General features: G+C 43.1%; 3 protein-coding genes and 1 non-coding gene across 6 annotated transcripts; all 4 read right to left on the bottom strand.

The window, feature by feature from the left end:
• Nucleotides 1-1,911: 1,911 nt before the first annotated feature.
• RAB9A (RAB9A, member RAS oncogene family) lies at nucleotides 1,912-24,185 on the bottom strand. 2 transcript variants are annotated; one of them, XM_069971019.1, is made up of 4 exons: nucleotides 23,952-24,185; nucleotides 17,094-17,124; nucleotides 3,349-3,381; nucleotides 1,912-2,832 (listed from the first exon to the last, which is right to left on the bottom strand). In XM_069971019.1, the coding sequence occupies exon 4, from the start codon at nucleotides 2,792-2,794 to the stop codon at nucleotides 2,189-2,191; it is 606 nt and encodes a 201-aa protein (XP_069827120.1). In that variant the 5' UTR covers nucleotides 2,795-2,832; nucleotides 3,349-3,381; nucleotides 17,094-17,124; nucleotides 23,952-24,185; the 3' UTR covers nucleotides 1,912-2,188. The 2 variants fall into 2 exon arrangements, with proteins under 2 accessions (XP_069827120.1, XP_069827119.1); XM_069971018.1 differs by lacking the exon at nucleotides 17,094-17,124.
• Nucleotides 24,186-28,294: 4,109 nt separating this feature from the next.
• On the bottom strand, nucleotides 28,295-39,399 carry TCEANC (transcription elongation factor A N-terminal and central domain containing). Its single transcript, XM_069972447.1, has 2 exons — nucleotides 39,323-39,399; nucleotides 28,295-30,720 (listed from the first exon to the last, which is right to left on the bottom strand). Exon 2 carries the CDS (start codon nucleotides 30,716-30,718, stop codon nucleotides 29,690-29,692), a length of 1,029 nt encoding a protein of 342 aa, XP_069828548.1. The 5' UTR covers nucleotides 30,719-30,720; nucleotides 39,323-39,399; the 3' UTR covers nucleotides 28,295-29,689.
• Nucleotides 39,400-48,201: 8,802 nt separating this feature from the next.
• On the bottom strand, nucleotides 48,202-103,163 carry EGFL6 (EGF like domain multiple 6). 2 transcript variants are annotated; one of them, XM_069972445.1, is made up of 12 exons: nucleotides 102,816-103,163; nucleotides 92,993-93,102; nucleotides 92,096-92,188; nucleotides 80,170-80,289; nucleotides 76,131-76,250; nucleotides 68,526-68,660; nucleotides 66,457-66,579; nucleotides 63,934-64,269; nucleotides 56,783-56,860; nucleotides 53,637-53,732; nucleotides 49,920-50,185; nucleotides 48,202-48,461 (listed from the first exon to the last, which is right to left on the bottom strand). In XM_069972445.1, the coding sequence occupies exons 1-12, from the start codon at nucleotides 102,890-102,892 to the stop codon at nucleotides 48,369-48,371; spliced, it is 1,647 nt and encodes a 548-aa protein (XP_069828546.1). In that variant the 5' UTR covers nucleotides 102,893-103,163; the 3' UTR covers nucleotides 48,202-48,368. The 2 variants fall into 2 exon arrangements, with proteins under 2 accessions (XP_069828546.1, XP_069828547.1); XM_069972446.1 differs by lacking the exon at nucleotides 92,096-92,188.
• LOC138794312 (U2 spliceosomal RNA) lies at nucleotides 87,181-87,371 on the bottom strand. The gene has a single exon (XR_011363445.1). It is a non-coding gene; the product is annotated as a U2 spliceosomal RNA (small nuclear RNA).
• Nucleotides 103,164-121,896: the final 18,733 nt, after the last annotated feature.

The raw sequence follows: 121,896 nt of genomic DNA, 5'->3' as shown, positions 1-121,896 counted from the left end.
GTAAATGTTTCTGGATCATTCCTAATGATGAGGGTGGGGAGGAAGGACAGAGGTGGTGCCAGCCTAATGCATATACAAATGTAAGCCCCGGCCATTAGACACAGCGCTGAAGGATTAAAAGTTGTTTTTATTACAATAACTGCATTCCCCGTTGTACGGACCCCAGGACAGATCTTGGATTAAAAGCAGCTATCCAAAGGTACAAGTGGTTTGGGGGGCATAGGGGGGGGGGGGGGGGGGGGGGTAGAACGCTGATTAACACATGATTAGCTGTCAATGCTGTTTTAACACTACGGTTAGGTTTACATCATGTTTGTGCCCCAGAGCTGTGGCACAGATACTTTGGCAAAATGTCAAAAAGGGGTGCTGACTAGAGTCGAGTGCAACACAAGCATGCAACCTCTATAGCTACCAGTATTCAAATGCTGAACCATCAGACTTGAGCTGCGCTCATCTCTAGTGCGGACATATCCGCGCACAGACATGCCCAGGCCCCATTTATTTCAATAACCTGAGCGTAGTCCGTTAGTGACTGGGTCATATTCGTGGCATATACAGTTTTGGAACTAGATGTAAAAGCACAAAGGACCATGCTTCAATTTGGAAAATGACCTGGATGTAGTCGCTAGCTGGAACCAATTGGGCCTGTGTCTGTCCATGCACGGATATATCAGCACTCCTTTTTGACATTTTACCGATGTAGCCATGCTTCAGAGAAGGCACAAACATTATATAAAAGGAGCAATAATTCTTTGAAATGGCCCAAGTGATGATATAGAGAGACCATATTAAAATCATCACATTACAGGTATGGTCATCTACTAAGTTAGGGTATGTGCACACAGAGGAATTCTCGCAGATAACTTGCAGAGGATTCCGCTGCTCATCCCCGCACACTCCCGCTTGACTCTCCTCCCGTCCCATAGACTGCATTCTATGCTCGGGCAGATTCCGCCATCCGTCCAAAGAATGGACATGCTCGGAATCTGCTCGAGCATAGAATGGAGCCTATGGGACGGGTGGAGAGTCAAGCGGGGACGAGAGGTGTAATCCGCGGCAAGTTATCTGCGAGAATTCCTCAGTGTGCACATACCCTAACATAATTGCAAAACTATGGAAGGCTATTTCCAACCTCCATGCACCAAGCGTACGCCAGTGTACGTAGAGTGTCCTGTTGGCATACCTTTTGTGACTGCATAGGAAAGTGTAGTGTGTTGCACTTTCCTACGTGGAGAGATATAATGGTAGCCTATTTGCGATGTATCCCCCCTTCCTGTATATCTATGTAGTTAAATATGTCCCAATGTGTACCTAAATCATACACTTAAAGGCTGGGTTCACACACAGTATATTTGAGGCTGTATTTGGTCCTCATGTCAGGTCCTCATAGCAACCAAAACCAGGAGTGGATTGAAAACACAAAAAGGCTCTGTTCACATAATGTTGTAATTGACTTGATGGCCATCATTGAATGGCAAATATTTGCTGTCATTTTAAAACAACGGCTGTTGTATCTAAATAATGGCAGTTATTTACTCTTATATGACGGCCATCCACTCAATTTCACCATTGTGTGAACAGAGCCTTTCTGTGTTTTTAATCCACTCCTGGTTTTGGTTGCTATGAGGACCAAATACTGCCTGAAATATACTGTGTGTGAACCCAGCTAAAACATGATCTAAACTAAGCCTTAAATTAACAGCTATAACTCCAATATACAAAATGAAGGTTAAAGTACCAAATAGTAGATTCTATTGGAAATAGGCTAGGCAGAAAAAAAAAAGTTTCCACACCAAAGTATAGAAAGGCTCAAGACTGCAGAAGGGGGCATGTAATGGTACTCCGCCAATATAAATTGGTATAAAGTAGTTCCTCTTACAGATGCATACAGATAGACAGGGACATTAGATGTAACCTCTAGGTTTTTCTTTGCTCACACCATTACAGTAATGTTAGTTACATTAATACACACATTAATTTGGAGTAAGCTACACTGCATGTGTAATACATAGTCTCCAACTACCTCTTATTAGGTATATGGCTTCTCCATAAAGTGGTTTTATTAGAATTATTAATGAAACTCCAGTGTGAGAAACTGGTCAGCTTCTTCTCGAGCGGGCCTTACATGATGAATGGCTCCCCTGGGTGCAATAGCTGTTGTGTGTTGGTCACTGCAAAAAACTACAAGTCAACAGCATACTGAACTAGGCTTGGGTTTTCTATGTAGATTAACTGTATCATTGTGGATCAGCTGGTCTGATCTTTCTTCAATAGCCAAAACCCTTCTGACCGCTTCTTCAAATGCTGCAGCCACATTGGTAGCATCTTTTGCACTCGTCTCAAAATATGGATGGTTCCCATTGTCTCTGCACCAAATTTGAGCTTCTTCCATCGATACTTGGCGTTCACTGATGTCAATTTTGTTTCCCAAAACCACAAATGGGAAATTATCGGGTTCCTTGACATCTGCATAGTAGATGAATTCTTTCTTCCAATTGTTTAAGTTTTGAAAGCTTTGCAAGTCATCTACACTAAATGTCAGCAGACAACAGTCAGATCCCCTGTAAAAAGGGGTCCTCAAGCTCCTGAACCGTTCCTGGCCCGCAGTGTCCCAGATCTGCATGGTGACCATATGATTGTCCACTTCAAGCTCCTTGTTCAAGAACTCAACACCTATTGTGTGAAATAACTGAGTATCAAACTTGTTGGTGACATATCGATTCATCAAAGAGCTTTTCCCTACACCTCCATCTCCCAGCAGGATTACTTTCAGTAAGGAAGACTTTGATGCCATTGTAAAAATGTTACGGAAAATTTCTTCAATATGTCCTTCTAGGGATAGGAAAAAAACAAACAAATTAAAACTTTTTCCACAAAGATAAATTATGGCCTTAACAAACAGTTAAGAAATAGCTGCTGATCTGAACAGGACAACACCCTGGTCTTGTGCAACATTTATTCAAGTCATTGCTACATATCATATTCATATAGTATTTGTCTAGTTATCTTCCGGTTGATAAAGCACAGCAGTAAAGTACTGTAGTCACTGTGACCCTGTGTGCTCCAAAAGTCTATGGCGAATAATGAGAAAGCAGCATGAGAGCCCTGCAGGCTACAGCTGACATAAGTATATAGCATCCTCTACCAGCCACGGCCCAGCACGGGCTTTAGCTGAGGCCTAGAGGAAGGGGAGGTGGCTTGCAGCAGCAGAAAGCTCCCCCACAGTTTTGTTTATAATACAACAGCTTTCTAACCCCCCCTCCCCCATTTTGACAATAAATCCCACAAATGGTGTTCTCATTCAGTACTATGTTTAGGAAAGGAACAATAATAAATTTGTATTCATACCTTTCCTCTTTACTGTCCGACATCACTCAGCAACTAAAAGGGAGAAAAAAAACACTAAGTATTTCTCAAGAAACATAGTCACAGAATCTCTCCAGGTCAAAAACAAATATCAAGCATTAGTCCTTTCCAACATTCTGTTCCCTTATGTCAGTGGCAGGAGCGTAGCTAGGGGTTCAGCCTAGAGGGGGGCAAATGAGTGAGTGTCCCTGTAACAGGGCGACATAATTGTAATGTCTCTTTTCAGTTTGGATACATGTTTTGTTTGGATGCATGTATATATATATATATATATATATATATATATATATATATATATATATATATATATATATATATTCAGACCTACCTATATCTATTGATTACTGCTTTATATCTGTGTATCGTATATATATGTATAGATTAGCTGGCCTTGTATGGCTATGTGTGTGAAACTCATTATAGTTGTGTGTGTGGGAACCCATATGTATACTCATTCCCTTTTGTAATTGTCAATATGTTCGTGTCAAACAGCTGTGAACCTCCCCAGTAGCATCAACACTGGAGGATGCAGTTGGTGGTGTAACAACTGTCTAAATACCTGGATCTATTTTGCTCAAGTTATCCAGATGGTCAGTCCTGGGAAACTCTTAACACTTTCAAAAATGGTTATGAGTTAGTTCCCTCACCCCTAGCAAAAAATAGTATAAAAACTCCTAGTTGGGTGCAGTCAGCAGCCTCAACTGGAACAGAACTGCTACCAGAGTGCTGTGTCCAGCCAGACTGCTGATTCGACTTCTGGGCCACATGACCTTGTGGACGGGGCTCCCCAGACTGACCTGAACTCATCTTTATCACCGAAGCTAAGTATAATAAATATTCTTCTACTTTATCATTAATTGTCTAGTCCTTCATTGTACAGTATCTGGGTCCTAAAACATCCAATTGGATACAAATGGTGTCAGAAGTGGGATACTGTATAATGAACCTTGCATAATTATCGTGTTTGTGGGAAAGTAGGGCTGTTAGTCCTAGCTATTGATTGTTGCTTTGTTTGTTGGGGGTCTTGTGCTATAGCATAGGTCCAGGTGAAGGGATTAAGGTTGTGGCTAGGATATGATGGCTGCTAGATTTAGTAAAAAGGGGAAGAATCAGCACACGGGTCCACTTCCCTTGTGGGTGCATAGTTCCGGACACTGGGCTCCCATCGCCCGTGAGTGCAACAAATATGTTGCGCCACAGTGCTTGGCTGACCCCTGTCAAGCAGCTGTGGGGTTAGATCTATCCCGATATAATTCTTCTGAGCAGAAGGCCGCAGCAAGTGTGGGGTGGATTTGCTTGCAGGCGCTACAGGAGGAGACAGCAAAGCGAGAAGCAGTTGAGAAGGAGCTGCAGGCAGCTACTGAACAACTGACTCTCTTGCGGACCTGTTTAAGGGATATTGAAAAACATAATGGGGAATTAAGTACTCAATTTTCCAATTATGTTGTCCGTACTGTACAAACACGCAGACGGAGAAAACAAAGACCACCCCCGGGCAAAGGGAGTACATACAGAGTCAGAACTTTGATACAGCAAAGTAATTGGGATGCAGTGGGGGATTGGTCGGGCTCATCTTCATCTGATGAGGAAATAGAAATAGAAGAGGAAGAAGTGCGTCCCATAGTAACAACAAAATCAAAAAGAGAGGTGTCTCAGAGGGCTACAACTTCTGGGGAACATGATTATACTGAGGGAGCTCAGCAAAATTATGTAGAGGAGACACGTACTTATACCGCAGGAGAGCTCACTGAGCTGGGGAATAAGTATAGACAGAAACCAGGAGAGGGATTATTGTCATGGGTCTTAAGAGTATGGGACCTAGGAGGGGATGGTGTTCAATTGAGTAACAGAGAAGCAGTCGGTTTGGGTAGTTTGTGCTTGGACGCTAGAGTTAGACTCCAAATGCGTAGGGCAAGGACTACTGGGAGTACCTTTTCTTTGTTACATCTGATAAGGGATTCCATAGTGCAAGTACATGAGACTCCTTCAGAGCTCATTGATGCTTCACCATGGCATACCCTATCTGAAGGAATCACTAGACTCAGAGAGATAGGCTGTATTGGGGGTCTGGTTAGAGATCCATTGCCTGTTGATGGTGTGTATGCTGTGGTAGCTCAATGGAATGGACCTGACATGGAAAGATTTACAAATTTAATGAAACAGAAAATTTTGATGAGTGCCCCTCCCCACCTTAAAGCAGCTTTGTTTACTATGCTAAGTGCTATTGATGCTAGGAGAGAAACTGTGTATGAGGCAGCAGCACTGCTAGGACAGCTGGGGGAGCTGGAGAAAGGCAATAAAATGCAAAAATCTAGGAAGCTTGAATCCACTACAGATGCAAATGGGAAAAAGAGAATCGTAATTAGCAGAAAGCAAATGTTTTTTGATCTTTTGAACAGTGGGGTAAGCAAGGCAGACATCGATGGCATTTCCACACCTGACTTGCTTAAACGCTGGAAAGATCTAAAACAAAAGGGTAAATTGTACCAAGTGAGACCAAAAAATGTGATTCCTAGTGATGGAAATAGGGACAATTCACATTTCATGTCTGGGAAAAAGAATTCAAGCCCATATGATGCTGCACAAACCGCACTTTCTGAACACTTGAGGCAGGAAAAGAGGGGGTGGGAAGTACCACAGCCACTAGATTGACATGAAGGCGAGTCCCCTGCCAGTATGAAGAGAGTGTGTGTGATGAAGCCAGGGGACAGACGCCCATATGCTTCAGTTGAGATATACTGGCAGGAGAAAGGCACACCACAAAGGGTTACAGCTTTACTTGATACAGGGGCTGAGGTTTCACTTTTTCAGGGACATCCTAGGGGGGAATCACAATCCTGGGTGGCCATTGAAGGGTTAGGAGGACAAAAAACTTGGGCTAAAAGGGTACAATGCAGGTTGAGAATAGGAAAGGGTCCTATATTTAAAGCACAAGTTCTTGTTTCAGATTTACCTGATAATATCTTAGGCATGGACATACTTAAGGGACAGACTATACACACAATGTCTGGGACTTATGTTTTTGGTACCTCAGTCTGTTGTTTTTCTATCTCTGCAGTTAAACCTATCGTGCGCGGCCATGCCAAATGGACCCCAGTGTACATCCCTCCGCCTGACACACCAGTGTACCTGAAACAGTATCGCCTTCCCGGAGGACACAAGGAGATTTCAGAGACTATACAAGCTTTGCTGTCTTCAGGAGTACTCCGACCAGCTGTTAGCCCTTTCAACGCCCCCTTGTGGCCAGTCAAAAAACCAGATGGCAGTTACCGGATGACTATCGATTATCGAGGACTGAACAAGGTGGCCCCACCTTTGGCATCAGCTGTTCCAGACATGGTATCCCTTGTGGAACACATCACCCATACTGCAGGGGAATGGCATGCTGTATTGGACTTGGCAAATGCATTCTTCTCGATACCTATTGCCAAGGAATCGGAGGATCAGTTCGCTTTTACCTGGGATGGACGACAGTATACTTTGACAGTGGTGCCACAAGGATACCTGCATTCCCCAACTATTTGTCATGGACTAGTAGCCAGAGACTTACAGCAATTGCCTGTGTTGACTTGCGCCTTATACCATTACATCGATGACATCATGCTTTCAGGTACCACCAAGGACGATGTTGCTAAAGACTTACACACTGTGATGAAACATATGCAACAGAGAGGATGGGCCATAAACCCCAATAAAGTGCAGGGACCTGCACAGCAAGTAAAATTCTTGGGGATGATATGGACAGGTCCACAGAAGGTCATACCCGAACCAGTGCTAGACACTATTGCCAATTTAAAAGTTCCGTCATCTGTCAAAGAAGCACAAAGCATTCTGGGTGTGCTGGGATTTTGGCGTTCATTTGTACCACATTTGGGACTGATTTTGCGACCTATCTACAATGTTACTAGGAAAAAGACTGTCTTCACATGGGGACCTGAACAAGACAGAGCATTGGAGCAAGCTAAAGCTGCAGTGAGAGCTCATAATGCTTTAGGTCCTCTCCTGCCTGACCAACCTTTTTTCCTAGATGTGACTGTGACTGAACATGGCATGTCCTGGGGCTTGTGGCAGAAGGCTGCAATGGCTGGAACTCACAAAACACCTATTGGGTTCTGGTCTAAGCAGTTTTCACCTGCACAGAGAAAATACAGCCCTTTGGAGAAACAGCTTTTAGCTGCTTACACTGCGTTACAACATGTGGAGCCTACCACAAAGCAACAACCTGTCACTATAAGAACTGACCTACCTATTGCAGGATGGGTTCGACAGGAAGGACTAGGTGCCCGAACGGCTGTGGCGCAAAAACCAACGCTACAAAAGTGGAAATGGTACCTAAGTGAACGTGGTGGACTATCAACTCAGGAACCATTATTGGTGAGCCAACAGCTGGCAGGCCATGTGACTTTTGAGGCCACAGAAGAGGAAGCACCACCTTTGCAGATAGGTGGAGGCCCCTGCCAAGAGGCCCCTCCATGGGAACAGCTTACCCCAGAAGAGAGAAAAGAGGCTTGGTTTACAGATGGGTCTGCTACAATCACCAGCCAAGGCCGTGTCTGGGTAGCTGCAGCATATCAGCCTGCTACAGAAACAATCATTCATCAAACAGGAGAAGGAGGATCTAGCCAATATGCTGAACTACAAGCCGTGCAAATGGTGATAGAAGAAAATGAAGGATCTATCATAATTTACACAGATAGCTGGGCTGTTTTTAAAGGTCTAACAGCATGGATGGCTACATGGCAGAAAGATGGCTGGACAGTCAATGGTAAAGAAATCTGGGGTGGCCCAAGTTTGTGGGCATTTGTCTGGGAACAAGCCCATCTAAGATCTATTCGAGTAGGGCATGTTGATGCTCACAACAATGAACCTAACAATGACTTGACACATGTTTTTTCTTGTGAAGAATCCACTGAACTACAATGTTTGGGAGATTGGGCTCATGCTCAGTGTGGCCATAGGAGTGCAGAAGGCACCTATCACTGGGCACAGAAGAAAGGGATTCCCATCACATTTATTCAAGCCAAGGACATTGTAGCTAAATGCCCTATATGTCAGACTGTGAAAAAAAGAGCCACTTTAAAAGGAGATCCAGGACATATATACAGAGGCAAACAGGCTGGACAAGTGTGGCAAGTGGATTACATTGGTCCCTTACCAGCTGGCAGGGGAAATGTCAAGTATTGTGCGACCGCAGTAGATACCTACTCAGGCATGCTTGTCGTATGCCCTACTGCTTCAGCAGATCAAGCAACTACCTTGAAATTATTGACTTTGTTAACCACCTATTACGGGACACCAGTTGAAATACAATCAGATAATGGAACCCACTTCACTGGCAGACAAGTCAAAGACTGGGCGACAGAAAATGGAGTACACTGGGTGTTCCATATTCCTTACTATCCTCAAGCAGCTGGCCTTATTGAGCGCATGAATGGTTTGCTGAAAGAACAAATAAAAAAGCTTACACCTACTCACACACTGAGGGGATGGGATAGGGTGTTAGCTCAGGCCACTCAACTACTGAATCAGCGGGTGGTGGGAGGTTCTACCCCAATTCAACGCATGTTAGGACAGGGAAATGACAGGACCATACCACCTTTGATAGTGACCACAAGGAAAGCCTTGACAAACACCAACACAACACAGATACCAGTGAGGGCACATGAAGACAGGGAATTTGGAAATGCCCCATGGGTGGTGGGAGGAGAAAAAGAATCGCCCCCATGTAATTATCTGATTCCAACTAACATTTTGCATGTTGAGGGAAACAATCATTTTTACTTTGTCCCTGCATCATCTATAGCTGAATGGTGTGATTGGGTGGAGAAAGCGAGGAAAGATGAGCAAGGAGAATACTGTGTGGAACTTATCCCACAGAAGTGGGGTATGTTAGTTAAGGGGGAAAAAGTAGGTGATGTAATAATAGTTCCTAAAGAATTGAAGGTAAAATTGCAAGTGCAAATAATGGAGGCAGGTAGGAAAGTGTGGATAGCGCCAAGTGTGGCGGACAAGAGAGTGCAACCGAAAGTAGGGGAAGTCATAGCGAAAGGACAAGGAAATACATATCTTGTATTGTATGAAGGGACTGATTCTCCTGTTTATCTTCCTTCTTACAGATTGATCCCGATCTAAGCAGAGATGGCCCTGATGATAATGATGATGATGGTGATTCTGGTGAAACCGTTAATGGGGGATGAATTTCATCATAAACTGGAAGAGCCCTGGAATAACCGCTTTCTGAAAATGCATGAATCAATTGCTTCCAGAACTAAATTAATGGACTGTTGGCTTTGCTCCCATTCCCCTATTTCATCAAAGACTATGCCATATTTGGCTATTCCCCTCACACAGGAAGAACTATTTCAGACAGGATGTGCACCTGACTTATTTTATAACACTTTAAGTAACTGGGGTACCACAAAATTGTCATTGAAAATACTTGCATGGGCACAAAATCCATGGTGGATTATGAATTTTACGGAAAACCAGAGAAATGCACATTTTTGTGGACCTTCTTCCACTGGCCATTCATGTATTCAAATGAATGCCACTGGGGGAAATTTAGGAAAAATACCTTTTAATAAGGACATTAAGGTTAGTTTTTCCTGTGATCATCCTACTGGATGTTTATTTGGAGGACGCCTTAAAGTTATTGTTCACGATCCACTCTGGAAATTTAATAACATGTTTCACACTGATATAAGTTTCCAAGCGAATGATACTTTCAGAGTGAATTGTAGTGAACCAGATCACAAATATGTCCTTGGGAAAACAAACTGTCCCTCAATTAGATGGATGCCACCTCTTACCTGGTGTTTACACAAAAATGCTACCACATTAGGTTCCTATGTAGGCCAAGCATTAGCTAATCCTGGTTTTATTTTACCATCTGGAATATTTTTTGTATGTGGTACCAATGCATATAGATGGGTACCTCGTGGTGGTGGCGGAACCTGTACTCTAGCTCGAGTGGTTCCTGCTACATGGGTATATCAAAGAAATGAAATACCTCATAATAAAATACCCAAACATACTTTATATAAAAGGTCCGCCATAAGAGCCAAACCACTAACTCATCTGCCATGGGAAAAGAAGTTTGGTTTATCACTATCTATTATTGGGTTAGCTGTACACAATGCCCATACCATTGAAAAATTAGGGGAATTATTCGACAATATCACAGAAGATATATTTGATGCCTTAAATAATACGGCTGTCCAATTAATGATGCTGAATACTGTAGTTAACCAACACGCCTTAGTTCTAGATTACTTAACTGCTGCTCAAGGAGGTTTATGTCAAGTAGTAGGACCTGCTTGCTGTCATTATGTAGATAACGCTAGTATAGCTAGGATTATGCATGATGTGGAACATGCTGAAGTATTAAAAGAAGAATTCAGGAAAGCAAATTCACAAGAAGACTGGAATCCAAACTTCCCTGACTGGTTCAGCTGGTTAAATCCACTAAACTGGTTCAAGGGAATAGGTGGATGGATTGGTGGCATTTTGCAACTAACTCTACATCTGTTGTTAGTAGGCATTATAATATACATATGTATTCGTATTCTTATAACATGTATCACCAAATGTACCAGCAACACTGTTCAAGCTCTGCCTCTAAAAATGGGTACCTATTAACTGAAAAGAGCCAGGGGTGGAGTGTAACAGGGCGACATAATTGTAATGTCTCTTTTCAGTTTGGATACATGTTTTGTTTGGATGCATGTGTATATATATATATATATATATATATATATATATATATTCAGACCTACCTATATCTATTGATTACTGCTTTATATCTGTGTATCGTATATATATGTATAGATTAGCTGGCCTTGTATGGCTATGTGTGTGAAACTCATTATAGTTGTGTGTGTGGGAACCCATATGTATACTCATTCCCTTTTGTAATTGTCAATATGTTCGTGTCAAACAGCTGTGAACCTCCCCAGTAGCATCAACACTGGAGGATGCAGTTGGTGGTGTAACAACTGTCTAAATACCTGGATCTATTTTGCTCAAGTTATCCAGATGGTCAGTCCTGGGAAACTCTTAACACTTTCAAAAATGGTTATGAGTTAGTTCCCTCACCCCTAGCAAAAAATAGTATAAAAACTCCTAGTTGGGTGCAGTCAGCAGCCTCAACTGGAACAGAACTGCTACCAGAGTGCTGTGTCCAGCCAGACTGCTGATTCGACTTCTGGGCCACATGACCTTGTGGACGGGGCTCCCCAGACTGACCTGAACTCATCTTTATCACCGAAGCTAAGTATAATAAATATTCTTCTACTTTATCATTAATTGTCTAGTCCTTCATTGTACAGTATCTGGGTCCTAAAACATCCAATTGGATACAGTCCCCCAACCAATTAGGTTACACATAGGGAACCTCAGCAGACGACAATGTTTTCTGAATAATACAGGGCATCTTCTACTACAGGGGGCGGGGCTTGCTGGTACGTAAATAAAAAATAAAAGTCAATTATTAGCAACTGCAGTGTCCTGTCCTGCTGAAACTGGAAACAAAGCGATGATGAGCAGGGGGCCAGATGATATCACACTGGGATTGTGTAAAGGCACCCTTAAAGGGGATTAGTAGGATCTACAAATAGGGTTACAGGGCAGTGGCATCCAAGTGGTGTCACATTACTATTCAATTTATAAAGAATGACCGAGATTGAGGGGACCGGCAGCATGGAAATGAACCAAAAATCATATATTACAATTTGTATTATTTCTGAACTATTTTTGCATCTGTAGCCCTACTTGTATTTACCTAAGAACCTTGCTCCCTCTGTTTTATACTCTTTGATAGCACAAGCATTGCTACCTGCCTCACTGCAGCCTGTTGGGTGTACTATGTATGTGAAGTAGACCACAGCGGGCGGTCTATACTCAAATTCTGCCCAAGCATGCCTGGCCAATGACAACTGTAAAGGACCAATAAAGACTTTTCTTTATACAGGAGCATCAGGGTTGTGAGAGCCAGTAAACAACAGGCAAAGCTCCATTCAACCAGGGTGACATGGGACCCCTGTTCTCATGATCTGTAGGGTACCATCACAGGGAAAACACCTTCTGGTTGACGTCAGGTAGACTTTCCAGTGTATACCTCCAAAGGAAGGCTCTGAAATATGTATAGGCATACAGTGGGATACATTTCCATGTACAAAAAAAATGTATAATGTGCATTATAGTTAACAGGAGTTGTTTTTACTGGATGGTGCTATATGGAAGAGTATGGTTTACCACGTGTTTCTATACAGAGGGTCAAACACGCAACACAAGCAAAACACAGGTATCCAGGCTTGCTCCATATGGCTATGTCTGGCAGCTTATCCATTGTTTTACAAGGCCTTCCTATATTGTACAGTCTATAGTCAGCAGAAATGTTAAGAAAGCCGTACACCCCAACAACAGAAGCCGAAAAAAATCACACTGCACAATGAAAGAAACCTTTATGAAAGATAAGCAGCTGACAAGCCGTATGGAAGAATACAGCACCATGCAAGCTTTGCTTCCACCTCGCAGACGAGTCATATGACGGTAGCAGGAGAACATCAGACAGGCCAGCAGATGACTATGGGAGAAAGGACAGACAGATCCCTACTCTAAGGCAACCGCCATATACAACAAGGACTACAAGGCCCAACTGACTGAATCAGGGGCATGTTACCAGAAGGTGTCAAAATGAAAAGTTTTATGACATACAATAAACAAATTGAAATAAAAAAACAAACAAGACATTTTCTTCGATAAATGTGCATAAAAATATATACCTTAATGGGGGGGAATTAGTAAAACAATATTTTGTCTTTAGGCTATTGACATCTCTACATTTGTTGCTCAACTTTTGTTTTAGGCTGCAAAGTTCATTCCATCATTGATTATCAGATCTGGATGTGCAGTTTGCAATCCAGCCTCTAGTTTTAGACTCCTCTCATGTGAGCATGCTTCCCCCTTCTACAGCTCACGAGGGATCTCTTCTCCCTTGTGACCGACGCCAAGGAATGTGCAATTCCCTTCCCCTTTGCTGGGAGTTTTCTCCTCTCTCTGTACGCTGATGCACCACTTGATGCACTTTCCTCTCCTAAAGCCCCCATTCCCTCCCTGATGCTATTTTTATAGCCCTATTCACACATTGGATTGCTTGCAGATTCTGGAGCCTTGATTTTTTTTATATTCAAAAAACCGACCTTCTCAGCCTTTAGAACTAGCAGCATAAGATAAGGGAGAACACTTCCTTGACGTCACTGTTGTGAGCAGACTATGGCAGCTATGGAGTCACTGGAAAGAGCCGAGAACAGCACTTGTCTCTTTCTGGCAGATCCATAGAAAATAGATAGAACTAGGGGTCATGTGCTGACCTGCTAGGGAACAAGATCCCTTTAAACGGATCGATTATCGTTCAAATGTTTGCGATGATGATCGCATTGAGCGATAATTGGCTTGTATAAACACAGCGAACGATCAAGCGACGAGCGATAAATCGTTCAATAGTTCATTCGCTTTGTCTAAACATTCTTTCAACGATTCACCCTATGTGTGATGGGCTTAAGCGATCTTAAAACGATTGTGATAACGAATTCTTCAAACGATATATTGTTCCAGCTAAACACTGATCGTTATAAAAAAACACATTGTTACTTTGAAATCATTAATCGTTCGATTGTGCAAATTATCGCTCCGTGTAAAGGGACCATAATAGGTTTTATGCTTCAGATCATTCCACCATTTCTGTAGCCTGTCTTGAGATCCGTTCCATTTTATTGTCTGTATGAAGATCGGTATTTGAGCTGAAAACATTAACAAAATTAAGTAGATTAAAAAAGCAGTAACTAGAAGAGTCAGCGGAAGCAGCTCTAATGCAATTCCCACTGAAAATGACTGTAGTCTCCAATGAGTCATGAGGCCACCATATAATAAGAGTGATCACGCCTCACATGAAGTCTGATCAAAAGTCATGTGCCTCCCCTTAGAGGAAGAAATGGGAAGGAAAAGAAGGTCACCACAGAACAGAATAAATGTGAGAAGACAGAAACCTTTCTTGCAGTGACCGGGACAGAGAGTCAGGGCTCCTGAATGCTGAAACTTTCAGCCATTCTTACAATGTTCCAAATCTCTGACAGCAATCTAACACCAAATGTATTGTCCCCATAGGAGTAAGTATCGAAGATCAATGGCAAGTGACTTGGATAAAGGAATCTTTGCACTCTTAAAGTGACATTGTCACCCCCAGCCCCCCTTACTCTCGCTTCATTTCATCAGTTACCCCCAGCCCCCCTTACTCTCGCTTCATTTCATCAGTTACCCCCAGCCCCCCTTACTCTCGCTTCATTTCATCAGTTACCCCCAGCCCCCCTTACTCTCGCTTCATTTCATCAGTGTCAACTAGTCTGGGCATCAGTCAGGCCCCATCTCCTGGCTTGGCAGAAAGCCAACCTGCTGTGAACCCCCGCCTAGGTGACACGGTCCCCTGATGAAATTAAGCCATTTTAGAGCAGAGACAAGGCACATACATGTTTTATACAGGTATATATAGAATGTGCAGCATCTAACCTTGTGGATGGTGTGGAGAACGCACATGGAGTAAGGGGGTGACAGTATCACTTTAAGGGTAGCTTCACACGTACCGTATCGCTGTGTTTTTAACGGGGCGTTTTTGGTGCGATTTTTACCCTTAAAAAAACGCACCGTTAAGGTACGTGTGAAGCTACCCTAAGGGTATAAACACACACACTGTATACGCAGCGTATTTACTGCTGCGATACGCAGCAAATAAGCAGCAGATTAGATCTAAATAACTGAACACACCATCAAATCTGCTGCGTATTTGCTGCGTATACGGTGTGTGTGTTTGTACCCTAAGATGTAGGAGTTGTAGGCAACTTACCTATAACCCGGCATCCCTACCCTAGACAAATTCCCTGTGCATGTGAATAACCTGAGGCTAGGTCTCCATTGTGCTGCCAAGTTGTCCTAAAATTAGCTGTAAAACAAGTACTACAACATAGCCTTCTAATGCCTAATGTGTCCCCACTAGACCTTCTGAGCCCCAGACTAGCAGAGAATCTCATTTTTTATTATTTTTAATGTACGTCCCTTGCTAAGAAGCATCATTTATCCTGCCCCGAGTCACGTCATTGCACAAGCTAATTGTGCTAACGCTATACAGGGGAGTTACCGACAAAAAGAACAAAGGGAAAGGGACACAAGATGGCATATGCAACTTGCCCATTCATTTCCTTGCAGTTCGAAACCTAAAATAATGCTAGCAACTGTGAACACAGACCGACCTATATGCTACAAGGAATCATCTGCATCAATAATAGAACAAAACGTCAGTGTTCCTGGCAAAAAGGACCATTGTTACTTAGCAGGATACAGACACAATCTACAATGCAAAGCTACACAGACTCCCGATTACCACAAAGCCAATATCCTATTACCCGGCCCAAACCAAACAATTTCTGTGATTTTATTTATGGACCTAAATCTGATACCACTGACTATGGGCCCTTTTACACAGAAAGATTATCTGACAGATTATCTGCCAAAGATTTGAAGCCAAAGCCAGGACTGGATTTGAAAAGAAGAAATATCAGGCTTTCCTTTATGACCTAATCTCTGTTTATAGTCTGTTTCTGGTTTTGGCTTCAAATCTTTTGGCAGATAATCTGTCAGATAATCTTTCTGTGTAAAAGGGCCCTTAGTCACGTTATTACATCTTAAAATTAAATGAATAGTTTAAATTAACTTCATTAAGGGTCCATTTACACAGAAAGATTATCTGCCAAAGATTTGAAGCCAAAGCCAGAAACAGACTATAAACAGAGATCAGGTCATAAAGGAAATCCTGAGATTTCTCCTCTTTTCAAATCCATTCCTGGCTTTGGCTTCAAATCTTTGGCAGATAGAAGGATTATCTGACAGATTATCTGCCAAAGATTTGAAGCCAAAGCCAGGAATGGATTTGAAAAGAGGAGAATGTGGCACTATTCCTATTGCCAAATCTAACATTTGCAACTGAGGATCTGAATGGCACTTTAGACTGGGTTCACACTGAGGAATAGGTGAGGAATTGAAGAGGAATCCTCCTCTCTTATTGCAGCTTGAAATTACTCCCGTAAAATACGAACTGAGCAATGTCCTATTGTGCTCAATGGGATTTCTGCTCTGTTGTTCACACTGCAGAATTTCCAAGCAGAATTTTCTGCTGCTGATCCGCTTTCTGCCCAAAGAATTGACATGTCAATTCTTTGGGCGGATTCTGCTAGAGGAATCCTATAGAAGTCAATGGTGGCTTAAAGGGGTTATCCAGTACTACAAAAACATGGCCACTTTCTTTCAGAGACAACACGACTCTTGTCTCCAGTTCAGGTGCAGTTTGCAATTAAGCTCCATTCACTTCAATGGTACTGAGCAGCAAAACCCCGCCCAAGCTGGAGACAAGAGTGGGGCTGTCTCTGGAAGAAAGTGGCCATGTTTTTGTAGCGCTGGATAACCCCTTTAAACTCTGGCATTCTGCTCGAATTCGGCCCATATTCTGCCAGTGCTGAATAGGTGAGGAATTTTAAGCACAAAACTTTCTCAGTGTGAACTCAGCCTTGGACATTTTCTTTTTTTTTCTTTTTCCACTGTACTGAGATGGGACTCCTGGCCAGTAAAATTGTGGGATTCACTTTAGAAATTGATTTCACAAGATGGTAAGACTTTCACATTACCTGGAACTGCTGATGTTCAACTGAACAGTACCTAGAATAAAGAACCTTATGGTGAATATGTAGAAGCACAGGGGTCCAGCTCCTGCATTGGTAGTGCTCATAACATATGGCTGACTTAGGGCCATCTTGTATAATAAGGCAGGGACAGGAGACACAGGAAAGCTTTTCTGGACGTTATGAGAGTGAGTTTACACCCTGCTCTCTGCTACTTGCCCTGCCTTTACAATTGTTGTGTGGCTTTTGTCTGCAAAGTGTGAGCACGTCTTTTCTGAGGCAGTGCTGTGACAACCTGATAGCATATAGTGTTGTTACAACATAGGATCTATTTCATGTATCGGACGGCATGTCACACCACCGTTTAAGGCCAGTGGTACACGCAGACTTTGACACAAACTTCAAATCTGTGCAGATGTAACAGTCCAAAAAATAAAGAATGGCCTCAAATCTGCACAGATTGTATTCAATATACAAATATGGTATCTTTACTCTGCAGTACCCATAACCATCATATTCTATTGCTGTGGCCATAATTCATCCAAAGCTACCAAGTACATCAGAAATTGTGCTAAAAAGCCCTCAAAGGGAACCCATCAGGTTTCCTACCATGTCGGAGGTTGCCTTTATAACCTGGCAAAAACATTGTTCAATCAGGTGCACGAGGAGAGCAGTGAACTATTCATGTGGGCAGTGTCCGGGCCGCGACCAGTCATGTCTCTCTGCCTTTCAGCACACTCTGCGGGGGTGATAGGTTACTCATGTGTCTCTCTACCTGTCGATCATCCCTGCTGAGCGCTCTGACAGGTAGAGTGCCGTGACTAGTCATGGACATCTCTCTGCCCAGACGACTAGTTTCCTGGATATAAAGATACCGCTGGTATGGGAGGGAGCTAGATAGGAGATCTATTGAGTGCAGCTGGGAGCTATATCAGCACAATTGTGCTGACTGGTTCCCTTTAAGGAAAGTGTGACAACGATATAAACCACAAAAAGGATATTTCATCCACTTTGCAGAAGCTGGTGTCCAACAACTACTATCTCAGGAGCTGGACACAGCAGAAACAGTAGAGCGCTTTAAAACAGGCTTGGACAGGACCTTATAGCAAATAACACTAATGCATATGTACAACTACAGAATATATCCATCATCCATACCCCTTCCTTTCATGCATCCTTTGTCAACCTTACTACATTATTATTATTATTATAATACCAGAAGCTTTCTTATAGTCCACCATACGCGTCCCAGCCTTCCCATAGTCCACCATACATGTGCACCACCTCGTATGTTGGAATTTGTACGACCATCACAAGGTTGCCTGTAAACATGTTGCCGACATCTCGTGTTTTCACCCTCATTTGTGCCACTCACTGCTCTGTTGGGATCAGGAAGTTACCCACAAAGGGTTAATTCTACTAAAGCTTTAGGGTGTGTTCACACATTCACGTTTTTCATATCAACTATTTTAATAAGAAGCCGGGAATAGATTTTAAAAGCGAAGTCTCAGCCTTTCCTTTACACTCCTACATTTATGATCTGTTCCCGGCTTTGTTTTTTAATAACTGCAATTAAAGACATTAATTGTTAGTCAGCTCTCTCCTATACCTGATACTTGTATGATCTGGGCTTGTAGTCAGGGATTGGGTTAGGGCTGCATAAGTCACGGAGTGAGCAGCACTTGGCCAGGGCAGGATTTAGGTGTGACCATTTCTTTAGTGTCTAATATGTATGTGGTGGCTGCTGCACAGTATGGACTGTATGGAGTGCACTGTACCCCTCCTCCTCACCACAGCTGCACAGTATGGACTGTATGGAGTGCACTGTACCCCTCCTCCTCACCACAGCTGCACAGCATGGACTGTATGGAGTGCACTGTACCCCTCCTCCTCACCACAGCTGCACAGTAAGGACTGTATGGAGTGCACTGTACCCCTCCTCCTCACCACAGCTGCACAGTATGGACTGTATGGAGTGCACTGTACCCCTCCCCACTATACAGCTGCACAGTATGGACTGTATGGAGTGCACTGTACCCCTCCTCCTCACCACAGCTGCACAGTATGGATTGTATGGAGTGCACTGTACCCCTCCCCACTATACAGCTGCACAGTATGGACTGTATGGAGCGCACTGTACCCCTCCCCACTATACAGCTGCACAGTATGGACTGTATGGAGTGCACTGTACCCCTCCCCACTATACAGCTGCACAGTATGGACTGTATGGAGTGCACTGTACCCCTCCCCACTACAGCTGCACAGTATGGACTGTATGGAGTGCACTGTACCCCTCCCCACTATACAGCTGCACAGTATGGACTGTATGGAGTGCACTGTACCCCTCCCCACTATACAGCTGCACAGTATGGACTGTATGGAGTGCACTGTACCCCTCCCCACTATACAGCTGCACAGTATGGACTGTATGGAGTGCACTGTACCCCTCCCCACTATACAGCTGCACAGTATGGACTGTATGGAGTGCACTGTACCCCTCCCCACTACAGCTGCACAGTATGGACTGTATGAAGTGCACTGTACCCCTCCTCACTACAGCTGCACAGTATGGACTGTATGGAGTGCACTGTACCCCTCCTCACTACAGCTGCACAGTATGGACTGTATGGAGTGCACTGTACCCCTCCTCACTACAGCTGCACAGTATGGACTGTATGGAGTGCACTGTACCCCTCCTCACTACAGCTGCACAGTATGGACTGTATGGAGTGCACTGTACCCCTCCCCACTACAGCTGCACAGTATGGACTGTATGGAGTGCACTGTACCCCTCCCCACTATACAGCTGCACAGTATGGACTGTATGGAGTGCACTGTACCCCTCCCCACTATACAGCTGCACAGTATGGACTGTATGGAGTGCACTGTACCCCTCCCCACTATACAGCTGCACAGTATGGACTGTATGGAGTGCACTGTACCCCTCCCCACTATACAGCTGCACAGTATGGACTGTATGGAGTGCACTGTACCCCTCCCCACTATACAGCTGCACAGTATGGACTGTATGGAGTGCACTGTACCCCTCCCCACTATACAGCTGCACAGTATGGACTGTATGGAGTGCACTGTACCCCTCCTCACTACAGCTGCACAGTATGGACTGTATGGAGTGCACTGTACCCCTCCCCACTATACAGCTGCACAGTATGGACTGTATGGAGTGCACTGTACCCCTCCTCACTACAGCTGCACAGTATGGACTGTATGGAGTGCACTGTACCCCTCCTCACTACAGCTGCACAGTATGGACTGTATGGAGTGCACTGTACCCCTCCCCACTATACAGCTGCACAGTATGGACTGTATGGAGTGCACTGTACCCCTCCCCACTATACAGCTGCACAGTATGGACTGTATGGAGTGCACTGTACCCCTCCCCACTATACAGCTGCACAGTATGGACTGTATGGAGTGCACTGTACCCCTCCCCACTATACAGCTGCACAGTATGGACTGTATGGAGTGCACTGTACCCCTCCCCACTATACAGCTGCACAGTATGGACTGTATGGAGTGCACTGTACCCCTCCCCACTACAGCTGCACAGTATGGACTGTATGGAGTGCACTGTACCCCTCCCCACTATACAGCTGCACAGTATGGACTGTATGGAGTGCACTGTACCCCTTCCCCACTATACAGCTGCACAGTATGGACTGTATGGAGTGCACTGTACCCCTCCCCACTATACAGCTGCACAGTATGGACTGTATGGAGTGCACTGTACCCTTCCCCACTATACAGCTGCACAGTATGGACTGTATGGAGTGCACTGTACCCCTCCTCACTACAGCTGCACAGTATGGACTGTATGGAGTGCACTGTACCCCTCCCCACTACAGCTGCACAGTATGGACTGTATGGAGTGCACTGTACCCCTCCCCACTATACAGCTGCACAGTATGGACTGTATGGAGTGCACTGTACCCCTCCCCACTGTACAGCTGCACAGTATGGACTGTATGGAGTGCACTGTACCCTTCCCCACTATACAGCTGCACAGTATGGACTGTATGGAGTGCACTGTACCCCTTCCCCACTATACAGCTGCACAGTATGGACTGTATGGAGTGCACTGTACCCCTCCCCACTATACAGCTGCACAGTATGGACTGTATGGAGTGCACTGTACCCCTCCCCACTATACAGCTGCACAGTATGGACTGTATGGAGTGCACTGTACCCCTCCTCCTCACCACAGCTGCACAGTATGGATTGTATGGAGTGCACTGTACCCCTCCCCACTATACAGCTGCACAGTATGGACTGTATGGAGTGCACTGTACCCCTCCCCACTATACAGCTGCACAGTATGGACTGTATGGAGTGCACTGTACCCCTCCCCACTATACAGCTGCACAGTATGGACTGTATGGAGTGCACTGTACCCCTCCCCACTATACAGCTGCACAGTATGGACTGTATGGAGTGCACTGTACCCCTCCCCACTATACAGCTGCACAGTATGGACTGTATGGAGTGCACTGTACCCCTCCTCACTACAGCTGCACAGTATGGAGTGCACTGTACCCCTCCCCACTATACAGCTGCACAGTATGGACTGTATGGAGTGCACTGTACCCCTCCCCACTATACAGCTGCACAGTATGGACTGTATGGAGTGCACTGTACCCCTCCCCACTATACAGCTGCACAGTATGGACTGTATGGAGTGCACTGTACCCCTCCTCACTATAGCTGCACAGTATGGACTGCACTGTACCCTTCCTCACTACAGCTGCACAGTATGGACTGCACTGTACCCCTCCCCACTATACAGCTGCACAGTATGGACTGTATGGAGTGCACTGTACCCCTCCCCACTACAGCTGCACAGTATGGACTGTATGGAGTGCACTGCACCCCTCCTCACTACAGCTGCACAGTATGGACTGTATGGAGTGCACTGTACCCCTCCTCACTATAGCTGCACAGTATGGACTGCACTGTACCCCTCCTCACTACAGCTGCACAGTATGGACTGCACTGTACCCCTCCCCACTATACAGCTGCACAGTATGGACTGTATGGAGTGCACTGTACCCCTCCCCACTATACAGCTGCACAGTATGGACTGTATGGAGTGCACTGTACCCCTCCCCACTACAGCTGCACAGTATGGACTGTATGGAGTGCACTGTACCCCTCCTCACTACAGCTGCACAGTATGGACTGTATGGAATGCACTGTACCCCTCCTCACTACAGCTGCACAGTATGGACTGTATGGAGTGCACTGTACCCCTCCCCACTACAGCTGCACAGTATGGACTGTATGGAGTGCACTGTACCCCTCCCCACTATACAGCTGCACAGTATGGACTGTATGGAGTGCACTGTACCCCTCCTCACTACAGCTGCACAGTATGGACTGTATGGAGTGCACTGTACCCCTCCTCACTACAGCTGCACAGTATGGACTGTATGGAATGCACTGTACCCCTCCTCACTACAGCTGCACAGTATGGACTGTATGGAGTGCACTGTACCCCTCCCCACTACAGCTGCACAGTATGGACTGTATGGAGTGCACTGTACCCCTCCCCACTATACAGCTGCACAGTATGGACTGTATGGAGTGCACTGTACCCCTCCTCACTACAGCTGCACAGTATGGACTGTATGGAGTGCACTGTACCCCTCCCCACTATACAGCTGCACAGTATGGACTGTATGGAGTGCACTGTACCCCTCCCCACTATACAGCTGCACAGTATGGACTGTATGGAGTGCACTGTACCCCTCCCCACTATACAGCTGCACAGTATGGACTGTATGGAGTGCACTGTACCCCTCCCCACTATACAGCTGCACAGTATGGACTGTATGGAGTGCACTGTACCCCTCCTCACTACAGCTGCACAGTATGGACTGCACTGTACCCCTCCCCACTACAGCTGCACAGTATGGACTGTATGGAGTGCACTGTACCCCTCCCCACTATACAGCTGCACAGTATGGACTGTATGGAGTGCACTGTACCCCTCCCCACTATACAGCTGCACAGTATGGACTGTATGGAGTGCACTGTACCCCTCCTCACTACAGCTGCACAGTATGGACTGTATGGAGTGCACTGTACCCCTCCTCACTACAGCTGCACAGGTAACACTGCAGAGTTACATAGAGATGGCTTATGTTAATTGTTTCCATTCACTGAATGCAAGGAGGAAATGAAACAAAGTATAGGAGAACCTTACTGAGTTCTTCAAGCTCCAGTGATCACTGTGTACTGACAGCACTGGCAGCCCCTTGTACCCGAGCCCCCCGCCCCCCCCCCCCCCCGTACCTGAGCCCCCCGCCCCCCCCCCCCCCGTACCTGAGCCCCCTGTACCCGAGCCCCCTCCCCCGTACCTGAGTCCCCTGTACCTGAGCCTCCTGTTCCCGAGCCCCCCCCCCCTTACCTGAGTCTCCTGTACCCAAGCTCCCCCCCCCCATATCTGAGCCCCCTGTACCTGGTACCTATACCTGAGCCCCCTGTACCTGGGACATGTGGCCCTTCCCCCCTGTACAACCACCTGGAGCAGGGGGTAGGGAACCTTGGCCCTCCAGCTGTTGCAAAACTACAACTCCCATCATGCCTGGGCAGCCTAGTCTTTAGCTGTAGCCCTGCAGCAGCTGGAGAGCCATGGTTCCTTACCCCTGTCCTGGAGATAAGGGGTGAGGCAGCCGCTCCTCCCTGTGGCACACACTGGTAATGATGGTGTCCCAGCACAGCCCCCCTGCACTGGAGTCACACAGCGCACCCCGCTCCCTGTATAACGCCGCACACCACAAGTCTACGGAGCAGAGAAGCGCCCGCCATGACCTGAGGAGGCGCGCAGTACTGACCAGCACCAACCTGTTCTGGGAATGTTGCTAATAAAGTTTCCAGCCTGGAACAGAGAAGGAGGACGGCGGCGGCGGTCAGGGAGCTCTCTCTAGCAGGATCCCCGGCTCTCCTCAGTCACCAGGACAAACAACATGGCGAGCTTCAGTACCCCGTCACGTCTCTAGCGGTGGGCGGGCACTGCAGCTAGGAGCGGCACGTAGGACAGCCAATCAGCTGGCGCGCCGCACACGTGATGGCTGTTGACAGTTGTGTAGTGTCAGCGTCGAGTGTGGGTGGGGAGGGTCATGTGACTGGCTCGGTCGCTGTCATGTGATTACTTAGTTACTTAAGCGGACAGCTGGCAACGGAAAGTTTAGAGACCTGGTTCTTCTTCTAAATGATCATCTGACTGATAGCCCCTCATCTGATTGATAGCCCCTCATCTGATTGATAGCCCCTCATCTGATTGATAGCTCCTTATCTGATTGATAGCCCCTCATCTGATTGATAGCCCCTCATCTGACTGATAGCCCCTCATCTGATTGATAGCTCCTTATCTGATTGATAGCCCCTCATCTGATTGATAGCTCCTCATCTGATTGATAGCTCCTCATCTGATTGATAGCCCCTCATCTGATTGATAGCTCCTTATCTGATTGATAGCTCCTTATCTGATTGATAGCCCCTCATCTGATTGATAGCTCCTCATCTGATTGATAGCTCCTCATCTGATTGATAGCCCCTCATCTGATTGATAGCTCCTTATCTGATTGATAGCTCCTTATCTGATTGATAGCCCCTCATCTGATTGATAGCCCCTCATCTGACTGATAGCCCCTCATCTGATTGATAGCTCCTTATCTGACTGATAGCCCCTCATCTGATTGATAGCTCCTTATCTGATTGATAGCCTCCCATCTAATTGATAGCTCCTCATCTGATTCATAGCCCCCTCATCTGATTGATAGCTCCTTCATCTGATTGATAGCTCCTTCATCTGATTGATAGCTCCCTCATCTGATTGATATCTCCTCATCTGATTGATATCTCCTCATCTGATAGCCCCTCATCTGATAGCTCCTCATCTGATTGATAGCTCCTCATCTGATAGCTCCCTCATCTGATTGATAGCTCCTCATCTGATAGCTCCCTCATCTGATTGATAGCTCCTCATCTGATTGATAGCTCCTTATCTGATTGATAACCCCTCATCTGATTGATAGCTCCTTATCTGATTGATAGCTCCTTCATCTGATTGATAGCTCATCTGATTGATAGCCCCCTTATCTGATTGATAGCCCCTCATCTGACTGATAGCTCCTCATCTGATTGATAGCTCCTTATCTGATTGATAGCCCCCTTATCTGATTGATAGCTCCTTATCTGATTGATAGCCCCTCATCTGATTGATAGCCCCCTTATCTGATTGATAGCCCCTTTATCTGATTGATAGCCAATCATCTGATTGATAGCCCCTCATCTGATTGATAGCCCCTCATCTGATTGATAGCCCATCATCTGATTCATAGCCCATCATCTGATTACCATGGTAGGCTTCAAACACATCCGCGCGCAGTCTGCGATATATGACCCTTGTGCTGGACACATATAATGGACTGGGCACTCATCTGTGATGGGACCCCCTACATCATTCATTATAATAAAGTGAGCTCCTAACTGGTCCAGGCACTACACTACTGCCTAGTGGTACTACACTACTGACCTCACAAAGCTGTATCAGTTCAGTAGTGCAGTGCTTTGTATTATAAGGAGTTATGCAAACAGTCCTGTTACAGAGAAGTCTTCAGTCCGTGATATAAGGCCATCACAGGGGCCATGGATTGCATGCTGCACAAGGATGTTCACACAACCTATTTTTTAAATTATTCATGGCGGTTGTTGCAAATTGCAACAAAGGCCGTGATTAATTCAAAAGATATGTTTCACTGAAGGAATGGAATCCTGGCCGGAGTGTATACACATAGGGGGAGATTTATCAAACATGGTGTAAAGTGAAACTGGCTCAGTTGCCCCTAGCAACCAATCAGATTCCACCTTTCATTTTCCAAAGAGTCTGTGAGGAATGAAAGGTGGAATCTGATTGGTTGCTAGATTGGTTTCACTTTACACCATGTTTGATAAATCTCCCCCATAGTATACGCTCCGGCCGGGATTGCAAGTGGCCGCATGAAAAATTTACATGTCGTTTTTTTGCGGCCGTTATTTATTGAATAGCGGCCTACAGAGCTAACAGCTCACACAATGGAGAGTGCTGCTACGGTGTGGTATGGTGTGGTATCCGTGCAAACGGATGCGCACGCATCCCAATTCAGCACAAATGAAGTTCATCCAGTCGGTTCTGCAGTACCAGCTGTTCTGTCACCCGGCCAGGTCACAGAACGTACGATGTTTTACAGCATGTGAACCTGGCCTTAAAGTGTACCTGTCATTATGGCCGCTGCCAAACTCCACTTGGCAGTACCCTTACACTTAGCTCTGCTGATTGCTGCAGCTGATCAAGTCTTTGATTGGCGTTTTCCTCTGCCTGTCTGGAACCTTGAGGATCAGAGCGCTTGTCCAATGGGGATCCGGACCGGGCTCTTGATCCTCGTAAAAGAAAACTGAGCCACTCTCTCAGCGCTGGCTATTAAGATTCATACTCTGATCGCAGCTCCCCCTGTCTATTCCTGCAATCCCCATACCTATTCCTCTGCTTGCTCGACCTGTTATCTGACCTCCTGCCTAACCTTTGACTATCCAATGCTTTACTGATTTTGTACTGCGTTGCCCGTTTGGTTTTGACTATGGCCTGTTGACTATCCTTTGTATTTGTTTCTCTGTCTCGTTCTGTATTTCACTTACACCAATAGTAGTAGGTAGGGAAAGTGGGTGGGCTTAGCTTTAGGGCTCACTGTCGTGTCTTTTCCCTACCTCCCCAGTTCTGACAAGGTAAATATAAATGAAAAATAATGCTTTTGTAGATGTATGTAAACAATATATATACTTTTTTTTCTAATAAAGTTATAATACAATGTAATATAACTTTATGAAAGCAATCTATTAGGAAAAAAATTTGCTTAGTCTCCAGAGTGTCCCTTTTTTTACCTTTTCTTATGGACTCTGCTTCTTGCCTCTGAATCAATCATTATCGTGTCTTTCGGTTTGACCTCTGGCCGGGACTCCTGACCACCTGATCCTCTGCCTTTGTCAATCTTTGCTAACTGTTTGGTTTTGAGCCTCAGCTGCCACCTGACTACCCATCTGTTTTATCACTGACGCATCTCGCTGCCAACCGGTGACAGGTTAGAGGACTGTTAGCTAGGAATTTCAGCAGGTCCAAACCACCTTGTGGATTTCCCTGGTAAATAGAAGGATGCCTTAGACTCTACACCTTGGTACAAGACCAGTTGGATTGCACATTTCCACTGTCTTAAAGGGGTGCTCCAGCCTGGGGGCACTTTTTTGGGTGGACCGGGGAGGAGGTGGCTGAAATAAAAGACGTCTACTTACCTCCCCGGTTCCAGCGGCGGGTCACGCATCACGGTGCCCGGTTCCCGGCCGCTTCCTGATGTCTGACGCCACCCGAGACGCTACGTCTCAAGGCCGCTCAGCCACTCAGTGAAGGAGGCGGGATCCGTCTGAAGTCCGCTCGGATCCCGCCTCCTTGACTGAGTGGCTGAGCGGCCCTGAGACGTACCGTCTCGGGCGGCGTCAGACATCAGGAAGCGGCCGGGAACCGGAGCGCCGCGATGCGGGACCCGCCGCTGGAACTGGGGAGGTAAGTGGACGTCTTTTATTTCAGCCACCTCCTCCCCGGTCCCCCCAAAAAAGTGCCCCCAGGCTGGATAACCCCTTTAAGGTGCACTGGAAACACAAGGAATGTTTGTGATTCTATGTTTGAGATTACCTGGAGGAGATCAGTAATTATTAAACATTTATATTTGAAGTGTGGAATCTTTGTTAATGATTTATTTAAATTGCTTATCTGAAATATAAAGATATCTCGGAGATATCCCTTTGCTAAACAACAAGTTTACTCTGGTTCAGACTGACCACTTTCACAAAGTTAACACAGAGTCCTCATTAAAGGGACAGAAAATAACCTATTGTTTAAATGGTCACTGAAATGGCAAATGAAGTTTAATGTGGATAAATGTAAGGTTATGCACTTGGGCCATAGAAATAATAAGTACAGTTATGTGCTAAATAATAAAACACTGGGTAAAACTACTTCTGAAAAGGACCTGGGGGTATTGGTGGACAGTAAACTCAACTTTAGTGATCAGTGCCAGGCAGCAGCTGCCAAGGCTAATAAAATAATGGGATGCATCAAAAGAGGTATATATGCCAAGGATGAGAACAGTTTTGCCTCTTTATAAATCACTAGTCAGACCACACAAGCAATACTGTGTACAGTTTTGGGCACCGGTATATAAGAAGGACACAGCTGAACTGGAGCGGGTGCAGAGGAGGGCAACAAAGGTCATTAAGGGAATGGGTGGGTTACAGTACCAAGACAGGTTATCACGCTTGGGGTTATTTACGCTAGAAAAAAGACGTCTTAGGGGCGATCTGATCACAATGTACAAATATATGAATGGACAGTACAGAGATCTTTGTAGTGATCTTCTTACTCCTAGGTCTGTAACCATGACAAGGGGGCATCCTCTACGTCTAGAGGAAAGAAGATTTTATCATCAGCATCAACGCAGGTTCTTTACTGTACGAGCGGTAAGACTGTGGAACTCTCTGCCACATGATGTTGTCATGGCCGATTCATTAAATAAGTTCAAGGGAGGCCTGGATGCTTTTCTTGAACAATATAATATTACAAGTTATGGGCATTAGATTTCCGGTGATACGTTGATCCAGGGATTGTTCTGGTTGCCATTGGAGTCGGGGGGGAGTTTTCTCCCTGTGGTGGGGTGGTTGTCGTCTGCCTCGTGGGGGTTTTTGCCTTCCCTGGATCAACACAGTAGGGTTTCCCTAGGTTGAACCTGATGGACTCTTGTCTTCTTTCAACCTTATTTACTATGTTACTATGTCGTTATGACGTAAACGAACAGTATATGTGATATAAAGCAAGTTTGCACTTTACATTTCTTTTTTTTTTTAGTTATCATGCTGTAAAACAAAGCTAAACTGTACTTACTTGTATCCAGGACCAATATCTTGATGGCAGCTCAATGTGTCTGTCAATCAAATGATTGCCACATTGAGCTGCCAAATGAGTGTGCAGATCACCGTGTTTATGTTAAAAAAAAATTTAAACAGATTTTGATGATGTTTTTTACTGTCTATATCATAAAAGCCTAAGAACCCTAATATCTTTCAGTTTAGTTTTCTTTCTGACCACTAAACCTTAAAGATGAGACCTCCTGTTCTGTCTGTGGCAATAAGCAGGAGGCTGCTGAAAAGTGATCTGTACAGCATTAGTCTATGTTCTGCCAACATAACGGCCGTTGATGCAAAACAACAGCCATTATTAATGAACATTAACCCCTTCCCGCACCAGATCGTACTAGAACATCCCGCTGTGGATGGGTTCAGAGAGGGGTCGTGTGGCAACCAACCCTGTTCTGAACCGCCATGATCCTGGCTGCTATCTGCAGCAGAAGACCGCAGCTATTAGCGGGCGCAGTCCGATTTGCTGCTCCCACTAATTAGACATTCAAATGCAGCTGTCGAAACTCACAGCTGCATTTAAATGTCCTGTGTGCCCCATTCACATTCTGAGAATAAGTTTATATCTAGAACGTATAACTATTTCACAGACATATCCATCTACTATGATACCACTGTTCTCCACACGCATTACAAGTGACAAATGTCATCATCTCTTCATCAGGGTTCCCAGAGCGTACCCAGCCCGGCAAGAAGAGCGTCCCTCGGGGAATCATGGTCACTTTACAATTAAACTGTTCACATTTCCTACATTTAATTTTACTTGTCTGGACTCCATCAGCACGCTGTGGAAGCTGATGTTCCTGGACTCCAGCCTGAGTATAGCTAGCTCTAAGATCTCGGAGTTCCTCACTTGCCATCTCCATAGCAGTCATTCCAGCAAATGTCTTAGGGGACAAATTTCCAGAATAAATTAGCTTTTTTAAGTGCATATTTTTGGGATTTTTCAGATTGGAAATTTTACTACGTATGCAACTTCTGTATTTTTTGTCATCCCTAGAATACAGAATATAGATGTATTCCTCAAGCTTCCTTCCATACTCCTGGACTTTCTCCTGGCACTCTGAAGAGTCAGCCAAAGCTTGATACAAAAGTTCTCTGCACTTAATTCTCAGGTCCTCAACAGACATTTTCTGCTGTTGGTGTTCACCTGTGCTTGGCTGCTTCGTGTACACCTCCTGTGAACCTGACCTTTGATTCTGATCTCCTTCTTCAGTCTCAGTAGAGGAATGACTAATCGTACTCTCGAGATCTGTCACACCTTGTGCAAGGCCTTGAGTGTGCGTCACAGTGCTAACAGCGGCATTGTCAGACCTTTCTTGTTCACCTGTAAGTGTCTCCTGAACTGGATGACAACCGTTGTCTCTGTACAAGAGTTTCCATTTGGAGAGTAAGCACTTGGCTTTCCTTTTCAGTGCTCCTGGCGGACAGCTTTTAAGTACTCTGTACACAACTCTGACGGCATCAGTCTGCTGTAGGCATGCAAACTTGACGTTTGCTTCTTCAAAGTAAGAGAGATGGGATGCAATGTCTTCATACATTCGGTTACTTAACAGACTCTCCACTTGTGAAGCTCTGAAAGTCAGCTCCTTGATACCTCCGGGGTCTAACATTCCTATGTTAATAGACCAAAAGAAAAAAAATGTCACTTATAACTGGAAGCCATGTGGATTTCTAAGGCAATTGGCACTAGCATCTTACCCCTTAAATGACCAGAGGACCTGGTGCTTTTTAGAAAGAAAAGTTATGCAAAATAGCTCACTCTTCCTTGGGAAGGTGGCGTTCCTTCAAGTCAGTGCTTCACTCCATCTAGGAGTCTTAGAACATTGACTGGTGTTCTAAGCAGGGCTGTGGAGTCAGAGTCGTGGAGTCGGAGCTAGTTTTGGCTGGAGTCGGAAAAAATTTACTGACTTCGACTCCAGATTTTAAATAAATCTTAGAACAATTTAGAACTGAGTTTTGATATGAAATATATAAGTTTTGCTCATCAATATATACTACTAGAAAATGTACTCGGTGCTGCCTGGGTATAAAGTGTAAGTGTGTTAATTAGATTTGTTCCAAGAGTGCTAAGGGGGCCAATCTATACCCTTGTTTGTTTGTTTTTTGTCAAAGGGGAAATCGCCAGGAGCCGTATATACCCCTATATACCTGACAGTTCTGCACTGTTTATGTAAATTGTAGCTTATGCACATTAGAAATAAACTTAAAACTTTAAACATCCTAAATACCTAATAGCCAAACTGAGATGTCATGTGATCAGACTGTATACAGAGCCTGCTTATATACAACATTGTCAGTGTTGTATACAGCCTGGTTATATACAACATTGGTAGTGTTATATACAGAGCCTGGTTATAGACAACATTGGCAGTGTTATATACAGAGCCTCGTTATATACAACATGTGCAGTGATATATACAGCCTGGTTATAAACAACATTGGCAGTGTTATATACAGAGCCTTTTATATACAGCATTGGCAGTGTTATATATAGCCTGGTTATGTACAACATTGGCAGTGTTATTGGCAGGTACATAGACATAAAGATTTTACCTAATACAACTCTGGAGCAGCAACATACAATTGTCCATGTGGAAAACATGCAGAATCCAGATTTATGCCGCCACCTGCAGTGATCAAGCTTGGGCCTTGTTTATTGCCATTGCAAATGATGCTTAACAGGAAACTGCAATCGTCTAAAAGGTATTGTTTCATCTGAGTTAATCAGTGGAATTAGTGTATACCTGTAGTGTATAGTTGGGGGGGGGGGGCTGTATACCAGCAATGTATAGTTGGTGGAGGTCCTGTATACCTGTAGTATATAGTTGGTGAAGGTGCTGTATACCTGTAGTTTATAGTTTGAGGGTCGTGGATACCTGTAGTTTACAGTTTGGGGGTCCTGTATACCTGTAGTGTGTAGTTTGGGGGTCCTGTATACCTGAAGTGTATAGGTTGGGGATATTGTATACCTGTAGTAAATAGTTGGTGAAGGTGCTATATACCTGTAGTGTATTGTTTGGGGGTCCTGTATATCTGTAGTATAGAGTTGGTGAGGTGCTGTATACCTGTAGTATAGAGTTTTTGGGGTCCTGTATACCTGTAGTGTATAGTTTTGGGGTCCTGTACACCTGTAGTGTATAGTTTGGGGTCCTGTATACCTGTAGTATATAGTTGGTGGAGGTCCTGTATATCTGTAGTGTATAGTTTTGGGGGTCCTGTACACATGTAGTGTTTAGTTTTATGGTCCTGTATACCTGTAGTGTATAGTTTTATGGTCCTGTATACCTAGAGTGTATAGTTTTGGGGTCCTGTATACCTGTAGTGTATAGTTTGGGGGTCCTTTATACCTGTAGTGTCCTGTATACCCATACCTCCCAAGTGTCCCTCTTTTGGAGGGACAGTCCCTACTTTTGACCCACGTTCCTCTGTCCCTCTTTGCCCCTTACATGTCCCTCTTTTTGGCCTAGGAAGTAGATTTGCATTAATAAGCCTTCTATGTTGCTTTAGAAAGTGTCTGGTTCCTTACTGTATAATAGACCCAAACTTGCATATTATTCTATCATGTGATGCAAGCTGGATCCTAAAAATTGTTATATTCACATGAATCATGTGACATTATGGCCCCTGTCACATGCAGACTCATTGAGTTCTATGGCCCCATACACACATCTGTAGGTGTTTCTGATCCATTTGGGGTCATGATCCATGCTGCAACAAAACAATGAAGCCATTGTGCGTCTGTGTCACCTATATGACAGTGGGTACCTGCAAATGCCGACAGGAACTGAAACACATTTGTAATCCTGTCCGCAGTTTTGGGTCCGCAATTACAGACAGCGTTACTGATGTGTGAATGCGACCTAAGGATGCAGTCACACATACAGGATCTGCTGCAGATTTGCAGATATCGATGTAACTAAATGCATCAATCTGCAGCAGATCCTGGATGTGTAAATGCATCCTTAAATTAAAATTTTCCAAGCATGAACCACAACTGTCCCTCTTTGGCTGTCCAAAATGTTGGGAGGTATGTATACCTTTAGTGTATAGTGGGAGCAGGGGGTCCTGTATACCTGTACTGTATAGTTGGAGTAGGGGGGTCTACCAGTTATTTCTGTGGATCTGTTGTGCCCTAGCAACCAAAGCTCCCTGTGAAAATGAAAGTAGTAATCCTATTGGTTGCTAAGGCTTCCAACTGCCGTTTCTGCTGGAGACCTGCAGCGCTAATTATATCACCTGTGTGTGCAGTGTGGAGATTTTCCCATTCATCTCTATGGGGCGCTCTTATCCCTCCCCTCCTGTACATCTGGCGGAGACGGAACCTTCGCTCTAACCTGCCCGGGCACCCAATGTATCTGTGGGCCAAATTTGGGGTCAAACGGTTCAGGCGTTTGGAAGTCTATAGGGGACAGATGGACGGACAGACAGACAGATCTTCATTTTTATGATATAGATGAGCAACATTCTAATAGGACACTGGCCCTATTAGATAAGGGTGGTTGGGGAAAAGTTGTCGGTCCCTATTTGGCAGTTTGTTTCTGAGCTGGAAGAGTCCATTGTGTGGGGGGAGATCTGGTCTCTCCCTGGATGCTGGATAACTGTATATGAGCAGCAGTGTAATATGAAGATATCCTGTGTAATATAGAGGAAGAGGAGAAGACATAAGTAGTGCAGCAGTAACCTCTGTCCTCAGTGTGGTGTTTTTCTTCAGTGTTCTATGGCTGCAGCTGTGTGTGTGTGTGTGTATGCTATGGCTGCAGCTGTGTGTGTGTGCTATGGCTGCAGCAGGCTGTGTGTGTGTGCTATGGCTGCAGCAGGCTGTGTGTGTGTGTGTTATGGCTTCAGCAGGCTGTGTGTGTGTGTGTGCGCTATGGCTGCAGCAGGCGGTGCGTGTGTTTGTGTGCTATGGCTGCAGCAGGCTGTGTGTGTATGCTATGGTTGCAGCAGGCTGTGTGTGTGCTAGCCCCCACACCCACATCATATGTGTGACTTCTCTATATCACTGTGTGACCCCTCTATATCACTATGTGTGACCCCTCTATATCAGTATGTGTGACCCCCTCTATATCACTATGGCTGACCTCTATATTACAGGGATCTGGCATTGTTAGCAGTGTATCTTTGTGTATGGTAAATATTTACAAACAGAAAATTGTCAGCAAAAAAGACCACCTGCTCCTTCTAGTCTAGGAAAAACAAAAAGAGATACAGCTCACCGTACGATGTTGATAGCAGCAACAAGTTAGTCTGTGGAGGGTGCTCGATCTTCGATCTTCTGACCATGATTAAGCGCAGAAGCGCGAAACGCGTAGGTCCCACTATGCTACTTGCTGTATTTTAACATGCACGAATAAAAGTTATATTTTAATCTTTCTACGTCCCGGAGTGCCGACTTCCACACCCCCTCCTTCCTTCTAGTCTAGTTGTGAGTAGTTTAGGACATGGAGGCTGGAGACTGGCTGCATCCACTGCACACACAGGAGAAGCTGCTTTATATGTTTTCTTATTCCCTCAGAAGTTGCACCAGGATCATGTAGGACATTAGGGAGAAGCTGCTGAGCCAGTGTGACAAATAACTCCCCTGGTATATGACCGGCCATTTATGAAGGAGCAGGAGTCGGAACTGATAAAATTCAGGAGTCGGAGTCGGAGCTGCAGCTTACCGACTCCACAGCCCTGGTTCTAAGACTCCTAGATGGATTGAAACACTGACTTAAAGGGGTACTCCGGCCCGGGGGTATTTTTAAGCTATGACCGGGGAGGGGGTGGTTATAGAAGGCGGAGATCACTTACCTCCCCGATTCCAGCACTGGGTCACAGATCGCGCCGCCGAGTACAGCCGTCCCACGGCCGCTTCCTGGTGTGAGCTGCGGCATGAGACGTGACGTCTCAAGGCAGCTTAGCCATTAAGCGGTCAAGGTGGGACTCTACGGCTGCTGAATGGCTGAGCTGCCTTGAGATGTCACGTCTCATGCTGCAGCTCACACCAGGAAGCGGCCGCAGGACGGGTGTACGGGGCAGGGCGATCCGGGACCCGGCGAAGGAACCAGGGAGGTAAGTGATCTCCGCCGTCTATAACCACCTCCTCCCCGGCCATAGCTTAAAAATACCCCCGGGCCGGAGTACCCCTTTAAAGGAATGCCGCCTTCCCAAGGAACAGTGAGCTATTTTGCATACCTTTCCAAAATTCCCGATGGAGCAGGAATGGCCTTTGAGTCATTACACATCTTTATGACGCTCTCTTTAAAGGGGTTGGCCACTTTATCATAAAATTGCTCAGTGTACAGTATAGGTAACTGTACTCACAGTATATACTGACAGCAGCTCCCTATGTACCTCATAGAGCTAATATCAGACCCTCCCTCCTCCAGGCTGTGCTTTCTCTGTGGTGAGTCTGTCAATAATATGGCTAAGCATGGAGGAGCATGTGACCATGCCCTGCCCCCAGTGTCCACAACTGAGCCTGTATATGACTATAGAAGACAAGGAATAGTTACATGCTCCTCCATGTCTGCCATTTTATAGACAGAATCACCACAGAGCAGGACAGCCAAGCCTGGAGGAGGGGAGCCTGATTTTAGCTCTATGAGGTACACAGAGAGCTGCTGTCAGTATATATAGTGAGTGCAGTTACTAATACTGTACACTGAACAATTTTAGTATAAAGTGGCCAACCCCTTTAAGAAGAAATAGCATCCCACAGGGAAAACAGGATTTTACATGGGAAGGTTTAATGACCCTAAGTTTTTTAGATTTCTTCAGCTACCATAATAATACAGCTGGTTCCCTAGTTTTATATATTTTATATTTTAACATGTAAGGGGCAAAATGCCAAATAAAAAAAACATAAAAAAATAATAATACATAACAATAATATATAACAATAATATTAAAAAACAAACAAAAAAAAACCTGAAGAAATGCCAAAAAACAGTATTTTTGTGGCCAAACAAAATCAGTGTGCTAAGGAGGCCGAACTGCAAACCCCATTTTTAAGCTGGAGCAAACAAGGTGTCAGGACGCCCTGCAAGCATATAACATTATAGTGGAGTGCACACCAGTTCCGTACATGAACATAATATCACCAGCAGAGGGGGGTAGCTTATAAAAAATGGCTATGTGGACTGTTACATTCACTGGATCAGTCCAAATAAAGCCCAGCAGGAGAAAACTAAAAAAAATCTCCACTGAACCTGTCCCACTGACTGAACATGACGCTATGTCTGTGGATCGCTGCCATATAGCTAAGACATAGAGCTAGAGCGAAAGTTTCATTCTAAAACATTCTGCACTTATATGAATTTAGGATGTAAAGCAAAAAGGACACAAAACCCCATATTGAGGTATCTTCATAAAATGTCCTGTTCCAATAGCAGAAAACTACATAGAAAAGTAGATGACTATAGGCAGGAAAAAAAATACCGCCTGGTCCATGTAGGGGAAGATTGACAGACAGAGGGGCCCGTTACTGGCCTGTCTGCCTGCCAATCATCCAACGCTAAGCACTGTGACTGGCAGTGACTTAACACAATCTGCAGTTGATAAAAGGACACTTTTTACTTGAACAAGCACCATGACGTATGATATAAAATAAGGTATGAAAAACGCTAAATTTACCCTTTACACCTGAGTAGAGATGTCAGAATGGAAGGGGGGTGACAGTGTCACTTTAAAGCGTAACTGTCATTTCAGGGCCATTTTTCTGAAAACATTAAATATCAACAGCACAAGCGATTTTAAGAAACTCTGTAATAGGTTTTATGTACTAAAAGAGTTTCCTTCTGTACTGAAAAAGCAATCTCCCAGCCTCCCCCCTCACATCAAATGAAGCAGGATTTCTGTCTCCATTATGTGGCTATGGAGAGGGGAGGGGCTGTTAGGAGTGACTGAGCACCCTGTAGAGCACAACACCCTGCAATCTTCTCTCAGTAAGTTCATAGATAAGCACTGACCTTTCTGACACCTGAATGTAGCGTTTCAGGTGCCCAGAGAGTCTACAAACAGCTGACCTTCATGTCACCTCTTCCTGTTCCCTCATCTCCCTCAGCCCCCCCCCCCCTTCATAGGCTTACAATGGAGAGAGCAGAGCCCGTCTTCACTGGCTTCTCTGTAATGAAGACGTGTTTGCCTGATAATGCACAGATAAGAAGTCAGGGGGGGAGGCTGGGAGATTGCTTCTTGAGTACAGAAGGAGGCTTTTTTGGCTGATGAAACCTATTACAGAGTTTCTTAAAATCACTTATACTACTGATTTCTGCAATAAAAAAAAAAAAACATGACAGTTACGCTTTAACCCTTAGACGACCCAGGGCGTATAGTTACGCCATGAAAGTCTGTCCCCAGACGACCTAGGGCGTAACTGTACGCCCTGGGTGTTTCTCCCGCTATGAAGAGTGCTCCGGAGCGGAGCGCGCTTCATAGCAGGTGGGGGCCGGCTGCAATCAGCAGCCGGGACCTCACCGGTAATGACACGCTGCAGCGATCGCGCTGCCGCGTGTCATTAACTCCTTAAACGCCGCGACCACAGCGTTTAAGTGTGACAGGGGGAGTCCCCTGTCACTTACCGATCGGGACCCCCGCAGTGTGACTGCGGGGGTCCCGATCGGTAAAACAGACTGCCGGAGGTCTCTCACCTGCCTCCGTGCGGTCCGATCGGCGATCTGCTGCACTAAGCCTGCACAGGCAGGCTCAATGAGCAGATCGCCGATAACACTGATCAATGCTATGCCTATGGCATAGCAATGATCAGTGTAAAAATCCAAGTACTGGATGTAAAAGTCCCCCAAAGGGACTTCAAATGTGTAAAAAAAAAAAGTTAAAAACACTAACACACAACCCCAAAACCCCTCCCCCAATAAAAGTTGAAATCACCCCCCTTTCCCATTATATAAATAAAACATATAAAAATAAACATATAATATACCGTAGCGTGCGTAATTGTCCGATCTATTAAAATATAACAAGCGTCATTGCGAACGGTAAACGGCGTACACGAAAAGAGGGAAAAAAGTGCGCGGATTACCGATTTTATGTTACATTATATATATAAAAAAAAATTAATAAAAAGTGATCAAAACGTCTGATCTTCACAAATATGGTATTAATAAAAACTAGAGATCATGGCGGAAAAAATGACGTCCCATACAGCCCCGTAGGTGAAAAAATAAAACCGTTATAAGCGTCTCAATAGTCCCATTTTATTTATAATTAATTACCAAAAAAAAGGATTTCATTTAAAAAAAATATATAACATTAGAGAATCTGTGTAACCTGCATATGGTTGTGTTCGGACTGACCTATAGAATAATAGTATCATGTCGCTTTTACCATATAGTGCATTACGTAGACACAGGAACCCCCCAAACGTTACCATATTGCATTCTTTTTTACGATTTCATCTATTTATATCTTCATAAATAATATATTTGGGATTCCATCATACATGTTATGGTAAAATGAATGACACCATTACAAAGTACAACTATTCCTGTAACAAACAAGCACTTACATGGCTTGTAGATAAAAAACTGAAAGTGCTGGAGCTCTTAGAAGGGGAGGAGGGAAAAACGGAAACACTAAGATCAAAATTTGCGCGGTCCACTGGGTCATTTTGGGCCTGGTCCTCAAAGGGTTAAGCATTATAACTTCTTTTTCTCCGGTATAAAGCTGCTGCAGCCGATGCATGCAGCGGGCTGCACAGGAGCTTTATGCTGTGATGCAGAGCTGCCTGTTTCCATTTATATGCCAGTAACACTAAATTTTCAACAAGCAGGAAAGAAGGAGGATGTGACATATAGGCAGGAAGAGAATGCAAGGGCCAATGCCTGCAGCATCATACACGTCCAGCAGGGGGCAGTGAAGCAGCAGCACTGAAGAATGGTGTAGGCGTCTTATAGTAAGATTCGGTGTGTTGCCCATAGCAACCAATCCTATTTTGACAGAATTCTGAGAAATGAAAGCTGAGCTCATTGGTTGTTATAAGCCACAAAAAGAGTCTTACTATAAGCTTAATATACCAGCCCCAATGCTCTGTGTTTGGAGTCAGTGAGCCCACACACCGCTGCAGTTATACAGTCCGGTACAGTATATACTACATAAGTGCAGTAATACAGCAGAGCTTTCTTATACTGCAGCTACACTACTATTACTGACGCCTGTACCAGCCGCGCATCTGATTGGTCCGCACAGGCTCCGCCCCCACCGACCGTTATTACCTGTAACAATCGGGATATCCTGCGGATATGTGATCGCTCTCTAGACCGCGCGATGATGACGTCATGAGAACTGAAGCTATAACCAATGGGAAGCAAGCCGGCCCCCTTAGAGTGATGGACAAGTACAGTGTCCAATCAGAGGCTGAGTACTGTCCTTGCCGTCTACGTCGAGCTGTGTGTGTAGGAGCCTGGCGGTGGCGCTGCTGCCCTGTGCTCGGTCACTTCCTCCATCCATAGCGCAGTTGTGGAGCCTTTCCTACACAGCACGTTATAGGTTTAGAGCTGTTAACCCCTTCATCGCATGCCCCGGGCTGTCTTCAGCTGCTATACAGGTGAATGCCATCATAGCTGACAGAGAAAAGACAAGAACATGATTGCCTGTCTGTCATATTATAGACATTACCCTGTAATATAATAACTGCACAATACTAAGTATTAAAGGGAGAATTATCAGAACTGTCGTCCTCTTGTTCTGTATGTGAAGGGCGCAGTCTGGTTGCTACTGGCAACTCCCTCCCTTTCATAGCACTATTGTATATGATTGCTCTGACATCAGGAGGGTGTGAGGACATGGTGAGCAGACTACTGCATGACTGCTGAAGCGGCTGGTGACCGATGGGCGTCCACCATAGCATCAGACTGCAGAAGACGCAGCAGGATACACACACTATCAGGCTGTGTTGTTGCTGCATTGCGGTTTGTGTTTCCAATAATATGTAATAATAAGCAGGAATACCATTATAGTATTGGAAACAGTAATGCAACTTCTGCACAATCTGATCACGTTTTCATATTTAGTGCTCTTAATTTTTTTCTTAAGGAACCTAAAAGACACCTGACGTCGTGAAAGGAAAGGAAAGGAAAAGTCTGGTGGATTCTGCAGCAGAAACCGGAGGCACGGCCACAGGTTACAGGGAACCAATCAGCACCATTGTACTGATATAGTTCCCAGCAACTCAGTATAGCGCTGACCAGCAGAGAGCCGTGACTAGTCACAGACGGCTCCTTGCCCAGATGACTAGTTGCCGCTTCTCTCCTGGCCTCAAGCGTCGCAACTAAACGTCTTTGAGCAGAAAGGAGCGGAGGTGCACAAGGCATCCCGCTGAAAGAGATAGCAGGCAAGATTTGGTGTGAAGTCCGCTGGCAGCAGTTCCAAGCGGAATCTCTGCACCGATTCCGTAGTGTGAATGGGCCCTTCCGCCCCGTTCACACTGAGCAAGAACATCGGAATTCCGCAGTGGAGCGATCCGCAGCGGAATCCCGCCTTTCTCAGTGTCTCACTGTGAGTGAATGAGAGGGCGCTCGCTCCTCTGCAGCCTCCGCTCTCCCCTCAAAGAAGTGACATGTCATTTCTTTGAGCGGAGAGCGGCGACTGCGGAGGAGCGCGGGATTCCGCTGCAGAGCGCTCCACTGCGGAATTCTGACGTTCTTGCTCAGTGTGAACGAGGCCTTCAAGAGGAAAGTTTTCTGCTTCAAGTTCTTTATCTATTCATCTCTGGCAGAATTCGAGCGGAATGCAAGCGGAATTTCAAGCAGAATTTAAAGCCCCATTGACTTCTATAGGATTCCTCTAGAGAAATCAGCCCAAAGAATTGAAATGTCAATTCTTTGGGCAGATTGCTGATCCGCGACAGAATTTTCCTGACCGAAATTCCGCCTTGTTAGCGAATGAGCGGAAATCACATTCAACGCAATATAAAAAATGAAATGTTCATTTTTTTACGGATGGATTCAATGCACAATTTGATTCAGAATACGCTCAAAATTCCGCAAAAATTCCTCAGTATGCATACACCCTTTGGGCAGAAAGCATATCCGCGGCAGGAAATTCTGCTCAAAAATCCTGCTGTGTGAACAACAGGGTGAAAATCCCTTTGAACAAAATGGGACATTGCTCTGTTCTTACTTTACAGGAGGATTTTCAAGTGGAAATTAAGAGCGAATTCTGCTTCAAATTTCTCGCCTATTCCTCAGTGTGCAGATACCCTTACAGCACCAGGTTTTGATGGCTGTCCAAAAAAATGCCTATCAAACAGCCAAAAAAAGACGTGTGATCGTGGACTATGAAAAACATATTTAATTTAGGCTATGTTCGAACAACCAAAAATAAAGGTAAAATACCTCCATAATTGTGAGGTTAAAATACATCCACATTTTACATATAATAATGGGCTCTATTGAAGTCCATGGGAACTTGTCCGGCAGTCCACACACAGTATAGAATAACGTCTGTAATTTATTATATCCGTCCAAATGGTAAACATGCTCATTATTTACTTTACTACCCGCTTTTGCAAACACACTTCTGAGGTGGACCCATCTCAGCAGTTACAGTCCAGTCCGCCAGTCGCGGACTGGACCCAGAACAGCGCTGCGACCAGGGATTGGCTGAACAGGCCATCACTGCCGAGCTGATTTTGTATTAGAAGTGGCAGTGGGGTTGTTCAGTGGTGGGGGGGGGGGGACTCCCTTTAAGAGTTTCACTGGGCTGAAATGTGCTTTAATGGTGCGTTCACACCTACAGGATCTGCAGCAGATTTCATTTAAATAACTGAACACAGCATCAGTCTGCTGCAGATCTGCTGCAGATCCTGTAGGTGTGAACGCACCCTTAGGGTACAAACCCACACACCGTATACACAGCAGATACGCAACAAATACGCAGCAAATACGCAGCAGATTTGTTGGTACAGATTTGATGCTGTGTTCAGTTATTTAGATCTAATCTGCTGCGTATTTGCTGCGTATTTGCTGCGTGTTTGCTGCGTATTTGCTGCGTATCGCAGCAGTAAATACGCTGCTTATACGGTGTGTGGGTTTATACCCTAAAACAGTAATGCAATATTTAGAAATCCACCAGTAGTTTCAGTTACCTACCTTTGTACATTGTCTATCTCTTTAATTTATGCTTCAGTGGGTACCAAGTCTCTGCTTTCTGTCTGCTTGGCTTTTTTCTTTATTACACTGACCTGGTTTCTACTGTTTTACAGAATAGCCAAAAATCCAAACCATTATGAGTGATGGCATCAGCTGGGATCCATTAAAACACATGGTCACATTCACACTTTGTATTACAGCAGCCATTCTGTGACACGGCCGCTGTCTGTGATGTACCTGCCGGATGAACATCACTTCTTTTGAATTGTGGTATGGGTACATTTGGGCGTGCCCACATTCCAATTAACCATAGCAGACAATGTAGAGTACGGCCAGAGCTGTACTTTTCATTGTCTGCACAGTCAATTTTGTGCTGCCTCTATTCAATGATTAGCCGCTGCACAAAATTGGTATGTCAGTTTTCTGTGTGGCCGCATAGACTCCCGGTTGGAGTGCAACAACAGCCGTTATTTATTGAAATGATACATTGTGTGAACAGGGCCTATAATAGATCATAACTGATAACCCATGTATCCAGGGTATCTAAGCTCCACAGACTGAGCAATTTTTACTATTCCCTTCCTTAGAAAATACCACTTTTGACAATGTTTAAGGCTGGGTTCACACTGCGTTTTTGCTGTCCGTTCAAATGAAAAAAGCAGATGCTGTTGTATGCCGTACTACAGAATCCATTTTCCATTAATTTATAAAAATAAAAAAAGGATTGAAACATTTTTCTGTACAGTAAAGGGGTACTCCGCCAAAAATCTTTGTTTTTGTTTTTTTTTTCAAATCAATTGGCTTCAGAAAGGTATACAGATTTGCAAATTACTTCTATTTAAAAATCTCAAGTCTTCCCATACTTATCAGCTGCTGTATGTCCTGCAGGAAGAGGTGTATGCTTTCCAGTCTGACACAGTGCTCTCTGCCACCTCTGTCCGAGACAGGAACTGTCCAGAGCAGCAGAGGTTTTCTATGGGGATTGATTCCTGCTCTGGATAGTTCCTGACATGGACAGAGGTGGCAGCAGAGAGCACTGTGTCAGACTGGAAAGAATACACCACTTCCTGCAGGACATACAGCAGCTGATAAGTTCTGGAAAACTGGAGATTTTTAAATAGAAGTGATTTACAAATCTATATAACTTTCTGAAGCCAGTTGATTTAAAAGAGAAAAAAAAATTCGCTGATAACCCCTTCAAAATTAAAAGTACTGAAATGTAAACAGTGAAACGGTTGGGAAAACACAGCTCAGTGTAAACCTAATCTGACTTTACAATTTGCACCTTTAGAAGATCATTTAGGAGCAACTGCAAGTTTATAAGAATTTTCCATTTGCTGTGCAATAATGAACCTGAAAACATGATATAAAACATCCTCTTGTTTTTTATCAGATCCCCAGATGATTTTACTGTAGGTCCAAAACTGTTGTTGTTTATCTGTGTATTCTCTCATCTGTCAGTGTTACTAAACACAGCTGTGTCCTATGTGATAATGCTGTCTTCACTAGCTCTGTAAAAACGATGTAAATGTTTCATAACTTCATAGCTAAGATCATAACTTTAGTGCGGGATCCTAACTTTGGGGCTTGGTTACAACTACAGTGGTACCCTGTTTTAAGAGTAACTTGGATTAAGAGCATTTTGCAGGAAGAACTCACAGTTCTTCAAAATTGTAACTTGGTTTAAACCCTTCCCGCACGAGGACGTAATTGTACGTCCTAACGCGGGTGGGGGAGTTCAGATCCCGCTCTGAACCGCCGCGGTCCTGGGTGCGGCATGTAGCCCGGGACCGCGGCTACTAGCGGGCACGGTCCGATCGCCGAGCCCGCTAATTAAGTCTTCAGATGCAGCTGTCAAAGTTGACAGCTGAATCTGAAGACTTACTGCAGCTGTTCCCTGGTGGTCTAGTGGGGAGTTCGCCCCCCCGTGACGTTGTCTGTGTCTGTTCGCCCCCCGTGTCTGGTGTCAGCTGGGGTCTGCGCCGTAATGGCGCTGATCCCGGCTTGGCATTCTATTGCTTTTGGCTGCAGCAGCCAAAGCAATAGAACACTGATTTCATCAATCTATGCTGTATATCCTATACAGCATAGATCTCTATGAGAGATCAGTGTGCATATGCTAGAAGTCCCCCAAGGGGGCTTCTAGTATATGTATAAAAAAAAAAGCCCCCTCTCCTAATAAAAGTTTGAATCATTCCCCTTTTCCGATGTTATAAATAAAAACAAATAAATAAATAAACATGTTTGCTATCGCCGCGTGCGTAATCGCCCAAACTATTAATTAATCACATTCCTGATCTCACACGGTAAAAAGCGTCAGCGCAAAAAATCCCAAAGTGCAAAATTGCGCATTTTTGTTTGCATCAAATCCAGAAAAAATGTAATAAAAAGCGATCAAAAAGTCGTATATGCGCAATCAAGGTACCGATAGAAAGTAAACTTCATGGCGCAAAGAATGACACCTGACACAGCCCCATAGACCAAAGCATAAAAGCGTTATAAGTCGGGGAATGGAGCGATTTTAAGGAACAAATATTTGTTAACAATGGTTTGAATTTTTTACAAGACATCAAATAAAAGAAAAGTTATACATGTTATATATCGTTGTAATCGTACCGACTTGAGGAACATGCATAACAAGTCAGTTTTACCCCAGGGCGAATGGCGTAAAAACGAAAACCCTCTAAATAAAAAAATGCGTTTTTTTTGTTCAATTTCACCACACATTGAATTTTTTGCTGGTTTTGCTGTGTACTTTATGCAAATATTCAGCCTGTCATTGCAAAGTACAATTAGTGACGCAAAAAATAAGGACTCATGTGGGTCTCTAGGTGGAAAAATGCAAGTGCTATGGCCTTTTAAACACAAGGAGGAAAAAACGAAAACGCAAAAACGAAAATTGGCTCAGTCCTTAAGAGGTTAAACAGATCCATTAAACAGACTGCAAAAATGCAGTGTGAACCCAGCCTTAGTAAGCAGTTAAAAACTCATAAGGGAGACAGGACACCTCAGACACAAGGCTAGGATGAAATCTAATATTAGGACTTCAGTAATGAGGACCATGGACTGCAGAGAGGACCGAAGCTACTGCAGGAGATCAGTATTGCAGTAGGCAATTCCTTTACCACCTACCTTAGACACCTGGCCTGAATGACTATCTTTGTTGTTTGTTACTCTCCTTTGTGTGTGCCATCTGGCTGCGCTTTTAGTTCAACACGTGCACTGAACATTGTAGAATGCTGTGATTTGCCTTCACTTCTAGAACTTGTAATTATTGCAATCAAATCCATGTTGGTTAAACAAAATTATTTTAATTTAGAAAATACCATAACAAATCCATTGCCCACATCATAGCTTCACGGAATGAGAACCTTTGAGATTTTTCTTTTCACAGTAATGCATGATTTGTATTTTCTATGGAAACAGAGTTTTCTGCTATTTCTATGTATCCATTGTCCTTTTGGCAAGCTCTCTATTTTTATGGCAATTATACATGGAAACGTATACTCACAAAGATATTCTGGAATGAAGGTTGTAGAATAATGGCATACAAAAGAAAATATTTAAAATGTTACAATCCTGGATATACTCAGACTACTCACATGTAACTGAACCTAAGGATCACTTCAAGTAGCCTACTTACTCTATGTGTTTTGAGTCCCTTTTTTTAATTGATCCATTGTGAACATATAATGGTATTAAGCATATAATTTTTGATGATATGTAATAATAGCTTTGTATGTAATATTAAAGCGAATGTACCATAAGGTACATTTGCTTTAAGTGTCGCACATGAATAGATTGGCCGGTCTATTACCGAGCACCGACCTTGGCTGAAGCACTGAAGGCAGCCCAGCCCAGCCCTAGTGGGAGGAAACCTCCGCCCCTCTATAACGAGGCCCCATTGAGTTTAATGGAGCCACGTCACAGAGGGCAGGGGGTTTCCTCCCACTAGGGGTGGGCCAACCCACCTCCAGTACTTAAGCCCGAGTTGTTGCTCAGTAGTAGTCCGGCACCGTGGGTGGGAACAGGGACTCGTTTCAAAAAAAGCACCAGTGCCATTTTAATCATGTGCAACTCTTAAAGTGAATGTACCTGATGGTACATTTGCTTTAAAAACATTCTATATACAGGTTTAGGCTATGTTTTCACACAGTATTTGCTCAGTATTTTTGCAACCAAAACCAGGAGTGGATTGGAAACATAGGCTCTGTTCACACACTGTTGAAATTGAGTGGATGGTCATCATTTAATGGCAAATAATTGCAAATATTTTAAAACAACGTCCATTATTTGCCATAAAACGACGACCATCCACTCAATTTCAACATTGTGTGAACATAGCCTTTATGTGTTTCCAATCCACTCCTGGTTTTGGTTGCAAAATACTGAGCAAAAATACTGTGTGTGAACATAGCCTTAAAATGCAGCCCGGTTCATTGTGCACACCAGTCTTCTATCCTGCTTGAATGAGATGTAATCCTGCTGTATGAGAGTCAAGTGCTGCTATGCACAGTTAAAATGTTGAAATAAAAGGGCTGGGGGGACTCTGTAGACGTGGCCCAATTCTTCTTTAGGTCCCTTCCTTGAAAGACAGTCAGAATGGGCCCCAATCCTGCGCTTGCAGCCAAACTCATACTTTTTATAAGGCACTTTATGGCTTGTGCAGTCAATTAGAATTTTTCACATTCAGCATTTACCAAACTTGTAATAAATTCTCATTTTCCTTTCTAGAATATAAGTCTCCAATGTGGTTTAACAACAAGAAAATTGGAAATAACATTTTAAAAAATACTGCCCAGACAGTTTATCTACAGTACGTGCTGCATTATTTTAGGCATGGTTTTCACACTGCACATAAAAGTGCCATATAATACTTCACAATAGGAAAATGATAGGAAATGATATAGTGTATAGTTACAGCCACTAGTTTAGTGACAGAAGGCATAGTCAAACATGTAACAGCATAAAATGAAAGTAATAAAACACACACAAAATGACTAGCACCTTATAGGAGAGTTGTATGTGACTAGAGGAGCGTGTAGTATACAACATTCCAAATCTCAAACATGTAAAGCTCAAGATATGCTGTTCATACTGTACATAACTCCCTTGCTTGTAAACATGTATGGTCAGTATACTGAATATGAAATCTCATGCTTTCATGTAAAGGGCAGATCAGTTACCCTTGCATACAATAAAGTTAAAGGGATAGTAGCACCACAACACAGAAAGTGTTTTATATGTGATACAATATCACTATTTCTTCCTCATATCTGTTGTAAAGATATATATATATATATATATATATATATATATATATATAAGTTATAGTCTTTTATGTTTTATGGTCACTCTACTGTTGTTGCAGGTCTCTTCACCCACACCTGATAGCTGGACTGGGACTCACTGTGACTTATGGGATGCCTTATTGGTGAGAAGATGTTGTCCAAGTGGGAAAGCCTTCATGCCTTGCAGAGATGAATTTTTTTTAATTTACATTTTGACTTCTGATCCCCAACCTGCGCCCATGTAGCAAAGAGTGATTTTCTGATTTTACCAAGTGCTGTAAGGAAAGCCCTTTTTGTTGTGATACAGGCATGGGTGTTTGGTTATCAATGGATACAGTTTACGGCTGCGTTCACACTACGTATATTTCAGTCAGTATATGTATATTTCAGCCAGTATATTTCAGTCAGTATATGTATATTTCAGTCAGTATATTTCAGTCAGTATTGCAACCAAAACCAGGAGTGGATTAAAAACACAGAAAGGCTCTGTTCACACAATGTTGAAATTGAGTGGATGGCCGCCATTTAATGGCAAATATTTTCTGTTATTTTAAAACAACGGCTGTTATATTGAAATAATGGCAGTTATTTACTGTTATATGGCGGCCATCCACTCAATTTCATCATTGTGTGGACAGATCCTTTCTGGGTTTTTAATCCACTCCTGGTTTTGGTTGCAATACTGACTGAAATATACTGACTGAAATATACGTAGTGTGAACATAGCCTTATATGGGATTGTCCCCAGAGGAAAACAAAGAATAACAAATAAGTAATTAAAAATAGGAAACATAAGTTAAAATGCATCCTGCAGTTGGCACACAGTATGCAATCTAGTGTAAAAGGTTGAAAATAATAGATTAATAGGCATTTGTCTCTTAGTCTTCAGTACATGGTCCAGAGACAAGGAAGACATTGTCCAATGCCATTTCTCCATGGTTTCCCTTCCCACGTTCAGATTCAAATATAATCTGCAAATAGATAACAGCGGCACAAAGAGTCAGTATGTTTGTAATATAAGATGCTTAGGGAAAATACATCATTGTTTTCTTGTTGTAAATCCTAAGAAAATTGGACCGTTTTTTGTAAACCAGCTTAAGTTCATGGCTTCTAATTTCCTAAACCAATTACTTGCTTTTAATTGGCCTAGCTCATTTAGAATTCCTACTATTGTCCTGTGATAAGATGCTGGGATTGGGAGAACTGTATGCATATGCGCCGTGTTGTAATGACAGCGCCACGCAGCTGCTTCATTATAGCGTGGCGCATATGCATACAGTTCCCCTTCTCCCAGCGTCTTATCACGGGGAACATGTGAATGCGGCCTGTGATATTTCATAATAGTGTTGAATAATGCTTTTTGCCAAGGCTTGCATGTAAATTTTACTTTCCAAGAAGAGACATTACGCTTCTCTGAAATTATGAAGAAACTGAAAATCTAATAAGACATTGATATTACCCACATCTGCCTGGAATTTATACTTTCTCCCTGTACTTGTGTGGGTCTCCTCTGAAAACACATGAATAGGCTAATTAGATGCATATGAAACTGGCTTTTGTGTCAATATGCTCCAAACAGAAAGAGTTTTTGAGTCCCATTGGGGACAGGGCTTATCAGCTGTGCAGTATTTTTTTTTATCTCAATATAAATAATAGGAAATATATCACTTGTCATAAAACTGGTTATTTCATGTTTGATACATTTACAGAAATATGTTTTTACTCGGGTGTGATGATTATGCTTGACTGCATATGTGTGCATAAAATCACCATCTCCCTAGACACGTCAGATGAGAAAAATGTATTTGATATGCTGTAAAATAATGGTGCTATTAATTGTATACAGTGAAAATAAACGCCACAAATAATGTACAACTGAGTGGACATACCTATGCAAATAAGTATGTCGACAAAATGAAAAAAAGTAAAATAAGTAACATGTTTTTTTAAAATATATTTCTATTTCCTGCCTATATTTTTTATTTATTTTTTGTACATTGTTATAAGGGCTGCCATCTTGCCTGGGCTGTTTTTTTACAACATGTAGTGACATGCTTTACAGCAAGCCTCATGGACATAGAGGACAATAATTAGGACCTGTCCCATGATGAATGTGAAACATTACTGAGGGTATTCTGTAAACTTTGAAGAGGTCATTCCACAGGAAGCTGCTATTGTCTTATACTGGTGTTCTTTATTTACTGGTGTCACCTGATGCTGTAATTTTGTACAGATCGCTTTACAGCAGTCTCTCCTTATCATTACAGGTAGAACAGGAAGTGTCAGCTTAGTTTTAGATCTAGTGGGGAGAAAAAACTGATGTGTGGATGAGACAATGTCTATAAGCAGCAGGAAATGTAGATTCTATATTCCTTATTAACCATAGCTGGAAATAAAATTGTCAAGAATCAATCTATTTGCCACTGTACCTTGCTGGAAGATATGTCATGTGTCTCAGGTATTTCAACTCTTGCTATCCTCCATCCTTTATTGTTACTTCTGTTCTCTTCCCAGATGGGATCACTGTTTTCATTCATATACACCCGTAGTTTACCAAACTTTTCTCCGAAAAGATGATATGTGAAAATCAAACAGGACTTGCTGTTTGTGCGCAGATTTGTGAGTGGAAGTCTCAGACGGCCTACAGCCTTCTTGTGACCGGCGGTAGCAGGAACTGATAGATAAAACCCAGTACCTGATTGAGAAATGGAAATGAATTTACTTGGTGGAGAAAATGTGCCGAATGCTGAGTGCTAAGTATAGGTCTTTGTAAGTACTGTCGTGTATGAATGATAACATACTAAAATATAATATGGAAGAGTGGGTATACAAAGGCACATGCACTAATTCAAATCACAATGCGGTGACCAAAGGTGGCATAGATTACAAAAGCTTGCTGTTCTACTCTGTTTCTGTAAGGGCGGTATTACATGGGACAATTTTTTGGCAATTAATGATAAGTGATCTCAAACGACTGCTATGACAGATGATCTTAAATCATTTACCCTATTACACAGGACGATAATCGTTACTTACAGTCGTTCTTACGCTCGTCCTTTCCTGGCCAATAGACCAGGTAACAACTGAATGACGTGTTATTACACCGAACGATGTTCAAAAGATTTGTCAACGATCAACAATGAAAATAGGTCCAGATTGAATGTATTTGCAAAACTATTTTTATTGGACATGTCCTACAAGTTTTACTATATTAGTTGAGATGGAAAGTCCCCCTTTAAAAAGATTCCAATTTAAATTATAATTTCAGAATCTATAACTAATACTATAAAAACAAGTAGATAACCGCAGCACTCAGAGTAGAATCAAAAAAGCGTGAAGTTTATTCCACCCAAAACTTGCAAGTTTTGGGTGGAATAAACTTCACGCTTTTTTGATTCTACTCTGAGTGCTGCGGTTATCTACTTGTTTATATACCACGCACTATTGGTCCCGTGTGCTGACCGCTTGGCACCCACCTTCTTTACCATTGAGGAGTGCTGCAGGACTTTCTTAGTTATAATACTATAAAAAAATAGGAATGTAGACTGGGGTACCACAAATTCTGTAAGAAAATAAAAATGTTGGCGTATGTTCATTAGGGATGAGCGAATGAACCTGAACTATCGGCTTCTGATTCCTGACGCCGATCAGACGCCGATAGTTCAGGTTCATATAAACCCGAACCTCGGCTGGTTCGCTCATCCCTACTGTTCATGTGTAACTTGATTGTATCTCTTTTATGTAAATTGGAAAACAAAAAACATGAAATAGAATATCAGGAATTTCATACTTATTCTTGCTGGTGTTTTGAAAATACCAACCACATATACCAGAACAGTTCTGTGTATTAAAAAAAAGCATGCAGCAGATACCTAAATTATGAGGCAGACCAATGATTCCACCTAGAGATGAGCAATTCGCTCATCTAAACAATGCGCAGCACTTTGATCAGCGCTCCGCTCATGGTGCCGCCGGCCTTTCAGCACTGCTCTGCTCCCTCACGCTCCTCCCAGGATGCCGGGAAAAGCTGGATCCAATCCTGGCAAACTTCTCCCAGTTTCCTAAGATTGGATACAGCTTTTCCCCACCACCCGGGGTGGAGCAGTAGGGAGTGGAGCAGCGATTAAGCCGGTGGCAGGTGCTTCTCATTGTTTAGATGAGCTATTTGCTCTAATTCCACCCTTTTATTTTTAAATCCACACAATGCCACCATGTTTGGCCATCTGTAGTGGTAGTTATGTCCTCTCCAATTCCCGAGAAAGGGGATCCAGAAGTCTCTGCTAAATCAATTGTGCCCCATTCATTCTCTACTGCAGCTTTCGGCTTTCCATAGACAATGAATGGACCTTCAGTGCACACTGGAATTTTGGGTTCCTGTTCTCAAGATAGGTATGCCCTATCCTGCGCATACTTTGCATAGGGCATAACTACTCCAGATGGAAATACCCCTTTAAAGCGACTCTGTACCCACAATCTGCTCCCCCAAATCGATTGCACCATTGGATAGCTGTTTTTAATCCAAGATCTGTCCTGGGGTCTGTTCAGCAGGTGATGCAGTTATTGTCCTAAAAAGCAACTTTGAAGCTTGCAGCCCTGTGTCAAATTGGCATGGCCTAGTGTGTGTGTGCCTTAGGATTGCACGGCTCCCCCCCCCCCCCCTCTTCCACATTAGGAATGCCCCTGGGCAGGATTAGAGACAGGCCACTAACCAATAATCATTACTAGCTAGGTAGCTAATCTACTAGCTAGATTGATAGCCCAAGGAGTAAAGGTTATTTTGGAATATAGGGGTAGATTCCAGAGGAGGGGCTGTCCTTTCAAGGGTGCATAGGATCCACCTAGGACCGATACCTAATGAAAGATAAGTCTTAGTTCCTCTCGGAATTGACACCTTAATTTCTATTGGAACTACATGTTATACTGTTGGAGGCAGTGATAGGTATATACGCTCTTACCAGCCACAGGCTGGGATCATACCAGCCACATGCATGCTTACTATATGCCCTTACCAGCAATATGCATGCTTACTATATGCTCTTACCAGCCACATGCATACATACTATACACTCTTACCAGCCACATGTATACATACTATATCCTCTTACCAGCCACATTCATACATAATATATGCTCTTACCAGCCACATGTGTACATACTATACACTCTTACCAGCCATTTGCATGCTTACTATATCCTCTTACCAGCCATATGCATGCTTACTATATGATCTTACCAGCCATATGCATGCTTACTATATGATCTTAATAGCCATATGCATGCTTACTATATGATCTTACCAGCCATATGCATGCTTACTATATGATCTTAATAGCCATATGCATGCTTACTATATGATCTTACCAGCCATATGCATGCTTACTATATGATCTTACCAGCCATATGCATATATACTATATCCTCTTACCAGCCACATGTATACATACTATATGCTCTTACCAGCCATATGCATATATACTATATCCTCTTACCGGCCACATGTATACATACTATATGCTCTTACCAGCCATATGCATATATACTATATCCTCTTACCGGCCACATGTATACATACTATATGCTCTTACCAGCCATATGCATGCTTACTATATGCTCTTACCAGCCATATGCATGCTTACTAAATCCTCTTACCAGCCACATGTATACATACTATATGCTCTTACCAGCCATATGCATGCTTACTATATGCTCTTACCAGCTACATGCATACATACTATATCCTCTTACTAGCCACATGTATACATACTATACGCTCTTACCAGCCACATACATACTATATGCTCTTACCAGCCACATGCATGCTTCCTATATCCTCTTACCAGCCACATGCATACATACTATATGCTCTTACCAGCCATATGCATGCTTACTATACACGCTTAACCAGCCATATGCATGCTTACTATACGTGCTTACCAGCCATATGCATGCTTACTATACGCGCTTACCAGCCATATGCATGCTTACTATATGATCTTACCAGCCATATGCATACATACTATACACTCTTACCAGCCACATGCATGCTTACTATATCCTTTTACCAGCCTTATGCATGCACACTCCATGCTGTTTAAACTTTACCACCAGAAATGAATGAAAAACATTGACTAGTAAAGAGTTTTTACCATGGCTCCGATTTGTATGTTTCCAATCAAAATCATCTTCAGTCTCCTGTTTCCAGTCACAGGCTCCTCGATCAAAGCTGCAGTCTATAGACACCTCTAAACATATGGAAAAATCAAAAGGATAATCTTGTTTAATATAATGTATCCAATTATGTGGAGCTTGAAAATCAAATGACTGTAAAGTCTTTAGAAATGCAATAGGCAAAAAGGCAATTTAATACATCCAATTTATACAGCCCATAATGATACACAAATTGTAATAGATACAATTATTTTACTATTATAGTAATTGAATGTGTCACTGGAAACCACAGTGGGGGGCATGAGCGCAGCAGAACATGTGTTTGCCATTTTACTGTTCCTAAATAAAAGCACTTATAATTATATGCTTCTCTATCTGGTAAGTCATGTTAGCTTCACTTTTAGGGTATGTTCTCACATGTAGTTTTTTGTTTTGTTTTTTTTTTAGTTCTTGGAGCAAATGCCAGGAATGGATCATAAAAAGAGGACATTTTTAAAGTAAAGGTGGAGATTTATTAAAGGGAATCTGACTCTAGGTTTATGCTGCCTTAAATGAGAGCAGCATAAACTAGTGACAAAAATGCTGAACAGATCGGTGTATTACTTACATCATCAGCAGATCCGCAGCGGATTTAACTAAATGAATGAACACAGCACTAAATCCGCACTTACAAATCTGCTGTGGATCCGCAGCGGATTTGACAGTGCGTATTTAATGCTGTGTTCATTCATTTAATTAAATCTGCTGCGGATCTGCTGGGGATCCGCAGCGGATTTTCTACTGCGATACGGTAGGTGTGAAGGCACCCTATAACTTATTTTATGTAAATATGCTCAAGATTGATTGCAGATAACCTATTTAACCAGGGGCAGATTAACTTTACCATGGGCCCCGGGCTGTTCACCAAGCTTGGGCCCCCCCTCCAACCCACTGTAACTATGGCGGCACTAGCTTTAGTCTTTTTCTTCCATAATGCAGCCTGTAAAAGACCTGTGGTGACATCATTGTCACATGATAAGGTCCTTCAGTATGTTCTCTAATGTTAATGCATTGTCTTCTGGCTGCAGTTTTGCCCTGATTTGGGCAAATTTACAGTAAAAATCAGTGATTTTTATGCAAATCATGGCAAAACTGTAGCATGGAGATAATACACCACTGAAAGTATAAGTCTGGGGGGCCATGGGCCCCCCAGGAGCTCATGGCCCTGCGCTACCGCCCATAACAGACCTATTATAATCCACTACTGTATTTAACACATCTCTATAATGCTCAGAGCAGTAGCATAATAAAAGGGTACGGGACAGAGTGGGCAGCAGCCACAGGCTCACTTACTGTGCACTGGGGGAAAGGGGGGCGGGGGTGACACTATGTTCTAGATTTCAGCTGAAAACTATGGAGTAGAAGAAGGTCATTGACTCCCTGCCCCCATGCGCTTTCATAGACTGCACACATGATGTAGACAGGTGCAGTTCAATTATATCATCACGCCTGCCTGTACCATGCCTGGCAATGGTATGGCCAGATGAGACCTTCAGCCTGAGCTGCTTTAAGTATCATGGTAGTAGAATTACCTTAAATGTTTAGGGGCACAATCAGAAATCAAAGTATAAGGAGTGAAGGCCCTATTACTTTGCAGTTTAAGGCTGGGTTCACACTACGTATATTTGAGGCTGTATATTTGAGGCTGTATAGCAACCAAAACCAGGAGTGGATTGAAAACACAGAAAGGCTATGTTCACATAATGTTGTAATTGAGTGGATGGCCGCCATTTAATGGCAAATATTTGCTGTTATTTTAAAACAACAGCTGTTATATTGAAATAATGGCCGTTATTTACTGTTATATGGCGGCCATCCACTCAATTTCAACATTGTGTGAACAGATCCTTTCTGTGTTTTCAATCCACTCCAGGTTTTGGTTGCTATGAGGACCTGACATGAGGACCAAACCATGTCTTAGAACATGATTGGAAATATATGCAAAATAAGACATCTCTTAAAAAGGAAAGAATACTCATTTGTAGCTGATTCTGGGTTATTGCCCCTGATCAGTAGAGAGCAGGTAAGACAATGACCTTCATTCCTCAATGTCCCATATGCCATGATTATCAGCATCCCATGTGCTATGGGAACATAACAGGTTGGAGTCTCTTAACCTGTTGTTAGTTTCTCTTTAAGGCTATGCTTACACAGTAAAATAAAAGCAAAATACGTCTTTACAGTGCTCAGACTCCCACTGATCAGACACTTATACCCTATCCTGTTAATTTTGTTTTATGGGAAACCCCTTTACCATGAGTACCCCTTAAATATGAACACAAGTACAAAATAAGTCATAGTCATAGCAGGCAATATGTTATCTTTTAAATGGCTGTCTATGCAGAGTATTTGGAGCTCTGTATCAGAAGAATAGACCTTTGACCACAATAAAGGTACATTAAGAAATTAACCAGTGCAGAATTATGGACCTAAAATAAAGATATTTTAGACTTTAGATTTTGTTGGGATTTGTATTCAAAACCCCATTGTGTATAAATGACATTTACGTGGAAAAATAGTAGATTTAAAAAAAAAAAAAAAAAAAAAAAAAAAAAGCAGCCTTAAAGGGAACCGTAAGGATTTAGGGTTACAATCCACAATAACGAGGTTGTAAAGCATGCTTCAACGTTTCCTGACATATAAACTGCTTGTCTTCTCTCTGTGTTGTTTCATTCCTTCCTGCGCTGTATGCAAATCAGAGTTAACTAGTCATGGTTCCTGGGCTGTAGTCATGCCTCCTGAGCTGTAATCACTCCTCTCTGCACTGTAATCCCACCTCTGAAGAGGAATATGCCCAGAGAGGCGGGCTTACAGCACAGAGGGGAGTTATTACAGCCCAGAAGCCGGGACTAATTGAGGGAGAGGCACCACCCACATGACTTGTTACCACTGATTTGCATACAGCGCAGGAAGGAATAAAACTACAAATGGGCAGTTTATATGTAGAAGACTCTACAGCAGGCTTTAGAATCTCATTATTGTAGCTTGGAACCCTAAATCCCATCATTGGTTCCCTTTAAGTAATAAAACCTACTGAGCTCTTTTTAACAACACAGAGAATATATTAACAGTAACTGGACTTTACCTTCTGAGTTTAGGGAAGTGGCCTTCTGACTTATGACGCTTGACCTAAATGCAGGCTCCTCTCTTTTAACCTGTAAGGCTGATAAAAAAAAAGTTACATTTATATTTCATATACACCCACTAGTGTTCCCAAACCAAGAAAACAATCCCTCCATGGAAGGCAAGCAGGACATTGGTGGGCCAGGGTCCAAGTCATTGGGGTAACTTGAGCAGCAGAGGTTTGTGGGCCTGTTTTAAACATAGGAAGAAGTGGTCCTCTAAATTGCAATGTGCTCCCCCGTCATCTACCTATGGTCTTGTGTTGTCCCCTTTTGTTTTTTGTTTTTTTCCCTGTGCCCTCCCCGTTTTGTTGGTCATTCCTCTGTGTTTGGTCTCTGGCTGTCGTCAGTATTGTGAAAGAGAGAATGCTAGGGTTATGGTTGACATGTAGAAGAGAGAGAAAATGTGGACAATCATTCAGGGGAGCGTAGGACTGGAGAGAAAGAGACAGCTAAAAAAAAAACACTAGTAAATATAGCAAATATACAAGTATTTTTAGCGGACCTGGCCTTTGTTCTGCAGCTTTTTGAGTTCGAGGGTGAGGTTCAAAGTAGCCGTGGATATTTCTAGGAACCGTTCTTAGTTGGCTTTTGGCCAAGCCTAGATATCTATTCAGAAAGGTCCCATGGACATTTCTAGGAACCGTTTTAGTTGGATTCCTACCCTGTCTAAAGGCTCCCTTGTCAGGAGTTGGGAAAGGCCCCCGCTGGCTAGTGACTACATATACCTGTCCATACAAGCACAGTACTGCATTGATAAAATGCCTATGTTAAGTAAGCATTCACTTAAGAGTTACAATTGGATCACCTCCCTCCTCATCTCCCTGTTATCTAGTTAAATCTGTAACTCAGAAATATCAAAGAAGTCTCCGCCATCTTGTCATTTGCCCAGACAGCACTATCAGGGGTCAGCCCCGGAAGAACCAGAAGGCCCAATTCACCAACCATGACCATCACATCAGGTGTACTTTCCCCCTAAAACCTCTACAACGGACCCTCCAAGAGAAAAAGAGATTAAAGGGAAGCACCAGAGAGCAGCTTGCTCCCTCCTGTGGAAGCCCTCAATCCAAGAGAGCAGGCTGCACCCTCCAGTGGAAGCCCTCAACCCCAGAGAGCAGGCTGCACCCTCCCATGGTAGCCCTCAACCCCAGAGAGCAGGCTGCTCCCTCCCGTGGAAGCCCTCAACCCATCGCCAGTGATGATGAAAAGTCAGCTTTACAAGGGGCTGTGGCACACTAAAGGCCCAAACATCCCGCAGGTCTGGACATCACTCTCAACCACCCTGCAGCTCATCAGCAATCCCCCTCATCCCAAGAGCTGAAGCGATATACACCAGGAGGGAGGACTAGACATCTATGGCCACTACCACCACCATCATCCTCTCCTTCACTATCCTCCCTCTTTCTTCCACAAACCTGCCCATATAATGAACATAGCCTCCACTTGGCCAGACATATGCCATTTCTGTCCTATGTTCATGTGGTATGCACCAGCATGATTTTTTCAACTCCCATATTACAGCCTTTGTTACAATTCTTAGTACTTCTCTCAATGTATGTATTATTATCGGTCCCCAGTGCACTGGCCTTTCCTTTCCTCTTGTTGCACAGAACAGGGGGTACATCAGTTTTTCGGGGTGTCAGGGTGCTATATTGTTTCATAGGATAGTATTAGGATACATCGTTACAGAACAGACCAAATAATTGTTTTGCCTGTTACTTATATTTCATAAACATTTTCTTTTTTATCAATGTAAATCTTACATTAGGTTTGTCTAAGAAGATCCTGTTCCCCTAATTCAAATAAACATGTAGATTTATTCTTGTAAACATTTACACCTAGACCACACAGACAGCACAGGTTTTCCCTTCCAACAAATCTTTATTAAATTTCCCAGCACTGAATTTCTTCTTTCCTTAGATGGCCTGATAATAAGAGACCAATCACATAAGACTGTCTTCTATTTATTTAAACTCAAAAATGTTTAGTAGTCTGGATATCTGTACAATCCATCAGCTGAATGAACTCAACATTTGTGGACCTATTGCCAAGAACAGCTCTGTAATGTGAGCTGCGATGGTGTACAGCCATGAGCTGATTAAGTCCTCTATCACACAATATCTCTCATCAAACACATTCACTGTTTGATTTAATAAAAAGAATATTGTGTTTCCCTACTGGACTCCCTAAATTACATCTGTTCTACTGAATACTGCACCGAAATGCCAAGAGGTGGAAGCAGATTTAGAGGCTGGAATAATATATCTATTGATTAACACAGTGACGTAGCTGGTGGTAGCAGTAGAGCATGTTCCCCTTTGTTCTGGATCCCTACAGCCACCAATGAGGCACTCTGTTATGGCCAGGATAGTAAGGTATATGGCTGTGTGCAAAAATCAGGTGTAGATTTTTGCCTGGTTTATACCTGTTTCCATCAAAAGGAAAATCCCGGCACTCACCAACTTTTGCAAAGTGATTTATTTTACAAGTGCATATACAGACAGACGGGTAAGGACGTGTTTCGGTGTAGAGCCTTTCTCAACAAGACTTGTTGAGAAAGGCTCTAGGCCGAAACGCGTCCTTACCCGTCTGTCTGTATATGCACTTGTAAAATAAATCACTTTGCAGAAGTTGGCGAGTGCCGGGATTTTCCTTTTGATGTTCTAGATCCTGACCCAGGCACCACCTAGCATCGGAGTGCCGACCTCCTCCAGCCATACCTGTTTCCAGGCCTAAACCTTAATAAATCTGTGCCTTCTCCATGGCTTATGCCTTGGGTGCATTGTTAATAAATCTCCCCCAATGTGTATAGAAGGATACACTAACATTATGTGAAGAGCAATGGAACTGAGCAAGTGTTTTGACCTGCTTTCTACTCTTGACTCCAGGTGTTGGATAACCAACTGTTGGATAGCCAACAAAGCCCTGTCCACAGAGAGTCCTCCAGAGATTAACAATACCATTTTTTTAGCACATTGCTTTAAGAAACTTATAATACATAAATATATGATTTTTTAAAATTTGTACACCATTTTACATTGAGTTTCAGCAGTAAGGGATGAATCGGGGTGCTGCCACAAACACTCATGTTGGGAACTGCAGGGCTGTCCAAGCCCTGGTCCCCACACCTATGCTCTGATGAAGTCTTATTGATACAGAGCAGCTCCTTCCACATACTGTATTCTTATTAGAATATACAATGCACAGGGGGAAGCTGACTGTCAATATTGTTTAGCCAGCAACCTATGTGTAGCAAGCAGCTATTCATTACAGAGCGATTGTGTCCCCGTCTTTGGCATTGGTAGGAGTTCTGGTGGTTTGACCCCCAGCAATCAGCTCGTGGGAACATAGGCCATCAAAATCCTATCGGTGGGGTCAAACTTTCAAGGTATCTGTGCCTAGTAATATAGAAAGACCATAACTAGATATTGATGTCTACCTCCAAAGATTGTAATTACTTGCACTTATTGCTTAGCTCAGCAGAGAATATTGGCGACTTAGAGACACTACATGTGGTGCCTATTAACTTAATAGAAACCATTTTGTTGCAGAAAATTCCAGGATTCTTATACTTTAAGACTATAATGAGCACATACGACATGAATAAAATGTGTCTCCCATGTTGAAAAGTCATTTAGTAATGTATCCAGTCTACAAATGTTCTACCACGGGGAGATCAACAGCTTAGACGGAACCGATAGAATTTATGCTGTTGAATTTCTGTTCATGCAGTATGTTAGTTTTATAGAATTTTGACTTTGTATATAAAATCTGATGAAAATCCGGCACATGGACAAACCATCTCTCCCAAGTGAGCGTCTATAAAGTTCCCAAGAATAACTGTAAAGCTAAACAGAACAATAAGCAGAAGGCTGCATCTCTTCATTTCACCTTGTTAAATACATGCTAACAATATGCAGTATAACAGAAAGTGACCTTGCTTTTTAATTAATTTTGTGGAGTGGTCCTTCATCATCCTGACATTTTATTCAACTGCAGGAAAGATTTACATATATACATCAATTTTATGTGTGTGTTGGACATTGTATTATATGACTGCGAAGAGGTCCAACAAGTGCTATTTGAGCTAAAAGTTGAGGCTGACACAATTTGTGGTTTTCACATTTATTGGAAATGTTGAGCAAACCCTGGATGTAGCCCGCGGGAATCCTAGAAACGCTGAGCATTCGGGTTCGGATAACATTGCGAAACCCAAACATTTTCACAGGTTCACTTAACACTAGTATACTAGCATTTAGTGAACCTGTATACTAGTATACTTTTTAATGTGGCAAGTTGCATCAACTCTGTTATGAAGAGTGAGGAGGTGAATTACAATAAATTGTAAAATCAGTCTTTGCCATGAAGATTAAAGGAGAAGTCTGCCAAAAATTTTTATTTAAGTATTGTATTCCCCCCAAAAGTTATACAAATCAACAATATACACTTTTTTCCCTGCACTTTCTACTGCATCAAGGCTTCACTTCCTGGATAAAATGGTGATGTCACGACCCGACTCCCAGAGCTGTGCGGGCTGTGGCTGCTGGAGAGGATGATGGCAGAGGGATGCTCAGTGTCCCTCCTGTGCCCTGTGTCCCTCAGTGTCCCCCTGCCATCATCCTCTCCAGCAGCCACAGCTTGCACAGCTCTGGGAGTCGGGTCGTGACATCACCATGTTATCCTGGAAATGAAGCCTTGATGCAGTAGTAAGTGGAGGGAAAAAAGCACTTTATGTGCATTTCCAGTAATAAGTGTATATTGGTAATTTGTATAACTTTTGGGGGGGCAATAAAGTACTTTAATAAAAATATTCTCCAGACGTCTCCTTTAACCACGCACTCACCAAGAAGAGGAGCTGGAGGCTGCAGGGCCAGAGGTGAGTATCTGGTGGGGGAATCCTGCACAGAGGGAGCCCCAAAATGTCCCGATAATCCCGCCGCCCCCCCCCCTGCGATAAGCCCCGCCCCGTGCCAAAGTTTACATGTCATCCAGCTTTCCCAGCATCCTGTATGTTAGTGTAATGGAGGTCACCCAGCTCTCCCAGTATCCTGTATGTCAGTGTAATGGAGGTCACACAGCTTTCCCAGTATCCTGTATGTTAGTGTAATGGAGGTCACCCAGCTCTCCCAGTATCCTGTATGTCAGTGTATAATGGAGGTCATCAGCTTTACCAGTATCCTGTATGTCATTGTAATGGAGGTCACCCAGCTCTCCCAGTATCCTGTATGTCAGTGTATAATGGAGGTCACCAGCTTTCCCAGTATCCTGTATGTCAGTGTAATGGAGGTCACCCAGCTTTCCCAGTATCCTGTTTGTCAGTGTAATGGAGGTCACCCAGCTTTCCCAGTATCCTGTTTGTCAGTGTGTAATGGAGGTCACCCAGCTTTCCCAGTATCCTGTATGTCAGTGTAATGGAGGTCACACAGCTTTCCTAGCATCCAGTATGTCAGTGTAATGTAGGTCACCCAGCTTTCCCAGTATCCTGTATGTCAGTGTAATGGATGTCACCAGCTTTCCCAGCATCCTGTATGTCAGTGTAATGGAGGTCACCCAGCTCTCCCAGTATCCTGTATGTCAGTGCAATGGAGGTCACACAGTTTTCCCAGTATCCTGTATGTCAGTGCAATGGAGGTCACACAGTTTTCCCAGTATCCTGTATGTCAGTGTATAATAGAGGTCACCCAGCTTTCCCAGCATCCTGTATGTCAGTGTATAATTGAGGTCACCCAGCTCTCTCAGCATCCTGTATGTCAGTGTATAATAGAGGTCACCCAGCTCTCCCAGCATCCTGTCTGTCAGTGTAATGGAGGTCACCCAGCTTTCCCAGCATCCTGTATATCAGTGTATAATGGAGGTCACCCAGCTCTCCCAGTATCCTGTATGTCAGTGTATAATGGAGGTGGTCACCAGCTTTCCCAGCATCCTGTATGTCAGTGTATAATGGAGGTCACCCAGCTCTCCCAGCATCCTGTATGTCAGTGTATAATGGAGGTCACCAGCTTTCCCAGCATACAGTTTGGGACCTTATAAGTGGGAAAAGGGGAAGTTGCTGGAAATGTGCGGAGCCTGAGATGTCTGTCTGGCAGGTCCTAAAGAGATGAATTGTAGCTGCAAGAAACCGTCATGGAGGCCGGGGCCGGATGGGGAGGAAAAGGGACCCGTCAGATCAAAGAAGACGTCACCTGTGATTCCCTGTATAATGATTTTGTATTCAGTGGAACATTATTTGGCAGGAGTGCAACAGTGTTCTATGCCGCAATACACACACTGCTTCTTTCTAATAACCCGAATCTTGATAAAAGCCCCCCCTTCCTTCCCCAGGGCTGAACTGAGGGGGGGGGGGGGGGGGGGGGGCGCTTTCATCAAGATCCGCCCTGTTGCCAAAATGACCTAGAAACTGCCCTGCTTTTGGGCTCATGGCTAGAAAACTCCCCGTCTCTCAATCCCATTGGGAACCTGTGGTCACTCCTCAAAAAGTGGGTAAAACATAGAAATTGTGATAAACCAAGCACTGGTTAAGCAAGAATGAGTTACCATTAATCAGGATTTGGCCCAGAAATGGATATCCAGCATGATAGGATAAGTTACAAGGGTCTTCAAAAAGAAGACTCAACACTGTAAGTATTAAGTCTTTTGCATAGTCCATTGTCCAAAATAATATCACTGACAATCTCTTGAACATCCAGTTCTCAGTGGGGCATATTTACTGGTATTTGTTTTACAACCAATATGTTCCCATGGAAATATAGGCATTTACAGTTATGCGGGTTTCTAAGTGGGCTATGCAACTTTTAAAATACTTCTTGTGTTAGATCTTCAGCTACAAATAGACACAGTCACATTACCTCTAGTTTGTTATACTGTAGCATTCGGCAGTCAGATTTGTGCTGCCTCTGAATCTAGATCATAAATTGATGCTCTGTAATATAACAAAGTGTCAGTTTTCCAAGTTTTTGCCATTCAGTTTATACTATTGACTGTGTTTTATGCCTGGAGACATACCCATCCTCAGACTGGGGAGAATAAATTCAATTAAATAGTAAATATAAGAAAGGATTTTTGAAGCCATTTGCTCTTCTATACACATATACAATATAAGAAATATAAAACCTACCAAACACATCACCCCTCAGTATCTTCTCTTGGCCAATTCCATTGTCGTAGTCATCATCCTCATCATCCTCCTCCTCCTCTTCTTCCTCCTCTTCATCTTCATTATGTTCAAATTCTTCATTTTCTTCATGGTAAGTTCCACCAATGTAGACTCCATCCACATAGTCAAATGGCTGCAGGCGTGTTTTAGGTGATGGAGTAATAATAGGTTCAGGTATTAGATTCTTCATTTCTTCATTCCTCTTGAGGCTGTTTTTATGTGCCAATAGTTTCTTAATAGTGTCTTTTGCGCTTCCAATTATTTTGGGGCTTTCTTTCACAGGCTTGTCTGGAATAGCTGAAAGCAAATAATTGTATCCATTAACTTATTGGTACATATGAGGATTGATATGTTTTTTTGAACAAATAATCCCTTTAGGCATCTTTACATGGGTTAATTTTTGGCTAATTTAGTGTTTGTAGGTATAGTCAATCCAGATTGTCCTATGAAAAAGGGCCAGCAATCAGACAAATAAGAGAGGTCTTCTCTTCAAGAAACTTCTATCTAAGAAAATAAAATCTGATGAAAAAAAACTTATGGAGACCTATGTGTGAAATTAGTTGTACCTTCCCAGATGGATAAGATAAAATGTAGACTAAAACCATGTTAAAGCCCTCACTACTGAATATGGAATATGAATTTTTATCATGTTTATTAAGGTATTATCTAGTTTTTCCAACTACAACTATTACTAGTAGTATTGGTATGGATTTTATAGTTAAAAATTTGGGAATAAAATAAATAGTCACCATAATGTTTCATAAGAACATACTCTTTGATCACTTTTATTTTCTTAAGGGGAGTTGTAGGTTACACATTCTTTAAGGGGCTGCTGTATGTTATATGTTTACTTAAATTAAATTTACCGCACATTAACATTGAGATCAAGAATGTGTTACCGTTGCCAAGTCACTGGCCGTAATAGTCCATTAAAACATATGTTATCATTTATTTAGATTTTAGTGATCAAAACAAGTGCAATGGATAGTGTTACTTTTGTAACCATTTTTTATATGAATAAATGTAATACACTTACGCATGCTCCATTGTGTGCATTGGAGAGTTCTGATGCGGGCACGCATGGATGCGCCCACATGAGAACTCAGCGGCGCTAAAGATCATCCAGCTGGGATGATCTTTTCTGAGACCGGCAGTTCCATGATCTGGCTGGATCACGGAACGGCCGGTCTCATACAGCGTCTGAACATAGCCATGGATGGTGGCTCAGTAGTTAGCACTGTAGCCTTGCATGTTCTCTCTGTGTTTGCGTGGGTTTCCTCTGGGTACTCCGGTTTCCTCCCACACCCAAAACATACAGATAGGTGAATTTAGATTGTGAGCCCTAATGGGGACAGGGAGCAATAATTGAGAAAAACTATGTAAAGTGCTGCGGAATCTGTGTGCGCTATACAAATAAAAGTATTATTATTATTACTATAAGCCAGCGGAGGAGCTGAGATTTTGCATGGTTCTTTACTCTTTTCTCAGAAGCCTTTACCTCTATTTTAAAGTGGATTAATAGCATAACCCTCAAGGGGCCCTCAGATGTTCCTTGTACTTTCATACTTCATTCGCAGACATGATGCCATTATAGAATACATACTACAATGCTGACATCATACTTTTACTAATAATGTTTTTCTTGTAGTCTACGGGTGAAAAGATGGGTATGGATTCTGCTAGTAATTTTCTGCTGCACTTTCTTGTAAAATTGCCTTGGAGGAATGCATCATTCAAAATTCCTTAGGCACCACCTCATTGTCTCTGCTGAACCATGGACAACTCTTCAGCATGATGTGTCAATGGTAGTCTTTCAGGGAATCCAGAGTTCTAGTGCAAACACTGCCTTTATTGAAGTACAGACAGCAATGTTTCAGCCACACCTGGCCTTAATCAAGCCAAATCTTCAAGGTCTGTTGGGGCCGAAACATTGTGTTTGTGTTGGAACTCTGGCGCCTTGAATTCTCTGCAAGGCTGAGAAATACAGAGAAATACATAAACATAAAACATAAAATATAACTGTCTGACTGGAGAAGCTGGGTTTACCAAAGGAAAAAAACTGTTTTTTTTGCTTCCATTTTGCTTCCAGTCTTGTAAACTGAGTCTGCAGCTTAGATTTGCCAGATTATGTAATGCTATATTAAAGGCATACAATTGTAGTGTTATTGTATATGCCTATAAAGTACACTGAGGACAGGACATGGTCACGTGCTCCTCCATGCTCAGCCATGTTATAGACAGACTCACCACAGAGCAGGACAGCACAGCCTGGAGGAGGGGAGCCTGATTTTAGCTCTATGTCAGTAAGTGCAGTGAGTACAGGTACTAAATACTAATACTGTACACTGAAGAATTATACTATAAAGGGGCCAACCCTTTAATGACTTAATGAGTATACTCTTCATTTTGGAAGTTTATGAAATATAAACTGTCATGCATTCCTTCATACACATCATATCTGAGCAGATAAATGTGATATCTTACCTGAGCAGACATATCCACTCCCCTTGTATCCTTGCTTACATCTGCATTTATAAGATCCTGGAGTGTTAAGACAATCGCTGTGAGGGCTGCACTTATGAGTGCCTACCAGGCACTCATTTATATCTGCCAATGAAAAGGTATGTTTAATGTCATATGCCACTCTGAAGATGGTCAGTAGTCAAGTCTTAAAGCCAGTTTTATACGTAACAGATCCGCAGCGGATTTCACGCTGCAAATTTGAAGCTAAATCGGCTACGGATCCCATGCCTGTCAATTTTAATGAGAAGACATACTCGCAGCGGTGAGTATGTAAGTGACAGCCCCCTAACCCCCCGCCGGCCGGAGCATACTGTACCTGCTTCATGCTCCAGCTTGCTTTGGGGGTCCTGGCGTCTGGACGTCCCGCTTGGCTAATTAGTGCACTGCGGTGGGGCAGTGCACTGATTGACTGAGCGGGACGTCCAACCGGGAGCCCCCGAAGCAAGCCAGAGCATGGAGCAGGTAATGTATTCTCTGGCCGGCTGGGGGTTAAGGGGATATCACTTACATAGCTGTAGCCGGATGTCAATCTCCCTGCAAGTATGTCTTCTCATTGAAATTGACAGTCAAGGGATGTGCAGCGGATTTCACTGCAAATTTGCAGCGTGAAATCCTCTGCGGATCCGTTATGTGTGAAAGTGGTCTAAAAGCACATATCTATTGGGAGGAATTAAGACTGACTTCATTGATTGAAAACACTGGTGGATATGTACCAAGACTGGTACTAATGAAAAATCTTGATTTTTTAAAGTGACTCAGTGTACCCACAATCTGCCCTTTCCTAACTACTTGTACTGTCGGATAGCTGCTTTTAATCCAAGATCTGCCCTGGGGTCCGTTCGGCAGGTGATGTAGTTATTGTCCTAAAAAACAACTTTTAAACTGGCAGCCCTGTGTCAAACGGCCATGGCTTACAATATCTGTACCCTAACTTTGCACCACCCCTCCGTCCCTCCTCCCTACCCTCTTCATCATTAGGAATGCCCCGAGAACATTTTCTCCTGTCTGAACATTGCACAGGTGCCTTAACGATCCAGCCCATGTGCCGTGCTCACACAGGTGAGGAATAGGAGACAATCTGCCTGGAGCATTCCTAACGATGAGGGTGGGGAGGAGGGACGGAGAGGTTGTGCCAGCCTAATGCATACACAATCTAGGCCACGGCTATTGGGCACAGGGCTGCAAGTTTCAAAGTTGTTTTTTAGGACAATAACTGCATCACCTGCTGAACAGATCCCAGGACAGATCTTGGAATAAAAGCAGCTATTGTAAGGTACAAGTGGGTTGGGGGGGGGGTCGTCCGATTGTGGGTGCAGAGTCGCTTTAAATGGGCCCTGCCCTGAGGTGGCATCTGATTGATGATCTGAGCAACTACTAATAAACTTCCACTAGTGTGTCATAATAGTTCAAAAGGTAAATACTACAGATGACATTTCCACTAGTTGCCTATAAGACGGGCTCCGTTCTGAATAACTTATGGTCCTTTTACACTGAGCGATTCTCAAAGTATGTTACAAAGTAACATACCTTCATTAAAGCTATTAATAACAAACAATATTTTTTTGTTGTCTCCGGAGTCCCTCTTTAATAAAAGCTTGTGATGCAATTGCCATAGCAGTACAAGGCTCATTACACGACACAGCTCTGATACTGGTACTGTAACTATAAGTTGTCTTACATCTGTGTGTAATATATGAGTCAGTATAAGGCACAGTCTCATTATCTTTCCTTAGTCACAGAAGCCACGATGCAGATGGGAGTCGTATACATATCTATGAATACTACTTTATTTAACTTTCTTAATTAACCCTAAGAAAATGACAAATTACAGCTTGCTTGGCTGCTTCCTATACCATCTGTGGTGTTGCCATGGATAATGCCACTCCAGTACTCCTGCATCAGTTGTTATTTATGGAGGAAAGTTAATTATTCAAACCCATGGACAATTATGCATAGACAGTATATTGTTACTAAATACATCACAAAAAAGTCAATTACAAACATACAGTCAACTAAATGAGAATTCTTACCTAGACAGTCGTATCTGCCATTTACGTATTTTAAATCAAAGCCATGCTGGCACTTGCAGTAATAGCTTCCAAATGTATTCACACATCTCCGGTTAAAATGGCAGAGGGCCTTCCCTGTGGCACATTCATCGATATCTAGAAAGTAACGATTATTGCATGAGAATTTTAAAATATCCACATTCACATCAATAGGGGCAGAAACGTCAGTACTACTGGGAAGAGACACCTCACTGCCCCATTTCCTTCCTGCAGACTAGAATCTGGCACTAATGTAGCTTATCGAAAACATTTGGACTCTCTATAACGCCCTCAACCAAAGAAAGGTTTTATTCAGCTTTGTTAGGGAATATACTAAAAATAAATCTCACAGTAAAATCCCCCCAACATGCTTGTACCACATTACCCACCACTGTCATACAACTATGACCCCCCCAAGACATATAACTATGTAATATAGTGCTATCAATAATAGTGCTGGCTTTAACATTATTTTGTGTGCTTCACCCCTGACAGGAAATAAACATAAAAGAACTACAAAATGTGTATTGTTTTATGCACAGATGTCACAGGAAGCTTACCTGGATCTTGTCTCTGAGCTCTAGCCTTAACCCCTTAGGTGCTGACAAGTGGCGTAGCTACAGCGGTCGCAGAGGTTGCAGCCACGACCTAGTGACTATATTTTTCCCTGTATAGTGGTGAGGGGGGTTGGTGCACCATGTTCCTTGGTTTTTGTATTGTGAAAGTATTTTTTCCTGGTTTACTGCTATTATTTGGTAACTGTATGGCTGTAAGTTAGTTTCAGTTTTTGCAACAGGCAACAAAAGAGCTAGTAGCAGCCCTGCCTGTGCCACCATCACTAAATTATCACACTCCTGCGTGTTGAGTTGCGGTTTTAAAGTCGCATGGCACTGCGTGAGGGGGGGGGGGGCAAGTTCACTTCTTGTACCAGGGCCCATGAGACATTAGCTACACCCCTGCCTACAGTGCTTTTAGCTGCACCATATCTCTAAGTGCTGCCAAAAGGGAATAGTTCTCCAGTGACAGAACCACTGTCGTACATGCCATGCAGTGCTGGTCTAACCAAACTCACTCCCTATATGAGAAGGGAATGAAGTTTAGATTGGGAGTCATTACGTTTAGACCTGGAATGGGTGACATTACAGGTGCGCTATCTGAAAGCAGTACAGTTATAGCTATACCAAATTTATAAAGCTTTTTTTGTTATGGTCTTTTGCATTTGTAAAATTAAAAAAATATTGCTTTGCACCCCCATACAGCTTTATTTTTCTTTCTATGTTTGGGAAGTGTTCTGAAGCTTTGGTTTCGAGTATCGCAGGACTTGTATTGCAGTGTCCTTTTCTTTTCACACTCTCCTATTGTCAGGGTGTAATATGATTAGAATCATGACAGCCATGGAGGCCCTAAGGGCCCTATTACCATTAGCTGATCGTTTCTTTAGGCCCTGACCTAAAATCATTGGGCGCTGACCGTGTATCGCTACGTCTAATAGCAATGCATGGCTGACAGCTGAGAATTCAGTTTACATTACCTGTTCACGTTCCCGGACTCCTCTATTTCTCTGCTTCCTCCCTGGTCCCGGGCATTCCCGGCCAGTGATTGGACGAACTGCCTGTCAGCTTAGGCCGCTCTGAAGTTGCGGCACACGGGACCAGGGAGGAAGCAGAGAAAAGGAGAAGACCAGGAACGTGGACAGGTAATGTATTGGGCAAAACAGGTACAGTTTCAGCAAGCAAAAGACAAATTTGGTCAGCTCTCCTATAACACCATTCACACTAGGCAGGAGCACATTGCTATGGCTGAAATTGCAAACACACCAAAAAAATGCAACAGCTCACTGCTAATGGCAAGATACAGACCAATACAGATATGAAAATGACTGAAAGCAGCCTCCCCCCAACTGCTAAAAAAAACTTCACAAAAATAATGAGGTTCTTGGTTTCCAATTGCAAACAGTGTAAACCATCCCACTGCGATAAGGTGGCCTCATGCCGGGATGGACTCACTCATCCCACATCTCCTCTCCTTGCTTCGCAGCTCTCAGCAGTGTCGGAGCTCTGGGGGAAGGAGCAGCCTCTTGCACCTGGAGGCATAATGATGCTTGCGGCCACAAGGGTAGTGGCTGGAGTGGGGAGCCTATGGCTTAGTGATACACTGTGCTACATATAACTGTGAGTGCTTATCAGGAGGGCTCACAGTAAAAGGGACCACTTGCAGCACCCTGGAGGGGGGCAAATGGGTGCAGTCCCAGAATAGTGGACCTGAGATGGTTGGGAGGTGTGGGATGGTACTGGCACAGAGGCTGCACCATCACTGGCAGGTGCAAGCTGCTGTAATAGCCAGGATTAGAGATAAATTACACAATTTAACCCCTAAGGTTCCACAGTTAACAGTAACTGCTGTCATAAATCACTGCAAGTGGCGTAGCTAGGATCCATGGGGCCTCACAGCAAGAAACTGTATGGTGCCTCATGAATCTTGTATGCCCTCCCCCGGCCCCAAATAGTCATCCTGCAGTGGGTGCTGTGAGGAGAAGTTACCATAGCTACAATGGAGACAGACAATGTTTGCGTGCGGATGGGTATACTCCTTTAGGGTGCCTTCACACTTACCGACTCACAGCGTAAATCTCACTGCGAGTCTGGCAGGTCCTGGCAGTTCCCTGTCACTACATACTCGCAGCTGTCTAAAAGACCGCTGAGTGTATGTAATTCTGCCGCCCCCTTAACCCCTTTGGCTTCTGCTCCGCTGTGTCTGTATATACATTACCTGACTCCTTGCTGCATGGGGTCCCGGCGTCCTGCTCACCCGCCCAGCCAATCAGTGGCTGCGGCTGGGTAACACACTGATTGGCTGGGCGGGAGAGCAGTACGAAGCCGAAGAGTTTAAGGGGGTGGCAGAATTACATACTCGCAGCGGTCTTTCAGACAGCTGCGAGTATGTAGTGACAGGGAAGCTTTATGTTAAATGAAACATATTTCCAATGTACAAGCATTATTTAAAATGTATTGTTCCAGAGATATAGACTCAGTAATCCCCTATGTGCTGCTTAGTTTCATAACCCGATACCCCAGGTAACAGCCCGCCAAGCATCCTCTTTATTGTGTCGCACATGCTCAGTTCAATCACAGTCACATGATCTGTCTTGTTAGTACTGGCAGTTGTTTTTCACTTTACTTGCAGGCAAGATTGTGTCTGCACTGTTGCATGGCAACAACGTGTCAGGGCATGCTCATGACATCACATCAGAACACGACAAGCAGTGACATCAAGTAGGTGACATAATTGGTGATATCATCTTAGGGCCCTAGAAAAGAAGGTGCAGAGCCCCAGACTCTCTGTTCTTAGGGACTCACTAGCGATCACACTGTCTGTACTACCTGTGCGTTCTGCCTGCGTATACTGCTAGTTCATTTCTAGTGTTTCAGATTTTCATCAGTCCATGGATAGAGATGAGAGGATTGACAGGGGTCTTGCCATTTTTGGCAACCTCCTGTGCTATGTGGTTCCAATCCTGGTGGGCTGTCTCTCCACCAGACACCCACTCATCTTGATTGAACCCTTTATTAACCCGCTGAGCTGGGGCAATTCCATCAGCGACACGCTCAGCTGGGACAATGTCACTAGGTACCTGCAGAGGTCAAATGCTATGATCAGAGACCTGCCCAGTTGGAACTCCAACTACCATTACCAACCTGCAGTGTCCCAGCTTTACCAACAGAAATTTGCAGAGGCCCAGCTCCAGTACCAGCAACCTACAGGGTACAAAAACCACCACTGGAGAGCTGCTCAACTGGAATGTGACCACTGAAGACCCGATCAGCCTGATCTCCATCATCAGCCATCTACACAGCATGGAAAGCTCCTTCTTTGCTCTGCTCAGCTGGATCACCTCTACCAGTGATGTGCTCAGCTGGGTGTCCACCACCAGCCGCCTGCTGAGCTGGATTTTCACTGACAGCCACCTGCTCATCTGGATCACTGCCACTCTTCAGCAGCTGAGTTGGATCACCACCACCAGTGATATCATGTCCTGGATCTGCACCACCAGCGACTTGATCATTTGGACCACCACCCTCAGCCGCACCAGCTTCCTGCACATCTGGACAACTGGTACCAGCTGGACCACCACCACTACCACTGGTGAGCTGCTAAATGTGGTGAGCAGAGTCAGCGAAAAGCTAGTCTGGATTGCCACAAGTGTTCAGCTTCTCATTTGGGTGACGAGCCTCTGCAACAGGTGGGTCTGGCTCATAACCGTCAGTGAGACCTTGAGCTGGATAAACACGACCTGCAGGATGCTGATCAGCTGTATAAACACCACCAGACTGATACTGCGATGCTTCACCAGCACCGAGGAGCTAAGGAAATGCATCGCCATCATCTCCCAGGAGCTGCTCCGCACCACCACCACACCACGCTCCGAGGGGCATCCCTATCGCCGACAGCGAATGATTTAAAATGCTAAATAAATGTTTTATTTGGCAAAAATGTTTACTTCTTGTTATCAGGAAATAGACATGGGGGGAATTAAGTATACACCAGCATTTTATATGTTGGTTTGAAGCAAAAATATATTGGAGTAACATGTCCCAAGGTTGCAAGTGTGTAAAAATGACAGTGTGGGACACTATAAACCTCATACACCACCTCTCTTACACTGTACATGTCAGTTCTGCCTTCCCTAAGATGGCCGCTCTGCAGTACACGGCGTTATTGTGTGAGGTGAGGAGGAAAGGAGAACTACAATAAATGTGGGCGGCACACAGGAGCGCCCCCTGCTGGTCACTCTCCTCCTCCAAATCTTCTCTCTCCCACTGGCTGTATGAGTATACTTTGCCTGTTTTTTCTGCCGGCCACCAGACAAAAACCCCTGGTGGGCGGGTTCTCGGAAGATTTAACACACAGTGTCCTTGTTTTCAAATAGTAACCAATCACAGCTCAGCTTTCACATATTAATTTGCTTTGGTAAAGTGAAAGGGGAGCTCTGATTGGTTGCTATGGGCTACTAAGGACGCTAAGGGAAATTTATTGTGCTGTCTTATAGTAAGCGACCCATAGCAACCAATCACAGCTCAGCTTTCATTTCTCACATTGCTCTGGGAATATGAACGCTAAGCGGTGATTGGTTGCTATAGACTCTTACCATTAGAAAGCTTATCACCAGATTTTTACTTTACAGTAATGCAAAGGCTTTAAAGGGGTACTCCAGCAAAAATCTTTTTCTTTCAAATTAACTGATTTCAGAAAGTTATATAGATATGTAATTTACTTTTATTTAAACATCTCAAGTCTTCTCATACTTATCAGCTGCTGTATGTCCTGCAGGAAGTGGTGTTTTCTTTCCAGTGTGACACAGTGCTCTCTGCTGACATCTCTGTCCCAGACAGGAACTGTCCAGAGCAGGAGAGGTTTTATATGGGGATATGCTACTGCTCTGGACAGTTCCTGTCTCGGCCAGACATGTCAGCAGAGAGCACTGTGTCAGACTGAAAAGGAAACCATTTCATGCACGACATACAGCAGTTCATAAGTATGGGAAGACTTGAGATTTTTAAATAGAAGTAAATTAGAAATCTATATACTTTTCTGAATTCAGTTGACGTGAAAGAAAAAGATGGAGTACCCCTTTAAGTGCCATTGCATAACTGTAAATATATGTCATTATTTTTATTGCATCTGTGAGATGCTATAGCAATTTTTAGGCATCTCATGTGCTCTTGAACTACAGAGCAATCTCATGAGATTGCAATGTAGCTCTCACTGTTAATAGTGTCCCTGCAGCCTGGCCCAGCCTGACATGGGGAGGAATGGGGTTCATAGTCTTAGCCCCCGCCTCTCTGGGCTGGGCTGCAAGAAAAACTATAATGTACGGCCTTCTTTGTATGCTGATGGTCAGACACAGCAGAGTTCTATCTTCACCCTTTTCATGTAATGTACACAGATATATCTTTATTGGAACATGTATTGAGGTGTGATTATAGCATGCTGGTTTGTGCTGAATGATGCAGAGCAGACCGGGAATAAATGCAGCAGGTACTGCAACCTCATTGTGAAATAGTCTGCAGTGAAATGTGATGTTCTGCAACAGCTTTATACAGGGAAGTGGCAGAAATACTGTGGGAGGGGATTAGGCAGGGTAGAAGGGCTGTGATAAACAGCTGAGAGAGAGAGAGCAATGCATTGTGGGAATTGTAGTACGGAGCAACTGCTTAGCCAGAAAGTACAACCACGAAATACTTAACTAAGACCCTCAAACAAATTTGGTAGTTTCAGAACTGAGGGAGACAGATAAGCAATGCTATCTGCTTCTGCGGAATGATTACTTTTTACCTGATGGTAAAATACCCCTTGAGGGTATGTTCACATGTACCGGATCCGCAGCGGATTTCTCGCTGCGTATTTACAGCGAGATCCACTGCAAATCCCTGCCCAGTAATCTCTATGGGCAGACAAACTTGCAGCAGGATGCACATCCCGCTGCGAGTTTGTCCGCAGCCCGCCCCGTTAACCCCCCGCCGCCAGAGGGTATACTTCACCTGGTCTCCGCTCCGGCTTGCTTGGGGGGTTCTCGGCACGTCCCACTTGGCCAATTAGTGCGCTGCCCCGCAGCACTGATTGGCTGAGTGGGACATGAAGACCCCGGGAGCCCCGAAGCAATCCAGAGCGGGGACCAGGTGAAGTATACCCTCTGGCGGCGGGGGGTTAACGGGGCGGGCTGCGGACAAACTCGCAGCGGGATGTGCATCCTGCTGCAAGTTTTGTCTGCCCATAGAGATTACTGGGCAGGGATTCGCAGCGGATCTCGCTGTGAATACGCAGCGAGAAATCTGCTGCGGATCCGGTGTGAACGTACCCTTAAAGGGAGTTTCCAGGCAAATCAGACCAAAGCAGCTGCCCATAACTATGTACTAGGACACAGAGCTTCCCACTTTGTCACTATAGCACCTATAGCCAGTGCAGGACCCATCATGGTACAATCACTTTACACTGGGTCTTGCACTCACTACAGGAGCAGGAGGCTTCTTCTCCTAATGCGTAGTTATGAGCATCCAGAAACATACAGGTATTTGGACAACAATCTAAATTTAACATAATTTAGAAAAATGTATATTGTGCACAGTGCTGCACTATAATAATTTTTCTTGTAGCTTTTGGTACACCTTTAAGGATCTGCTGTTAACACCATAGAGCCAGATACCACACAACACTTTCTGATTGCTTGGAGGCGATTTGGCAACATGATGGAGATCTACACAATACTAGGCTTTACTAGGTCTTAAAGTTATGGCTGATCACTACACAGCTGGGTGCATTGTCTGTTTCATAATTACCCTTGAGATATACAATTATATGTCTTGTAAAATCTGACACTGTCTGTTAGGTTTCCTGTAGAAGAAATATCAGGACTGTTCTCCTTCAAGCTATTCATGGTTAGAACATGCAGTGTATAATTTATAGAGGACAGGTCCAATAAACAATATGATTTCATTGGGTGTTCAAAACATGATATTTACATCAGTCTCACAGTTTTTTTTATTTTTTGTTGCAGTAAATAAGAAAAATGTACAATGTATCCTCACTCACCTATACAACTCCTTCCATCCGGCCCCAGCTGAAGTCCACTTGATGGACATAAGCATCGCACTTCTCCCTTGACTTCTTCACAGCCGTATTGGCAGTTTGACATTGCACAGGTCCTAGAGTCTGGGAAACAAGAATATTTCAGTTCTGACGTTCTCTTTGTTTCACTACCCTTCACTTAGTCATACAAAATTTGATTAATTCTATAAACGAAAAGAGAATTAAGAATTATTTGAATTAAGAAGGCTTCATTTAAATATACTGATTGACAAAAAAAGGATCCAATTAGCCTGAATACAAGATGAGGTATGGTTGGGCAGGGAAACAGTGGAAGTGCTTGTGGTTGTCAGCTGATCAACCATTTCTCTACTAGTGGTCTGTGTGGGCTGTCCAGGGCAGGTATGCTATATATGCTCGTCCTGAGGTAACCACTGCTTGAAACACAACCTAACAACTTTGTTCAGAATGATGGTCAGTTCCTCGAAATAAATATCATGCTTCTCTCAGTCCATGAGTGTGACCCCTCTCACAGTCTAACAGCAATCTAAAGAGGTGGGCACCTGGTGATGGAAAAGCTTAACCTGAAAGGTAGTGCATATATGTGCCAGAAAAATACTCAATAGTTTTTTTAGTGCTTTTTATATATGTATAAATCATTATAATATACCTTTGGCATCACTGTATATATACTGTATATGTTTGAATTACAATAGCAAATCAAGTTAAATAGGAATTCATAGGCTTCGTCTGATAAGAATCGTTTTAGTTGCAGAATGATACACATGGCGGATGATAAGATATTATATTCCTGGTCTGGAGAAGATATCATGTCTCCTCATTAAATCTTGGTAAAGTCTCTACTATACTGAGGAATGGTTTAATAGGACACAACTGTATGCCATTAATCTCTGTTCCTAGCGCTGAGAGATCTCCGACAGACTTTTTTAATAATGTTCTTGAGGAATAAAGCAAAAGTCAAGTGAGCGCTGCCAATATAAACTGAATCACTCTGCTGCACGGGCACAAAATACCTCAATATGAATAAGATTTCCCGCTATAAGGTTTAATGTGAAACCCGGTGTGTTGTTACAGTTCAGAGATTTCACTTCTGCTCCAACTTTTTTTTTTTACATCAGTATTTTATTAGGGAATTCTAAATAAACTGCTGTGGTTTATTTTATTTTATTTCTTTTAACAAATTTAAAGTTTTTACACACTTCAGCTAACATTACATGACCACAAAAGATAACCAGTATATCAGATTACACTGATATGTACTGTACATTAAAGTCTATTAGTCATTCACAACAAATACAATTGCTATGTCTTGTATTTTAGTATAAAATAAGGACAGAAACCTATACTATACTCTGTTACAGGGTTTTATCATCTCACATATACTTTGCTTTTTATTGTAAATCACATTTGGGAAAGAATATGCAACAACTAGCACCTATGACTTTTAGGGTCACAGCTAAAAATATGTTAGGCTGTGTTCATACTTGCTTTCCATCAGGGGCTCTGGTATGTTTGACTGCAAAGCTATTCTTGTCAAAAGCACTAAAAACCTGATAGATCCCATGATAAGTCATTGTGGTCTGCCAGGATCCATCGGAATCTGTTTACAACTAACCTGGTATATAAGTCACAGCTACAGTATAAATGGAAGCCACAAGGCTAATGGCAAATCTTAAAGGGAACTTGTCGCATTAAAAACCATCCATTTTGCAGGCAGCATATATAGTGCAGGAGAAACTGAGCAGACTCATATATATATAGTATTGGGGGAAATGATGCAGTAGAGATGATCATCTATTGATTTTACTTTTCTTACACTGGACTAGTGGGCAATCGTAATCAGTGGCTGGCAACTGTATGTAACCATATATACTATATATACCATATATACTGCCCCTAGGACTCCAATGCCCTGAATAGGCAGAGATTTAGATCATAAAAAACACACGTCATACTCTGCTCATTCTTTTCCTACAGAATTATTTTCCTGTTTTATGGCATGGACCCCTGTTGGGGGTATCCCGTTTTAATGGTGAAGTCAGCTGGGCAGGTTGGACTCGACATCAGGACCTGTTGGACCCCTGTGTATAGGGGTGATACACACAAAGCCCAAGGGGGTATTAGGTGAGCACTTCTTCACCTTCTCTCTTCTCCTTTCTCCCCCTGGCCAAACACAAGGCGCCTGTGCCTTTTTGTTCCCCTTTAGAATTAGTCAGTGGCTGGGGAGTCAAGAGCACTGCCACGGTGCTCTCTCCCCAGCTGTAGACCCTGTAGAGCTGTAGATGTTTAACAACATTTTAAAAGTTTTTTCTAATGACAGTGACCCTTTAATTTTGAAGAACTGTATTAGTGTTGTGGAGCAAGAGTCTATTGAACCAGTTGAGTGGTATCCTCATTTATATAGAGGTGTTAGCTGAGTCAGTTTTTGTGGTGGCTTGGTGATGAAAGACTATAAGATTGATGCTGATCGCATATGGCGCCGGTGTCTGATTTGGATATCAGAAATATAGTGCACCAATGAAGACATCCCCAAACCTCTATTGATATAAAAGTGGGATAAAGTTGTTCCCTTTGGAGCTTGTTCCTCTTTTAAAATACTAGAACTAGCCATTATCTGAGCACCAACACGTATGTAGTGGCTGAGGTTGGGGTGGATGAGCACATAACCCTGCATACTATACTTACATCTATTGTACCACATAATACCATGAAGGGGATATTAAGTATCTGCCTTATATACTATTATCTTATGTATACCATTGCAGTGTTGGGTTGGTGTCTACAATGCCCGACTAGTGTCTACATCATAGAGTTTCATTCGTCTTAGGTTGTGAATAGGGGATTATGCTATCTTTAATGTTATGACAGCGGTAACCTGACCTCTCTTACTAATGGTGCCTTCAGGCTATACTGATCAGTGCACATGCACAGTAGGAAGATACACATTATGATACTTCCTTCTCCAATTTTAAGATTACTGGGTGTATATAAGTTTTATTATAACTTTGGGGATTACACTAAATAGGTTTATTTTACTTGTGCAATATTTATAAAGTATATAGTCATAACTGGGCTACTATCTCAAGCTTTGTTAAGTTGGAGATAAAATGCCTTTTTATATATTATTATACCTGACTGGATATTGTCATTGTTTTTTAGCCCCTTCACGTCAGCAATAGGTATATACACGTTCCTGACAGTGAGGGGCTTTAGATGTGTGCGGGACTGCTGCAGTGTGAGTGGCCCCGCACACATCAATGTGCCCAATATAATAACCCCTTCATTAACCCCTTCAACGACGCTATCTATAGCGATTCGGTCGTTGAAGAAAGTCAGTGACAGGTTAAGCACCTGCCAATGACTCATCGGGACCTCTGCAGCCATTCTGCAAGGGTCCTGATCACTTGTACCGACGGGCAGGGATAAGTCACTTATAAGTCCGCCCTGTTAAATAACACTGACCTATGCTATGCATGTTTAACAGTGAAATAAAAGTGTAAAAATTTTTTGGTAAGTATTAAAAACCCCTTATAAACCCCCCTCCAATAAAAGATTTAAATACCTCCTTGCCCATTATAAAAATAAAAATATGTAGAAAAAAAAAAGATAAACATATTACATATCGTAGCTTGCGAAATCATCCAATCTATTAAAATATAACATTGTTATTCCCGCACAGTGAACGGCGTAAATAAAAAAAAAAAAAACATCTGGATTGCTGATCTTTTTTCAAATATATATTAGAAATTTTTTTGATAAAAAGCTAACTAAATTTTTCTTTTACACTGCTATGGTACTAATAAAATCATAGAGATCATGGCACAGAAAATGACACCCCAACCAGCCCTGTAGGTGGAAAAATAAAAGCGCTATGGCTCTTAAAAGACGGGTAGGAACAGTGCATTAATGTGACCTGGACATCCGGGCATCAATGACCTCGGTCATGAAGGGGTCAAAGAGCCTGCAACCTGCACCGAACACAGTAAGTCAAAAATCCATGTATGTACTGTTTATATTTACTTACTTGAGCACGAGCCGTCTGGCATCAGCATGTAGCCATTAAGACAATAGCACTTGTAGCTGCCATGCGTGTTCATACACCGATGTTCACAGGGACGAGGCTTAAGACCGCATTCATTCAAGTCTGCAAAAGACATCTCATTCACAGATATGCCGACACATAGCTTTAGAGTAGATGCACTGCCAAGAAAAAGATTTTGAGTTGGAAAATGAATAGAGGTCATCTGTAGTTCATAGGGCTTACGAGGGTTTGCCGTAATCTTTACCTGCAATGTATTTTAACCTCTGCAAAAAAAAGACTGCCAAGTCATTAGCCAGAAACCAGAGATATTTCAGGGGATATTCAGGATATAGTGAAGAGAATGTAACACCATATAGCTGGGGGAAGGCTGTCAGAAGGGAACTATAGAATAAAACTCATGATCTCATTTTTCGAAACTTTACACTTTATATAAATAGTCAGGGATACATTCAATTTGTCTATTATTAGTCATATAAAAACACAAATGCATAAAAATACAGGCGTATAATCCTCTACCATCTGCAGCTTGGGAGCCTTGTACTACAAATCCCAGCGTGAGTTTTCTGTTCCACCAGATGGGGATATTGTAAGAGCAGCTGTGGATATGATGTTAATCAATTAAGATAAAATAGCCAATACATGTACACAATGACAACTAGGAAGAAAACAACAACTTTGGGACAGGATTCTTGACAAGCCCTGACAAAGTGCCAATATGTTTAAGACAGGTGTCAACAGTTTGCACATACCATTCAGACGTTCTACTGCGTGTACGCTGGGAATTCTTTGCCTTTTTCAGCCCATGGCATGGATTATGGGAGCTTTGATGGTTTCTTTGTAAATTAGATATTTACTTTTGATGAATAAGAAGCATTTGAGATTAAGTTGGGGAAATTAAAGCTTTTTAAATACAGGTAGAATATTAAAAGTAATATGGATGTCGGCTGGAAATTGTTGAGCCTTATTATTCTGTAGCCCTAAAATCACATGAAGGCTTAATTTTAGGTCTGCTCTCTTTCTAGTGTCTGACTACTGTGGTGTTTGTATCCCTTCTAGCTATCACCACATTACACAAAACCATGAAGGACAATGACACACAGAGTTGTAAAGTACAGCTCCTGGCCTTACTTTTCTTGTGGTCTTTGGTAAATTGGAGCACAAGCACACCCGATTGTGCCCGCATTCTAGTTAACATAAAGTGACGTTAATATGGCCGATACTGCAGTATCGGCCGGGTGAACATGTCAGACATCGGCCGTTGTTTTACACGGCTGTGTCAAATAATGGCTGATGTTTTCACAGCATGTGAACATGGCCATAGGCTGTATTCAAAGTTAGTCAAAATGACAAGGGATCATGGGAACATAATACATGATTCTTAACCATCCTTTTGCTTCTTTAGGTCATCACCACTACTAGCTGTCACCCACTGGTCTATTGTATCTCCTGATCCTGTGAGGTCATGGCCCTGCTCATAAATGCCCGCTCAGGCAGTCAGTGACTGAAGCAAGACCTCAGCGGGAGAATTAGGAAACTGGAGGGTAACAGCTGGTGGTTCAATGGCTATGGGGGCGCTGGGATGGGTGATATCTTTAACTAGAAGAAAATGAACACTATTATGTAATTGGTATGAATAACAGTATCGTCTGACAATATAGTGTTACAAGATGTATTGCTGTGGAATTCTAGTCTGGTGGGTATAACATTCAAATATTATTTTAGATATATTATCTTTGGATGACAGCAGTATTACCAACACTGAATGTTATACAACAGTTCATTCATCCATGTATGATGGTACCAGGACTTCTGAATGATAAATAACCAGCCATCACGACATTCCAGTGCACTGCTGGGAATATGGTCTGTTAGCTGTTAACCATCTGACAGCTTGAAGGAAGCACTTTGATTTTAGTTTATCCTAAGACTGGCAAGCTTGAGCCCTGTCAGACAATATCTGATGTTGGAGAATGTATACACATGTTTCTCCCTTTATTTTTCTTTGGACATCAAAAAGACTGAGACGTGCGTAGCTAAATAATAACTGTTCAGTTCTGATTATGGAACGTATTTAACGGCCCAGAAAACCACCTGATCACAACAATTTTTTCTGTAAAACCAAAGTTTTACCAGTAAGATTGTGCAGCCATAGGCGAGTGCTTATGGATGTGGTTGCGACCAAGTGGCAGCTGCAGTGAGAGAGCCCACTTTAAATAGGAGCTAGAAGATCTGCTTCAGAAGATTACCATTGCATGGCCAACTTTACATTATAGATCCTACAAGTCCCCAACCTGCAGAATCTTTAGAGACCACAAGCTTATTTTACTAGTTCTGTCATCAGTATAAAGATTCTTGTAGTGCTCCACCTATTCCAGTGATCTGGTACTCAATGTTTTTTTACTGTATCTAGATTCCTAGAAAATGCTGAGGATATTTGTTCTATGAAGATACTGCAACTAGCATGGTGCCTGCTATAGCGTACACTTAGTGTGCCTATACTCGCCTTCTACCCTGTGATTTGCAATCTTGATACTGGTAACCAGACTTTGGCTTGTGTCCCTTACTTTGTGTTTGTTTCCTGACTTGGTCTGTATTTTGCCCTCTGTTTTTTGACTCTGGTTTGCCTTATTGACCTAGTGGCTTTGCACAGTTTTTTGCCTCTCCTGGTTTGACCCTAGCTTGCTGACCTCCCACCATTGTGTATCTTTATCCTTGTCTTGTAATTATCTAAAGTTTTTTTCATATTTGTCTTGTGTCCTGTTCCACCTATATTAGCGTGGGGGATGTCTACAAGTTGTCCTGTGTCTCCTAGGACACGTTGAGGCAAGTAGGCAGGGACAGTGGGATTGGGACAGCATCAGGGCTGCACTTATCTCTGCGTCACCTGCATGTACCCTGACCTGTCCTGATAGTTAGTCCATGCCTTATGTCCAAAAAAAGCTAATACCTATGGCAGACCTGGGGGCCATTGTTTCTGCAAAAGTAACCCATTGGCTACCTTTTCCCTCTGCAGAATTTATGGGTATTTGTGTGGTACTTATAAAGTTTCTCCCCAGTCTAGGCTGTTGCAGCACAAAGCTGACTGTTATGAACTGGACATAGAGAACACTGCTAATAGGAACGTATTACACGGAGAGTTAATCTGCCGAACAAGGCAGATTCGGCATATCATCCATCCGTGTAATAAAGACAATGGCAGTGATCGGATTCTTGTATCTTTAGGTTCTGACCTAAAATCCTCAGCTACGTGTAATAGCGATGCACAGCTGAAGGCTGATGAATCTGTAAAGAAAAAAGTAAAATTCATACATTACCTCTCCTCACTCCCCAGTATCCTGGAGCTTACCCTTGGAGCTGCTGGTAAAAACAGAGCAATCTCTCAAGTGACAAGCCCCTCAGCCAATCACTGGCCGGGACAGGATCATCGCGGCCAGTGATTGGCTGAGCGGCCTGTCACTTCAGAGACTGCTCTGAGGTTGCACTGGTAGCTGCGGGGAGTGTGGAGAAGACAGGAAGACACCAAGGAGCGTGGAGAGGTAATGAAAAGGGGCTACACGGACATAGCTGACAATCTCTGGGTAGCCCTTGCTTCACAATAATCGAGCTGTGTAATAGGCTTAGTAAACTAGCGGCGGTCTAGCAGATCAGCGCTTGTTTACTATATTGATCGGCCCGTCTAATATGGCCTTCTGCAAATAAGGGTTAAACAGCTTTCCAATCTCCAGTAACTAAAACTTATTGCTGTAAAATGAAAGGTGACCACACTTTATAACACACTGTATCATTCCATGCCTCACCATTTTAAGCCATACAAACCTATTACTACAAGTCTTCTACAGTTGCAATCGGTGAAGACATCCTTTTCTTTGCAAAATAACCTGCATTGATACATTTTACGTAAACTGTAACATTGTAGCAAACCCTCTAACAATGATATGATCTTATGTAAAAGTTTGTGTTCTTTGTCTATTCTCTCCTGATGACATAGCTGTGGCCATGAAACATGTTGAAGGGGGCGTGTATAAATTTTAAAGGGGTTATCCAGCGTTAGAAAAACATGGGCTTTTTCTTCCAGAGACAACACCACTCTTGTCTTCAGTTCAGGTGTGGTTTGCAGTCAAGCTCCATTCACTTCAATGGACTTGAGTTAACAAAACTCCACCATTTCATCCCCAAAGTTTTGACTGTATATTAATAAAAGTTACATTTTAGGGTGTAGAGATGAAATTAAGGGGTCTTGTACCCCAGGCCTTAGTGTTTGCGGGTTTCGTTTCCTGATACTATAGATTTTACTAGATGACTGCTTTATTTCTTTGTTATATGACAACGCCATCCTGTTTTCTTCCTTTGTTATTAGACTTCCATACACATGCCAATTTTCTTGTCATTTTCCCTAAAACTAATAATGACTACCTCTGCTGAACTGAGACAGTCCGAGAATGTTTGTCATCTGAGTGTCAGTAACATGTGGTTTCTTTTTAAGCGCAGAGGGGGAAAAGCTGCACAATGTATGCACTCATATACCAGGAATGCCTTTATTACCACTGCAATTTAGAGTGGGTTATGGGAGGTTACAGGTTGTAAATGATATATATTTTCTTGGTTTTCACACAGCTGTTGTGTAAAACCCAGGGACTTGTCAGTAGATATACTGTATATACCTCATTTATCAAGGAGACCAGAGATCTCACCAAATGCTTTGCTGGCTGAATGATATGTGGATTATATAAAACTTTTAAACATATACTAACGCCACCAAAAGCACAATGTAGATGGTAAAAAAATAAAGACAAGAAGATTTATTACAGGATGTGGCACTTATCAGCAGACAGTGGCGTTAGGTTATAACGGGGGGGGGGGGGGGGGGGGGGAATTTTGCTGTTATTGGCGTAAATGTACGCCCGTTTGTGTTAAGGCACGGGCTGCAGGGGCGTACATTTACCTGTGGTCGTTAAGGGGTTAAAAGGAGAGAATGAGAAATATCTGTGTACCATGAAAGCCCAATAACAGCAGCAAGAGCACTATAATTATACTGTAACCACTCTAAATGGTAAAAAATGACAGGTTTGCTTTTACTTTATTCTGTGAGTCAATACAATTACAGCTATCCCAAATTTATGTTCTCACTTATGTTTTTTTTTTTTTTTTTTTGCACAATAGAGACACTTTAACCCCTTAGTGACCATCCATATGTGTTTTTACAGTGATCACTAAGGGGCTTTGGAGTAGATCTAACTTGGGTTCCACACTGACTGCCAGGAGTAGAGAAACCTCTGATGCTGGAAGTTTAACCAGTTACATTCTGTAGTCAAATAATGGACGCTCCTGGTAAAAGCAGCGGCGAAACGCGTTGGAGTGTGGAGTGGAGGAGTCAGGACATTCAGAGCGGGTGAGTGATTGATCCCTGCAGTTGCTCTGATTACTATTTCAGGGGAACATTAACCCCGCAGTGTGGTATAGGCACATGGGACGGCATACATATAGGGACACAGGGGCACATGTATAACCACATCCTGACAGGGATGTGATACACAGAGTTGTATCTGGGACGTATGTGCAATAATTGTGTGCTGCTGTATACTTTGTGGTAGTTGATAGTAGGCTGCCATACTTTCTAGTGTGTGCAATAAATATCTGCTGCTATTTGGGGGTGTTGCAATATATAGGGGTTCATCTGTAGTTATTCTGTGCAATATATAAATATTATTACATGCAATACTGTTGTAGTCATTTGGGCTAGTGTTTAATACATCATGGAATCTTTGTGAATAATTATGTATATCTTATGTCCTGACTCCTGATTTTAACTGTCTTTTGTGTATACATGTTTTTTATGGGATTACGGGTTGTTCTTAAATAAAATTGATTTGTAATTATAAAGAGTATTTTTGTGTAATTGTTTATGGGGTCAATATAGGTTAATAGCAGCATGTAACAAATCTGCAGGTCTCTGGTACTCCATTGACAGCCTAAAAAATTATCGCCAAGTGCTGATGGGTTTTCATAGTAGCTGGGGGCCTGTCATGTATGTGCTAAAATACAATCAGTCCCTCTGACTAACCCCATAGGGGCTGGGACAGGTAGAAAGCAGCAACCCTATAAATGGTGTGGGGATAGAAGTAAAAGTCACAAGTTTTTTAAACGTTGCATATAAAGAATTTGTCTAAAAACTCAATACACTTAAATCACATCCATTTTGTATTGAAACCACTTTCTTTTTGACGTAGGTGTAAAAGTGACTAAACAGAAAAGACACAGGGGGACATTTATCAAACTAATTGCGCCTGTTTTTAGTCTAATATATCTAGTTTGCGCTCAAAATAAATCTAATATAAATTTATGAGGCTTTTTTAGACAAGACTATCCAAATTAGATGCGACTTTTTGAATTAGATTTTTTAAAAAGTTGTGTATATTGCCGCATCGCTACGTCTGCTCCGAACCAGGGGAATTTATTAGACTAATTAAAAGACCATTATTTTTAAGACACATTTACTATGCTATTAGACAATTTACATAAATTTGACTAAACACATTAGATTTGAAATTATGCCAAAACATCTTTAACAAAATCGTGTTTTTAGATTTGTTAGTAAATATCCCCCACAAAGTTTTGTGCAAAAGTTTGTGATTTACTATTTTTACCAACCATAATGCACTATTAGGCATTAGTTCACACAAGGTATATTTTCATAAAACAACGGCCGTTGTACAACGGCCATGATTATTACGAAAATATATGTTACCTTGCCGTCTATAGAATCCCGGCCGGAGCGTATACACATAGTATACGCTCTGGCCGGGATCCCTAGCGCTGTCGCAAACAACTGACATGTCAGTTTTCTGCAGCCGCTATTCAGTGAATAGCGGCCGTAGGAAACCCTGTCAGTGCACACTATGGAGCGAGCGGTTCCGGCCACTCGCTCCATAGTGTGCAGTGGGGAGTTCTGATGCGGGCACGCAGTACTGCAGTACCGGCCGGGATGATCTTTTTTTTTTGTGCACTGAACCAGGGAGCACTGCAATACCAGGTCAATGCCTGGAGAGGACAGAGCAAGCTTTTTTTCCATCTCCTTGTTCTAAAAATCCATTTAATATATGGTCCCCAGATAGGGGACGTATCAGATATTAAACTGATAGGAACAGATACTACACTTGATCTTAGCCAAAAGGCCGAGAAGCGATGGGATGATCTTTTGTGAGACCGGCCGTTCCATGACCCAGCCGGGTCATGGAACGGTTGGTCTCATACTATGTATGAACATAGCCTAAAAGCGTGTTAAAGGAAGGGTTTAATAAAGGCCTGGGACCTTTAGACTAGATTTACACACAGTAAACTAAATGCAAAATACAGCTGCAAAATTAGGAAAATAACAGATTTTTTTTTTTTTTTTTTTAGAAGCACTCTATTTTTTTTGTTTGCTTTTTTTTTTTTTTTTTTTTTTTGCTCCCAGACTGCAGGCCCCCCTTATACTCACCTGTAATGATTGATTTTCTGTGGCACATCGTCATTCCAGTGTTACAATGCCATTCAAATCCCAGTGGCACCCGTGTGACCTCTTTTCTGGCTGTCCCGCATCTAAAGAGTCAGTGTCTTTGATGCATCTCTATGAGAATGCTTTCATAAAAATACATTGAACACACAGATTTCTGGTCTTCAAAAGCCATGGGGAAATAAACAGGGTCAGAAGAGATGTGATGTAGGTGCCAGCAGGATCTGAACGGTGTCAGAGCACCAGAATGATGCCGTGCTGCAGGAAATCGATTATCACGGGTGAGTATACAGGGGAGCCAGCAGCCGGGAGCAAATTTTTTAAAAATCGGAGTGCTACTTCAATAATGTGCTGTGTTCTTGGCTTTAGACTCCTTACGGCACCCTGGTAACTTGGTCTTTTTAATGTCATTAAAACATTCCTTGATACATTCCTTTTGGGACAGCAGAAATAAGTCAGGTTGCTCCAATCCTATCTTGGAGACTTGTGTGTGTGCCTTCAGGTTGGGGAGGTGGGCAAACAAAAAAAACTTCTATTTCTTGTATTCAGGATTTGTGTAGGCTTGTCATTCATACTGTATAAGCATTATATGTTCATAGCAAAAGAAAGTTTTGGTTAAGCTGATTTATATCCATAATCAAGACCCCTCCTGCTATGGCAATATCAGCTGTTGTTCTTTGCTTTGGGAGATTGCCACTGTCCATCAAATGTAATGCATATCCCAGAGATTTCAATGGGGAAGGTGAAATGCTTCATTTCCCTGCAGCATATACCGTGTCTCCCAGTGAGTATCACCTCTGAATCAGTCCTATATAAATCTAACTATTCTAACTATATAAGCTTTACAGCAAAATGACTACAAACTGGGAAGTCCCAGGGTTACATAAGCACCCAAGCCTGCGTCATTTTATTACCGGTGGCTGCAGAAGTTGGATGTAGTCCTAAGGCGTGCATAAGGTTTGCTCATCTCTAGTTTACATACATTAGGCTATGTTCACACAACATATCTTTTACATGAATCACGGCCGTCCTTGCAATTTGCAACAACGGCCGCGATTAATGCAAACAATGCATTGTATTTAAATAAATGGAATCCCAGACGGAGTTTATACACATAGGGGGAAACTGGCTCAGTTGCCCCTAGCAACCAATCAGGTTACACTTTTCATTCCTCACAGACTCTTTGGAAAATAAAAGGTGGGATCTGATTGGTTGCTAGGGGCAACTGAGCCAGTTTCACTTTACACCATGTTTGATAAATCTCCCCCACCATAGTATACAATCCATCTGGGATTCCAACTGGCCAAACGGAAAACTGACATGTCATTGACTTCATTGAATAGTGGCGGCACAGACATGTCAGTTCACACAACGGAGAGTGCGGCTCCGGCCGCACTCTCCATTGTGTGCTAAGGTTGAATTGGGATGCGGGCGCACACGTATGCACCCACATCCCAATTCAGCAAAAATTAAGTTAAAAAATGAGCTTCACTGACACCGGCTGTTTTGTGACCCAGCCGGGTCACAGAATGGCTGGTGTTTCACGTAGTGTGAACCTGGCCTTACAATAGGTTCTTACATTTCTAATATTAACCAGCAAGGCTAAGAACAACATTCATCCCACAGGCAGTAGGTTGGTATTGGTTGTCTTTAAAGTGTGTTTGAATTAGAATGACCTAAGACAATTAGGCTACAGCCACAAATAGTGGAAATACTCTAAACAAAATCCTAAATATTTGCACCAAATCATGCATATTTTTTGGTGTGGATTTGTTGTGGATACGCCACTGTGGATTGTGGTGCAAAATGTGCAGATATAAACAAAAAGAATAATGTGCCTAAAATTCTTAATTCTGGATCCTCAGTGTTTCCACAGCAAAACAGTGTAAATTTATTGTGGGTTATGATTTCTTCATTGAAGAAAATAACAATCATGTGGGCTAAAAATCTGCACTACAAGTCATTATTCACTTTAATTTTGTGGAGATGTATAAGCAGTGTATAGTACCAGGAATCATGGACCGACAAAAGGATCTAGATGACTATCACATGGGATAAATTGTGATGGTTAGACAGCTAAGTTAGGGCACCTCCAAGGTGCCAGGTTGGTCTAAAGAAGGACAATAATGGCTTATTCCCATGTTCCTTAAAACACAGAATCTACGGATGGGTAATGTGTGTAATAGAATGTATCAATATGATGCCGGGAACGGGGAAACTGTTTAAATCTTTGCAATAATCCTTAAGGTAACCACTTACAGACTCATTCAAGTGAATGAGGCTGTATAACCACCCACTGGTCACAGTGCCCATGTTAGTTTGGTGTTCTCTAGAATTCAATACAGTTGAGCATCTATGGGATGTGCTAAAAAGGTAAGTTCAATCCATGGGGGTTCCTCCTTGTTTCCTACAGGATTTATTGAAAGAAATAGTAATTTATGTTTTGTTGCTATTACCTCAGACCCTAACAATCGTAATGAACAATCATCATCTGTGAAAAAGAAGACACAAAGGAAAACAAGGATGTCTCAGACATGACTCCCTTATGCTATAAATGCACGGATTTGGAACTGACCCAAAAACAAATGAAATCTTGACATTTATTTCTTTTGGCAGCACTGTCAACAAACCCAGATAGCAATCATACTTAATCCGGAAATATACTTAGAAATGTTCCAGATACTTCATAATATATAGTTCTAAAGTTCATAAAACGACATATTGAATAGATACTTTTGTTGTGTCCAGTTTCTTCCAATAATTTGCTGTTTCCCGAAAGATAAAAAAAACCTCTGGTTTTACTGAGCCAGTGACTAGTGAATAGTCATATTTATAGTAGTGGGAGGACACTGTATCGAGACCATTACATGATTTTCTTATGATGTAACCTGATGGCTGGACAACAACCTGAGGTCATATCAAAAGTATATGTCCCATCTATATTCCCTGTACCCATTTCTGTTGTTACTGTTACTGGTACATGGGCCATATCAGCTAAATCACCATTTGTCTAACTTATCATTTCCAATATTTAACCCATGTAAAAGCCAATAGTAATAATTCACACACTGAGTTTTTCATGGAAAGTACTTGTATATTGTAATCCAATCTTACATTATAAGGCTTTGTTCACACTATGTAAAAGTACGGCCATTGTTGCCATCTGCAACAACGGCCGTACTTTGTACGGTGTGGAACAATGCCTTTACTGCTATGGGATCCTGGCCAGAGCGAATACACATACACCGGGATCCCATATGGCGCCGCAAAGAACTGAGATGTCAGTTTTCTGCGGACGCAATTCACTGAATTGCGGCCGCAGAAAGACCTGTCAGTTCACACAATGAAGCGAGAGGCTGAGGCCGCTTGCTACATTGTGTGCTGCATGAAGTTCTGATGCGCCCGCATCAGAACACTGCGGCTGGAAAAATTATCCGTCCGGAATGATCTTTGCAGAGACCGGCCGTTCCGTGACCCGGCCGAGTCACGGAACGGCCGGTCTTTCACGTAGTGTGCACATAGCCTAACCGTGTACAAAATATCAAATATTCACCCACATTTTTGTGCTCAGAAAGTCCAGATGTTGACAACAAAGGGAAAAAGTCCATATTTGCTCAACGTAGAGCTGCAGTGATCTCAGCAAGGTTAGCAGCCTTGCAGGTGTGAATGGCGATGATAGCGTCGTTTCAAGTATGATGCTTTCAAAAGAAGATACTTCCTCAAAACGTTGCCATAATTTATTGGCCGTACATCAGCCTGTAAAAAAGATCACTGGCCCAACCTTCAATTGAGCCATGTAAAAGCTCATGAAACGGGTGCTGATCAGCGAGCTTGTGCAGCCCTGTGTAATAGGCCCTTTATACAAGACTCTAGGCTTTTGCTTGAATCTTATTATCCATTTCTCTTTGTAATAACTATGGGATAATTTATAACTGTATGTCTATCTCTGTTTTAGACTTGCTTACAGTACATTTTAAATTGTACACTTTTACATGTACACTTGAGAGAAGTTTAATGAATTTGGTGCAGAAATTTGCAACATGCAAAAAGTTGAAAATTACCTGAAAATAAATTGTGCAATAATAAATGTGGTTTAAAAAATTTGGTCAATGGATGAGTTTTGGATTCATGCTGCTGGGAATTTTTGAAAAAAATTGTATTATTATTATTGTTATTGTTATTATAATATGGATTTCCATAGTATTAACTACTTAAATTGTGAAAAAATTTTTATGTTACTTTATTTTCTGATATTATTGAGACTTTGTCTCAATCACACCCAGCTACGATGCAAAAAAGTGTATTGTTAGGGGTTTACAAGTGAGGGCAGACTTGACATTTACAGATTTTTTAAAAAAATACAACAGAAAAATTAGATTTTATTAATAGACTCATTGGGGATGTAGTCTTACATACCTTGACTGCAGTTATTTCCAGTGAACCCAGGGAAACATTTGCATTTGTTCAGTCCCACACATTCGCCATGCTTACAGCCTTGTTCACATGTAGCTGGAGAAAAGCAGGATACAGCTATGAACAATAAACTCAGGCCATGTAGTCTCTCACACACATTAAATAACTGTAACCTTAGAATGGGGCATTATAATGGGATGAGGAATAACAGCAATTATATTATAAAAAAAAACTTTGCAAACAAAATCTTGTTAATGTTCTATAAACAGGCATTTGTGTATCTGTGTGTAAACAAGTGCAATACCTCCATACATATGCAGTAGCCAAAACCTTAGCGTGTGTGTGTGTGTGTGTGGGGGGGGGGGGGTCAGTCCTTCTTTACTACTACCACTACTACTACTACTTCTAACAGAATGTCCAGGAAAAAGGATTTCTTCATGATTACTACTCTAAGAATTTCTGGATAATTGCCATGTGTACACCTGTATAACAAAGAGCCTGCAAATTACTAGTTTTTCTTATGACTAGTGCGTTACTTGGAGAACCTATTGATTACAATGGGTGCCATCCAGTGCTCAATTTCTGAATGGCTTTCCCTGATCTTTACAGCACATCACTGTCACACAGAAAGTGGTTGTCCAAACCATACAACCTTTAAAAAGATAATTCTTTACATAAAGCATACCCATCATAAAAAAGGGTTAACATTTTTCTTCATTAGATATTCAGGCCCCCACTGAAGAGAAGTATGTGGCCAAAGGCCGTATCTTCCCACTCTGTGGTTAGACAGAAAAAGGGCCTGTAGACTTTTTTTTTATTATTATTACCTTATGGGAAATGGCCAATTATTACTGCACAAAGTCTAAAAGGCGATGTTGTTTTCACACTTTTATAGTTTACCTTCACATTGGCCTTTGCTGTTTCGTTTCCACCCATAGCAGCACTCAGTTTTGGTTCCGTATCTACATAGTCCTTGTGTGTTTGGTGATGGTATGAGCCGTCTGAGCCTTCTAGAGATACAGATAAAGGATAAAGCCTTTTATTAGTTTATTCTTGACACAATATAATCACTCTATAAAAGCGAAATAAATAATAATAGTTTGAAAAACTTTAAGGGTGCCTTCACATGTATCGGATCCGCAGTGGATTTCACGCTGTGAGTTTGCAGCGAAATATACTGCGGATCCTAGTATAATGAAGGCCTATGTTGTCCGTAATTGCAGATCCATAATCACGGTTCAACTTACAGCACATTTATTTATATTGGGCTATTCACACAGTCCGTCTTAATTTTGATCTGTAATCCACTCCGTAAAAAAAAGGACATGTCCTAGTGCGGATTGTGATTGCGGTACGGATTACCAATAAAAGTCTATGGCATCTGTATTTTTAACGGCCGTCACATCTATGTCAAATCTATGCTAACTAATACTATTCACATTTACGGATATGGAAACGGATGCAATTATGGATAATTTTCCAGGGATCATGGAGAAAAAAAATAGCGAAAGGTTTTGTGGCCCAGAAAAATCACTGAACATGTGAATAAGGACTTAGGCTATCAATTTTATCCGGCTTATTTGCCTCATTAGTTTGATTTCTGCCAGCCAGTGAGTGGAGCGCCTTGCCGTGTACTCCTCCCTGCTGTATCTCGGAATCACAGTGGGTCTCAGTGGGTTACAGCCCTCAGAAGATCAGGAGCTTAGGAAAGCTTCTTTGACACTTTGCACAGGAAAATAAAAGCATTTTCTATATTATCAAAGCAAAGACGGATATATGAAAGGTACCATGTGTCTCCCTGACATGATAGTGTCAGTAGTTTGGAACGTGAATTGCATCTGACAGATTCCTTTGACATTATACAACAAGAGTAAGTTGTAGCAGCACCAATTCACATGTATCAAAACTGCATGGCTTACCGGAGCAGGCCCAAGGGCCGTAGCATAAATCCAATAAAGAGTATCCAAGACAGCACTCGTAATATCAAAAAGAATATACTGTTATTCCACAGTGCAACATTTCAGTAGTAACCTTTTTCAAGCAGTGACTGCTTGGGAAAGGTTACTACCAAAACATCGCACTGTGGAATAAAGGCTCATATGGCGGAGTCCCAGTCCAGGATGTGATTTGACCAGCCCTCTGACATCCAGACCACACAGAACACAGACTGCTTTAAAAGTAAGTTAATAGGTTTTATAAAATTGATGGTCTATTGGTCTTTCCCCACATTGATAGGGGTCTGACGTTTGGTGCCTATGTTAATCAGTTATTTAAAGGGGCCATAAGGATCTAAAAATCTTTATTGTTTCACTTGGCATAGCTCTGTACTGGTGCCTGGTACAAGCTTGGCAGACCTGAAGCTTTACTAAACTGTTGCACCAGGCACAGCTTCTACTAAGTCAGAGCTATCCCTTGAAAACAATGAGGGGCACGTGGTGCTCACTGGCCCTTTAAACAGCTGTTTAGCAGTGGTCCTCGGCGTCAGACTCCATCAGTTTTAAAGAACCAAATAACCAATTAATTTATTATATAATATCCTGTTTTCTAGAAGTTTCTTAGGAAATATTGATTTAATGACCGATAAGATGGTTAGCCTGGATTTATCCTTTAGGATACATTCAGTGTTTATCTTAAACTACTATCAGTTTTAAAGAACTGGGTGCCCCCTTTAGATGCAGTCATGGAAGTAGAGTGAATTAGTAAGTGGAACTTCCAAATCCCATGTTAATTCATGAAATCCAAAAGATTGGCCTGCAGGGCTGTTATAATTCAGCTATCTGCTAAGATCTCCACAGGGGAACAATATGATATCAGCGGATGGGGTTATTCAGGAAATGGCTGGAGTGGTGTTAAAGTGTTTGGTTTCATAGCATATTCTCTATTACTTCCTAATAATAATTTGTAGGTGCCTTTAAATCAGCAGATCGGGTCTGAAAAAATAAACCCTGAGATTATTACATTTTCATTAGACATCTGGAATCCCACAAATGACCCAAGTGTTGATGTACAAAAAGCTGGTTACTCTTACAGCCCTGTGAGAACAGCTCGCGTAGAGCATATAACACAGAGACAAAGGCTGTTCATATTTGCATTTAATAGCCTGATGTGTAGCATATCGCTGTGTAGAAAGTGCCATTCCTACTATATTGTAAAAGGCATGGCTCATTCTGTCAAACTTACAATGATAACGTGCAGATCTTAGTTTTGCATTAAACAGAACTCTTATAGGTGGGCTAGGGGCACACGCTGAACCGTTTAATCACAAAAACCTATAGGCACAAAGGCCCAGGGTATGAGACCCCCGTTTAATCACTGTAAACCTCGTCCCATAAATAAAACATTTATTGGTTTATTTAAAAAACTGGTAGAAAAATTAAAACTACAATCTTCCTATGCTATTGAAAATATTCTTTCAAATCAACTGGTGTCAGAAAGTTATATAGATTTGTAATTTACTTAATTGAGGCTCTTAATTGAGGCTTCACAGAATCTTTTGTAAGTGTAAGTGGGGCAGGATGATTGTAAGATTTCTAATGCCATGTTGTCCTGGACGAAGCCATGGAGGGCGGAACCCTAGATTCGGCTTTGGAACCTATAGCATGCCTGAACTTTTTGTATGGAGTGAATGATGTAAATTATCCTATAAGTATAAATAAATAGGAAGGGATTTCCTGACACATGCTAGTACACTACTGTGTGTTCTATCGATCCACAGTGTAGCTACATTGAGGTTTATCCTTCTTTTCATCTAAATACAGAAGAATGTTAAAGGAGATCTGTGGAACAGATAAAGGATCTTTATTGACTTTTCTATAGAATAGGGCTCTTCTCACAATATTTACTACAGGTACTTGTGCATGACATGACTGTAACCACCTCTTTGTAATGTGATCGGTGAGCAGCTGTTTTGCTACTTTAAAATTTCTCATCATTCTGTAAAAGCACCAATTAGGGGTCTAGCAAAGGTACTCTATTTAGCCTTATGATCTTTAGACTTTAGACATGAATGTTAGTCATGAAAACAACTGCAGCAAATCCTCTTATTTTCATTAGAAATATGTATTTCAGTGTTAAGTATACTAAATATTTTCATGTAATGCTACTTTATAATGTAGGTTATTGTGTTACTCTTTTGAGGTCATTGACATTATTAAATAATGAAAAGTTATCGATATGGAGAGAGTAGACAAGGTGATCTATATCCAGATGTTTACTAATTCCTTAGAACTGGCATTAAAGTAACTTTATACCCACAATCTGCCACCCAAACCGCTTGTACCTTCGGATAGCTGCTTTTAATCCAAGTTCTGTCCTGGGGTCCGTTCGGCAGGTGATGCAGTTATTGTCCTAAAAAACAACTTTTAAACTTGCAGCCCTGTGTCAAATTGGCGTGGCCTAGAGTGTCTGTGCCCTAGGCCTGCAACACCTCTCCTTTCTTATGCCCCGCCCTCCTCATCATTAGGAACACCCCCAGGCAGGATTTCTCCTATTTATTACCTGTCTAACCACTGCACATGTGCCTTATCGATCCAACACAGGAGAAATCCTTCTACGGGCGTTCCTAATGATAACGAGGGCAAGGAGGAAGAAAGGAGAGGTTTTGTAGGCCTAGGGCACAGATCTAGGCCATGACAATTTGACACAGGGCTACAAGTCTAAAAGTCGTTTTTATAGGACAATAACTGCATCACCTGCCAAACGGACCCCATGACAGATCTTGGATTAAAAGCAGCTATAAAAAGGCACAAGGGGTTTAGGGCACATTGTGGGTACAGAGTCACTTTAACAGAGGACCAGTCACACAAAAGACCACTTTACAATTCAATTTTGGGTGGTTCTCTTATAAAAGGTTTTACTCTACCTACTGAAAAATTAAAAAAAAGTTGCTTTCAACCACACCATGTGAATAGATTTTTAATGTGTCCAAACAAAGTACTCCATCTAGACTGTTTAACTGAGCATATAGTTTAATCTGCATCCAGCTGGATAGACGTGATTCCAAATGTGAGAGCTATTTATGCTATGAATGCACAGTATCGACAATGAGTATACAGTATTTAATTCATGCTACTGAAAAGCAATAGAACATTCTATATAGCAGCTACATCTCTGATGGAGTTGTTTTTATATATACAGTAGCTACAGGATCAGCATATAGTAACATGGTGATACTTGAGGAAGACATATGTCTTTGGCATATAGTTATATCCATACTAAAGTTTAAAATATTGAATTTTCCATTTAGAAAGCCTATTTTCAAGGGCAAGACATTCTGAGATAAGAAGTCTCCAGTCTTTCCCTGATATGTGCATTAGTTATCCTACTTTCTCACACATTGTCCACCTCCTCTCCTCTGCTATCACTACTCACTTTACTAAAATATTCAATCCCACTCTACTTCTGACATCTTTCACTTCTGTTTAAAACATTTTGCTATAAGTCAATTACTGAAATAACATCTCTTGACCCATCCTATATTGCTAACAGGACCATTGGTATAGATAGTATACTCTCCGATAATCAGCTATCTCTCTGCTAATACTGTTCTCCAACCCTTACAATTTGTTCTCTGCACTTTACAGAAGCCCTAACTAAAGAGTCCAGTGATGTGATGGCTAATGCAATATCAATTACACTCTACTCTCATAATTCATCTGGACTTCTCAGTGACACTTGACACTGTAAATAACCATCTCCTACCAATCTGCTTCACTCTATTGACTCTGCTCCCTCTCTCTTGGTTTTCTTTCTACCGCTCTGACCACTTCTCCTTCCCCTTGCTGTCAGGTTTCCTCAGTCTCAGTCTTAGGCCTCCTTCTCTTTCTCTATACAGCCCCTTAGGGCCCTATTCCACGGCCCGATCAACGATGTAAACGAGCGCTGATCTGCTAGATTTACTCGTGCTAGTTTACTAGGCCTATTCCATGGCCCCAATGATCGTTTAGCGAGGGCTGCAGGGACGTCGTTACCGATGTCCTTGAAGCCTTTGTTTCATACAACACCTGTCAGCCAATCACTGGCCGCTGCGGTTCCGACCAGTGATTGGCTAAACGGTCTGTCAGTTCAGACAGCCCCACTCCGAAGCTGCTGCGGCGCGGGACTGGGAGAGAAGGAAAAGACCTGCAGCCCGGACAGGTAATGTATGATTTTTTGAAATCGTCAGTTGCCGCCGTGCACCGCTATTCCACGTAGCAATGCGCTGGTGGCGAACGATGATTTTAGGTTAAAACCTAAATGAATGATCAACCGATGACACAATCATCGGCTGATCATTCTCTCTATTCCACGGAGCGATAATGGATTATGGCTCCGATTCGGCCGATTAAGGCTCCGTGGAATAGGCCCCTTAGACAAACTATCAGCTGATTTTGCTTTCAATGTCATCTTTATACTAATGAATTGTACACCTCTTTCAACAACATCTCCCTGAGACTGCTACAAAACACCAGTGACTGTCCACTATAACATAAAATCCTCTTTTTATATAAAAGGGGTAAGCTGTAGCCAGACGGCTCTGGTATTGGTTTATCTCTCCGAGAAGACAGGAGTTGGGCAGTGATTTTCCATCATGTCAGATCCCTATCTCCACCAACATTATCTGTCAATAGAGTCTCTGTAATTGCCACCCTGCAATTCTCTGCTTTATTGATATCGGTTTGGTGCACTAGAAGCTGTGCTACAGTCCTGGGTGCACCGATCTGCCCTCCCCTCCTCATAAACTTTCATCTGGTGTAGTGATGAGTGGTTGGAAATACCTCACTTTTCTGATTGTAAACTGTTGTGATTAGGTCCCTTATCTCCTTTGAATTATTTATTAGTCCTTACATCTGAGTATGTACTGATTTCGTAAAGTGCTATGGAATATGTTGGTGCGGTATAAATAAATACTATTATTATTATTATTACTATGATTAAAAGTAGGGAAACTATCAATAGTATCTAACTATCAATAGGGAATAGGACACTAACTATCAATAGTATCAATAGTAGGGTAGTGTTCCCCTGAAATTCTCACACCTGCCACTAGAGGCAGGTGTGAGAACAGGAGGCCAGCTCAGAACAGGAGACGCTTCCGGTAGAAAAAGCAGGTGACCACAGGACAGAGCGACCTGAAGCAGGTAGGGGATAATGGACACAACTGTATGCCATTAAAGTAAGATTTGTCAGTTTGCTGATGACACAAAAGTGTGCAATAGGGTTGATATTCCTGGAGATGTCAGTAATATGGAAAATGATTTAGGTTTACCATATAAGTGATCAAAACAATAGGAACTGCAGTTCAATGTTTCCAAATGTAAAATAATGCACTTGAAGAGGAGGAATCCTTTATGCAAGTATCACATTGGCAGTTCATTTTTACCATAGACTTTAGAAGAGGAGGATTTAGGAGTAGTGATTTCTGACAGCCTTAAAATGAGTCACCAGTGCAACCATGTGTTAGGGAAAGCCAATCGTATGCTGGGTTGTATATACAGTAGCTAGAGGTGTAACCAGTAGGAAGAGGGAGATTGTGGTCTCACTATACAGAGCCCTAGAGAGACCACATCTGGAATACTGTGTCCAGTTCTGGAGACCTCACCTAAAAAGGGATATTGATAAAATAGAATGGATGAAAAACAGGTTACAAAAATTATTGACGCTCTTAAGCTAAGCAGAAAAGACTTAAGGATCTACATCTACATAGTCTTAGGGAAAGAAGAAAAAGTGGGTGATCTACACCTTTAAACATGCTAAGTAAGGTTCAGGAGGGGAGTGCTTTAAAAAAAAAAAGCACACACAAGAAGAGGGGGACGCAATCTGGGGTTATTTAGTGGAAAGATCAGAAGCAACATGAGAAAATATTACTTTACTGAAAGAGTAATAGATACTTGGAACAAACTTCAGGTAAATGTACAGTAACTGAATGTAAACATGCCTGGGATAAACGTATATATATCCTAAGATAATAAGAAAGGAAATAATATAAGGGCAGACTAGATGGACCAGGTGGTCTTTTTCTGATGACTAGCTAGTACACAGATTTTCTTTTGCCCTGGAGGACTTGGCATGTCCAGGCGTTACATGGACAGCCTTTTGCTTTCAATGAACACAGTGTAATGCATCACTTTTGGTGGCCCTGCAGGAACACTGTACACTTCGTACCAGATTTTCTCACAATTTACAACTGATTGTTGTCAGTTCCAATAGTTTTTTGTAATGGGCTTATAGTCACTTAGCCCTTCTAACAAAACCAATCCCCGCCAAAAATAATGGAATCACCATGCATAGAGAATGTATTTTATTTTTATTTTTTACTTTCTAACAAATACCACATTTCCACATGTCACAGATATAATATAAAATTATGAGGGGGGTGGGGGAGATGAGATGAAACCTGAGTTCTGATTGGTTGCTATGGGAAGGCCAGTTTTTGTCTCATACTGTTTTTTATTTATTCCCCCCATTGATTATTTAATAGCTGGGACAGTGGGCGTGGGACAGCTTCAGGGCCTGACCTGTCCTGACAGTTTTTCTTTAAAGGGAACCAATTAGCCCAATGGAGCTGATATGGTTCCCTGGAGCGCTGTATAAAGCTCCTGCAGCAGCTGTAGCATTTACTGACCACGGCTGCAGAATCTTTTTACTGGGGAAAAACGGGTTTAATAACCCGGGTGCATGACAGGCAGAGGTGAGGAGGTAGTCATCTGGGCAGCTCCCCGCCTGTCAATCATTCTGCAAAGAGCGGTGGCTAGTGACAGGCCCAGATGACTACCTCCCCGCATCTGCCTGTCACACGCCCGGTTCATTAAACTTGTTTTTCTCTGGTATAAAGCTTCTGCAGCAGCCACGGTCGTTACATGCCGCGGCTGCTGCAGGAGCTGTATACAGTGCTCCAGGGAACCATATCAGCCCAATTAGGCTGATTAGTTCCCTTTAAAGGGGTAGTATGGAGTTTAACATTTATTTACTAGATAACACACATTACAAAGTTATACAACTTTGTAATGTGTGTTATTTAAGTGAATGGCCCCCTTCCCCCCCACCCCGGAAGTCTAGTGCATTATACTTACGTATTCGCTGTCGACCCTGGCCGCCATCTTGGGTCGACAACGTTATCTTCGGGAGGGGGGCCGGCGTGAGGGCCGGCTGGAGCGATCCGGCTGGCCTCCCAAAGATGACGTCATCGACCCAAGATGGTGGCCAGAGTCTATAGCGAATACGTAAGTATAATGCACTACACTTCTGGGGTAGGGGGAACACGGGGAAGGGGGCCATTCATTTAAATAACACACATTACAAAGTTGTATAACTTGTACTTGTACTTGTGTGTTATTTAGTGAATAAATGTTAAACGCCGCACTACCCTTTTAAGAAAGGGATATGAGCTCACTGAAATGGTCAACAGTCTATTATTTCAATCAGATGAACATTTATGACAGAATTTTTTTTAACTGGCCCATGACTGATGATATGGCAAAAATTACAGTAAATGACAGTAACGCTTTCATTTTTGCAAAGGGCTGTACTGTAGGTTCACCCATCCGTGATGCACTGCCTAGTCTTTCTAGTTACAGTAATACTCTTAGTAGCAACAATGAGGCAATTCATTTGTAATTAAAATGTAATAAACCTATTTAAAGTGATTCTCACTAGTCCCTAATTTACCATATCCTTAGTAACCTGTTCACTTGACTTATAAGAGGAAGTGCTATTCCAGTAGTTGATCCATATCCAGGGCAAGATAGCAAGTGACATGCGAGAAATACATCAGTTCACACTCTCCGGCTTCAGAGCTAAGGAATTCCTGGAACACATTACTGTTGGCTTCTCCTATATGAGAACATCTGGAGTAAATTATTCTTTGACTTCTGCACCAGTTTTGCACCTGTTTTCTCCCAGCGAAAATAATGATTGTGTGATTTATAAACAAACATGCTGTAATTGGGACGGTGCAAAACACAGGACTTTCCATACGACGTACACTAAACCCTTCGACAAGTTACCACACTGCTCATTTCCTGCAGCACTTAAAGTAATTGACTGCCACTTATTCCGCTTCCATTTAACACTGCCCAGAGACCAGCAAGACCAATGGCATATGGCAGACACATCACACTTATGGCTCACTACTTACTAGGACAAGAGACAGACCCCAGACATCCTTTTCTTTATACAATGATCCAACCAGTAATGGAACAACCTAAGCGCAGAAGTGATTTACCTATCATAAACCAGACAGCACATGTGCACAGAGGTAAAGAGTCTAAATTGTTGTGTACATAATACATATACATGGATTCTGTCGTTTGATGCACTATAATACACCACGTATTATTGCACTAAATACCTAATATATTTCAATGCCATTTGGCCCATGGCCCAAGACTACATAGAGGGCAGTGTTTATTTACAGACACTCCTCCATAGATATAGGATATGTGCTTAGGGATCTATTACTGTATCCTGCCCAAAATGGACAAGGATCCCCTCTTCGAGGTTCTCCTAAGATCAGAGTGGGGGGATGGTTTTATAACAAGGCAAATAGCTGGATTTTACAGTATTATCTATATGGTACTATTACAGTCTTATTTACGTATACCCAACTCCTTTATGTATATATTATGTCTGTGATTGCTGAAGCTAGTCTGCATACTTACACATCCCTGTAAGAACTTTGGATGTGTGCTGTTGCTATATGGCATGCACTAGAAAGATAAGATTAGGTATAGACATGCAAACTGACCTTGAAGACTCTGCAAATCTACCTGCAGCAGAGGTGAAATATACACCTAAAATAGTTATCCACAGCAGCAGCCACATGTCTAAGCCCAGCACCGGGAATGCTTATATTGTATTGAGAGGTGAAGTCTTCTCTCTTCTTCCTGAGGAGTTGTGTGGAGTTACTTGTTCATCTGCACAGTTCTTTTGAATGGAGGGCAGTCCTGAGGGTCCCTGTAGTGCTATTCACTCCATCCCTGTGTGCGGCTCTAGTAGTGGGGGAGCACTTTTCCTCTGGCTTGTCTTTTGTTGGGTGTTAGCTCTGCCTTTTTCCTGCCTTCCAGCAGCTGCATAAAACACTTAGCTGCTCTGAAATTCCAGCCAGTCTGCCCTCACAGTCACTGATGACAGCACACAAAGTTGGTGGGTTGTGGCAGGATTTAACATAGGGAGGAGTGGGCTGCCTAAGGTTTTCCTTATATTAACCCCGTGTGTGTTCCTATTACCTGTGTGGCAGAAGGGGTAGCAGAAAAAGAACTTGCAAGTCACACTGTTCTCAAACATACTTTGTGTGACTCAAACGTGTGCCCTATCCATATAACAGATTATTAACGAATGATTCCCTCCAAACGTCGTAAAACAACTTCTATGTATTAATGTGAAAACACATTCATGAAAGACATAGACCAGCACCTTGGAGTTATGGTTTTGCACAGCTGTGGAATCAAAGAGACTACTGTATTCAGATATATAGTGCACAGGGCACTGAGGATGAAGATATGCTTATCACCTTCATCCTCGACACAGTTCCCATGCAGTTTTAATGTAGTCCTCCATACGGTAAGGCTGTTTGGTGCACTGCCCCAACCCCAGAGCACTGATCCAACCCGCCCCCGACTGGCTCGCTTCACTGATAAACATTAGTATGGGATGGCCAGCTAGAGAATTGGCGCTCTGGGGGCAGGACAGGGCTCCAAATGGCCTTAATGTATGCAACACTTCATTAAAACTGCATGGTAACGGCACTGAGGATGAAGGTAAGAGGCATACCTACATCCTCAGGCGCCTCAAGCACTATGGGGAGCTATCAGCAGGTTAGATTTGTCTAATCTGCTGATAGTTCTCCTTTAAAGGTTCTGAACCAGACCTTAAAGGAATCTCACTAAAACAGCCTAACAATGGCAGGCATTTCGCTGTTTTAGTGCGGTTCAGCAAGTTCGCTCAACTCTACTTACCTGTCTGCGCCTGCCTTCAGCTCACTCAGCCAATCACTGACTGACTGTGATAGGACAGCGCAGCTTAGCCAATCACTGGCCACAGCGCTGTCCTGTCACAGTCAGTCAAGGATTGGTTGATCTGGCTGTCAATCTAATTTTGTGAGTTACAGCTGGTTCAGCCAATCACTGACTCACCGAGGCTGAGTGATTGGCTGAGCTGCCTGTCACTCTCTTCTCAGGAGTGACAACCCACTCAGCTAATTATATGCTTCGGCACTGTCCCATAGCTGAGTGGACTGAAGGTGGCTGGAGACACTAGAGACCCATAGGAGAACACCGGGGGAGCACAGACACATGAACATACCCCCTTTTTTTCTATATGTATTTTATTATAAAGATGTCATCTTTACAAACTTGTTCTGACCTAAATGAAACTGGAAAGTTCGGAAAAGATCTTGGTTCTTAAGATTTGGTTCACTCATCTCTGGTCATTTTTCTAATAATTTCATTTTAGAGCAAAAAAAATGACAGCAAATAAGTGTGAACCAACATTGTCATGTACAAAAATGTACTTTATAGATGACTGACTAATTCATGCTTATAGATTTTAATCATCATCTACACTCAGAGTTCCTCTGCAGTTACAAAATCATAACTTATTAAACATAACATAATTGTTCCCATATTTCTAGTTAGTTACAAAGAAGTCATGCTGAAATAGTCTCAGTAGGAAAATATTGTTAGCCAAGAACACAATGTGTGGCCACTGGCCAGATCGATAATGTTCATGTGCTAAAAAGGAATTACCCTGGAGACATCAATGGTTTGAGTCCTTTCATACCGGGCATATACTCTGCAGAGTATTTCACCCTGTATTTACATGCAGAAAATCTACAGCATATTACAGTAGCAGCAATGTGGATGAGGCTTTAACGGATCTCATCCACGTGCTGCAGAAAAAAAAATTGCCCAGCATTTTATTAAAGCAAGTTTAAAATCGGAATCATGGAAAATGTAAAGTGTATCTGTTGTTACAATCTAAAGCAACTGTAGTTGTGAAATAAGCAAGTGTTCAATTTACATTCATTATATTTTTTTAATCATTATGGACAACACGGCATTCCTGTGTTTAGACTTTTTTTCTTCTTCAAAAAGCTTACACAAAGGAAGTCCTGTTTTTCCCAGGTCATCCCATTTCATTGATGGACAGATTGAGTTGTGACAGGACCTGGATACAAGTATAAATGATATGCAAAATATGTAAAATAATGAATGTAAATTACAAACTTGCTTTATGTCACATCTACTGTTGATTTAGATTTTGAAAGTTATAACGACTGTGACACTTAAAAAATATGCTTTGTACTGGTTCCAAATTTTACCCATTGATTTCAGTAGGGGAATAGAAATCCACAAGAAAACCACAAAGAAATTTTATTGTTGCAGATTTTTGTGTAAAAATACTAGATGCGTACCGAAAACCACAGCTGCAGGTTTCTAACAGATTTTTTTTCACGTTACAGATTCCACATAAGACTTCAGCAGGAAATCTGGAACAAATTCACACTAGTGGATTTACCTGAAGAAATATAACTTTTCCAGAGTGGGTAACCTGCAGCATGTGCAGTTCTTGTGAAAACTCCCTTATTGGGGATGATGTGGGGTGAACTTGAAGCGGACCTGTATTTTTTCTGAATAAAGCAAAGGCAGAGTATAATAGGGCAATGTACGCACTCTCCTTGCTCTATAATTGATGTTCTGAAGCCACTGCAGCCAATCACTGAAGCCACAATGTATAGAGAACATCATGTGCAGGGTAAGGAGACTGGGACGGACTGGAGTGCCAGTGCTGGATTGCGTGAGATGACTATACTTTAGTTTGTAATTTTACACTAGTACTAAGCTGTAGATAGGGTTCTAATTACATTAGAATACCCCTTTAATTATTGACTACTGCCTTTGTAACTAATGACTAGCAAAGAAATAACCTAGTACTCTGGTGAATGTTTGGCAGTTTGGTTTTTTGAATTTCCTATCTGGAACGATCAGGCTTTTGTCGTATTTAATACATACATAAGTACTTAAAATATCCCTTGATCCCAGATTTATATACAATATGAAAAATGGTTCTAATAAAAATAGTTGTTCAAAGAACAAAGAAAAGAGAGCAAAAGCTCGGAATAAATAACTTCTTTCCTAGTTTTCCAAGTGTTGATATGTTTTACATTTATGTGTGTATATTAGATCTCCCTGCCAATATCGTCCCTTTAATCTACAACAAAGATTCTATTAAAGTGGTGTCCATGGACCGTGCCAACATATATTTTTCTCTGATAACTATTATGTATTGTTTCTTGACTCAATCCACTGGATGTTGTACAAATGTGTGGATGGTATCTTCCAGAATCTTTGTGACTCTATCTATCAACCCACCCCACCAAACTGCTAGTACCATCCATTAAATGAGAGCAAATGCTTACCGTTGGTGTCTTTTAAAATCCACCTGGTGCCTTGGTTAGAGCAAAAAATGATCTTTTAACCTCTAGCAGGCAAGTCAAACTGGTGTGGCCTATGTTATGAACGTCAGTAGCAAGAGGTGAAATAGAAAGACACGACAGTGAGCCCTGCGCTTTTCCCGCCCACTGTCCCTGCCTACTTGCCACGGACAGCCCTAAGCAGCTGCAGACAACCACGAGGACGGACCCTGCTCTGGTATAGGTGGTACACAAAACACGGACAGACAAACACAAAAGATCAGTGTGGACAGACTGGGTCAGCAACGTCGGGCAGCAAAAGTACATAATCGAACCCTAAAGAATAGTTTGAGTCAGGCAGAAAGATCGAGGCAGGCTGCAAAAATGTACGGTCAGGAAACAAAAGCCAAAAGGTCACAACCAGATATATAGAACAGACAATAGCACTAGCAGGCAGAGACTAGCTCAATAACCAGCAAGGAGTATACAGACTGGGGGTGTTATATAGGAGGCCAGGGTTCTGGTCCAGAATACAACTGGATCATCCCCCTGATCTCCAAGCACATGCACCTGACAACAAAACACATTCACTAGCAGACAGAAGAAAAACAAGATTAACCATGAAGTGGCCAGACAGAACTCAGCAGGTGAAGTCGGGTGTGTCCATTAAATCAAGTGAGCAGACAAAATAAACCAGTGTTCAGACTAATGCAAAACAAAACACTGAAACAGAACAAATTCAAGAAAATCAGCGCCTTTTCGGCCGCACAGCACGAGCCGAGGGACGCATCAAGCTCCGCAATGATACAGTCCTGACAGCCTAAAGTGTCTGTGCCCCAGGTGTGTGATGTCTCTCCTTTCTTCCTCCCCACTCTCTTTATCATTAGGAACACCCCCAGACAGGATTGGGTCTTGTGCCGTACATGCAGCTCTATTCATAACAGAGCCGGTGTAGCCCGATACGGAGATCGGCAGGGTACCCCCTCCTGACCTCCTACTTTTTTTTAAAGTAATACTTTAAGGCACATTTTATTTTAGGTATGCAGTTGCTTTACTCCTTTATTCTTGTGCTTTGTTACAATGCAATCCTACATGTGTTGTATATACAGTGGTGCCTTGGGTTACGAGCATAATTTGTTCCGGGACTGTGCTTGTAATCCAAATCACTCTTAAACCAAAGCAAATTTTCCCATAAGAAATCATAGAAATGCAGACAGTTGGTTCCACATCCCAAAAATAATATATTGTTTTTAATTCTGGATAACGTATAAAAGAAATGAAACAAACATGTAGAAACAGCTGAATATGTTATATTATAAATTACTGTACAGTATAGCAATCAGCATGTGGTGTATAATGTATAGTAAGTGCATAAACCTGAAAAACAGCAGCAGTTTGTAGATACAGGATGGAACGCAGATCCCCATAATTCAGTAACGTAGTACAACAGGCTAGAATAGATAAGCAGGGCTGCTGTCAGAAGTCTGTGTGGTCACATGACAGCAATGGGAAAGGGGTGTGTTTAGCATGGAACAATCAGGAAATGAGAATCACAGAGCTGTGCAGGAGGACAGTGACAGAAACATTTCTAAACAGCACTGTGAATAGCTGATTGTAAGTGCAGGCACATTATAGCAGTGTGTATAGCTGAGTGTAAGTGCATGCACATTATAGCAGTGTGTATAGCTGAGTGTAAGTGCAGGCACATTATAGCAGTAATGGAGAGGATGGGAAACACAAGGGCTGACAGAGACTGCATGGAGCATGAAGGAGTGAGCAGGGCATATGTGGGCACATAAATGCAGCACTCTGTATGGGGAGAGAGGGGTTACAGCTATGGTGAGATTACCTCCATAGTCTTGTCCCCTGATGCAAGCCCCAGCCTAAAGTGGACCTGCTATGATTTGGAAGGTAAGAGAAACAGATCGCTGATCTTAGGGCGATCAGCCAAACGATAACATTGCCGGCTGCTAGTAAAAGCGCTCAATGCAGTGAAATCCTAGGTGCATTGTCCCCTGGAAACATGAATATGCAAAAGAAGAGCCTGTGGAGCCTCATTATAGAGTCTCGAAACACAGGACTAGCCAGATATCCCTCCGGAAGGACCCAGCCAAAAGGTGGCTCCTGTATGGAAACCACCAAAACCACCATATTAAGTGGCCCTATAAGTCAATGTAATGACAAGGGAAAAACCAAGGCCAAGTAACCATCCACATACAGCTGTTTTGGGGTGTTGCACATCACCAGTGTGGATCAGGATTCTTGCTAGGTGGGAGCAATGCCTAGTAGAGCCATAAGAGAAACAGATCGCTGATCTCAGAGAGACCAGCCAATGATTTGGAAGGTGAGGGAGACTTCCTGGGTCAGAGTACAGTGCTGTAGACCACCCTGTGCAGACCATGCCCCTCCCCCACTCCCCCTCCCACAGGGAGCTCTTAAACCAAAGCAATGCTCCTAAACCAAGTCACAATTTTGAAAAACTGTGAGCTCTTCTTGCAAAGCGCTCTTAATCCAATTTACTCTAAAACTGAGGTACCACTTTTTAGGTATAGAAAAAAAAATGTTTTCCTTCTTGCTTGCTCATATCAGTTTGTTTAAATAAGGTGAACAGTATACACCAAAAATGTTTCTATGGCATTAGGGTAGTTGGGTATCTTGCTTGGATTACTACATCTTTTGACACTGTCTTTACCAGAAATGGCTGACAATATAGGATGAGTCACTGAATTATTTGTAAAGACCTTCATTAGCTAACATTACAGATCTCCAATGAAGAAAATTTTACGAGCCATTTCCTTCTTTATGAGAAGAGCCTTCCTGTGATAGAAAAGTCATCCCTTATTGACCATCTTTTGATCATTGGTTAGGTAATGCACATATATTATTTACTGTGTTTGATATTTCAATGGTTATTGCACTTGTATGGAGTACCTGGTGCTAAATCTTGTCAGCATGCAGTTCTTTTCTCTCCGTGCTCTTTAATCTCTTTTAAATTACCAGAAGAGATGAAATGTTCTTATTTCAGGAGGATAATTGCTTCTACATCTGTTCAAATACAAGCATTTGTGTAAAATCAGACATCTACCTGGAAGAAGAACCTTTCATCTTTTTTTATATTTGTTTCTAAATATATATTAAATGCTCACAGATTTGGCATTGCTTTTGATTGCAGTTATGTTCTTTAATAGATTATTGGGAATAGATTACTGATTATTGTTATTATTATTATTATTATTATTATTATTATTATTATTATTTTGTCTCCAGTTTTGATAGTTAAAGGGATTTTTCAACTTAATTTAATATTTAGGATAGGCCATTTTAAGATTGGCAGATGCGGTACATCTAACTCCCAGCATCCCTGCTGATCAGCTGCTTGAAGGGACCACGGTGCTTGTGCGAGCTGTTCGTAGTTGTATCACAAAGCATTGCATGTTTTGTTCTGTCATTTTGTGATAGTTAAACCTCAATGTTTTTCTATTATGCTACATAAACTTGTGAAAAATATGTTAAAACTTAAAATATTTATAAATAAAAAAAATGCACGTTGTCCTGTTTACTTCACCTAATCACTAGTTTATTTTATTCTTATATTCTGACAGCTATAGCTTGTTGATGGAATTGTGTTAGAGCTTGATTTTTACAGGAATTATTTTTTATTTTTATATTCTGGTGAGTTAAAACAGTATCGTAGTTGACTTTACTCTAATTTACTTTTTTACATAATTATTATCAAATAGAATTTTTTTCTAATTAATATTTTTAAAAATTTGATAGTGTTTTTTACACTATATTTTAGTCATGCTGACTGACATGACTATGCAGTTACTTTTTTAATACACTAAAATACTTTTGTACTACAGTAAATTGTACCTGCCAACATAACACCAACAGGCATCCTATTAGGCCTTGCATTGTCAGCCCTGGGGCCTGGACTTTAGCTTCCACAACACTGTAATTACTTTTAAAGGTGGTCGATAGGGAGTTCCACCAGTCTGTCTAACAACGTCGATGCCAAGCTGCTGCCAATGGCATGTGCCATTCCCTTTAAATACACGTGCTTCAGATTGCAAAGAGTACTTATCAGATGGGAACTGCTCCAGAATTTCCTTACTTAGCTATCAGTCCTGGTGGTGAGTTTACCGATGCTTTCATATTTACAAATGTCAACAAGTTTCTAAGTTATGTTAGGAGAAAAGAAGGCTGCTCTAACTGCATGGTGCACTGTGATATCACAATATTGTGCTGTGACCATTAACATTAACATCTGTATTTCCAGAAGGCTTGACTTTGATCTGACTATCCCTGCACCAACTTTGGCCTGACCTCCTGACCTTGTCTTTACCAATTTCTTGACCAGATGCTTGTTGTCTGTTACTGACCTAGATCCCTCTTGACTACATTTACTTTTAACCTGATTGTGTATTGGGGGTCAATCCTGGGGGTCATGCAATTAGTGGAGAACCCCCCCTCGCTCCACTCAATAGCTATACTGCAGGGGAACTGCCCTTGCTTATTGTCACCGCAAACCTTCATGTTGTTACCTATAGTATCTCAAGTTGGTATTTTATAAAACCATGGGAAATAAGTAACCATAACTGGACTTAAAAGAACAAACAGAACAGAAAATGTATTTATTTAATATTTTATACCTTTCAAATAGTGTTCTGCTGTGAGGTGTGGTGACTTCCTGAAAAGTACATGAGGTGCGGAAACTCAACCACAGTCACTTGTTCCCCTCACTACTATCTCTTCCTGAATTACTGAATATCCTAAGAAATATTGCTTCCCTTTATAGTCTTACTGATTTCTACAGGAAAGCTTTTTGATATATTTTCCATAGACGTGGTTGGTCTTTATGGAACGGTCCTAAACTCAGAATTACTATTTATATAAGAACTGTCAGAAATTACAAATGGGGTAAACCTGTATTTCCTGGTAGTGTTACATTGTGTGTATAATGTGTGACGGCACTGTATTATTTCTATATGGCTTTCATCTTTCAGTGTTATTCAGCTTCTTTCATCTCCCAGTCTTTAATACCCTTTAAAGTGAATGTTAAGACTTTCTGTGAATGAAGATTTAGTGTAAACTGAGGATGGTAATAGAATTAGCACAAATACTCGTTCATAAGGAGATTAAAGAAAAATGACAACATGATCTCCTCCATCTCAACTCCTTCCACATGTGCTAGAAATGTGTGGCCTTCTCTGCTTTACAGTACTTGGTTGGGGACTGTTCCAAAGCAGCAGACTATGTAACAGTCCCCCACTTCTGTATGGTGTAATAAAAACTCCTTTATTACAAAGAAAATATTAACAAAATTATTATAATTCATCTAGTTGGACTTATGTAATATAATTTGTTTGTCAAAAGATCAATTCCATGCGATTAATAACAGATGTGGGTTGTTGCTAATCCTACCCACCACTAGCTGGCAGTGAAAAAGAATATCTGCCATTTTGGATTTTGTAAGTTTATACTTTACTGGGTCTGCAAGCCCCCCCTGTACTCACACGCTCGCTGCCGCCGAGTGTAATAGCGGCGGTGGCGAGCGGGGAATGAGGAGCAAACGAGTGCGAAAAAAACCCCGTGTAATAGGGACTTTCCTGAAGATTTCAGCCAGCCAAGTATATCACAGCCTGGCCACCACTCTCTGGGCAGAGAGTGGTGGTCAGGAACCTTGGCAACAAGCAGTTAACAGTATGGAGGAAGAAAAGACAAAAGAAAGTAATTTTGCTAATGCATTCCCTATCACCTAACAAAAGTTTAAGTGATGGAAATACCCCTTAAATTGTAAACATGGCTGTTGGTCGAAAAAGGTTTGTCTTCATGAGAAAATCCCTTTACTTGATTTTGGACTGTGAATACTAAGGGCTCACCAGTGGAACCGAATCTGGGGACCACCCACATATGCTGTATATAAAAATATTACCTGATCACTTTTAAGTCTCATACATGTTCTTATTGTTGTTCGAATGAACACAGTGGCTATGGCCATGACGTATTAGTAAGAGCACTTACTATCTAAGGCTCTCAGGGTACTGTGATGTCAAGGTGTAGTAACCAGTTAGGGTACTATTACACGGAACTGGATAGGGCCGATTCAGCTGATTATCGCTCCGTGTAATAAACACAATGATCAGCTGATGACAATGATCGACATTGGCTGATCGTTGATATAGGTTTGGACCTATAATTGTTGGGCACCAACTGCGCATCGCTACTGTCAGGACTGGTCGCTAAGAAAGACAAGATGGTGGACACAGACAGTGGACCCTAAACTCAGCCCCGCCCACTGTCCCTATGTCACGGCCGCGGCGGCTTCCCGCGTTCCGGGTTGCCGCCGCGACCGCCTCCTGTCCCGTGCAGCCGCCGGGGTCCTTGTGTAGGGACCCGGCGCTGCTGCTGCTTCGGCCCCTGGGGCGCCTCACCTCTCCTCCGTGCATGTCGCGGTCTGTGCCGGCCGGCGCGCGCGTCCCCGCCTCCTTAGGGCGCGCGCGCGCCGGCTGTCTCAGATTTAAAGGGGCAGTGCGCTCCTAATTGGTTAGTGTCACCAATCACTCCCCTATAAATCCCAGCATGCCCTGTCCTTAGTGTTGGAGCCTCTACATGCTTCCCATAGCGTTTGGCCCAGCTCCCTGTTGTTCCTGTGTCCTGTCCGTTACCTGGTCCCAAGTCCCTGTTCCTGAGTCCTGTCCGTTACCTGGTCCCAAGTCCCCGTTCCTGGTTCCTGTTCCCCTGTCACGCCACCTGTTCCCGTGTCCAGCCTGTCACGTGCTCTCTCATCTGCAGACTATTGCCGGTGCCATCTCCTGCCACGCCTCGCCTGCCGACACCAGCAACCAAGCCAGGGGTAGCGACCTGGGGGTCGCCTGCCGCAGCAAGTCCATCCCGCCTTGCGGCGGGCTCTGGTGAAAACCAGCGGCCCCTTAGACTCCGCTCCCTGGTGAGGTTTGTGCCATCGCTGGTGCCGGTCCAGTGGATCCACTACTCCGGGCGTTACAGTAGGCTCCAACCATGGATCCCGGCGAGGTGCCTGATCTCCGTGACGTCGCCAGAGTGGTCACTCAACAGGCTCAACAAATCCAGAAACAGTCACAGCAGATCCAGCAACTCACTGCCGCCTTACAGCAGCAGACTACTGCCCAGCGCACACCACCTCCTGACGCTGCTTCTTCACTCCGACTGGCCCTCCCAAGCAAGTACTCTGGGGACTCTAAGTTGTGCAGAGGATTCCTGACTCAGTGCACCATGCACATTGAACTTTTGAGTAGTCAGTTTTCCACCGAGCGCTCTAAAGTGGCTTTCATCATCAGCCTATTAGAAGGTAGAGCCCTGGCCTGGGCCACGCCACTGTGGGACCGTGATGATCCTGTTGCTGCCAATCTCCGGGCCTTCCTATTCGAGTTTCGCTCCGTCTTTGAGGAACCTGCCCGTGCTTCTTCAGCCGAGACTGCTCTCCTCAACCTCTCTCAAGGCAGCTCCTCTGTTGGTGACTACGCCATCCAGTTCCGCACCCTGGCAGCTGAATTGGACTGGAACGAGGCCGCCCTATTGGCCACCTTCAAGAAGGGCCTGTCTAGTCGAGTGAGAGACGTGCTCGCTGCCCGAGACCTGCCTACCTCCCTGAACGAACTCATTCTACTGGCCACCCGAGTTGATACTCGTTTTTCGGAGAGGGAGGAGGAGGTTCGGCATGAACATTTACTAACCCGTTCCCGTCGCCATCCCCAGCTGGCGCCGGTTTTCCAGAATCCTGACCTTTCGATGTCCCAACCCTCTCCTGAGATTCCTATGCAGGTGGAACGGGCTCACCTGACGCCTGATGAAAGAATCCGGCGCCTGGAGCAGAATCTCTGTCTCTATTGCGGTGGTACCGATCACTTCCGGCTGGGATGTCCCCTACGTCCCCAAACATCCGGAGGATGCTCGCACCTAGGTCCGGTGGGACAGGTGTCCCTAGGTGCGAATGCCACCATTCCAAGTCTGTCTATGCCAGTTTCCATCCGGACTCCCTCAGGACAAAATCATCAGACTACTGCCTTCCTCGATTCTGGCTCAGCAGGCAGTTTTATTGCGGCAACATTGGTCCAAAGATGGCGGCTACCCGTGACCCGACTAGCCAGGCCCCTGACTATCTCCTCGGTCACGGGCGAAATTCTTACCGACCGTGTGTACTACCAGACCGCATCTTTAGTCCTCCAGGTGGGTCCTTTACATCAAGAAGAGATATCCTTCTACGTCCTGCCCCATTCTTCCCCCGCGGTCCTCCTGGGACTCCCGTGGCTACAAGAACATGCCCCTCAGCTGGACTGGAGAACCGGGGAGATTCTCAGTTGGGGTCAGGACTGTTCCCACCAGTGTCTCAAGTCACCTCAGACCAAGTGTACTATGTCATTTCCTGTCCCGGCCAAGCCTCTATCCGGCCTACCGGCAGAAGACCAAGACTCGGCGGATGCCTTCTCTGCCGAGGTGTACCCTCTCCCCGTACCCAAGACTAAGGTCGTGTCCTCTCACCACCGGAAGAACTTACAGAAGGTCCTCGTCCACAGACCCACAGTCCCTTGCCACGTTATACCGCCTGATCGCCTAGTACCAGTCGTCACCTCCACTCTTCAGAGAGTACCCCCCGGAAAGACTCATGTTCACCCTGCGCTTCGAAGAGGTATTTTGAAGTGGGGACATTCCTCGTTGGAGGCCGGGCACCCTGGAGTCCGTAAGACCGGCCAACGGATCTCTCGCCACTACTGGTGGCCCAGCCTATCCCAAGATGTCAAAGACTTAGTGGCTTCCTGTGCCATTTGCAGGCAAGAAAGAGGGGGAGGCCAAAGGGGGGGGGTACTGTCACGGCCGCGGCGGCTTCCCGCGTTCCGGGTTGCCGCCGCGACCGCCTCCTGTCCCGTGCAGCCGCCGGGGTCCTTGTGTAGGGACCCGGCGCTGCTGCTGCTTCGGCCCCTGGGGCGCCTCACCTCTCCTCCGTGCATGTCGCGGTCTGTGCCGGCCGGCGCGCGCGTCCCCGCCTCCTTAGGGCGCGCGCGCGCCGGCTGTCTCAGATTTAAAGGGGCAGTGCGCTCCTAATTGGTTAGTGTCACCAATCACTCCCCTATAAATCCCAGCATGCCCTGTCCTTAGTGTTGGAGCCTCTACATGCTTCCCATAGCGTTTGGCCCAGCTCCCTGTTGTTCCTGTGTCCTGTCCGTTACCTGGTCCCAAGTCCCTGTTCCTGAGTCCTGTCCGTTACCTGGTCCCAAGTCCCCGTTCCTGGTTCCTGTTCCCCTGTCACGCCACCTGTTCCCGTGTCCAGCCTGTCACGTGCTCTCTCATCTGCAGACTATTGCCGGTGCCATCTCCTGCCACGCCTCGCCTGCCGACACCAGCAACCAAGCCAGGGGTAGCGACCTGGGGGTCGCCTGCCGCAGCAAGTCCATCCCGCCTTGCGGCGGGCTCTGGTGAAAACCAGCGGCCCCTTAGACTCCGCTCCCTGGTGAGGTTTGTGCCATCGCTGGTGCCGGTCCAGTGGATCCACTACTCCGGGCGTTACACCCTACCTACTTGCCACAATCTACCCTAAAATGGCAGCGGGCAACTGTGCGGCGGTCCTTGGCCAGGATAGGTGGAACACAAAACAAGACAAAACAAACAAAACACAATAAAGAAGAGTCAACAGTCCGGGTCACAACAATCGGACAGCACAGTACAAATCACAATCCAAAAAGCAAGGTCAATAAACAGGCAATATGGTCAGGGGCAGGCAGCTAGCAGGGATGGTCACAAATACAGGCAAAAGGGTCAGAATAAACAGAGCGAGAGTAGCAGAAACAGAACCAGGCAGAGACAAGCTCAATATCCGGCAGTGAGAGGCAGGCTGGCAGACACTATATAGGAGACCAGAGGTCCAGTGCAGGAGCTGATTGGACCAGACCCCTAATCTCAGAACACCTGGGGCAACAGCAACCTGACTGGCAGAGAGAACAGTCTATCAGACTAGCTAACCAGCATCAGAGTTAACTCCGGAGTAGTCAGGAGTATCTCAGGCAAGGCGGGTGTGGCTGAACAAACCCAGAAGGAAATAGAACAGTGTTCAGACAAGGTTCAGGACACTACACAAACATACAAAAACACTAAAAATCAGCACCATCTCAGCCGCGCAGCACGAGGTGAGGGGCGCACGGAGTTCGGCACTGGCACATTCATGACAGCTACCTGTAATAGCGGTGCGAGGTCGGCAGCTGACGATTTCTAAACTGTATACATTAAATTAGGAGACTAAGGGTACTATTACAAGGGCCGATGGGGGCCGATGTCTGGGCTGACAGGCTGCTCAGCCATTCACAGGGCGGGACCACTGAGGCAGTGGACAGGCCGGTCTGCTGCCTCCGCTCCTATTGCACGGAGTGACGGCAGCATATCATTGCTATCCTCATCAATGAAGCTTCAATGTGTTTAAAGACAACGATCAGCCAACATCGTGCATGTCCGCTGATCTTTGTCTTCTATTACACTAAGCGATTATCGCCTGTAATGGCTGATATCGGGCGAATACAGCCGATAATCGCTTCCTGTAATAAGGCCTCAAAGCTACTGACAGAGGTGCTCGATCATAGTTGCTCAGGAGGGAGGCAGGTAAAGCAATGCAGGTCACGTAGCTTAATTTTAGAGGCAAAACAATGGAAGGAAGTAGTTATGTGGGAGAGATTATGGGAGAGTCAGAAAAAGAATCTCTGTCCTTTGGAATTCCAAGTAGTCCTTTTCCCCAAGCAGGTGATGGCTGTTTCCCACCATGTATGCTTCTATTTACTCATCAGCGCATATTGCAAAATTACTGCTCTATGACTATGCATTGGAATTGGATTGGATTGATGAGTTACTTCTACTGTAATAAATGAAAATGTGCTGGTACACAGAATATACTGTATATCTAAAAATGTGTTCCAGTGTATCTAGCAGTAGTTTCTTTAAATTCCTTATGCAGCGCTAATCAGTCGAACCAGGCCGATTCGTCCCTTTATCGCTCTGTATAATAGAGATAATGACGATCAGCCAATGAAACGATCATTGGCTAATTGTTTCTTTAGGTCTAGACCTAAAATCATCGGCCACTGACCATGCATCACTACGTGTAATAGCAATGCATGGCTGATGGCTAACCACTGAATACACTGTTCATACATTACCTCTGCAGGCTTCCGGTCTTCTCCTGCCCTCTACTTGCTTCCTGCACCGCACGCTGCAGCTTCTCTGAGCTGACGGGACAGCCAGGGCCAGTGATTGGCAGAAAGGCCGCAGCGCGCAGTGCTGGAAAGAAAACAGAAGACAGGAGGAGACCGCTAATGATGTCCATGCAGCCTTTGCTAAACGATAATCAAGCCGTGTAATAGGTTTAGTAAACGAGCACCGATCTAGCAGATGGGGGCTCATTTACATTATTTATGGGACCACCCTCACGCTGTCTAATACGACCCTTACTCATTTCATGCAATTTTCCTTAAGATTTTCTTTTCACAACTGATGTATAGGACATAATAATCTTTATCAGCCATATTAACTATGGAATTATGGAAGCAACTACTTATTTTGCTGTTATTCAACTTTTAGAAAGCAGATTGTGAAGTTTGCAAAATTCAGAGCAAATAGTCAAGTGTTGTTATCCTGAACATGATCAACATATGTTCAAGCAAAGATTCCTTAGGAGACAGAAAAGCAAGAAATTCCTCAAGCCTTGAGAAGATTACTTATCTCTAGTCATGGAATATATGAAGCCTCCTTTTGATGTATTGGAGATAACACATCAATATCATTGTTTTGCATTCTGAAAAAAGAAAGACTTTAAATGCATTAACTGTAACACTACTAAACTTGCAATGGCCTTGAACTCATAAGCATAATAGTGCACTAAATTTTTATAAATGATAAGAATTAGACAGAATCCAAGAGTGATATATATATATATATATATATATATATATATATATATATATATATATATATATATATATATATGTATATATTAGGGATGGTCCGAACCTGCCGAGGTTCGGGTTCATACGAACCCGGACTCTCAGCAATGATTCCCGCTGTCTATGGCTGTGGCTGTATCCTGGTTTTCCAGGCGGTCCTCCCGCTGTATCCACCCTCTGGACGGAGGTTTAAGACAGCGGGAATCATTGCCGAGAGTCCGGGTTCGTACGAACCCCGAACCTCGGCAGGTTCGGACCATCCCTAATATATATGATTATGAGAAACATGTGGTTATATTCACACACAGTATTTCGGTCAGTATTTTGGTAATTTTTTATCCAAAACCAGGAATGGTTGAAAAAACAGTAGCTGTAGAAATGCTGTGGTTCAGGTCGTTGGGACTGGTATTAAATCTGCTGGAGGCTGTGGTGTTTTGGGGGCTACTTGGCACAGTAGCCAGAAGTGGTAACACCAACCCTGGGGTAGATGGTGCCCTGTGCGGAATTTGCTTTCGGCGCCCCTCATATAAAGCCTCCCCATGTTGAGAATCCCCATAAATAGCCCCCCATATGCAGCATCTCCATAAATAGCCCCCTGAAATGTAAGGCATCCCCATATAGTGAATGACCCCCCCCCCATGCAGTGTCCCCCATAAAAAAATAAAAATAAATAAATAAAAACATACCTATCATAGCACTCCCTAGTAGATCCTCCCTTCTCCCTGAGCTCTGGTCCCCAGATTCTAATCAGAGAGCCAGGGACGTAGCTGGGATTTATGGTGGGGCCCCAAACAAAAAACTGTATGAAGCCCAATGAATCCTGTAGGCCCCCCCTCCCAATATACATACTAACTTGGCCCAGCATTGTCCCTCAGCGTTCCTTCATTCTCCCAGCTCCCCAGCACAGGAGTGCCATCATGCCAGGGAGTATGTGCATGGGGAGGCTTGGCTCTGGCTCTGTAGCTCTGAAGTCACAAAGTGAGCTGCAACAAGGTGTCCGACAAACTCCCCCAACAAACCCTGGGTGAAACTGCACAAACTGCACAAACTGCACAAATAATCCACCATTGTATACATGTACACACACAAATAGGCATATTACAGAGACACACAAATATGCACACACAATACACTTAACATACAGTATATACAGCCAATCATACTAACACACTAGACACATTACATAAATACACAATAGATGTGTGTGCGCGCGCACACACACACACACACACACACACGGAACAGTGCAGCCCCTCCCAGTCCTGACGTAGCGTGGAGACGCAAAACAGCTGTCCTGTGGAGGGTGTCTAGCGTTCACCCCGCCGCCTGCTTTTAATCTGTAATGAAGATATACCTTGCATAAATAAAGAATACAGCACGCTTATCGGTGAGTGCCCTGGCATTTTCTCTTTTTGATGACTGTTCACACGCTGCTTTGCTATCTGCACAGTGAGCACCACCATAGCTGTATCAACATTATCAACGCAACTCCTATCTTGGCACATATGAACCTAACTGCATGGAGGTGGTAGTGCCGGTAGCTGCTCCTTACAAAGACGAACTGCAAAGTAGAGGAACTGTGGTGTGGGAGGACTATAGAAGAAGCAGTCAAAGAAATGGCAGGTCTGATCACTGCTGCAATAACGAAAATAGGTGCCTTTTATCTGCACATCACACAGCCATAGCCACTCTCCACACCAGTATTTAACTCACAGAAAGCCAAATGGTATGTACACCTAATAGTTACATAGTTACATAGTTACATAGTTAATACGGTTGAAGAAAGACACATGTCCATTAAGTTCAACCAAGGAGGGAATGGATACAGGGAATGGGACACTTTACAGACTATACTAAACTATCTGACAATGACTGCTGGATTCTCTGCACTGTGCAGGAGGGCACTGGTGACCTCTGCTGGAGGCTGGCAGTACTACTAGTAATGTCTAACATAGGACTGTTTATATTTCTAACTTCCAATGTTTTACTGGCATAAATCTGTCAAATAACATCAGGTGACAGAGTTTAAAATGGGTAAAAGCTCAGCACAACTGACTTTAGAAGGTTAAGTGTTTGGTTTTAAAGAGGAAGTTCCAAGAAATTAATTAACGTCAGGCAGACAGGGCAGTGCAAGAAAATAACAAACAAGTGAACTCACCCCTCCTCGTGCCTCCATTCCCGGTCCCGTTCACAGCAGCCAGCTGTCACCCTCATACCTGGAAATAGGTATGTTACATATATGACTTTCCAAGATGTGACGTCACGGCCTGGCTGAGTGATTCCCCGCTTTGCCAGTCAGTGACTGGTGCGGTGCCCCATTCCAGTTGTGGTGTCCCACTATTCAGTGCTATTAATTTCTCACTATTAATTTATCTGCACCAGCACCCATACACACACACAAACCACTCACCTTGGGTTATTTTTCCCCTTTCTGTGGGTGGCAGTACCGATGGTGGGTCAATTGCCACTCAGGACTACTGTAACAAGAGCCCATGGGACCCACTACAACCCTGCATGTCAACAACCATTGGGGAACACAGCCAGACACACAAAACAAGCAACTACCAACATCACACCTGTGTGCTGGACGACATATACCATCTCTGGCTGAGCTGTCAGGCATATACCACCTAGCGCTTCAAGTGAAACTCGAACCCACCACACAGTCACTGATTGGCTGAGCTGTGAACGGGAGCCCGGAGTGGTGCTACAGGGCACTGGGAGGGGTGAGTTTACTTGTTTGTTATTTTCCGGCATCACCTCCTGCCCCTGCCTGCCTGCATTTTATCACTTTCATGGGGCTTCTCCTTTATATACTATGGAACAGTGGTGGAAGCTGCAGTGGTGGAAGCTGCAACATACTGTAGGCCATTCGGGTCTGTCCATACCAGAGGATGACCGACTAATGTAAGACAGCCCACTGTACACACTTTGAGAGCATTTACAAAATGTATTGCTTTAGTTGTTTTACCTTATTTACAACAGGTTTTTACATATTGCATATGTTGTCATATTTATAGAAAGAGTATAGACTGGGGGTACTCTGACCATTTAAACTGTTTTCTATAGTGCTGGGTCTTATAGAAGATAATAATCATCCTATTTTTACCTAAACACGACCCCCAGGGTCCTCCTGTCACTTCTTCAGGTCTCGAACAGAACGCTTCTACCACCACTTCCAAGACGAACTTGTCCAAACAATGATAGCATGCTTAGCCAATCAACGACTGAAGCCAGACAGTGACCCGGTCAGTGATTGATCCTTTCAAATTAGCTTGTTTAACAAAGTTATGTAGATTTGCAATTTTACTTCTATCTTAAAACCCCAAGTCTTCCAGTATGTATCAGCAGCTGTATGCTCTGCAGCAAGTGGTGTATTTATTCCAGTCTGACACAGTGCTCTTTGCTGCCGCCTCTGTCCATGTCAGGAACTGTTCAGAGCAGGAGAAGTTTTC

The sequence above is a fragment of the Dendropsophus ebraccatus genome, chromosome 5, assembly GCF_027789765.1.
Source record: "Dendropsophus ebraccatus isolate aDenEbr1 chromosome 5, aDenEbr1.pat, whole genome shotgun sequence".
NCBI lineage: Eukaryota > Metazoa > Chordata > Amphibia > Anura > Hylidae > Dendropsophus > Dendropsophus ebraccatus.
The sequence above is the reverse complement of the archived record's forward strand: the minus strand, read 5'-3'. Positions and strand labels throughout refer to the sequence as shown.

Excerpts from the sequence above, each read along its gene's own strand:
- EGFL6 (XM_069972445.1), bottom strand. The coding sequence starts at position 102,892 with ATGTGGCTGCTGCTGTGGATAACTATTTTAGGTGTATATTTCACCTCT. Across the intron at positions 76,251-80,169 it reads GCCAGACGGCTCGTGCTCAA|ACTCTAGGACCTGTGCAATG; the intron begins GTAAGTAAATAT and ends CTTGTTTCCCAG. Across the intron at positions 53,733-56,782 it reads CACTTCCCTAAACTCAGAAG|AGGTGTCTATAGACTGCAGC; the intron begins GTAAAGTCCAGT and ends CCATATGTTTAG.
- RAB9A (XM_069971019.1), bottom strand. The coding sequence starts at position 2,794 with ATGGCATCAAAGTCTTCCTTACTGAAAGTAATCCTGCTGGGAGATGGA.
- TCEANC (XM_069972447.1), bottom strand. The coding sequence starts at position 30,718 with ATGTTAGACCCCGGAGGTATCAAGGAGCTGACTTTCAGAGCTTCACAA.